This window comes from Pinus tabuliformis, chromosome 3_2 (genome assembly GCF_031772625.1).
Source record: "Pinus tabuliformis cultivar Carrire ecotype Pingquan chromosome 3_2, CPIR1, whole genome shotgun sequence".
Taxonomy (NCBI): domain Eukaryota; kingdom Viridiplantae; phylum Streptophyta; class Pinopsida; order Pinales; family Pinaceae; genus Pinus; species Pinus tabuliformis.
In genome coordinates this window covers 504,313,549-504,457,727 of record NC_142302.1, presented here as the reverse complement: position 1 = coordinate 504,457,727, position 144,179 = coordinate 504,313,549, and the positions used below count along the sequence as shown (strand labels likewise).

Genomic DNA, 144,179 nt, shown 5'->3' with positions numbered 1-144,179 from the left:
TGGTAGAAAGTATGTCTAATTTCTCTCTGGATTTCAATTTTTGTGAACATTGTGTATATGGGAAGCAAAATCGAGTGAGTTTCCCTTTTAGTGCTAAGAGGGTGAAAGAGATATTAGAGCTTGTACACAATGATGTGTTTTGACATGTGTTAGTTCCATCACTAGGTAAGTTTGTGTACTATGTATCATTTATAGATGACTTCCCAAAGAATACATGGTTATATTTCCTCCGGAAGAAATCTAAAGTCTTTGACAAGTTTAAATAATTTAAGGCTCTGGTGGAAAACTAGACAGAAAAGAAGATAAAGGTGTTGATGATAGATAATGGTGGAGAGTTTTGCAAGAAGGAATTTGAAGAGTTTTTTAAGAAGTGTTGTATAGAACAACAGAATACTACTCCATATACACCTCAGTAAAAAGGAGTTGCAGAAAGAATGAACAAGACGTTGATGGAAAAGGCAAGAAGCATGCTTAGTGGTGTCGTGTTAGGACAGGAATTCTGGAAAGAGGCAATGGATATTGCATCTTACCTGGTCAACAAATCACCTTCATCAACGTTGGAGGATAAGACTCCACATGAGATATGGATTGTTAAGAAAACCTCTCTTTCACATCTAAGGGTATTTGGTTGTGATGCATATGTACATGTTCCAAAGGAGAAAAGAACCAAGTTGGATAGTAAATTTGAAGGTGCATCTTTATTGGGTATAAGAATAGTTTAAAAGTTTATAAGATTTGGAACCCAAAAACAAGGAAGGTTGTGTATAGCCGAGATATGGTGTTTAGAGAGGTGAAATATGTTATTAAACATGAACCCTACAAAGGAACCTGAGAAGATAGAGTTTGAGTTAAAGGAGTAAGAATCAGACTCTACAACAGAACAAGAATCAGAAGATGAAGAGCCACAAAATTCAGCCGTGAGAAGATCAATTCGAAGAAGTAGGCCACTAGAAAGGTATAGTCCATCTTCTTTCTGTTCAAAATTTTCTTTGTCTATCACTGATGATGATCCCGGAATTGCCAGGGAGGCAGTAGATTCAGAGGATGGTAAACTCTGGAAATATGCCATGGTTGATGAAATGCCATATTTGGACAAAAGTGAGCCTTGGGATCTAGTGGAGTTGTCGGCTGGAAGGAAACCCATTGCAAGCAAATGAGTGTTTAAAAAGAATACAAATGCAGAAGGTAAGATGGAAAAATACAAACCTCAGTTGGTAGAAAAAGGTTATTCTCGGGTGCCAAGAATTGATTTTGGTGGTATTTTGTCTCTTATTGTCAAGGCAGTTTTTATTAGATTACTTTTATCTATTGTGATTCTTTTGATTTTGTGGTAAAACAGATAGATGTGAAGACAACATTTCTTCATGAGTATTTGGAAGAAGAGATCTACATGAAGCCACCTGAAGACTTTGTGGTGAAGGGTAAGAAAGAACTGGTATGCAAGTTAAAATAGCCTTTGTATGGGTTAAAACAGTCACCAAGGATGTGGTATCAGAAATTTGATACATATACACGAGGACTTCGCTTCACCGGAAGCAAAGCAGATCACTATGTGTATTTTAAATTAATTGGTGACCATGTTATTTATCTGGTCTTGTAAGTGAATGATATGTTGCTGATTGGAAATGACAAAGAAATTATCTAGGACTTGAAGACCAAATTTTTCTCCAAATTCAACATGAAAGATCTTGGTGTTGCACACTGTATTTTGGGCATGAAAATTAAACAAGATCGGACAAAGAGGAAGCTCTGGTTAAACTAGAGGAATTATGTCAAGACAATACTGCAAAGGTTTAATATGCAGGATAGTAAACCATTGAAGGTTCATATTTCTGTAGGTGTAAAGTTATATGTTGAATAGTGTCCCAAGACACAAGAAGAGGAAGAGGATATGTCATGTATTCTATACGCAAGTGCAGTTTGTATCCTGATGTATACAATGGTCTGTAATAGAACAGACATTGCACATGTAGTGGGAGTACTGAGCAATTTTATGTCAAAACATGGGAAGGAGCATTGGATAGCAATGAAGCGAGATTTCAGGTATTTGCATGGCTCTAGTGATTATGGTCTGTGCTACCAACGAATACCGCGATTGGATACATTTTTGGACATTTGTGGCTTTGTTGATGCAGACTAGGTTGGAGATCAAGATCAAAGAAGATCTACAAGTGGGTATGTGTTTAACCTATTTGGAGGTGCAGTCAATTGGATGAGCAAGAGATAGTCTGTAGTGGAACTTTCAACTACAAAGGCAAAATACATGGCAGCCACTCATGTAAGAAAGGAAGCAGTTTGATTTCAGAGATCAAGATCAAAGAAGATCTACAAGTGGGTATGTGTTTAACCTATTTGGAGGTGCAGTCAATTGGATGAGCAAGAGATAGTCTGTAGTGGAACTTTCAACTACAAAGGCAAAATACATGGCAGCCACTCATGTAAGAAAGGAAGCAGTTTGATTTCAAAGATTGTGTTCAAGTATGGGGTTAGTATAGAGAGATATAAGGATAGATTGTAACAGCCAAAGTGCGATTTTCTTGGCAAAGAACCCCGCTTATCGTTCAAAAACAAAGCACAATGATGTTCAGTATCACTTTGTGAGGGCTATGGTTGAGAACAAAAAGGTGTTGTTGGTAAAGGTAGACACTTTGAAGAATGTTGCAGATGCATTAACGAAGTCTATGAGCACTAAGAATTTTTCTTGATGTAGAGAGACAATGGGCATTGCACAGTTAGACCAATGATTAATCTCTCCTGGACCCGTATGTGGAAAGAAAACAACAAGTGAGAGAATGTTGGGTGTGTATTATATTATTTCCACAACTAGCCCCACGCGCATGGAGTTCGCATTTAGGTGGGTGGACCTACTTATGGTTTTGTGCATGGGTTTCACACATGGTTTTTGGCATGATGGTTTTGTGCATGGGTTTGGCACATGGTTTTGGGCATGATGGTTTTCTTCCCATGGTATTTTGTAGATTCGGTCAAGGGAACTACAGTTATGTTTTAATCCAAGGTCAATGAATCGAGGTTTATGAATGCTTGGACATGTATATATATGTATTGTAACATTAAAAGGAATATAATGAAAAATCAATCTGGTAATCCCGGTTTTGGGATCCAGGGGGAAATCTTTGTGTATATCTATTTTATGTTTTATGCTCTTGCCATTGTTTGTTTTTTGTTTTTAGAATTTGTTTAAAACCTACATTAAAAATTTATTCTTTAAGATAATGATCTTTATATTTTTCTAGAAATATATTTTGCATATCATTCCATGATCTTATTGAATTCTCATGAATCATTTAAGAGCTCTATCCTTTAATGTTTCCATAAACAATCTCAACTTTTGAGTGTTTAGTAAGTAACCATAAGGTTTACAAAGGATTTCAAATTTAAAGAGAAACATTTCTAGATCCTCTGACCTCATACCATGGAAGTTGGGAAGGAAATATGGAGGGATTTTCTTCATATGAACACTGGCATCAGTATCTTGAATGGGAAATCCAAGAGGATCTTCTTCATTGTTATCGTCTCCATCCATTTCTTTTATCTTATCTGCCACCTCTTATTCTTCTACTTGCAAAAGTAGATGGTGATGTGGTTCTTACTGTACCACGTGATCAAATGGGAGGGGGTTGGTGTTGGAGAAGTATTTTTAATTTTTCTTTGAAACAGAATGATAATGCAATGCAATTTTCTGTTTTCAAAATGAAATATCTCTAATGAAATTTTTGTTCTTGCAGAAAGTAAAAAAAAATTAACCAACTATGGTAGAAAACAATGCATACTCTAACACCTCCCTTGAAGCAGTGCCAAAAAAGTGATGAGCCCTAGTATTGAAAAAAGAATGTTTCAACTCCAAAGGCTACCAAATTAAATTATCAACTCGAGGTTAGTACAAAATTAAGAGGTGTCGGCACTATATGTGCAACATACAATGTGTCATCCTTTCATTGATTTGATGTAAATGAGTGAATATCATGAAATCTAACATAAACTAAGCGTACAAATGGAAATTCTACTTTCTCAAATGTAAATACTAATCCTAACTGCAAAAATGGAAATGCTAATTTCTGAAATATAAATATTAATCCTAATTGTAGAAATGGAAATCAAACACTAGCCTAATTGCAGGATGTGAAAGTTGCATTGAAAAGGGAACCTAGTTTTAACTTAAGAATAAAGAAAGTAAACTAATCTAACATGCATGAAGGAAAGAGAATGTAATCAATCACTGCATTCCAAAGAGGTTAGATCCATTGACAGAGTTCATTATATACTTCATGTGGCAATCAAGGAAATCATTATTGTGCTATTCAATTCATAAATTTGTCCATTAACCCAAATTGTTGAGATGTGTTGCAAGGGTAAAAAGGAAAATCCTAAGTGGTCTTTGGTCTTCCCCAATCATGGATTTAGAGCCTAGTGATCATTATTCATCTATAATAAGTCAAAATTGCAATGGGGATTAAACCTGGTGAAAGAAAGTGATGTTATAGGTTTGCTACAGGCAATTGCTACAAGAGGCAGGTAATGCTACAAGAGTGAGAATCTTGCTAAATGACGAAGTAAATAAAATTCAAATGGGATGGGAAAAAAATTATTAAGTAGGATGTCTTAGGTTTCCATTCCAAGTGGAATCACTCCAAAATACCCTTGTTAACACATGCTAAAAAATAGTAGAAAAATATTACTCTAAAAACAGGAAATTCAAGAACTAGTGAGCTAGTTAACTTATCAAATGCTTAATCCAATCAAGAGAAAATGAAATGGGGTAAAAAAAAATTATTAACTTGAATGTTTTTATGGCCTAATCCAATTTGAATCAACTCAAATGAAGTTCATTAAAACATTCTAAAAATAATAGAAAATTATTACTATTTTGCTACAACGGACTTCCAGAAATTCTAGATTTGTGAACTAGTAAATCAATCCAAGTAGCTCAATGATGAAGATGATTTTTCAAAGTTGTTATAAGGATGCATCATGTTTGTGAAATTGTAAATAACCTTCAAAATAATTTACTTCAATCATTTAACTCAATCCTACAGTGAAAGAAGAATCAATACTAAATGCAAAAATAAGAAAAAACAAAAATAAGAGATGCATGTGAATAAGAAGTGAAAAGAAGAAAAAAAAAATTATACAAAAGGGCTCTGACACTTCTGGAATGGCCAAGCCCAAAGATACTCAGATTCTTATGGAATAGATCAAGCTTTAGAAGCTAACAATGACACCAAACTTCGTTATTTGAATCAATCTAAGTACATTCCTGCTAGAAATGAAAGTGGAGCTACAAAAATACAAGTTTTATCTACAAGAAGAATAAAAAATACATGCCTCTAGAGGAAAATTCGAATTGGTACTTATACAAATTGTTGAAGAAGAATTCTCCTTGAAATGAAGAAGTTTTCCGCTCCAATATCTCTTAAATAGTGGATCTGGTTCCCAACACTAGGGATCTGCATTAAATGATAGAGAACACATTCCTAGATTTTCTCAATCATTGGAGCTCCAGAATTTGTGCAATAATTTCATAATATCATTTTGATTTATTATCCAATATTGATCCTCCTATTGCAGGGAGCAAGTCCCTAAATTATCTCATCCTCCAAATCTTCATAATCTGCCCAATATTCTCACAATTTTCTACAAAAATAAATAATATTAATCACATAATAAGAAATGATAAACCAAATTCCTATGGACCCATTAATACTACAAATTAACTTTATGATGTGAAAGTAAGAGGTTCAAATAAATGTTTTAAGTGCCTATAAATAATCAAATGGGCCTAATAAAATAGACAATTTTGGAGCCCATCATCTCCCCCCTACTGAAATTGTTGCTCACCCTTGAGCAACCTAGCCTTCTTCCTCTTTCCTTCTTTTTTCATGGTATCCCTTTGTATCTTCTTGATGTCTTAGGCAATTGTAGAGGTGGTTTCTTCTGAATAGAACTCAACCATGGATGGTCTTTCTCTAGGCAACACCTATGATCCTAATACTAGTTTGATGGGAAGACTTGGTGTTGTTGTCCCACATCCTCTACCTTCTTTGATTTTGCAATTTGCATCCATCTGTGAGTTCTGCCCCTCTTTTTCCAATTTGAATAAGAGGGGTACTACAAATTTCTCAGGAATAATCCTTCCTGCTTTCACAAATTTATAATAGGACTCCATGTTAGGTTGTGGTTCAGGCTCTTGGAGTTCTTGGGGGGCTATTTCTACCTCTTTTGATGTCGTTTCCTCCTCTTAGAACACTTTTTCTAAATTTGTTTCTCCCTATAGCAGCCCTATATTTCTCCTATAGCACCCCTGCTTTCTCCTATAGCAAGTTTGTTTGTGATTTTAGTTTCTTAGTTGTGCTTGATCTAGTGGTTGGCCTTGTCATGGATGTCACAGGTTGTTTACCCTTGGCTCTGGGGGAGGTGTCCTCAATTTTCCCTTCCCTTGGCCCCAATTCTTTTCTTGTTGGCTCGATGACTCTTTAATTTTGATGGGAACGGTTGAAGGAGGTTGAGGGTGATGCAAATGAGGCTAGATGAAAACGAGACTAATGGTGATGAAAACAAAGTTAGATAAAGATGAGGATAGTAGGAGACGAAAACAAGGCTAGGTAAAGATTGAGTTTGGTGAAGTATTTGGCTTGTGGATGGCTACCTTTATTGACCCCCAATACTTAGACACACAAAAGAGAAATTACATAGCACTCATGAAGCCCAAAGGATTCAATTACATACCTTGCCTACCTGTGGATCATATTGTTGGAGGTGATTGCATGCTAGAGCTGGGCCATATACATCATGATATAAGAGGGAGTTGACTATTTTTCTTGTTCTTGGTGCATGTCTTCAAAACTTGATTATACCTTGACTGATAACTTTGTTGTGTGTGTGTAGGTGCCTCTCTAATGTCTAGGTTGTTACTGCTGATGGAATGCCTTCCCAAGGATGATGTGTCCCTTCCTAGTTTCACACATGGCTTCATCATGCTTCTGTTGGTGGAAAAAAAATATCTCTGAGATTTCTATTGTCACTGCACAGGTTGCTACAGGAGGAGTTTTCTTCCTGTAGCAGTCTTCTAATCCTCCCTTGAAGTATTTAGATTACATGATGGTGTTGAGGGTAATGATGAAAATCCATGAAAACAGAGTTGGAGTCACGAGGGAGTAGAGTAGACATTGGAAAATATAAAACAATGGCTTCTATGGTTTTTCTCTTCTTCTTGTTTTTAGAGGTAGGACAGAGTGAAAATTTCATGTTGTTAGAAAATTATATATTACAGAGCAATGGAACACATAAAATATTGCAAAAAAATAAACACAGAAAACGCATAAAACAAGAGAGACACAGATATACGTGGTTCACTCAGCTTGGGCTATGTCCACAGAGAAACAGTCAGTCCTTCTTTTTATATTATCCAGCAAACTGAAGAGATACAATATACAGCAGATCCGTTGTAACTACTCCTTCGCTCTCAATCTCTTCTCTCTTCCTCACTTAGAGTACAGATCTACATAGACGCAATACAATTCCCTCATATATAGCGAGAGGTTGCCTTCTAAGGAAAAAAACCCTAAATTAAACATAACTTCTACCATTAGATCTCTGCCTAATGAACGACCCAGATTGACACATTTTACAAGGCAGCCGCCCCCCCTGGACCCCCCCTGCAGCGAATATTTTACGAGCAGCATTACGAACTAGGGTCCAATGTGGCGATACCTTTGAATGCAGAAGATAATTAGGCTCCACACCTAACACAAGCAAGTTTTGGTGAAACGGAATGGATAGGTGATGGATGGGCAATGAGTAAATAATTGGAGGGACTTCGTCATCATTTCCTTGAGGCATCATGGCCTTTTGGGCTATTCTTCTCGTTGGATCTCCCTCTTGTAGCTGCACAAACTCCCCCCGTAGCATTACAGGGCCTTCCTGTAGCATTATAATGAGGAGGTGAAACTTGGCTTTCTAGTTGATTAGAGGGTGAAGAGAGATGGTTATATGGGCGAGGGGTATGTAGATGAGATGGTATGGATGGAAGGATGTAGGAGAGCTTGTAGGTGAGCTTCTGTAGCAATTTTGGTCCCTTCTGTAGCATTTCAGGGCAGTCTCCTATAGCCAAATTATTTTGTTCATATCTTTCAAAAGGTATTGTGGATTGACCTGAGATGTTTTGAGCATATTTTCATTATCTTTATGCACCTCCCCATAAAAAGTGTTTTCTAATGGATGCACGAATCTCGAGAAAACTTTAAAATGGTTGTAGGCGCTGGAGGTCAATTGCTCGAGAAGTGTGCATTGGAATTTTCTGAAATTACTTGAGCATGTTATCATCATCCATATCCATCTCTCCATAAAATAGCTCAACCAATGGGTGCGCGGTTTTCAAGATATGATAAAAACAATTTTACGCTCCATGTATTTTGTCCTCCTGTAGCATTTTAGGACATCGAGGAAAATGAATGAGAAATGCTTGGAAATGATGAGTGGATGTTGAAAATAGATGAGGGTGATGAATTGACATGGCCTTGGTCCTGTTAGAGCACCTGAGAAAAGGAGAACAAAGCCCAAGTTTAACTTTCTTTGACTAGGCTTTTGATCAACTTTTATTTTGGTAGCTAACTTGTTTTTGTTTCTTGCAGATGTTGGAGAGCACCTGCATTTATCAGAGAGAGATACATGAAGCAAAAAAAAAAAAAAAATCATTTTTTCATTTTTTTCTTTTAGGCCTACTGGCTACCTCAATGAGTTTTTCAACTAGTAGGTCTGCTTAAGCACTTCAAAGAAGGTTTTCACCTAGGATATTTTCTTTTTCTCTTTCTCCAACCCATTGACCGTTTCATGCAGGTTTTTAATCAATGAGTGAATTTCAAGCACCTCAAATGAGGTTTTCACTTGAGATTTTATTTTTCCTCTTATTTTTTCATTTTCCATTTTTATTTATTTTTTCTATCCTACTCTACTTGAAGAAAACAAAATCTCTTACAAGTATAGGAATACTTCCAATGAAAACATGTGCATATAAGAATGGCAAATAAACTCGTGTAGGCTCAAAATATATGCTTTAACATGTATCTGAATGTGAGAGACCAAGTGCTTTAACTGAGATGCGATCATGAATTGTTAAAGAAGAGCGTGTTGATGCAACTTGTTGATTTTTTGGAACCAAACTTCAATATATCTTTGATGCCCTTGATTTTCTTGCTCATCTAGATCATTATTCATGTCTTCTTCTACCATGAAATTCAAATCCTCTTCTGTTTTTTGATTATTCTCTTGAACACATGGAGGATATGATGGTAAGCATGAAGGAACTTTCTCAATCTCTAATTCTGATGTCTGTTCTTCATCAAGTGCAGCCCATGATTCTTTGGTCTTTTCATTTGAATTTGAATTTTCTGAATGCTCTCCTTCAATGACATAAAGAGAAAATTTATTTTGCAATATTCTTCCTGAGCTAAGATGAATACCATTTAGATCAAGAGGAGATGTTTGGAGGTGTTGTATCTCAACATTGTAAGTGGGTTGAGTTACTTCTTTGTGTGGGTTTGGAAATGGTGGTACAAGTAGTTGAGTGGGAATGGATCTTTGAAATGGATGTGGTTGGGGTTGTCGTTGTGATGGAGTTCGATGATAGGGATAACATGGGGTTGGATATGGAGGGTATTCAGGAAAATATTGAGGATATTGTGGATTTCCACCATAAGTTCCTTGCCAACGTTGTCACTAAGATTTGTATTAGGGTTCAAATGGCCAAGGTTGTCGAGGAAAGAGTGTGTTCCAATTACTTTGAAATGGATGTGCATAAGCTTGAAATTTTGAATTAGGTTCTTACTATGATGGTTTTCCTGGAGCTACATAACATAGCTACTTCAGTAATTGGCTTGCTCCAATGTCCTCTTGGTAAACTTCCTTCAACCTCAGTAATGATGGACAATATTTAATAGCATGTGATTTTGCATGGACAACACAAATATCAGCATCTTCTTTTTTCTCATTTTTCATTCTTAACATTTCTACTTGTTCACTTAGATTTCTAAAAAATTTTGTTTTAAAGTTATCAAGCAAATTCCCAAGTTTAGCTTGACTTACCAATCTTGATGTTTATTTACTTACTCTTGCCCTTCCTCTTGACATGTGTTTGCTTGTCTCACAAATTTCTTCAAATGATAATTCGTATACATCTCTTCTACTCATGAGATCAAGGAGATCAATCCACTCATCCTTAATTGTTCTAAGTAAGAGGGTTTTAGTATGTCAGATCCTAAATGATGTAACTTTTCTCTCTTAACATTATACATGAACCTCTCTATTAGATCCTCAAGGCTCTCATCTTTTTTTTTGATTCATTCTAAAAATCTATTCTTTAAGATAATGATATTTATATTTTTTTAGAAATATTTTTTGGGTATCATTCCATAATATTATTGAATTAGTACCTAAACTCATGAACCATTTAAGAGCTCTATCCTTCAATGTTGTTGGAAACAATATCAACTTTTGAGTGTTTAGCAAGTAACCATAATATCTACAAAGGATTTCAAATTCAAAGAGAAAATTGTATGCATCCTTTAACCTCATACCATGGAAGTTGGGAAGGAAAGATGGAGGGATGTTCTTCATATGAACACTGACATAAATATCTTGAATAAGAAATCCAAGAGGATCTTCTTCATTGTTATCATCTCCATCCATTTCTTCTATATTCTCTGTCACCTCTTCTTTTTTTACCTGCAAAAGTGGATGGTGATGTGGTTCTTACTATACCACATGATCAAATAGGGAGGGGTCGATGTTGGAGAAGCATTTTTATTTATTTTTTAATAAGAATGTTAATACAATGCATTTTTCTGTTTTTGAAATGAAATATGTTTAAGGAAATGTTTGTTCTTGCGGAAAGTAAAATAAATTAATCAACTATGGTAGAAAACAATGCATACTTGGACACCTCCCTGGAAATAACGCCAAAAAAGTGATGATCCCCAGTATTGCAACAAGAATGTTGCAACTCTAAAGACTACCAATTTAAATTATCAACCTAAGGTTCATACAAACTTAAAAGGTGTCGTCACTATATGTGCAACATATAATGTGTCTTTTCGTTGATCTGATGTAATAGAGTGAATATCATGAAATCTAACATAAACTAATTGTAGAAATAGAAATGATACATTTTCAAATGTAAATACTAATCCTAATTGCATAAATGGAAATCAAACACTAGCCTAATTGCAGGATGTGAAATTTGCATTGAAAAGGGAACCTAGTTTTAACTTAAGAATAAAGAAAGTAAACTAATCTAACATGCATAAAAGAAATATAATGTAATATATCACTACATTTTGAAGAGGTTAGATCCATTGTTAGAGTTCATTATATACTTCATGTGGTAATCAAGGAAATCATTATTGTGCTATTCAATTCATAAATATGTTTATTAACCAAAATTGTTGACATGTGTTGTAGGGGTAAAAAGGCAAATTCTATGTGGTATTTGGTCTTCCCCAATCATGGATTTAGAACATAGGGGTCATTATTCATTTATAATAAGTCAAAGTTGTAGTGGGGTTCAAAACTAGTGAAAGAAAGTGATGTTACAGGTTCGCTACATGTGAATGCTACAAGAGGCATGTAATGCTACAAGAGTGAGAATCTTGTTAAATGCCCAAGTAAATAAAATTCAAATGGGATGGAAAAAAATTTGCTATTAAGTAAGATGTTTTAAGTCTTCATTTTAAATGGAATCACTCCAAACTACCTCTATTAACACATGTTAAAAATAGCAGAAAATTACTACTCTAAAAACTAGAAATTCAAGAACTAGTGAGCTAATTAACTTATCAAATGTCTAACCTAATTAAGACAAATGCAATGGGGTAAATTTTGTTATTAACTTGAATGTTTTTATAACTTAATCCAAGTGAAATCAACTCAAATGAAGCTCATTAAGACGTTTTAAAAAAATAGCAAAAAATTACTATTATTTCGCTACAAGAGACATTAGGGGAATTTTGAGGCCTAAAATGGGCCTCCTAAGAAAAATGTACAACCAAAATAAATTTTATAAGCAATAGGATTCAAGATTATGATATCAAACATGGGGGATGATTTACAATTTTTGTAGTAAAGCAATATATATATATATAAAATAAAATAATAAAACTATTTTTTCAACTCGTATTTTCAACTTATCTCTCTAAGATTTTACTCAAATTTTGAGCATGAGTACTCGTTGGATGTAAAATGTAATTCGTAATCTAAGGAGTATCCATGTTGCATACTTTCAATGGACCTTGCCACACGAAAAATGAGAAATACATGAAAAACGTGGTTGCAAAATGAGAAATACATGAAAAAAATCACGTTTTTTCATGTATTTCGAGAAATACATGAAAAAACGTGATTTTTTTCATGTATTTCTCATTTTTCGTGTAGCAAGGTCCATCAAAAGTATGCAACATTGGTACTCCTTGGACGAGGAATAAAATTTTGCATCAAATGAGCGTTTTCACTCTAAATTTGAGTAAACCCATAGTGAGATAAGTTGACAATATGAGTTGAAAAATAGTTTTTTCTTTTTTCTCTCCCTTTAAAATTTGATGATGTAATTTAATATTATTTTATTATTTCCACTATTATTTTATAATTTCTTTAGGAGGCCCATTTTAGACCTCAAAATTCCCCTAATGCTTCCATAAATTCTAGATTTATGAATTAATAAATCAATCCAAGTATCTCAATGATGAAGTTGACTTTTCAAAGTTGTTATAAGGATGCATCATGCTTGTAACTCTATAAATAATCTTCAAAATAACTTACTTCAATCATTTAACCCAATCCTATAGAAAAACAAGCATCAATACTAAATGCAAAAATAGGAAATAATAAGAGATGCATGTGAATAAGAAGTGCAAAGAAGAAAATAAAAATATATAAAAGGGCTTTGAAGCTCCTGGGATGGTCAAGCCCAAGGATACTTAGAGTCCTATGAAGGAGACCAAGATTTAGAAGCTAAAAATGACACCAAACTTCATTACTTGAATCAATCCAAGTACATCCCCGCTAGAAATAAAAGTGGAACTGCAAAAATATAAGTTTTGTCCACAAGAAGACTAAGAAATACATGCTCCTAGAGGCAAATTCGAATTGGTACTTATACAAATTGATGAGGAAGCATTCTCCTTGAAAGGAAGAAGCTTTCCCCTCCAAAATCTCTCAAATAGTGGATATGGTTTCCAACACTAGCCATCTGCATTAAATGATAGAGAACATTCTTAGATTTTTTCAATCACTGGAGCTCCAGAATTTGTACAATAATTTCATAATATCCTATTGATTTACTATCCAAACTCAATCTTCATGTAGCAGGAGCAAGTCCCTAAATTATCTCATCCTCTAAATCTTCATAATCTGCCCAATATTTTCACAATTTTCTACAAAAATAAATAATATTAGGCACATGATAAGCAAGGATAAACCAAATTCCTAAGAACCCATTAATACTACAAATTAAATCTGATGTGCAAGTAAAGGGGTCAAATACATGTTTTAAGTGTCTATAAATAATCAAATGAGCCTAATAAAACAGATAATTTTGCGGCATATCAATCACCAAATGAAACTGCTATAAAAACCTTATCCTCTTGTAATGCTTAATTTTTGTAGCTTACTTTGGGCATGTAAGTACTGTAATGGATGGTGATCTATGTGGATTACTATCTTCTTTCCCATCAGATAGTGCTTCCACTTCTTCATAGCTTGCGCCATGGCATAGAGCTCATTGTTGTAGGTAGGGTAGTTAATAACTGCCCCATGAAATACTTCATAATGGTAGCATACATGCCTTCCTCCATGCATCAAGATAGCTCCCATAGCATACCCACTCGAATTTGTCTCCACTTCAAAGGGATCACTGCAAGTTTGGTAATGCCAAAATTGTTGCTTGGTTGATCTTCTTCTTTAGCTCTTCGAAAGCCCTTTGCTGACCTTTTCCCCACTAGAAACTCTTGCCACTTACTGTTATGGCATGGAATGGTGTTGCTACCACTGAAAATAAGGCTATGAACTTCTTCGGTACTGTGTTTCCCCAATGAAACTTCAAACCTTAGAAACATTAGTAGGCACCGGTCATTTCATGATGGCCTCGATCTTGGAAGGATCTATCTTCAGTTCTCCTCCACTAATCACATACCCTAGATACACCAAACATTGTTGCGTAAACTCTCACTTCTTGATATTTGCGAGCAACTGGTGCTTCTTCAATGTTTCCAGCACCTGTGTCAAATGTGACATGCTCTTCTCAGGTAGGACTATATACCAGTATATCATCCAAATAGACAATAAAAAATGAATCTATAAAAGGGCACAGTACGTCATTTATTAATCGCATAAATGTAGTTGGTGCATTACATAGGTCAAATTGCATAATTAACCACTCATACAAACCTTGCCTGGTTTTGAAGGCGATCTTCCATGTATCTTCTTCTTTGACTTGAACGTGGTAATATCGGGACTTCAAGTCCAGTGTGGTAAAGTACTTTGCTTGTTGCAACTGATCTAGCAGATCGTTTATCCTAGGCAAGGGGTATCTATTCTTGAGCATGATTTTGTTCAACGCCCTGTAATCTATACACATCCTCCAAGTCTCATCCTTCTTCGACACAATGATGATGGGTGACCCACATGGTAATGTATTTGGTGAAATGACACCTTGTTCTAGCAGTTGTTGCAATTGTTTCTTCACCTCACTTGCTTCTATAACAAACTACATATACAACCCAATATTTCGCAATGGGGAGTCTGGCAATAGCTAGATCACATGCTCCACTTCTCTCTTAAGTGGTAACCCTTTAGGATCTCAGAACACATCCTTGTATGCCTGTAACAACTCCTCCAATTGTTGTTTTTGTTTCTTAGTATACCCCTCCTGGGATGCCTTGCCTTTTATTGACTCCTCTTCAGACTCACTTTCTCTTAAAAACAATAAAACATACTTCTTGTTGGAACTGATCAGTGTTTTGGCTTGGTTGACTACTAGTGAGATTTTTTACTTGCCTTTGTGCACATTAATGATGAAATTTTTTCCATCCTTGACGATTTGGTATTGGTTAGTTCTCCTCATTAATATTTCATCACGCATGTACATGTATGGACTACCAAACATGACTCCACATACATAAAGGGGAATCACATTTAGATCTACTCCATCAATAAAATCAACATTGATAGCAAATCTAATTACATTGTTTTGTTACCTTCAACTCTGCATCTTTATTTACCTATCCCAGTGGATATGGGTTTGGATGATCACGAACTTCCAGCGCCAACTTCCTAACCAACTCTACTACAATGAGATTTGAATGTGATCTAAGTCAAACAAAGCATCATTCTGTCTTCTTGACCTATATCTTTATATGGAAGAGTTTGGTCATTTCCTTCTCTCCCTGTTGTTGAAGGCTACTTAGAGTCACCTCCTTCTACACTGACGTATATACGATATTCTCATCCATACGAGTTGATTTCAACTTGGTTACTCAAATCATTGGCCATGAGATTCTTGTTCTTGTTATCTTTCTTCTTGTTCTCCGAGTTTGACTCTGGATGCAACTTCTAACATTTTTCCTCTGTATGGCGGCCATCAATGTTGCAGTGGTTGCTAGGATCTTTGCATTGGTGTGTTGCAGTTGTCGTCTTCTTACCTTTTCCCCCTTTTTTCTTCCTCTTCCCCTCCTTAGAAACTTATTGTTGCTCATTTTGCTTTGATCCACTTGATTGTGCCCTCTTCAGGGCTATGTTCTCTAGGTACTATGTTTATACATGAACCTTGTCCACCGATTTGGACTTGAACAACATCACTTGCTCATGTAGATGGCGATGTAGAACCCCCAAATACTTGAGTATATCTGGGTTCTTTGGAGAGATACCCAACATCATAGCCATCTTTCTGAATTTCGTGGTGTACTCCTGCACACTTTGGCCTAGTTTCTTTCTGAAGTAATGCCACCGGATCCACTGGTCTTCCACGTACCCAATGGCATAAAATTGTGACTTAATGGGGGTTTTGAAATCCTCCCACTTAGTCACTAGAGGTTCTCCCTCCAACCTCAGAGTTTTCATGTGGCTCTATCACCAAGTCAGTGCATGGATGTCTAATTTCAACTACGTGAATGAGATCTTTTTCCCTTCCTCGATCTGATGGACGCTGAAGTAAACTTCAAGTTGTTGTAACGAGTGGTTCAACTTCAGAGCGTCAATATCACCGTGGTACGGCTTAATATCGGCTTTTGCTTCCATTTTGAACAGGGATTGACTCACAACACTCAAACTGGGTTGATATTTTTTGAGTTCTTTCTTCAGCTGGTTCTTCATGCCTTCTAGATCTCCCAATCCCCCTTCTGATTTTTCCTCTGCATTTGAACTCCCATCATCTCCAAATATCCCCAGCGTACTGCTTAGGTCCATCATGAGGAGGTTTACATTATAGTTTATATCTGTGACTTGTTGTTCGAGCCGTGAAAACCTCACCTCTGCAGGATCATGAGGTTTGTTTACAAATTCGTCAGCCATGATTAGGGTTTTACGATTTTTGGCCCCATCGATCTAGATCCCTGCTATTTCCGCAAAATACCCAAAGAAACCCACTCTAATACCAAATGATTTATAAAATGTCATGATATTCCACCGGACAATTCATCACAATAGATCTAATAATATTATATTAAAAATCTAAGATTCTACACTATTACAGTTTTATTAAACTTTAAAATCTGTAGATTTAACTGTAATTAGTGCATGCGTGCAAATGGAAATTGTGCAGAAAAATAGAGAACGACAATATAAGCACACGCACACGCACACACAAAACACAAGATATGCTCTTTGAAAAACCCTTTCGAGAGAAAACCCAACTAGAAGGTGAGGTCGCTTCGCTCACTTTCTCTGTCTGGAAATATGGTTGCAGGTACAAAAGTAATGTTTGTGGCTTGTGGGCCACTTTAGTGCACAGATCCTCTATGTGTGTTCTACCTCCCATCTCTCTTGGCTATCTTTGCTTAGCTATGGAACAAAATGCTCTCGAAAGAATGAAATGTTTCTTCCTCCTAGTGGCCTGGTTATAACACAACTTGGTAGCCTACTATTGGTTAATTTTGACTACATTAACTCTTAACTAGAGTTACAATATAGACTCTTCTAGAGTTTTTTACATCATAATCACGTGGCTAACCCCTTTTCCACAAATAATGGGGGTTGACGCGGCATCCTCCCGAACTATAGGTGTGAAAATAGGTAGGTCAACTTTTGAGCAGCATAATTTTTTGCATATGGACTCTGATTGATGCACTTCTTGCACTATTGGAAAGATCTATGTGTGTAGAATAGCTTGAATTAGTGCTATGCAGAAGCAGTAAAGTTTTACCCCCAAAAAACGTCATTTGATACTTAAAAATGCTCCCGGAAGGTTTCAGACCCTATTTTGCCACACTGAGTCCTGCCAGTAAATATGGTCCCGTGCGCTGATTCCTCCACTTTTTCCACTCCAAATGCGTCTAGATGGATGATAAACAACATAATGATCCAATTTGAATCAGTTGTAAACATTAAATCTGCAAATATGTTGACTCGGATTTTGCATATGATTTGGATAGGAGGAGGTCCACTTTTTACTCTTGTAGGGGGATCCATTAGTTGGATATTGAAGCTTCATAAAATAGTTCTTTTATGTAGCACAAAGACAGAATACATTGTTGTCTCGCATGCTTGCAAAGAGGCAATTTAGTTGAAGGGGCTTCTAGGTGAACTTGGGAGAAAGCATAGTAGCATAATTGTATTATGTGATAGTCAAATTGTGCTACATTTGGCTACAAATCTAGTTTACCATAGGAAAGACCAAACATATTGATATAAAGTGCCATTTTTTAAGACAAGTTATCGATGGAGGTGGAGTAGATCTCAAAAAGTCCACAATCGAGAAAATTGTGCAGATGTATTTACAAAACAAATGTTGATAGAAAAGTTGTGGCGGTGTCTCACTTCTCTTGGTTTGCACAAAAGATAGTAGGAATTTGGCAAGTCACTAGGAAAATTGTTGTCAAGGTGGATATTGTTAAAATATGACAACAATATGTAAACGTAAATTTAAGTTTATTAAAGTAAAATTTGTTGCAGTTATTTGGTTTTACGAATCAAAATATAGTTACTAAAACTTTTGTAATGAAGCATACTTCATATATGTTTCTAATAGATGAAAAGGTTGTGTGAGTGGTGTAAACTTGAATGTAATAATTCTCTTGAAGAATAAAATAATCGCTTTACATGTAGAGGTTTCCCTAACAAATCGGCAGGGTCTTACCACGTAAACCTTATGTATTCATTACAGAAATTTTGAGGTCTAAAATGGGTCTCTTAAAGAATATTATAAAGTAATAGTGGAAATAATAAAATAAGATTATATTACATCATCAAATTTTAGAGAGACGTAAAAAGAAACTATTTTTTCAACTTGTATTTTCAACTTATCTTCCTATTGTTTTACTCAAATTTCAAGTGGGAACATTCATTGGATGCAAAATTTATTTTTTCATCTAAGGAATACCTGTGTTGCATACATTCCATGGACCCTGTTCCACGAAAAATGAGAAATACATGAAAATGTGTTATTGCAATCATGATTTTCATGTATTTCTCCTTTTTCGTGTCGCATGTTCCGTCAAAAATATGCAACATGGATATTCATTGGATGAGAAATTAAACTACGCATCCAACGAGTGTTCCCACACGAAAGTTGAGTAAAACTGTAAAGAGATTAATAAAATTGTAAGGAAATGAGTTGAAAAAATAGTTTTTTATTTTTTTATTTTTTAATCTTTTTACTTTTTTACTCAAAATGTTGAATTATCTCCCATGGTTGACATCATCATCTTGAGTCCTAATGGTTCTTATAAAGTTGATTTTGGTTGTACATTTTTGTCTTGAGGCCCATTTTAGACCTCAAAATTTCTCTAATAAATATGTATACTTTTATGTGAATGATCTTGTTTACGAACTCTAAATAATACCATAAAATTGGAAAGGCAGTGATCACCATCAACCCTTTAAACTTTTATATTCTTTCCTCTTTCTTTGCTAAGATGTCACTTACAAACATTAACCTCAATTCCAATATAAAATTATGTTGTCGAAAATTACTTGAGACATCAAAATACCTCTCCTCCAACTCTGGAAGGAAAAAGGAAAATTGACTTCTATCAAGACGTCTCCAAAATCCCATGAACTTGTAGAGCATCCTCTCTAAATAGCAATTTCAAAATAAAAAGAAGCAAGCCTAGATTAGTTTTTAACTATAAGCCTTTAAGTAAAGTTCTACAACCCGTCAAGCACCCACTACAAAATAGATCCTCTTACCGAAAAAAAATAACGTAATACAATATTCAATAAATTTGATTTAAAATCTAGGCTTTACCAAATTGGAATCGTTCCCAATGATAAACACAAAATGGCTTTCACAGTCCCATATGGGAAATACCCATGGAAAGTTACGTCGTTTCGATTGAAGAATGTGGCTGGAGAATTTCAAAAACGCATGGAGGATATATTTAGAAACTACAGCTAGATCATAGCCTACGTCAGGTACCCGCTCATCTGTTCGAAGAACTTGTAGGAACATCTCGAGCATCTCCAAATTTTCTAGGATCTGGTCTTGAGGCATGGTTTAGTCCTTTCTCAAAAGAAATGAAAATAGAGAAAACTGAGATTGAATCCTTGGGTTTTAAAATGACTAAAGGACAAGCCATCTTTCAAGATCATATTCTTCAAATGTTTTTCTAAATTGCCTGATGGGCTAACTGAAAAGGTGTAGCCATAGAAAGTTTTTGGCCCGTTTTATAAACATCAAGCTAACCTCCAGCAAAGACTAAAAAGGAATCCTCCTCATGGACAAAAGAGATATGAAAGCCATCCAGTGCATCAAAATGAGGGAAAGTTCAGAGTTTACCTCCATTAAACCTACCAACAGGTGAAGGTCAATACATCATTGAAACGGATGCATCCTCCTACTCTTGCCATGGAGTTTTGATTGAAAAGTTTCCAGAAAGAGAGGTGGTTTGTGCATGTGCAACTGGATCTTTTAAAGGTAATGCTGAACTATCTTTCTGGCCACAAGGAAGTTCTAGCGGTAAAGAAGACCATTCAGCACTTCAAGTTATATTTAAAATCTGTTCATTTTTATGAGGATTGATCTGAAGATAATGCAGGGCATGCTGAAAAATGAGAGCTGCTACAGAGAATAGTGCCAGCATTTTGAAATGGCCAGTACCGCTAGAGAACTTCGACTTTGAGGTTCGATTCAAGCCTGGCTATTCAAACTGTCTCGCTGACGTGCTAACAAGATAGCAAGCAAAGCTCTCCCTTCCAATTTTTCCAGGAAACCATACTCGTCAGATCCCAAAGGTAAGGGTAAAGCCAAATGGGAAGACGTTGCTCAGAAGGATTTTCAAGCTTAAGAACGAAGAAAACTTTAGAGATCTTCAACAGTCGATGTAATAGAAAGAGAAAAGCAACTGTGAGTTAATTTCTAGAGAAGCAGCTATATGTGGGCCACTTTCATATTAAAAATTAAAAGCTCTCCACGAGGGAAAGAAATTCTAGAGATGTGAGAAAAGACGGCACTTTCGGGCCTTACCCAACCCCAGGAAAAGTTGTCCAGAGGTGGTTTCGATGTTTAGATCGGCTATAATGATCAAAACCAATGTCAGTGTGATATTGGCTCTAGAACTCTAACGGGAGAAAATACAAGCCCATCTTTCAAATAGTTAAAGAAAGAGAAGATGTGATCATCTGTGGAGATCCACAAAATTTAGTTCGTCATCCTTGGACTGGTTGGACCGAGATCTTTCTTGATAAGTTTTGACCAAGAGAAGATTGGGCACAAAGACGAGCTCATTTTATCATTCACCTCCACGCAGAGGTGACTATTGTTACTCAGCATCAACTATTGATTAAATTTAAATTAAGTGCAATCACCAGCCAACTGAAAAAGCTAAAACCTCATGAGATAATCCAACAAACTCAATTAGTCAAAAGATAAAATTGGAAAGTTTCTCGAGCTTCTCCATGAAGAAGTCGAGGTTAACCTCCAAGTATATCCTGGCTTCGATGGTTATTTCTGTAACAGTGCTTGTGAAATCTTACAGGGATTTGATGTTGAGAGATCGTTGTGCCACTAGTACTTGTATCCTCTTCCTGAATATCTATAAACAGACGAAGACCAGATGGGTGTAACCGCGGAGAAACGACTCTCTACTTTAACGATGATATCAAAAGGATGATGAATCCAAACCATTTTCGCAGTAGTGTAATTGTTAGACGTTTTAGCCTTTTCCTGGGTAATGTTTTCAGTTAGTTTTCATTGAAATTTTTTTGGAATTGTAGCAGTGTTTTGCAATTTTAAGTTGATAATGCAATTTGAAGAAATTCAATATACCATCGAGGTTTTTTCAATGTTCCACTAAGATTCCAAGATGGGGGTGGCAGGTGCCGGGAGTAGTACATGGGTAATGTGGGAATACTTTCAAATTTTAGGTAACTCTAGAAAGACTCATGGTATATATTGTTTTTTAATATATATAAAATTTATATTCATATTTAATAACGAAAATATAAATATATTGATTTATACATAATTGAATTAAATACATGGATGTATATTTATTATTTTAAAATGTATATTTATTTAAAAAATAAATTCATTATTTTAAAATTAAATTGCTTTAAAATTTAAATTTATTATTTTATCATTCTGGAATCTAATTAGTACTAGGCAAAATAGACTATAGTAGATACCCATGTTATTAGAACTGAAACGATGGTCGAATTGGAAAACCCTCTGAAGTGTGAATTAGTCAAAATTAGACCAAACCCGTAAAAAAATCCGCCTACCAAAATCATAAAAAATATTCAAATTTAACTATATATATATATATATATATATATATATATTCATTCGTGTGCATCCATATGAATCCAAACCATTTATACACAAATAAACAAAAGTTCTCATTTATATAGCGTGTAAAATTGCAGGGAACCAAAATAGCATCTAGTGCAATCCATCTCTAAACCAAAAATACATCAAGTAAGCTCTAGATGGCCTCCAGCGTCCAAAACAAATCGTACTACAACAGATACCTAAATATCATCAAAATCATTACTTATATTGGGATCTTCATCATCAATATCACCCTCTAATCATTACAATAAGATACCTAAATATCATCAAAATCATTACTTATATTGGGATCTTCATCATCAATATCACCCTCTAAGCATTACAACAAGATAGAAAAAACATAGGATATCATGTCAAGATTTTATTTGAGCGATGGATACATATTTAATAGGGTCATGATAGTCAACGTACATAGAGGACTTGGTGCTCTTGATTAAATACTAGTTACATGATCCTGAAATCCTGAAAAACTATTATGTTTGCTAGATTTTGAGTGAAATATAAAATTTTACTTTCACTATATGAAATCCATAAACATCTTGAATCATTTCATAATAATGTTAAAAATTTAAGTAAAAAAATGACATACACCATAAATTACATAAAAATAATAAAGTCATAAACTTGAATATTAGATTTTCCACACACAAATTCTTTGAACTCAAAAATGGTGCGTCTGGATATCCCTTTTGAGCGAGTGCACACAGAAACACCCTTTTAAGACACGCCCCACATTGAAGAAAAATTTCCCTGCCTCAAAATAGAACGTGGAAAAACATTTCCCCAAAATCCTCGTCCTAAATATCTAGCAAACACGAGATGCGTGCACCCGTCTGGGGATGGTCCGTTAAAAATAAATTTAGTAAAGAAAACACAGTTAGGAAAAAAACGATTCGGATAAATCTCTTCTCCGACTTGAGTTTTCCATATAATAACAGCTTTGCTTTTGTTCCTCTTTCCCTAACAGGCAGAAATGAATTGATGCCCACCATTATGTGCACCACATCCCCAGGTAGGCATTTTGCCTACATCTCTGCGAAGTGCAGATGTATACATAGAACATGGCTTTTGAAATCCTTGTGCAGCAAATTTTAGTTGTGGACTGTCTTGATGTAGATCATCAAAATTAGCTACAGTAAGTTGCACTTGAAGATTAGTAAAGTTGAGTACCTTTACTTGAAGATTAGTAAAGTTGAGTACCTTTACTTCATCAGAAGTAGATTCTGAGGAAGCAAATGATGGCAGATGTTCTCTTTTGATCTACATTCTAACCACATCTTGAAAGGTGTAGCGGGGAGATTGCGTCCAAGAATGAAAGAACTTTCTCCTATAGCAACAATTTCTTTTTTTCTGAGCCTTCAGGGGGATCATATAAACAAACAATTATGAAGGGGGCTTAATGGTTCTTCTATTGTAGAGCTTATTGATAAGTCTCGACAAGTTGAGCACTCGGAGTGTTGTCCAACATGTTCAGAAGAACAACATTTTGAAAGATTCTTCAGATCACATAGCTGGAAGCGGCTCATTATTTTTTTGATATGCGACTGAGGACTCTATGAGTTCAAGGAGATGAAAGGAACAATTCTGTGATAAACAATAACAGGGCTACTGAGACAGAGGAAGAAAGCTTGTCCTTTTGCCGTAACTCTTTATATTTGCATTCCCATACAGATGGGAATTTTATGCCGGTCCAGTCAAATGTTACACGTGTGGAGTGCTTCGAAGTGTGAAATTCCCCACGCTTCAGAATTAAGAACTTCGGTGGACTTTTCACTGGAAGGGAGAAAGGAAGTCGTTGCCGGATCGGAGAACAAGACCTTTTAACTGGATAATCAAAAGTCATCTTGCATATTAAAACCTCGGGGACAGAAGCCTTAAGGAGAACATTGATATGTGGATCATTCAGGGGATAGAATATTTAGCTTTGTTACACGGAACCGCTTTTTTAGAGGTGGGAAATCCGTTTCAGTGGTTCTGGCCCTCCCGGAAGCTTTGGAATTGTATGGGAACGTTTCTTTTCTGTGGGAGCTGCAATGGGAGCTTGGGAAAGTTCCGGGAGCTTTGAAGACTGTTTTTTTGGGAGTTCCCGTGTTCCCTTGGGTTATGAAATATAAAGCATGTAGACAAATATGTTGAACTGCCCACAAAACATAAGGCTTTGTTGAAACCTTCACACAAAGAAAGGCCAAAGACATCCTTAACACCAATATCCTTAATTGAGAAACTGGAGCAATCTCTTGATGGGTTAAGGAAGCCTGTGACACCTCAATGTAAGGGCAATATCTGGGACGTCACGCTGATTAGTATTTATTTTTTTGTTTATGTATATGTATTGCAGAAGATTGTATGCATATTGTATGTGGCAGCAAATGCTTAACCATTAGAGTCGCTTTACTTTTTCTCATAAAAATAACTAGAGAAACATAGGTAAAATTGTTCCTTTGTAATTTTAAGGCAGATTGTTTCAAATATTGGTAATGTGTCAGAAAACTGATAATGAACTTGACATTTTAATATTTTATATATATAAAAGGGAGAGACTCAGGAAGAGAGACACCCAGAGAATATATTTATATATATTTTTAATTTTTAATTTTTTTTATTATATAATATTACTGTTCCCGATTAGCTGTTTCTTGTAAATTTTGGGGAAATCTCTAACCGTTACCGACACCCGTACCCAAGTGCCCAATGTTCCCACGTTCCAGAAACTCATGCAACATAGATATTTAGGAAAAATTGTAATGTGACAAAGACCCTGGTGTAGAGGACCTAAGAAGCCACAATAAGAGAATTCATTATGGTGGGTGTCAACTGCCGGGTAAAGGAGGCACCAGAGGACCAAGGCAAAATTTTATAGAATATAAGATTTTTTTTTTTTTCAGAGAGAAAATCACGATGTAAATTATATTAAGAAAATATAATAAGCTGTAACATGAGGGGTCATAACAGACCAGCTGAAAAAACTGTTCCTGATGACAAAGAAGGCGCTGCCTTTGAGCCTATAATTTTGTTCTGTTTTGAAATATGATTTTTAATAATATTTAAAAATTATTAATATAAGAAAAAGGCCAAATTTGACAGAATATAAGAAAATTTTCTGTTTTGAAATATGATTTTTATTAATATTTAAAAATTATTAATATAAGAAAATATTAGAGAGTAGTTATAAATAAAATATTTCAAGTTCAAGTTATATAGTATATTTTGATTTCATCTTTTTAATATGTATATTTAAAATTGAATCTATTATTCGTGAGGAAAGATCAAAATCTTGACGTGTAATTTTTTTGTTGAGTTCATGTAAATTAACCTATTCCTAATCAATTTCAAAATAAAAAGGACATACACGACCATCCTTCAAAGTTTGAAGAGTAAGTTTTAACATTAATTTTTTTTATTGGGATTAATTGAGTTAATGTCCTACAATAATGTAGAAACCTATGGCTAACATTATGGAGGATATTTGAAGTCTGAGTCTCTTGGTTACACAGCTCTCTTGTAGGCATATCTACAGGATAAGGAATCAGGAACCCGACAGGTTTGCTAAGGCATTCTCCTGGATAGGGGCTGTGGCAGGTAACTGAGTTTCGGGTTCAGTACAGTTCAAAATTTTACCACAAACCTTACATGTACAAGGTTCAGGTTGTATGAGCGATGGCTTTGGCTCATGATTGTACTTGCTTTTTAGAGTTTCGGGTTCAGTACAGTTGAAAGTTTTACCACAAACCTTACATGTACAAGGTTCAGGTGGTGTGTGCGATGGCTTTTGCTCATGTTTGTACTTGCTTTTTAGACACCGGATGCGTTGTAACAGGTTCCAGATTCGGTTTTTTGAGATTTGTGGTTTTTTACAGTGGAGCTTTTGGTATTCTCTGTTCTCAGAGGGAAAAATTCGATACCAGGTTACGCGTGTACTTATCTAGGATTTCATATTTGGAACAGCAACTGCATGCTGTTTTTTTCTGGAATTTTTGCACTATCTTAGTGATTAGTGATTTTTGTAACATCATGATGCGCTAAATTGTCTTTGTAATTAGTAATTTTTGTATCCATCATTATGGGTTTTTATAGTCCATGCCTCGACGGGATGTGGGAAATATCCCGAAGAATGCACTATCTCTTTGGTGCAATGCTGGATGTAATTTAAAGAAAAAAAAATTCCTTGCAAAAAAAAATAATATTTGCACATGCATTCTATAATCTGTTTCTACTTGGCTAAGAGCTCGTCTTCCTCGGACGTAAGGAAACAGGTTAACGGCCCAAGACCCAGAGGCATCTGGCAGGAGTGAAAGCCTGCTCCCTTACGGACCACCAGCGGGTTATTACAGGTGGCGTGGTTTTCCTTGATAACAGTGATGAGTCAAACCGACATTCGCGGATAGCAGCCAGAGATGGCTGTCCTCACTGTTGGTTTGACACCTGAGTTTGATAGGTTTTGCCACCTTCGGAAAAAAATAATGCAATAACATTCATATCAATCCATCACAAAATTTTATAAAATCATAAGTTACAGTGTGCACATGTAAAAAAACCAACCATTTTAGGTGTGATTCCAGTTGAACTTCAAGAATGAAAATAAAATGGAGAAAATTGTCATACATACGAGGAATAATTGAATTTGAATCATGAGAGGCATCTGAAGCTCGAACATCCCGGTTTTCAAAAGCTTCTTGGTGTGCATGCAACAAACCCTAGTTTCAATGCGCGTAGTAAGTAATTTGGTTGTAAAATGATGAACGCCAGTCTGTTAGCCTAACGAGGAAATAAAGACACGCTGATAGATCCATAAGATCGCTGAGATGGATCAGCAGCCGAGGTCGCAGATTCATGCACGGGAGTGAAATTCGCAGGACTGTCAGCGGAGGCATCTATGAATGCCGGTCGCGTGGGCTGAACAGTAATATCTAAATTGTTGGTTAACATCAACGCAACGTTTGACATTGAGGGCCGCAGCGCCCACGAACCTTGAGTGCATAGAAGTGCGATTGTGATCACTTTTAGCGCCTGCTCTCTTGGGTACTGCCCCTCTAACGATGGATCAACAATATCTAAAACTTGATCTCGCTCGAATTGATTCCAGGCCTGCAATATCACCAAAACCATCAGTACATGTTTTGACAGACTAAAAGTCTATATTACAGATAATTTTACAAGCGCATTTACAAATGTGTTCGATATACCCACAGAGAGGCTAGCTCTATATGAGACATTTCTGTGCAGTATTTAAAACGTTGTGCAGGTAGGTAACTTATTGTAGGTAGTGCATGTAGTACGGTACCTATATAAACGCCGTAGTTTCCCTGTTATTATTTTTTGTTTTTGGACATATATCTTTTTGGGTTGAATTTGTTTAGAATTTAATAGTAATTCGTTGGAAATGGAATAATAAGTTTGAATTCTGAATTTTTCTGTGTATAGGAAGTTTCCAGGGGCGTCCAGGGGCGTTGTTTATAGGGTCAATTTCACCTTAGAATTTGGTTTTTTTTCCAAAAAAAATTTGATAGCAAAAGTGATTGAATCTTTTTTTCGATGATAGAAATAAATTCAGCACTATCAAAACTTCTGATACACCCCAAAATTCTGAAACTAGACCACTATAACCTAGTTTTCTAAAAAAATCACCAAATTTTATTAAAATCATTCTGGAATTTTCAATATTCTCTGGACAAAAATTTACACCTCACACATTTTAAACCACAAAAACACATCATTTGAACCCAAAAAAAAATTATAAAAATTATTTCACCAAATTAAGTCAAAAACTTGGAAACTCTAAAATGTAATAATTAAACATCGCATATACAAACCATAACGATATACACACGTACCAGAGATAAATGTATTATAGAGTCTTGGGATAAAGATGATGAGATGACACAACTCAAAAATGAAACCTGAATTTCATCACCATAAAATACCAGTGCTCGAATTTAGATTCTGAAACTTCATAATTAACTTATTGAGCTTCAATCGATAAGCCCATATGGAGGACATAAATTAGCACCATTCGGGTCGCTAAGATATAATAAGTTTCTAAGCTCTCACTAACGAGAAAACGTGTAAGTGGCACAACAAAATTATTGGCATTGGGAAGTGTAATATTTTAAAATAAAATATTTTAAAATTATTTTAATATTTTAAAATATCATTTGAAAAAATAATTAAAATGATTAATTAATTAATTATGATAATTATAATAAAAATTTAATTATGCAACATTAATTATTTTGTAGTTATAATTTTTAAAAATAAATTCAAATTTCAAAATTAAATTGTAAAACCAGTTATGATAAAGATGAAGTATTAGGTTTTGGACATGACTTTTGAATAAGAGAAAGAAATAGATTGGGTATTTATTCTTTTTTTGTTCATTATACGAAATTTCTAGTTTCTTTTTCCATGAACTATGAAAAAAGTCCCAGGAGTAGGTGGGGAAGTGTTTGGGGAACATGAGTAGAATTACATGGCCTTCATGCAATGTTGAATCTTGTGAAGCTAGAAGCAAAGATCATGCATCTAGAATTTTATTAGTCAAAAGGGTGGGATGTTTAGTCCATAAATAACATGTTTAGTCCTTTTGATTGTTTTCTCAAATCCCAAATGTTTTATCACTATTTGTTGCCCTACAATAATGGGACAACAATCTTAAGTTGTAGTGCACATAAACTAAGATTTTTGTGGTCTATATTCTAATTGTTTCTGTTCATGTTGTCAATGAAGCTATAGGTGCTCCATCACCTCTCTACAAAAAAGTGTTAACATTTAAAAGCATTGTCTTGCCAATCTATGCAAAGGTGAGATAAAGGAGTCAATCATGTACCATCATTTAATTGAATTCAATCTATCTTAATATTTAGTTACATGCAAATTAGCAAATAATCCATGTTCACTGATGTACTTGCTCGATTGACTTCATACTTGAACACGATGCTTCTCATCAAAAGACCAACTTGTCCAATGAAAGCACATCCCCGTTTTATACCTCTAGATATTTGTGTGATTTTGCCATTGCCCACCCCAAGTGTTGGTTAAGCCAACCAAGACAAAGAATAATTTTAGGTTTGTAAGGACGTATACGAATGCATGGAGTGGAACATTTAGATTATCCCACCTTTTAACCACATGTTTATGACTATGATCATAGAAGGTCACATTTTTCAGATCTACAATCTTTTTTATTTTAACTAGCATGTTATTTATCTACTCATAGACCTCCCTAGGCGCTCGACAATCCATATATACAAACCAAAAAATACTATAAATGGGCTTCGCAGAGCGCAAAACATACCTAACTTGTGCCCAAACTTGACCATCAAAAACAATATCTTCCACTTCCTAAAATTCATGTCAAAAAATGTAGATGCAACCTTGTCTTTCAAACCCACCTCAATCATTTGAGACCATACTAGTCGTTAATGGCCTGTACCATTTCATGGTAATAGGGTGAGTAGAAAAACATTGAATGATACGATAGAGAAAACCAAAAAAAAACCATCCATATGATCCTTACAACCTTGGTCCAGGAAATATAATATTGTTCTATGCATCAAATGCACATGAATGAAACCAACTACAATGGAGGGATGGGGATTGACCACCAAACATTCAATGTGATATTAGCATCTCAAATTCAACACTTGAATATTTGGATTTATTTTGTACAACCTCCTCCTTTGTAATTGTTTATATTTTTCACTAGCACATGGACACAAGTTTTGACTCTTATAATTTACCTTAATCCCATGGCATAATCCCACAAAGAATCTTTCTCATAAAGGCATATGAACCTGTGTAAGTTTTATGACAATGAGAACATATAAATTTTATAGTTCCACCCCCTTCACCTCCCCTAAGTTTTGTCACACGCTTCTGCAAGAGTGTTGAAGTCTCTTTGTATTCCTATACATCATCATTATGAGTTTCATGATTATTGTCCCTTTCCATATCTTCCCCCTCTCCACGGAATGTGTTGCCTACTTCTAGTTCTTCCTCATCACCACTAGTATTTCAATTTATCAACACCACTGTCCTAATGAAAAATCGAACAAAAAGGACAAACCACATTGGCATATCAACCATGATTGTTAAATATTGAGAATAATTCATTGCCTACAATAGAATGATGGAGAAGGCGAAATGGAAAAGATTGGCAAAAAAGAACATTCAAGCATTTGACATAGTAAATATATTATTTCACAACGCATGAAAATAACAAACAAGAGGCCAAAGTGTCTAGGCATACAGAAGTCGCCCACAATCCCCTTAGGGCACTTTCTCTAGTGTGAGCAAGGTTTTCTTATGTTACAAACTATTAAACTCAATTTTGAAAAATATGTCTAATCACCTCGCTACACTACGTTGAATTTAGGGATGGGGATTTTAGGAACTCTTAGATCTTATTGACAATAAATCTAAGAGTTCCTATAACCTATGTGACATCATTCGGGTTCGACTTCAACAACGATGGGATTCGAATTGAATTAGAATTTTCCAATAAAAATTAAATTAAATTAACCACTAAATTTATTTTTATATATATTACAAATTTATATATGTATTTCAAAATTATATATAGATGAATTAAATTAATACAAAATTATATACACACACACACACACACATAATAAATAATTTTTAAAACTACAATATATGTAAGTGATATAATATTTAAAAAAATTCACTCAGAAAGCATGGAATAGATGGTGAAAAGGTGATTTGTTAAAGCACTTCGTGGTGTAAAGGTGTTGGCTTAGGGGGTCCTAACCCAGGTTCAGAGTTAGTTGCGCCAAACAAATCCCTACACTACTAGCCCTTTCAGCATAGGGGGATGCTAGAACCAAATTTCCGCGGCCAAAGATCAGTGTGATGTCCTTTTGGCGACCTAGATCCGCCTTCGCGCAGACCTCTATGCTCCTGCAGCCTAGTGTTGTAACTTCCCTTAATGGGCCTCTAGACATCCGCGAAGGTCTATAGCTGACTTTTGCGGACCTTGAACAGGGCAATTAGCTACTTATGCACATCTTATATTACCCTTAGATCAGTGATTACTCGGAATTACCTAAGTGTTCGATAACTTTAACAGAAAGAGTTGTGATCTTCGCGTAATCACTTAACATTAATTGCGTTCAAATAACAATACAGATCAAGTAAAATTGCGCATCGATACATCATTATTTTATAAAACCATCATTCATCACAGCATATAGCGCATTCATACATAACAAAAGTAAAGGGACTAAACACAAGAATTTCTTGAACAATCTTCTTTATTGATATTCAACAAAGGTTTACAGACTCAAAACTTCTCTGTGCACTCCACTGCAGGGGTCTCCGCACTCAACTCGGACACTACTCTAGGCCTCTTCTCATTCAGCTGCAGAGCCTTTGACTTCCTTATCTGCGCTAGACTTCTTCCTTCGTACGCATTGACAAAAGCATCTTTATATCCCTTACTCTCTAAGACACACCTATTTATACAACCATATGGTCCGCGAACCATACATAGATAGATCTCAAAAGCCCACTCAACTTTACATAAAAGAAGGTAAAAAACCACTTTTGAATTTTAACTAGCTACGCGCTCCGCAACCCAATTTGTGGAGACTTTTCATATTTTTACATCAAAACTTGGGCTTTTGCCCCAAAATTTGAGATTTTTCCCAAAACTTGAGCTTTTGCCCCAAAACTGACCCCAGGGGACCCCGTCCAAACAAGCCCCCAACACATATGTCGTGACTCGCCCTCGAGTCACTCAACTGACACAGTGATTTCGCTGCGAAGATCCCCCAATTCTACCTGCACAACTGCGACTTCAACCGCACTCTGCGTGGCTGCCTACCTCACTTGCTCTACCAGTTTTTTTGTGGCTAGTCCTTCACCGACTCACTTGATCTTCTGTTGTGTAGTCTGCAAGTTCGCCAATTTTTCCTGTATATTAGCCAAAACTAGGTAAGCTTCGTCCAACCAAGGCCACAACTTGGCCTTAAGGATTTCTTCCTTTTCCTACGTAGGAACTACTTAGCCTCCTACAACTTGGCAAGGCGTGTTGTAGCAATGGAGCACGTCGTCACCCTTACTTCGTCATACTGCTGCTGCATCTCACAGATCTCTGTACTTAAGATCTGCAGGGTGGGATCTTCTTGCAGGGTCGTCACCACTTCCATGGCCTGTTCAAACAGAGATGTGCAGTCAACAACCGCGGCATCCACAGTAGCAATTCCTTCCTTAACAGCAACTTCGCGTTGTTCCCGAACTTCTAGCGGAGTCGAAGGCTATGACTTGAGCTCCAGTTCTATGATTTTCATATTCAATTCAAACTGAACTCTGGCCACCTTTGCCTTAGCATCGCGGATGCCCGTAGCTAGCTTCCAGATCTTAGCTTCAAGCGGTGCCTCCTCAGGTATGTGCAACTCCAACATTGTCCTGCATGCCTCTACAACCGCGACCGTCAGCTGGGCGCTCTGCACCTGGATTGTTTCCTTTGCCTTCAAGGCTTCCGTCTTCTCAACGAACATTTGTTCATTGTTCACCTGATATTCACTTATTAAGCTGAGAGCGCGTTGCTCCTGTGCTCTTAATTTCGTTGTCACACATGTCTGCAGCGTGTGAAGATATTCGTTGGGGAGCGTTGCAAGGTTGAGGCCAATGTTCTTCAAATTACTTACAATGACCTTGTCATCAGCGGATTCTGCGCTCAAGGACCCTTCAGGGAACGTGACTGCCCAGAGATCCACTGACCTGACCATCTCGGCAGCCTAACTGGTCCCTGGTGCCCGACTTGTCTGTGCAGTGCTCACCTGCCCTACGCCCACCTGGATCCTGCAGGTCTGGATCTGCAAATCGCACAGATCCTTCTAAATAGTGCCTATCAACTGCAGGTGTTGTTGTTCGAACTACTGCAATAGTTCTGCAATGGTGTCATGCACTTTATCCCCAATCTCATTGAGATTGCCTTCTGTGAGTGTAATGGGATCGAGCAGTGGCTTTGTCGCTTTTGACTTCTTCTGGGGCCCCTCCTTTTGTTGTTCCTTGTACCTCTTCACCCGAAATGGAGTGCTCTATCCTTCATCACCGCCACTGCCTTGCTCTGACTGTTCTTCTTCCTCGGACTGCGACAAAGGGGATTTACTGCTTTGCTCGGAGTCACGTTGTCCCTGTTCAACCTGTTGCTTTGCAGCACGCTCCTTTTCTAGTCGAGCCTTCTCCTCAGCCTCCTTCCTTCGCTGTGCGGCCAACTTCTGGACCACCTACTTTGCTACCTCCTCCTTTTCCGCAGAACTCCCCGCGCCTTTTTTCTAGTACCCGTAGCCAGATCAGACGAAGAGTGCCAATCAACGAGCCAGCGCTTGATGACTTCCTAAATGACATCATCCGTGGCAAGATAAGGTAGATCAAACCACTTCTGTTGCGGATCCTTTCGCACCCTGATATACACACGGTGAAATTCTGCCTTGAACTCCGTGTACTGATCATATACAATCGGGGACAACCGTGGTTGTTGGTTGATGGCCATGCGAATGCTCACCTCCATCAAAACCCAAAAAAAATTTGTCTCTGTTACCGGCGCGAAGTCCTTTGTGGCCCAAAGGGAGGCAAACTATGCAGCCTTCGGCAATCCTTTCCCCACGGGAGGAAACTAACTGTCCTTTGGCAGCTCCCAAGCAACTAGCACAATGGAGAGTAATAACCACGCGTAGTGGAAGGTCTTGCTTTTGTCATGAGCCTCGCGACAATTCGCAAGGAACTCGCTACAAAGGTAGTGCGACCAATTAAACTACACACCCTCCGTGCACTGTGCAGCGAACGAGATCACGGGCATCAGAATCTCATCCGCGCGGCATTTCCTCATGACTTTACCAGCTAATATCTGCGTGGCAATTTGTACCGCAAGGTCGTTGATGGACGTTATGGAGTACCCATGCGGCTTCTTGACTAGGTCAAATTTCTTCTTCATCTTTTCTGCCAAGTCGCGCTCACTGGTCTTTTTGCCAAACTCCTTGGCCGGATTCAAGCCTGAATGTGGCAGGAGTGTGATCCAATGGATAAGCATGTTTGTGATGGGGATAGGCACGCTCAACCATAAACACCCATCATGCACCAGAGTCAGCAGTTGCTTTATGCAGATGATATTGATGTTGGAGCGGTGGTAGTGGGGCACCCATAGCAGGTTCAACAACCCCGATTGATTTACTCTGTGAATCCACTCAACTGGCTCCAACGCAGTGACACTTGATTCTTTGTAATACACCCGCTTCATGTAATTCTCCATTGCGAGGTGGGGAACCTCTCATGGTCAACCAAATCCTAGTCTTCCATTTTTAAATGGGGAATCTGCGCTAGGCATGGGCCTTCAAAGGTGATGCTTTCTGGTAGCAAGGGCATATGAATGAGGAATTTCTCTGCGTCTAGGTCCTTGGTGACCTTCACCTTTCCTTTACGCAAAGGGATATAATCCGACAACTTGGAGATGGGCTCCACGCCCTCAGCATCTATATCCTTTGCGCCCTCTTCGACCTCTAAATCTACCACCTTCTCCTTATCCTTCGCTAGCGGCTTATCTTTCTTCTAGGCCTGGGTAGTAGAGTGCTTTCTCGGCGACTTGCGCACTGGCATCAGCCTCTTCTGCTTGTCTTTCTTTAGCTTGGGGTTTTCACGCACTGGTGTAGGCTTCGGCCTAGGCGACCTCGGCGCCATAGGCACAGGAGCCGGAGCCTCCATGCTCACAACTTCTGGAGCCGCTCCTTCGGAGGCAACAATTCCTCCGGTGCTTGCAGTCTCACCTGGTCCTGACATAGTGTTGCGAATAAACTGTTGGGTATCCTTAGGTAAAGTATCAAACACAAAGCTTGTGACCAAATCTGCGAAAAACTGAGGATTCATAAACGACGAACAGCACAGCTCAAAAATTCTAGGGATGCAAAGTGTTCTCTACTAGACGGCCATAGGTAATTTATAGGCGAGTTTGAATTCAAATCCGATCGTTCCCCCCAAAATTCGTCCATAAATGTTGATTTGGTGACAAATCTTCAAAGATTTCAGCCTTAAATGCCGCCCTCTACTCTTAACCGTCTCCTCGCTGTCAAATCCTGAACAGTGACTGTAAGATCATTTTCTGGTTATGTTGCGCGGTATCTCCCCTCATAGCGCAGCTCCCTTCGTTCACCTTCTGAGACTGTGACATCACCCTTTTTTGCGCAACTCCTCTGTTACCTAGCTCTACAAACCAGGCAGTGTAGTTTATAGTCTCGCATTCTCTTGCAGCTGCCTGGAGCACTAACACTGTGTTGTCGTCATGTAGTCCTTGAGCTGGATCCCCTATATACGGCTTTAACCAGCTCCCATTCACTTTTCCCGGGAAAGGTTCTTCGTTCAACTTTGTGAGTTGAACCACGCCCCCATCTGTGATTTCTTTGATGGCATATGGTCCCAACCAGTGCATCTAAAACTTTCCTGGAAATTTAGCGAGCTTACTATCATATAATAAAACCAAGTCATTTACCTTAAATGTGCGCAACTTGATATGTCGATCGCGCCATGCCTTTTCACGTTCCTTCTGTAATTGTTGATGAAATCTAGCCAAGAATCTGTCTTCTTCGAGCTCCATCAATTGTGCACGCCATTCTTCCATAGCTCCGCAGTTCGCCATCCCTGTGAAGGCTACTATGCATAGACTAGACACAATATATTCCATAGGCATCACAGCATCTACACCATAGACCAACCGGAAAGGTGTCTTAGCTGTTAGTTTTTTGCAAGTAGTCATGTACGCCCATAACACTGTCGGTACACGTACGTCCGAATCATTCCGCTACGCGTTGCAAATCTTTGTCAGCGCATTCTCCAATATCTTATTGAAGGCCTCCACTATTCCATTAGCCTAGGGGTGATATGGTGTACTCTTCTGATGATAAACCTGAAATTCTTCTATCAACGCACTAATCATTTCGTTGAGGAAGTGCGTACCGCGATCGCTCATCAACACTTTTGGGCACCCGAACCTAGTTAGCACATACTCGGACAAAGATTTACTTGTTGTAGCCCCTGTACAATCCTTTACAGGTTGTGCCTCCACCCATTTGGTCAAATACTCTATCGCGGTGATGATATATCATGCACTTGTTTTCTTACAGGGAGGTTGAATCAGTGCTACAAAGTCAATAGCCCATTTCTCAAATGGTTATAACAACACCTAAGGATTCAGAGGCAGTTCATTCCTTCGCGATTACTTGCCTGTTCTTTGACATACATCACATGCCCTACAATATGCTTTGGAATCTTTATGCAGCATAGGCCACCACAACCCAGCGCAAAAAAAATTGCGTTGTTGTCTTTCCTGCATAATGCCCTCCTGCAACTCCTCCATGAGCCTCCGCAATAAAAAAAAATTGCGTTGTTGTCTTTCCTGCATAATGCCCTCCTGCAACTCCTCCATGAGCCTCCGCAAGGACGCTGTTTCTTTCGAAATCAGGCACATACCGTCAGAGTATCTCGTCTGATCCCATTTGATACAAATGTCTGGAAATTATTGAGAAATCAACTACGCGTACTATCTGCAAAGTGGTTGTCCGCTACACGCACCGCAAAGAGTTGCGCGTCGGCCAGTTCTTCCTCCAAATTAGTAGGCTCCTCTCCCTTTTCAATGCATGACAAATGGTCAGGTCCTGCATTCAACCTTCCTGGCTTGACAATTACCTCAAAGTCGTATTCTTGAAACAACGGCAACCATCTGCATATCTTCCTCCACCCCCCCCCAAACACAAACTTATTAACTAGGTACTTTAAGGCAAAGTGGTCTGTGTACATCTTGAAATTTTTGCCCAACAGATAGTGTCGAAATTTTTGGAGCGCGTACACCATAGCCAATCCTTCGCACTCTATTGTCGAATAATTTTTTCTACTTTTGACAACTTTTTGCTCACAAATGCTATAGGATTATCCATCTCTCCTTCACCAACCTGTGTCAGCACTGCTCCCAACAAAATGTAGCATCATTATTTAGCAACTTCTCCATGGGCGCGGTAATCTAAGCATAAGCCTTGATGAACTTTCGATACAAATCAGTATGGCCCAGTGTTGCGTGCAGTGGTTTAACACTACTTGGGGCTTCCAAATTGATTATTACCGCGATCTTGGCAAGGTCCACCATGAGTCCTTGCTTGCATACCACATGACCCAGCAAAATCCCAAAGGGGACACAAAACAAGCACTTCTTCAAGTTCAGTGCAATCTAATACCTTTGGCACGTATCCAACATTAAGTGCAGATTGGCTACATGGCGCTTTACCAACCCAAACACTGTCCAATGATCAAAATATACCTCCAAGAATTTGTGAATAAATTCTTTGAATGTCGCGATGACTATGCGAGGGAATATCACCAACGCATTCTTGAGTCTGAAGGGCATCACTGTGTACTGAAAACACCCCCATTTCGTCACGAAGGTTGTTTTACTCTTGTCTTTTGGCGCAATCTTGATCTGATAATATCCACAGAATCCATCAACGTTGTCCAATGCCTCATCAATAAACGTTGTCGGAAAAGGATCATGAACGCAGGCATCGTTAATCTTTCTTAGATCTACGCAAATCCTTATCTCTCCCTTCTGCTTCTTTTCCTGTAGAAATTTTGAATAATAAACACTTATTCACAGAGATTATCCCGATTATACACTATTGCGGAATACATGCATAATACATAACCTCCTCTATGTTGATCATCAATTTAGCAGCATTAAAATCAATGAAACATCAATCGCATGCGCACATTAACACAATATGTAACCCAGGGAAAGCATACAGCTGAAAACCCCACAGTATCTGTATATTATAATGATTGAGAACATGTAACAATACATAGTACAATACTCCTCACAAGTACTCAGTACTATCTCCACCTGTTACACACAAAACTAGCTCAGATCCGGACAAGTCACAGGTTCAAATCTCCTCCGCTGCTTTGCCTGCCTCCACTACACAATGCCAAGTGAAAATCACGTGAACACAGGCTACAATTGCCTAGATATTGGCCCATACTGCGCAATCCTCATTGGCATAACTCAATCCCATGCATGTGCAAATCTCATGCACCACTGATAGTCACAACTCACCCTTTCACTTACCTCTAACACCTATCTCTGTTGAACTATCCATGCACTGAGTTAACTGATGTATTCTTTAGTTTCTTTATGAGTTAATCATCAGTGAATTAATTAATATTTAATTCACACAACTCATCACTAGAGTATTCTTTAGTTAGACTAAAATACAACTAGTTTAACTAAGTCAAACTGAACACAACTCCATCAACTCCACATCCAACTCCACAGAACTCACATGCATGAGTTCTAACTGAAGTCCTCCATGCAATAACTCAACTAACACATAAGAAACCACGTGATTCCTTTTGTCAGCTGCATGTGCCACATCCGTAGCTCGAACTGAAGTGCTCCAAGAGACTATGATAATGTTTAGAGTCCAAATACTACTAAGGGCTAATAATATTTGACTGTTTCTATTTTTAGCCTGGCAGTCTAAAAATAGACTCTGATCACTCCGTTGTGAACCAACAATAGAAGTCCATCTATTTTTCCCAACATGACCAATCATCCATAAACAACATACTGCAACTCATAGACCATGATCCATATGTCTAAAAATAAACAGTCTAAAAATAGACTTTGCGCCAAAAATAGCTTGAGGGCCCACTTAATGAAGGCGACTCCTTTCCACTAAGATCCATCATCTTGTTGCATTTTCAACATTTCCTGCCATTGGGCTCACCCAATCAAGATTCCTCCACTAGTTCAATAATACCTTCCTCAAGCATCTTGTCCAATTCCAAGCAAGCATTTTCCTTATATTTGGGATTGAGGCAATATAGCCTCTGCTAAACAGGCTTCACGTTTGGTTTCAAAGTTATTTTTATCACACTCCCAAATCGCTTATGATGCCTTTCAAGTCCGAAAATTTTGTAGGAAAAAGATCCTAGTACTCGCGGAGTAACTCAACAACTTTATCCATTGTGGCATCATCCCAATAATCTCCGATCTTCGCGAATTTAGGCTCTGCTTCAGTACCAATGTTTACCTGCCTAGTCTTCAGCGGCGCGGTGATATCCAGGTTCTCTATCTGCGGACCTTCAACCTCGCAGTGGCCTTCCGCTTCTAGGATATTGATATTCCTTGGATCCTCATCCTCCGCTTCAGCAGTCATATTATAGCATTCCAATGCATGGCGCAACTAGGTGCTCCAATTTGGTTGAACCAATTCCAAAGGATACTGTGGAATTCGAAAGATCGTTGCCTTAACCTCCTGCGGCGCCTCATCAATGCTTTTGAACCTATCTTCAAAGTTGAATGTTCTCAAGAACACTTCTCTTAAGATATCCCAAGCTCTGTTTCCAAATACCAATTCATATGGATTATATCCAGAGTGTGACAGAATAAATGCACCCATTCTTTTTGCAACTCTGTTCCCTACACTTTAACCCATTTTGCCAGGTGATCGCACAGATCATTCCTCCCATCATATTTCTCGGTTAACCGTACTTCAGGGCGACCAAATCGTATCCTCATCATCCTTTTGTAATCGCGCCCCACCACCGAGCAAGCATAGCACGCAGTGCCAAATCCATCCCCTGAAAGCAATGATCCTCTAGAACTTCTCTTTCAAAAGCATCCAAAAATTTATCTACGTCAATTAGCCCATCATAATAAGGTAAATTTCTTACCTCCAATGACACAGCATAGTGATTTGGTCATCATGTTGCAGCGCAGTGTGGATAATTCATGCAGCCTGTTTTGCCAATGTTCCAACTCTTCGTCTCAATCTTAGGTACAAGAACTTTCGCGGTCCCATGCAATTCGTCCATCAGCTGTCAGATTAACCCAGTCTTGCTCTTGCGTTGTTATTTTATAGATCTGATCCAAATCATCATTACTTTTCTCATAGTCGCGGACCAATTCAGTATTGTGTGGTCCTTCTGCATGGTCCAATGGTACTACAACGCGAAGCAATTTCCTTTCAAACAACATTGTCCGCTTCTTTAAGTTGATGACCCCATTCATGTCGATAGCCTAATCAATTCCCAGGAGTGTGGGGTATGGATTGCTATCATCAACAATCTTTATCACTTCAAAATCAGCTAGTGCGCTCGCACCTTCGATATCTATGGTAACAACCTGCAATTGTCCCATGGGGATAATCTTCTGTTGGTTCATCATCCTCAATTAAATTGGAGACAACTGCAGCACAGGTCTCCCCATTCTCTCCCAGGTCTGTTTAGGCAATACGTTCGCGTCAGACCCCAAATCCAAAATAACTTGGTCCATCTCATAGTCTCCTATTTGTGCGGTAAGCCTCATCTCGCGCCTTGTTCTTGCCTTATGCTTACCAATCTTTCTGACTACGCGGGGTCCATCAGAAGCATTATCCTTACCGGCACATTTGTTTATCAACTCCTATAGTCCTTTCATAGCCTTGCTATCGCACAGTAGTTTCATACAAGTCTCCAAGAAGGTGGTAAGCACAAAGGGGTCAACCTCTGTAGGCAGTTTGTCTTGACTTCCTAAGGTAGAGGCCTCAGCGAAGCTTTTCTTCGCTTCCATGAACGTTTCCTTCACACGCTCCAAATCAAACCCAACCTCCTTTTCTGGAGCCTTGCAAACCCATCCACCTTCTTCAAGCCAATTTCCCTTATCGTCACCAGTCACGATCCCGCTTCGCAACACGATATTCACATTCAGGTCCTCTTCGCAGGGCTCGGCCCTGATCATCTATAAGTTCTAGGTAGGATGTTGAGGCTACACCGCCTTATCCTGCATCTTGGCCATCAGCACAGGACATTCTTCGATTTTGTGGTCAAACTGAGTGCAGTATTGACATGACAAGCGTGTCTGATTCATACACTCCCGCGAGTAGTGTCCTCGCATTTTATAATTGTAACAAATGACCTACCCATGAGCCCTATTAGGTCCTCCTCCCCCTCGACCTCGTCTGCGCCCCAGATATCCCTCTACGCATTCCCCCATCACCTTGATCTGAAGGCTGAGTTTTTGCTTGCATTCAATACGTAGGCATCCTCTCCATCATTAATTCATAGCTTCAACAGTGGCGCTCATCGTGGCCCACCAATTTGCAGAAATCGCAGAACAATTGTTGCGGTGTCTACACAAACTTTTGTAGTAAGTGACAATTATATGTTACATGTTTTCCCGCCACCTGGCAAATAGTGCACCATAGCGCGGGCCCCGCACTTGGTCTTGCTGGAGCTTCCTGCCTTGGGGGCATTGGCCCCCCTCTTGTGATGTAATTCGCGAAGACAAGACAATTATCTTTATCATGCCCCTAGTTTTTACACTTGAGACACCAAACTTCTTCGCGCACCTCTGGCTAAGCCGCTTTTTCCTTTTTCAAGCTCTGCAACTCCAAGCAAAGGTTCTGCAACTCTGCATGAATTTGTTGAACTCCCAAAGAAGCGTCCTGGATAGGTGTCTCATGCAATCTCATCGCGATTTCCAGGGCTTCCGCCTGAGTTCCTATCTTTTGCCACAACAAAGTATTCCTTAGGCGGGGCAGTAGCGCGCTATAAACCAATCATGGTTCTGACTATCTGTGAGATTCATATTAGCTTCATGGATCCCGCACTTCAGTCTTTGATCTAGCTCCCATGGCGTTTCACTGGGCCTCATCATGATTTCCTTAAATCCAATTATTGATTGCGAGGCAGATTTAGGCTTATCGAATTCCTTGTTCAAAGCAGTTTGAGTATCTGCCAATGATGCCAACGAATTATCAGTGCAGTACTTAACATACCATGTCAGCGCGCGGTCCTGCAAAGCGGTGACTAACTCCGCCTTCTTTATATTATCATTCGTAATTTGTTGTGTTATCTACACAGGCTTCGCAACAAACCAAAAGTGATCCCGATCCTCACTTCCTAAGCCCTTGAAAACTAGCAACTTCATCGTATTCGACATGTTGACCGCCGGCGGTGGTGGTGGCGGTCTGGGTGAAGGTGTATGTTGTGGAGGTGAAGGTGGAGGTGGTGTGGACGGATGAGGTATCCGCAAAAATCCCTGCCTTATCAACTGGACAACGATCTGCGGTGAAACCTGTACTGCTCTCTCGTCATCACTTGAAGGAGGTTCAATCAATGGACTATATTCAGGACCTACCTTTCCGTGATTTCTAAAACTTCGTCCACTTCACGTAGATCCAAACATCAAGGTAATGGCATAACCTACTTTTCACACAAGAGCATCTTAATCCAAGTATTCAAAGATCTCAAATACTTACCTCACGGTCCCTTGAAGAAGCGTCGCTCTGCTTCGTTGTAACTGACTGAGGTATCAACCGCGAACTCTATAACAAATCCTCGATGACTCGATCAAGCCAATGATCAACTACATGCGCGATCTTATCTTCAAAAGCTTCCAACCTTCCTGCGAGTTACGGGATCCACATTATCGAACCATCAAGCCTCCACCTTCCTTAGTCATCTGCCAATTTAGCGATCCACTCGTATAGTTCGATCAGGAAGGTGCAGAAGAAGATTTCGTGTATTTCTATGTATAAATATTTGTCCAACCACTATTCTTTTGTCAGGCACGGATTTTTGTTTTCTTGCATCACGAATTCGTGGATCTTTCTATCCAACCACTTCTCAATTTCCTTCTTGGTCAGATTCCAGTGATGTGACATCACACATCTCTTTATGCAGATCTCGGTCCCGGCAACGAAACCATTTGTTGGCTTAGGGGGTCCTGACCCAAGTTCAGAGTTAGTTGCACCAAACAAATCCTTACACTACTAGCCCTTTCGGCATCAATCAGCGATGCGCGGGCTAAAGTCTTACCCGAAGCAATATGGGGAGATGTTGGAACCAAGTTTCTGCACCCAGAGATTAGTGTGATGTCCTTTTGTCGACCTAAATCTGCCTTCGCGCAGACCTCTATGCTAATGTGGCCTCGTGCTGTAACTTCCCTTAATCGGAATCTAAACCTCTGTGAAGGTCTATGGCTAACTTTTGTGGACCTTGAACAAGCCAATTAGCTACTTACGCACATCTTAGATTACCCTTAGGTCAGTAATTACTTGAAATTACCTAAGTGTTTGATAACTTTAACAGAAAGCGTTGTGGTCTTCGCGTAATCACTTAACATTAATTACGTTCAGTTAACAATACAAATCAAGTAAAGTCGCACATCAATACATCATTATTTTATAAAACCATGATTCATCAAACACATCATATAACACATTCATACATGACAGAAGAAAAGGGAGTAAACACAGGAATTTTCTTTATTGATATTCAGCAAAAGGTTTACAGACTCAAAACTTCCCTGCGCACTCAACTACAGGGGTCCACACACTCAGCTATGCACACTACTTTAGGCCTCTGCTCACTCAGCTGCAGAGTCTTTCCCCTCTAAGACTTCCTTCTCTGTGCTAGACTTTTTCCTTCATACCCATTGACAAAAGCATCTCTATATGCCTTAGACTCTCTGAGACACACCTATTTATACAATCCCATGGTCCGCGAAGCATGGGTAGATCTCAAAAGCAGACTCAACTTTACATAAACGAGGGTAAAAAGCCCTTTTTGACTTTTAACTAGCTACGCACTCTGTGACCCAACTTGCGGAGACTTTACATCTTTTTACATCAAAACTTGGGCTTTTGCCCCAAAACTGACCCCAGGGGACCCCATCCCAACAAAAGGTCACTAGTTCGAAACTCTGTAAACAAAAATACAATCATTCTAAGTATTGGTGTGGCTCAGGCCAAGTGCAATACCCGAGTGACTTTGAGTGTCCCTAGATCGTGACTACTCAAAATGTGGTTTAGGAACTTAGGCATTTTATTCTAAGACTCACATAACCTAGCAAACCAAGAAAAAAACTCTAAAATATATAAAAGGTGGCTTGCTACAAGTCATTGACACACAAATCGCAGCAACAAATCACTGAGGTTCATTGTCAATCATTGTCGTGGCCATTATAGCAGTCACTATGGCAGTGACAACAGTAGCCACAAATATGGAACCGCGATGGCCACTGTGAGTGTTTGAGCACTTTGATGGAGTTGTAACTACCACCAAAAAATGGAGGGAAAGTAGATATAAAGAGTCAACATGGATAGAGGGCCAAAACTTTAGAATTATGTTGAAATTCATTGACTTTCTAACTTCAACTATGAAATTTGACGAACATGGCAAAGTGCTTATCAACACACGCTTAATTTCACAATTTCAAATATATATATATATATATATATGATGTTTTAACTAAAATTCGGCAATACAATTCCTAGTAAAATTGTAATTTCTTATTGTTTAAAATGCAATTATGAATGCAATACATTCAGCACCCTAAAAAACCACCAAGACACTAGGATTAAACAACTTAAGCTTGTGATTTTTAAAAGTCGTTATCAGATTTTAGGAAAAAAATTACCAGAAATAAATAATATTTTAAAAATGACCATTTCATCTATCAATTAGACTGTGCGTGTTTCTATATAAACATTAAAATTACGCCATAAGAACATATTATTATATATAATTATATAACATGTAAAAATATATTTTTATTACCGCGTAGGAGTGGTCTATATTAGAATTGGGATTGAGAAATTTCCAATCTTTAAAATATAAGAAATTATGAACTTCTAGATTTGATAATATGAAAATATTCTTCATCTAATACACAATCGAATAGATAATATAAAAAAATTATGAATAGGTTTTCGTTTTCAAAACCATTAAATAACCCGTATTAAATTTGTTTACAATTTTATTTAATTAATACGGTGGCCTAATCCTCCAGTCTGTTTCTCTACGTGAATTTATGGGGCCTATGGATAGTCACGCCCATCGGTTCGATACACCATATTGCCATCGCTCGATATCATTTCATTAACCTCGCTCTCGCGCTACGCCATCCCGTCTTGGTATTCTGGAGGAGATTACATGCGTGTTGTTGGCGTTCCGGTTCTCAAACGCCGGCTACTGTCCGCAATACAAAATACCATAAATGTGAATGCCATGCATGAAGCTGAAGAGGTAGTCATGTGGCTTTGATTCAATAAATATTAGAAGGTTTTGGATGTTAATTGGTCTTATTTGGATACAGATGATATTCTCACTCATGACCAACCACCTGTTAAGCCTTAAACCGAGCACATCACTGGAAAAGATGAAACAAGATTTCTATGTTATGAATAAGGAATCTTTCAGCTTATCTTTGAACGTCCCTGGTACATCATTCCATAAAAGCTTTCTATTTCGAATTTTGGAATATTTTTGAAATATGATGGATTGGGAAAATATTAAATAATTAATTTTATAGAAAAAATCAAACATCTATAATAACTCCTCTTAATCTAGAGATCTGAGGCAATTACCTACATGGTTTTTCAAGGTCTAATAAAAAACCATAAAATTGAAAAATAAATATTTGTTTTCAAAATTAAACATTATAATTTGGATTGGTCAATGTTAACCTAATGATAGTCCTGCGTGGCAAAGACTAAAAATGGCAAAGACTAAAAATATATCTATGAAAAATATTTCACCATATCCATAAAAAAAATATTTCACCATTAACATAGCACTAATTTTTGTTATGTTAACCGTAACTTGATGTGAAGCAAAAACCCATTACTGATAAGTTACTACTAGGTTGCTTGTGGTACTGGTTTTTAGTTCCCCCTGATCATGGCCTACCATGGATATTTTTTTAAAGCATAGATATGTTCCTTAAAATAAAAATAAAAAATAAACTGCGGAAATCAGAATTTGAATAAAAAAAAAAAAAGAGTAGTGTTTAAAGCATTCAAATTCCTAATTCCTACATATTATTATGTCAAAGTCCATGGTCCTTACATTCTATTGTTTGAGAGTGTCGTTGAAAGTTGAAGCATAAGGCGAGATTTGAGAGTAGAGTGTCAACCGTTATCACTTTTCAACAAAATATTTTTAGTGCGACTCTACGACACACATTAAAGCTACACAAAGTTGATATCTCGACACTCTTCTTTACACGGTATATACATAAGAATGAGATTTTGAAAAGTTGGTTGCTAAATGTGAAGTGTCAGATACTTCTCTACGTTCTTCCGTGCGTCAAGGGAATATTCGTTTTCTCAAATTACTTGTGAGATTTCGAAAAGTTAGTTGCTAAATGGAAAGTGTCAGATACTTCTCTACGTTCTTCTTCCGTGCGTCGAGGGAATATTCGTTTTCTCAAATTACTTTTGAGGAATTTAATAGCATAAAAGGAATATGATAACATGGTGGGCACTTGTCTTTACATGATAAAAGGTACATTATTAGTTAGGGAATATTCGTTTTCTCAAATTACTTTTGAGGAATTTAATAGCATAAAAGGAATATGATAACATGGTGGGCACTTTTCTTTACATGATAAAAGGTACATTATTAGTTGTAATTTTATGTAGGGTTATTAATTTTATTTATAAATACAAAAATTAAAATTTCAAAAACATTGAAACAGTGTTTTTCTTTCATTTCACTTTTATGTTTGTTTTGAATTAGTGTTTTCAAAATTTTAATTATGTTGATAGACATGTCTATTTTACAATAAAGTTTATAGAATTTTAATCTAATAATTAAGTAGACGGCAAGGATTTAATTTCCATAAAATATTTTAAAATATTCTTTAATAATATTGGATCATGTTATAATAACAAAACCTATTTACAAATTAAAATCTCTATAATAAAAGTGGGTGAATCTCCATGATTAAGAATCTTGTTACATGTTTTTTAAAAATGTATATATGTTTAATTTAGATATTAATTTTTTATATCACTAACAATAATTAGTATTATATTAAATAAAATTATAATTTAATTAATTCTTATGATTTTTTATTTTTAATTTTAATTTTATCAACTTGAGATGTATGATGAAGTGTTTTGATGTTTATTATGAATTAGCATTTACTAACAATTTGATTTATATCGCTACAGTAGTATAATAATAATATATTTTGATGAATATAAACCATAGCATTATAACATTTTTTACAAATAATTATGTTGATAGGCATGTCTATTTTGGAATATAGTTTCAGAACTTTAATTTAATTATGGATAATTATTAGAGGGATGATATGAATTTAATTTCCATTGAATATTCTAAAATATTCCTAGTAGTATAAGAAAATCAAAATTTGAGATTTCTTTGCCAAGTAGTTACGTTTTTTCCTTTTAGTTAAATTCATTAATTAAAAAGTGTCATATGAACAAAGTGTCATATGAAATGAGTTAGGCTTTTGGGCATTTGGTATTGATAAGACATGTTATTTGGTCATGCCATTATAACAAAGCCTATTTACAGATTAAGAATCTACAAGATAAAGTGGGGGTAAGTCTCCATAGTTAAGAATCTTGTTACATAAATTTTTTTAAATGTATATATGTTTAACTTATATATGAATTCTTTTTATTATTATAATCAATAATAATAATAAAAGAAGAAGTTATAATTTAGTTGGTTCTTATGATTTGTCCAGACACTATAGTTCCTTTTTTGTAAGTACTTAGTGGCCAACCAGTCCAGTAGGAGTGAGGCATTAGTTTCGTGGCACCTGCCCAGCTCTTGATGTACTCTCTTCTTGAATTAATAGAAAATGTTGACTTACAAAAAAAGATTGAGATTTATCTTAAAAATAATTATAACATTGCAATTTTCCCTCTCTTCTTGAATTAATAGAAAATGATGACTTACAAAAAAAAATTAAGATTTATCTTAAAAATAGTTATAACATTGTAATTTTCCTTTCATTTTTTTCATTTCTGTATACATTGTTCTACAATATACTGAAACGACAAGTTTGACGACATTATATTTCCACTGTGAAGGAATAATGTCAGCATTATGCTAAGCAAAAACGAAGAAAAACGTTCGACCATGTAATAAAGAGTTTTAGATAGCTATCATTTAAAAACCAAATTAACGGATTTCTTATTCAATCCCAAGGACGATGATCGAAGTATATCAGTGGATTATTTCATGCCAAACCATCGTAATAAAGCGTCTTATCGATATAATTATCCAACTAGAGTTATGTTCAGAACAGGGACTAACCCATTCCAGAAGAAGCTGAAGACGGGCCGGCAATCTTGCATCTACGCACTTTCTCCCGCTCACGATCTCAAGAACCACAATCCCATAACTATAAACGTCTGCCTTCTCAGTTAATTGTCCATGGACAGCATATTCGGGTGCAGTGTAGCCTCTGCTTTGTACCAAATTCGTGAAAGCCAAATATTAATGTCCGGATTCGACACATTACATAGATCTTTTAAGACAATTAGTAAATGAATTTTTGATCTTACATAGTTCCTCCGACTCTGGTAGAAACATGTGTTTCGTTTTCGGGGAAGAATCTAGCCAGTCCAAAATCTGCTATTTTGGGATGAAAGTTGTCATCCAGAAGTATATTTGCACACTTAATGTCTCTGTGTATAATACGAACGTTGGAATCCCCGTGCAGATATGCAAGGCCTCGAGCTGTGCCCACTATAATGTTTACACGGTTTTCCCAACTCAAAGTATAGCTTATCTCTCCTGCGGACCTCCAGCAATAGTGCTTCAAAGCCTCAATACAAGTTACACGATCTCTGAAAAGCATGAATTGTGAAAACAGTAGCATTAGTAAGAGCAACGTACCGAACAAATGTTTGTCAAGACTGTTATTTGACATAAATTCGTAAACCAGCAAACGTTTGTCCCCTCGCGTGCAACACCCGAGTAAACGAACAAGATTACGGTGACGGACGCTGGTGATAAGCTTAACTTCAGTCAGAAATTCCTCCACAGCCCGAGTAGTCTGCCTTCCATTCAATTTCTTAACAGCAACATAGCTTCCATCCGGAAGTCTTCCCTGCTGATCATCAAACTCATTAAAATAATCTGCAAACGGACCATATAATTGAGCAAAACCATCAAAACCACATATGATATTCTACCTTATAAACTTCACCGAATCCTCCTTTGCCAACCATGTTGTTTCTGTCAAAGTTCCCAGTGGAACCTCTGAGAACCTTGTAATCAAAAATGACTTGCCCGAAATCTCCCCTTGCAGCTAAATTCTTATCTGTGCAGAGCATTACAACAACAATTTTCTTCATAACAATTGAACACAACCGAGTTAAAAAACCTCAGCGGAATGCAGCATGGAAGCCATAATGCTATAATGACCTGTTCTAGCCCAGATCTTGATACGTCCACCGAACATCAAGCACAATGTCACTACTATCAGAACTGTTCCCCCAGCGCTTCCCAACAATCCAGACACTAATTTCGATGATGTTTTACCAGGCGAATGTGTCAAATTCCCCAAGTTCCCAACTGCTCTGGTCAAATTCGTAGATCTGGGCGATTTTGTCATATTCTTCGATGACACCGTCAAATTCCAGGACGGCGCCGTCACATTCTTCGATGCTGCCATAAAATGAAAGCAAAGGAATCAAGAAACCTGCGTTTAATATCACGATGAAACAGCAAAAACTTGCATCAAATGTAAAAAGTTTCCTACATGAAATCTCGGTATCGGTGAAAAACGAATAATTTTAGTAGCGTATAAAACAGACTCTCTCAAGACCTCAACCTTCACGCTGACTAGTTAAAACTTCTGACACAATGGGAGTCTATAGACACACTGCGAGGCTGTTCTCCGATAGAGTTCAGCGAAGGGATGCGAAAACAGCAATTTTCCCAGACTCTTTAGCATTAACATACCTAAGAGTTTGTTTGTTCTTGCGCCCCTGCTCCGGCCATTGGATTCATGGCATTGTCGGCCGCTAGAGCTACTGCAATCGTAATCACCGCCATAATATCCAGAAAAGACAAGTGGGCAACTTTCGCCACCAGTCGAGCCAATAACATCATATAAACGCAACGGCTTCATATATGGCAACAACTTTGTGTAGTCTTTGAAGTGAACAAATAGATGAAAATCAAGCCTAGAAGGATGGAATAAAAGAGGGCGAGACTAATGGAAAAAGAGCCCGGGCGAGACTAATGGAAAAAGAGCCCACGACGGAGACGGAGACGCGACATTCAAATATTCAAACACACAACTTCAGCTATGACCCACATGTCTGGACTTGGTGACAGAATCTTCTTCATAAATTATTTAAGGCCTGTGGCTTTGTTAGCCAAAACTTCCCATAGAGTTTAACGTTTTAATGGAGAAGATTTTTATATAGATTTATCGTTAAACGAGTTGATTAGTTAATTAATAATTTGTCACAGTATAGAAAAGATAATAGTAGTGATAAAACAACAATTATAAATTAATTGATTGATTTATTAACAAAAATAAAAACAAAAATAAATCAACTATAGGAATAGAATCCTATTCTCATCATCATAATAAAAGATGTAGGAGAAAACAAACAATGCTCTGCTTCTTATTGAATGTTGGTTTATAGTAGTTTATTTTCACAAAAATGGTTGATGCGACTTTTTGAAACTAACATAATTAAAACTAAAATAATGTAAACTACATTAAACGTAACTTTCAAAAAATAAAACTGAAAATGCTGAAGATGAATTGCAACGATTCTATTCTCATCATCATAATAAAAGATGTAGGAGAAAACAAACAATGCTCTGCTTCTTATTGAATGTTGGTTTATAGTAGTTTATTTTCACAAAAATGGTTGATGCGACTTTTTGAAACTAACATAATTAAAACTAAAATAATGTAAACTACATTTAAACGTAACTTTCAAAAAATAAAACTGAAAATGCTGAAGATGAATTGCAACTGAAAATGCTGAAGATGAATTGCATGGATGTGATTTGAATTATATCAATATATTATTTTTTAGTTGTATTGTTTTTAGAGTGGAGAAATTGGAGGAATCAACTTGCATGGTCATTTTTAACGACAAGTCGAAAAGTCCCAGTGCAAAGAATTGGGATCTAAAACCTTCAAACCTTCCAAAACCATTTTGAGGCACCAAATAGTATTTTTTGGGTCAAAATTTTCCCGCTATAGCACTAGACCCCATGATGTTGATCTACACTCTAAGACCTTTCCAATGGTTACAAGAATTGCTTAAAACGAAGTTCACATGGCAAAAATATGCCTCCCACAAGTTGTCTTACTACATTGACCACCATGGTACAAGTGGATGTCATGTAAACCCCTATCAATTATGTATATGGACTTTCAAGAAGGCTTTAGAAATCCCAAATTGTAGCTCTACTTGAGGGTTGATGGAGTCGAATCTTATCCATCGCTGACTATCAGTGTATGTTAAATACCAAGCCCCTAGGAAGAGTACGGGTTACATTTTTTGCTATTGTATTTTGTTCCATAGTTGAGCGAAACAATTTAGAATGGGAAGTAGAACACAAAATAGAAGGGGTTAAAGTTCAATAAAGGTCGTACAAGACAGCTATCAAGTAACTCCATAAAGAGTACCTTTTCCTTTGTCAAAAAAAAAACCTTTTCCGTTGTCATTACAGATTTCTATATTAAATAAAAGAGGACAGAGCAACCTCACCTTCTAGTTCAGTTTCTCCCTATAAGTGTTTCCCACTTTCTATTCTTTATTTTTTGGCATTTCAACTATTTTCATTCCTTTAAGCAAAAAATCAATTAATAAAGAATCTAAAATCTAAAAGAAAAATTAACATAATATAGATTTCAATAATTTTATCATATCTATTGTGACAAACTATAGCAGTGGAATATCCACATCCACAACAGTTTATAGATAAACATGGCATTAAATGACATGCAAAATCTCACATAATCTAACACAGTTCCGGTCTAAGTTCGTCTTCCTCACCTTTCCTTTCACTGTTGGGGAGATGATTCCGTAAAAGCTATTGGCAATGCTTTAGGAAAATACATCGACAAAAGTGAGCCAAAAGAAAGCATGCATGTGTGTGCTCAAATGTGTGTGGAAGTCGACCTGGGCAAAATACTCCCAGGCTGTGAAGAGCAAGCTTGACAACTAGACTCACATTCAACAATTGGATTACGAACAACTTCCCTTCAAATACAAGGTATGTCATGAATATGGTCATTTTGCAAATAGATGTCCAAAGCGAGAAGCAAACGAAACAGCTGAAACGCAAAAAACTCAATAGGAACTTGTCAAATGCTAAAAAAAAAAAAACAGAAATAAACCTACAAAGCATTCTATTCCAACCCCTTCTGAAACCCCTCCCTAGGTTGCTCCTCCCCTCCTCGCTTTTCCAGCCTTTAGAATCCAATCCTTTTACCTCCTTGGCCTTTCCTCTTGGCCTTCCCTCTACATGTGATGATGTAGAGCCTCTCATCCCTTATCCCTCCCTTGCCTCCCCCCCCCCTCTTGCTCCCTCTCTCTCTCTCCTCCCCCTCTCCCTCTTCTGGCATCTCATTGTCTCCCTCTGAGCCCTATTGTCCCCTCTTTTGAAAGGATTATCACTAGAAACAAATCCAAAGAAACTTTTGCTCCTCCTGAGAACCACAAAAAATATGGAAGGAAAACAAAAAATACATGGCCATGGGAACTCAATAACCAATGGACACCTATATTGACAAAGGTGTTGGATACAAGGAAATGTTAAATAAGACAGTGAGAGGAAAAGGATCCTCAACTCCATCACATAGTAAATAATGAATCTGGTCTCCTGGAACTGTAGAGGCCTTGGGCACCCCTCAAAAGTAAACGCAGCAATAGATCTTATGAGAACTGAATGCCCTGATATTCTTCTACTTTAGGAGACCAAGTCAACAAAACAAGAAATGAATCAGATAATTCAAAAAACAATCACTTTGAAGGAATAGCAATAAATGCTAGAGGATCTATTTGCACAATGTGGAAACATTCTTCCTGGGAACTAATTTGTTCGCTTAAGGAGCAACACTAGATCAAAACAGAAATCAAAAACAAAATCTTTGGAAATCAAATCATCATTTTCAACCTCTACACCCTCTCATTTCAGAGATAAGGATCAATGCTGGCAATCCTTAGTTGATCAACTAGATTCAGAAGTCAATAGAAATGTAATAGTTGGAGGTGATTTCAACTTGATTTTGAATGCAAAGAAAAGCGTGGAGGTAGCTTCCAGCCAGATCCCTATAGAGATAAGCTTGAGAGCATAATAGAAGCCCAAAATCTAATGGATATCGTCCCTAAGAATGGCAAATTTACCTGGAGCAATAGAAGAACAGGTCCAGGCAATATAAAAGAAAGATTGGACAGATTTCTAATTCATGTCAGCCTCATCTCTGGCACTGAACCAGTGATTTCAAAAATTATTTCTTCCGCAGCTTCTGATCATAAGCCCATCTCTCTTAGATTTGGTGAAAATGAAAACTTGGGTCCGCTCCCTTTTCGATATAATCCTTTGTGGTCTACCATCGAAGAGGTCAGGAAGCTGGTGGTTTCAACATGGAAACTAAGCATCAATGGATCTCCAAGCTACATTTGGGAAACTAAGCTAAAGAAAGTCAGGATCAAACTTAAAGAGTGGGCCAGATCCCACTACAAAGAGCCAAAACAAAAGAAACTCGAGCTTCAATCAGAGTTAGATCAAGTCCAAGCAAGTATGGAAGCTGGAGAGGTTACAAAAGAAATGCAATTGAAAGAAAAAGAGATCTATTGGGAAATCTACAAGACCAATAGAAGAGAGGAGGAAACCTAGAGAATAAAATCCAAGAATTTATGGATTCAGGCTAGTGACAAGAATATTGCTTTCTTTCATAACCTTACCAAAATGCGAAGTGTAAAGAATCACATTGAGATAATTATGGGAGAAGGGAATTCTGAAATTAAAGGGCAGGAAGAAATTAAAGAAGAAGCACATCATCACTTTAAAATATTGTTAGCTGCTGAAGAAGAGAACACCAATTATGAAGACTTCATAAGACATATCCCAAATTTAGTCTCGGATGAGGCTAATGTTGCTTTAACTAAGCCTGTAGAAGAAGAGGAGCTCCAAAACGCAATATGGAACCTTCACCCTGATAAAGCTCCAGGGCTAGATGGTTTCTCTATTGCCTTTTATCGTTCATTCTGGGAGCTCATTAAAAAAGATCTCCTAAAGATGATTCATTGGGTTTTCCGAAAACGCAAAATTGGAGGCAATACCAACTCTACTTTCTTGGCCCTTATTCCTAAAGAAACTAGGCCTACCTCTCTTCATCGGTTTAGACCTATATCCTTGTGCAATTCATCTTACAAGATCATAACTAAGATTTTAGCAAATAGACTCAAACTCCTCCTCCCTCTCTTGATTTCTGAAAATCAAGGTGGTTTTGTTCCAAATAGACAAATAGTTGACAATATCTTGTTGGTCCAAGAAGCTATTCACTCTAGTCTATCCAGAAATGAGCAAGGTTTTATCTTGAAGCTTGACATGGCCAATGCCTTTGATAGAGTTAGCCATTCATTCCTCTTAGTTGTCCTCCAAAAATTTGGTTTTGCCTCAGACTTCATTGACCTTATAAAAGCTTGTATCCAAGGGCCTTGGATAGCCCCATTAATTAATGGAAGACCTAGAAAAAATTTCAAAGTTCCAGAGGCCTCAGGCAAGGTTGTCCTATTTCTCCCTTTCTCTATATTATAATGGTTGAATCTCTAAGCAAGAAGCTAGAACACAGCAGGAATAGCGGTCTTATCATTGGGATCCAATTCAGCAGAGGAGTCAAGAGTATGAATCATTCTCAATTTGTTGATGATAGAGCCTCCTGCATTGTTGCCAGAAGATTTAAAGTCATTTTGGATCAATTTTTTGAGGCCTTGAGAGGTCTTCTAAATAATGCAAAGAGTAGTATATTTGGATGGAATTCCCCTATTAGAACTCTTCAACATATCTCCCAAATTTTTGGTATCCCCTTCAAATCAAACTAGTCTCATTTCAAGCATTTAGGCTTACCAATCTCAAAAGATGTCATGAAGGTTGAGGTTTGGTATGCCACAATAGACAAATGAAGAAGAAAATGAAAAATTGGGGAATGCAATGGCTCAATTTGGTTAGGAGATTAACTCTGATTAAATCAATCCTCTCCTCCCTCCCATTATATCAATTCACAATTATTCAAGCTCCAACTGGGATCCAAAAGCAAATTGAATTAATCATAAGAAATTTTTTTATGGCAAGGAGGCAAAACAGAGACCAAGAAATTTAGTCTGGTCAGTGGGAAACAAGTCACAACCCCCTATGAGAATGGAGGAACTTCTATCCAACTCTCTGGATTGATGAACATTTCTCTAGGAGAAAAACTCATATGGAGGCTTATCTCAGGTGAAACCTCTTGGTGGAAACAAGTGCTTGAGCACAAATATATCAACTCCTCTCAGCACCATCTTCTCTCTTCACAGCTACCTACCAGGCCTTGTTCCCAAATATGGAAACTTTGCAAAAAAGCTATGCCTTTAATCAAAGCTAATACCTCCAGAATCCCTGGGGGAGGACATGACATAAACATTTGGACTGATAGCATCATGGGAAATCCCCCCCTTTCTGAACTTCAAGGCATCCTCCCTCTTAAGACTTGGATGAAAAGCAAAGGTATCTTAACTCTTGATCAAATTTCCTCTTGGAGTCAACATGACAATTCATGGGATGGTTGGAATACCCGACATTCCCCCCAAGCTTCTTCAACAATGGAATCTGCTTCTACACCATCTTAAGGGAGCAACCCCAATTAGCTTCAGACAACAAGATAAATTTAAATGGAATCCAACAAGTTGTGAATATTCAATTAAGTCTGGGTATGGGAAACTACAAGAAGATCATCAACAGCCTGTTTGGCCTCTCTGGAAGTTAGTATGGAAAACTGAAAGCCTCCCCAAAATCAAGGTTTTTATATGGACCATGTGGTGGGCTCCAGTATTGTAGCAATAATGCTACAACTCCTGGAGCTCCCTATCTCTAATTTTATCAACCCGGTAGTTCGTACAAACTTGGAAGCGACGGTGCTGTATGCACAAGTACTAGCTCTTGTCGCAGCTGTCACTTGGTCAGCTAGCACAAGTCCGCTAGGGCTCAAGCCAACTTTTATAGGCTCTCAGAAGAAGCTTTATGAGTGATGGACGAAAGCTATCTTGAAGGAAACTAACCTACTTTGCAAAAAGGAAATGGAAAGCCAACAAAGCATAGAAACCCTAATAAACCCTAATTTAACTAGCTTGACCCTTACAATGCAAAAACGTGAATGAAACTTCTACCAATGATGCTATTACATGCAGTGAGTTGAAATATATGCATCTAAGCTACTTGCATCTGAAAAGACATGTTTTTGTATTTTTTCATTAAGTGGTTGGATTTATTGTGATGATGCTTTTGATTAGGGTTTGGTTGTGCAGGAGCAGTTGGAATGGAAGGAAAGCATGGGCAAGGTCAGGATGGCTAGGGGAGGTCCCAGAGGGTCTCTAGCATCAATCCCCAGAAGTCTACCACGTTCGGATGCTCAGCAACCGAGTTTGCAGACTTCTACAGGAAGTCTGCAGGGGATCCTACAGGAAACTCAGAGGTTTCTACAGGAAGGCTGTGAAATTCTACAGGATGGCCGACCGTGGGAGTTTTGGGAGATGGTGAAGTGATGGAGTGGTGTGGGAGGATAGGTGAGATGGAGATGGACCTGGTGATGGCTCAGGAGCAGAAAAATCAGAGGGAGGAAGAGTGCATGCAGTGGGTTGATGGTTGGAAGGATGGGATCAACGAAAGTTTAAGTAGATGGAGCTAAGTGAATAATGGATGAGTTGGAGGGTAAATGAGCTGGACAGAGGCCGAATGGGTGACTTGAGGAGAGATCAAGAAGAAGAAGAAGAAAGTGGAATGATATGGAGCAGCGTAAATGAAACAAATGACTTATACACCAAAACGAGGATTCATTAACCTATGATAACTGTGCCATGAAACCTATGAACAGCAATGGAAAACCAAGAAATGAAACTCGTGCATGGAAGTGAAATGTAGAAGTATGGTTCTATGTCAAAAGTGCATGGATGGATCTTCAACGAAAATGTCTATGTTGCAGCTTGCATGGAAGTGAGAAGAACTGCGTTTCTTTTTGGTGGTTGGTTATGGACTGCACCCCAATCCCTAACAGAGATGGCAGTGAGCCTTTACAACCTTTTTCTGGAGCTCCAATAGATTATATCTATCCTCTTCTAACCTAAGCAACTGGAAACAAATTCACCATAAACTAATCCTATCTAAGCTCATGAAAAAGACTAAATTAACAAACTGTAAATTCGAATTGCATGGTAAAGTAAAAAACTCAAAGTGCTGGAACGAAATGCAACAACATTACAACACCGAGGAGATCTATTGCTCTCAGGTTGGGCCCTAACCTGAGAGCTATAGCTCCCTTAGAAAACTCAGAATGAGATCAAAATCTGCCTTCTTTATTCATAATCTGATGTCATGCCAAAACTGGCTTACAAAAGGAACAAACACCGAGCTGTAGCTCGTACTTCAAAATTACAAGAGTAATACAAAAGTTCAAAAAGCTTCTATCCAAGGCTACGGCCTCAGTATTTATGCAAAATGATCATCCAACAGGTGTCCTTGATTTGAGGAGCTCGGCTGTCCAACTGAAGTTTAAACTGCTGATCCTGTAGGACAGTCATAACTGTTGTTCCTGTAGAACAGTTATAACTACTGTTCCTGTAACACAGTTCGTTGCCTCTAAGCTCGGTGGGGAGATGGATTGGAGCTCGGAGCTATGGTGGGAATCACGAGGAAGGTCCCCAAGACTGTGGACATCCTCTCCTAAAAACCAGCAGTGCCACCTCATTGTCTCCTTGTCTCCTTTTTCGTGATCTTTGCTCTCTTTTAATGCCAAAAACCTGAAATTATCATGTATTAGTCACGTAGATAGAATGTCTACCCTTCTTCCTACAAACAACACGAATAAACTAAGAAATGCATGCATAAGCAATAAAAGATGAACGGTTTGAGCAAAGCAAGTAGGCCAAATGAGCCCAAATTATACCAAAAATTGGGGCTCATCACCATGCTCAAGGGGAAATTCTTACAGTAGATAATCTTACAAAAAGAGGTATTTAGGGTCCCTCCATCTGCCCCTTTTGCTCTAAAGCAGAGGAAACAATTCTTCATTTATTTATCACTTGTGAATTTTCTATTAAATGTTGGCAAACCTTGGTTAGCCCTCTACAAGTCCATGTCAACTCCAATCTTAGCTTAATTGACTTTTTTGCTAATTGGAATTCCAACTACCCTTATCCCTTTAAAAATAAGAACATGTTGAAGCGCTTCTAGACCTACCTTCCATCTTTCTTATGCTGGCAGATTTGGTTAGCAAGGAACAAGTGCATCTTCCAAAATATAAAGCCTGAAGTTAGAAAAATTCTGGCCAAAACCTGGAGTCTTTCCATGGAAGTCATCCTATCAAAAGGGACAAAAAAAATGGATGACAAGCTCCTTCAAGAGGAAGAAAGACTCTAGCTCAAATTTGTTCTAGATCGACCTCCAAGCTTGGTTTGTCTTCCCAAGAGAACTCCCCTCAGATCTGATAAATGGAAGGTTCGATTGAAAGAGCAGGATTTCTCAATTTGGTTAAAATCTCTCAAGAGGCCTTGTCTCTTCTTTGATGGCGCCTCCAAATCAAATCTTGGTCTTGCTGGAGCTAGAGGTATCATAATCAATCATTTGGGATCAAATTCTGTCACATTTGAGTGGGGTTTGGGTATTGAGTCAAATAACAGGGCTGAGGCCTATGGTTTTTTGTTGGGATCACAGATTCTTTGCAATGGAAACTATATGAATCCAATTGTATTTGGTGACTCAGCTATACTTATCTAGCATATGGTCAAGAAAACAAACCCCAAGAATGTTGACCTAGCCCAAATAGTTTCCAAAATACAACATTATATGAAAAATCTTGGAGAGATCTCATACTATCATGTTCTCAGAGAAAACAATAGTAGAGTTGATGATCTTGCAAATAAATCTTGTACCATACCCCAAGGAGAGGTCAGAATCAATGAGGATATCTTTCTAAAATTCATTCCATAATCTCTCATCTTTTCACATGCACAATTGGACCACAAAAAAATCCAAAATCAATCCCCTCCTTTCTAAGGCATGTCTATGTTGAAATCTTCATGAAATCTCTCTCAGTCAAAGCTCCATCTCCCAAGTTGATAAGAGTCTCCTCGTTTTCACATCCCTTGTCTTTTATGCAGGCCGAATATCTAAGTGTGGATCTCTGCAGGATTCACGGGTTCCTTATCGACCCTCCTCCCTCTTTATATTCCCTTTGTTCCTCTCCATGTATCACGCTGCCTTCTAAGCCTCATCCCATTTGAAGCTTTGAGCTACATTTTAACTCTCATTCCTCCTCCCTGCAGTGGGCCTCCCATCCTCATCTCTTCGCTCCCCTGCAGCGGGCCTTCCTTTCTCTTCTCCTCGCTTCCCTGCAGCGCCTTCTCTCCTCATTCTTCTCTCCATATTTTTGAGCTTTCTGAGCCCCAGATCCTTATTCTATTAACCCAATGTTGTCCCCACTGCAACACCATCAGAGTTGAGCTGGAACAGATCAGGTTGTTGCATAACCAATGGAAGGATTGATGTTCTTCTGAACTTGGGTTTCTTTACCATCAATGCACAAACCATAGGAAATCCATTGACAAACTCAATGAGCGTTGCGCTCATATTGAGCAAGCTCTTCAGTCTCTGCAAGACATGGTGGGAAAGAAGTTCGGGGAGAATTCAAACTCAAATGATCGTTGCAGTGGGTACCAGCAGAAGGAAGAAAAATCAATCAACAAAGAATGAAAGGAAGAGACACTTTTGTTTTTGTCTCAGAACTCATCGGAACTGTTCTCTCTCAATCAGAATGCATTTCCTATATCTGTTTTGAATCACTCCTTAGTTAATCATGAATAGCAAATGTACTCTTTTACTTCAACAATATGTTAGAACTTATAAACCAAGTGTAGTAGGTAAATTAGGAATTTTCCAGCTTCATGCAAAAGCAGGAATCAACAAATCAAGGAATTTTGTCCATCTTCCTTCCTGATCTGCTCAAATATTTTGTATTTCGGAGTTTATCTCCCTTCCTTTTTCGAATGAATATATCATAACCGACTTAGTTAAAAAAAAAAAAGATGGATTGGATTCTTGGCCAATTTGATGGCACTCGTGTTATCGCGAAAAAATCATTGTAGGTGGACTTTGTTTCTCTTTGATTTCTTCTAGAATTTTTCTAAACCACAATGCTTGTGTACTTATCCAGGTGACTGCAACATAATCATCTTTTGTGGATGAAATGGAAACTATGCTTTGCTTTTTCAAGTTCCAAGTAATCAAACCTAAACCAAAAGAAAAACAATTGCATACTTTGTTTTAAAAAATAGAAAATTTCATCCTCATTTGACAAGCCTCCATTCCTAGAAAATATTGCATGAAACCCAAATATTTCATCTCGAATTCATTCATCATAGCAATTTTGAATTCATCCTTCACCTGAGAACTACTATCCAAATAAAATAAATCATCAACATACAAATTTATAATAAGAATATTATTACCTTACTGTTTGTAGTAAAAGGTAGGTACACACTTACTTCTTTTGAAGCCATTCTCTTAAAAATATCCATCAACCCTAGCATTATACCATGCTCTTGATGTTTGCTTGAGGTCATACAAAGCTTTCTTCAACTTGTAGACTTGATGTTCCTTTCCTTGCACTTCTAACTCTTGTGGTTGTTTGACATAAACTTCTTCTTCTAAGTACCCATTCAAAAAAGCACTTGTCATATGCATGTGATGAATGTTCCATAAGCACTTGTCATATCCATGTGATGAATGTTCCATTTCTTTTGAGCTGCTAGTGAAATCATCATTCTAAGAATAGTTTGTCTTGCTACTAGTGCAAATGTCTCTTCATAATCAACATCATTCCTCCATGTGAAACCTTTAGCACCTGATATTGCCTCGTGTCTTTCAACACTCCCATCATTGTTGTACTTAGTCTTGTAGACCAATTTAGTACCAATTTTTTCTTGTCATGTGGAAGCTCTATAAGCTCCCAAGTATAATTCCAGTGAGTAGAATCCATATTTTCTTCCATCATATCAAGTCCAATAGCGAGATTGCAATTAAGAATGTATATTGCTATAGCAATTGCATCACCCCAAAAAGAATTGCTCAATCCCTTAATTTGTAACATATTACTTGCCATTTCCACCACCGTACGATTTTTCCTTTCAGTCACTCCATTTTGCTGAGGCATGTTTTGATGTCACTCGTTTCACAATAATTCTAAAAAGTTCTTGAACAAAATTCTCCTCCACAATCAGTCCTTAAGCATTTGATTTTGCAACCTCTTTCATTTTCCACAAGGGCTTTATACCTCTTGAATGTATCAAAGGCTTCATCCTTGGTCTTCAAAAAATAAACCCAACACTTTCTTGAGTAATCATCAATAAAAGTAATGAAATATGATGACTTACCCAAACTCTTTGCTTGCATAGGACCACAAATATTTGAGTGAACTAACTGAAGTGGATAATGAGCCCTCCATGCATTGCCTTTTGAAAATTTCTATCTTGCATGTTTTCCTTTAGCACATCCTTCACAAACCTCCTTGTGTTCTTAAACCTTAGAAAAACCATAAACTAATGACATTGATGTTAGAAGCTTCAAACTATGAAAATTCAAATATCCATGCCTAAGATGCCACGACCAACTTTTGTCCTCATATGCCAAACTGACAATAATATTGTTATGTTCTCCAAACTTCAATAGGAACATTCTATTCTTTGACATAGGAACAACAGTAACCAACCTATTGCCTTGATTCTTATCAGAAATTGTACATTGTTCAACCTATTGCCTTGATTCTTATCAGAAATTGTACATTGTTTCAAACACGATGTTATAATTATTCTCACACAATTAGCAAACACAATAAATTATGCTTTAATTGTGGAGTGTAATAAATGTCTTTAATACTTTTCATACCTTCTTTAATATGGATTCCCATTACTCCTTTTGCAGCAACCTCAAATGTTTTGTCATCACCAAGCTTGATTTTGGATTTGAAACTTTCATTGGTTGTAGAAAAAAGCTCCTTATCTCCTGAACTCTGACATGCATTTAAAACACCTCGAGTCTAAATAACAAACATCTTTAGTACCATTTTCAACTTTGTCATAAGATAAAAATAAATAGTTTGGAGAGGCCTCATCACCCTCTTGAGCATAATTAACAATTTTGTTATATTATCATCTTCAAACCTACAATCCCTTTCAAAGTGACCATACCTATTACAATGATAACATTGGATACTTCTCTTATCAAATCTGGCTTTGCCACTACCTCTTGAACCACCTCTTCCTCTACTTCCTCTTGAATAATTTTGATTTTGACTTCTACCTCAGCCTCGGTTGCTTTTGGCGCTAATGTTGGCATCTTCATTCTTGGTAATTTGTAATTTAGTGAAAAAATCTCTTGCATCACTTTCTCTAAAAAGATCTTTCAATCTTTTATTCATGAGACATAAGAGATCCAACTAGGAGATCAAACTAAAGGGTAGACAAATCCTTGCTTTCTTCAGTGATTATGGCAATGTGGTTCCACCTTAGTGTTAGAGACCTCAACACCTTTTAAATCACAACCTCTTTGTTTACATTTTCTCCAAAAGTAGCCATTTTATTGACTACATCTTTTACTCACACACAATAGTCACTCACATTTTCAACTTCTTGCATCTTCAAATTCTCAAATTCTCTTTTCAATGACTATAGTTTAACTTTGACTTGTCACTGCCTTTGTAAGCATCTTGTAGAGTCTTTCAGGCATCCTCAGTTTGTTTTTGCACCTGCAATTCTTAAAAATAGGGCTGCTATCTAGAGCTATTTGATTGTGAAATAAACCTCGAGCGTTTTTCTTTTTAGCCTCCTTCATAGCTGCTTTCTCTTTCATTGTAAGAGTTCCAATCAGTTGACTTTTCATTACCCATTTCTACAATCTCCCATAACTATTTACCTGTCAAAACAGTCATCATCTTGATGCACCGATAATCATAATCACTTCCATTATATTATTGAATGGTTGGGAGTTAGAATTTGACATGATTGTCCCAAAAAATTAACATGCTCTAATACCAAACGAAGATTCTATGTAGACCTATCTCTAAACTAGCTAACTAATCAATTATAACAGCATAAAATAGATAATACAACCAAGGCATAAACAAAAATAAATTTTCATTCTCACAGCTGCACACACACAGGTGTCCAACACAGACCATCATAATAACAGAGGGTGTAGCACCTAATAAAAAGAGTGTGCAACCTTACAAAACAAACAGTTCCATGTTTTTTATTAAATTTTTACAGCATTTTATTTTAGAAAACAGCTCATGCATTTTGCATGAGCATTATTCGCAACTGTTTGATACTAGCAGATCTAAAATTAAAATAATGTGAGGAATATTTAAACATTAACTGTCAAAAACTAAAATTGAACATGAATTGCATGCATGGCATTGAATGACATGCACAATATCACATCAGTTATCAACATACATTATTGCAAGTCTCCATTGGCTTTGTTTTATGTGACTCTTTCAAGGTCAGTGCAGATTATAAACTGATTCAACACTATGGCAACTAATATGTACATAGGAGGCAAGTTCAATTCGCAAAATGTAAATATTTAAGTGTTAATATTTGTATTTGGGAATGAGCAGTTGACATAGAACATAAGTGGAATTTTATGAGTTCATCATTTATCATCAATCCAATTCCATTGTTCATCATTCTATCCTAACTGTTAACCATAAGCTGCAAAAAAGTAAATCAATCCAATTCCATTGTTCATCATTCTATCCTAAGTGTCAACCATAAGCTGTAAAAAAGTTGCATAAAACCAGCAGATTATAAGGTAGCCTCTCACTAGTTCAACACTATGGTAACAAAAATGTAGATAGGAGGCAACTTCAATTCCCAAAGAAAGATTTTGTCAAGTTGAGCTTCTTGCTAACTCCAATGCCATTAGTCTAGTCTATCTATCGAGCATTGATCAACTTATGGATAAGTATCGTTAAATCTACTCATCCTAGAGGCTCAAATTGTTGAATAAGTGTTGTCATTGATGTCAAAGAAAGTGGCGTTATTGATTAGAGCTGTGATATGATCACCGCAGTGGATTTCGACAAACAGGCACTTCTCACAATTATCAATCAAGATTGTTTTTCTCATGTCACTAGCAATTATTTGTGCTGGTTTTGCAATGAGTTATTGAAAGGTCCGTGTTACAGATGTGGATCGGATAAAAATACTTCTGCCAGAAGATAAAGTATTCAAGCTTGTAAGTGATGATGGTACTCAAAAAACATCTAAACTACAGAATCAAAGTTCTTTATACCTCATGCGTAGACATTGGATCTGAAACAGAACAATGTCAAAATCTCTACAGAGAATAATTCTTCTAAAACTCAGAAACAAGTGAGGTGGATAAATTTCTACAAGTCAACATACTAGATTGAAATAGATAGACATCGACGACAATATCTCTATGTCAATTCTGGAAACAAAACACCAGTTGGAGATCCATTTCATCTCACTATTCACGGTTTAAGGTTTCAGCTGCCTTGTGAACCCAGTTCCGTCACTGGTCCCTTCCCAGACCAGTGGCGTCATAGCACGGCAAGATGTATTATGTCATGATCTGAAAATCAGCAACAATGTTTTCAATAGAGTGGAGCTCAGTCTGTCAAATGGGTGTAGCTCGGGAGTCGGGTGGTAGGGAAGAGTCGCTATTATCCTCCCCACACAGGTTCCAGTCCCACCGGTATTGACATGCTTGCTCCTTGCGAGCCATTTCTAAATGAAAGATAACCAGCTTACCTAAACACAGGTCGGTTTTTCGTGGATGTAGCTAGTATCGATCTTCAATATAATGAACCACATAAAATAAAAATAGAGCGGAGCTGGGATATTATCCGTCAGAAAGGGGCTTTAACCTGGATACATCGTGCAGAACATAAAATAAAAATAGAGCGGAGCTGGGATATTATCCGTCAGAAAGGGGCTTTAACCTGGAAACATCGTGCATAACTTCATAAAGTAGAAAGACTTCCTTTCTCTCCTGTGATACAAAATCTACTTTGACATTGGTACAGTGAAAATGGCCACAGTATGGCAGGAAATACTTGAAAAAATTGAAGAGTGGCTTCACTTGGCTGAGAAAAAGAAACCATACGTGAATCCTGATTTGGACCCAGTTTTACTTGTGCCTGGCATAGGGGGTTCGATATTAACAGCCATGAATGAAAAGGGCCACAAAGAGCGAGTTTGGGTTCGTCTTTTTGCTGCTGATCATGAATTTTGAACAAAGCTTTGGTCCCTTTTTGATCCTAACACTGGAAAAACTATGTCCTTGGATCCAAAAACAATGATTGAAGTCCCAGAAGACAGATTTTGCCTATACGCTTGTGACATTCCAGACCCTGATCTGATTATTCGGCAATGGATCGTTTAAGAGCAAAGTTAGAATTCATACATAAAGCTTCTGGAGGAAAGAAAGTAAACATCATAAGCCATTTAATGGGAGGTCTTCTAATCAAATGTTTCCTCTCACTCTACAATGAAATATTCGAGAAGCATGTGAACATGTGGATAGCCATAGCTGCACCGTTTGAAGGTGCGCTTAGTTTATAATGGACATTCTTTTCATTTCTAAGTGGAGCATGCATCAATTGTTGGAAGAATGCCCCTCGATATATGAGTTAATGGCATGGCCTGATTTCAAGTGGTCTTCACCTCCTTTTATAGACTTCACCTCCTTTTATAGAAATATGCCGATAAAAAAGAATGACAGCTTTGGCCACTCATCAGTTGGACTTGAGGGCTACAGTCCACACGACTATGTTAATGTCATGAAGGATGCCCTTGTTAATAATATTGTTATCTATGATGGTGTGACAATACCATTGCCATTTAATTGTGAAATGTTGAAATAGGCCAATGAAACTCAAAAAATCATGTCCTTGGCAAAGATCCCTCCATTTGTAAAATTTTATAATATATATGGCACTTCCAATGAGATACCATATAGTGCATTCCATGGATGCAAGGAAATACCTATATCAGACATGGAAGAAGTGTTGCATTCAGAAGCTGTATACACTTCTGTAGAAGGTGATGGAATTGGCTATGGCAGATAAGCTTGTGGCAGAGGAAAAGATAGGTGTGCCTAGAGATCACCGGGGATTGGTTTGTGATGAGTGCGTTTTTTGTATACTTAAACATTAGTTGAAGACTGGGGACCCAGATTCTTTCTATGATCCTGTTGATGACTGTTATTCTTCCAACTAAGATCGAGTTGGAGCAACATAAGAAGGGTTTCCTCTCTATATCAATCACGGAAAACTGAGAAATCCTATCAGAAAATACTAATGATTATCATGAAACAGGTATACATGATTTTGTGGCGATGAGAGAAGTGCATTCCATGGATGCAAGGAAATACCTATATCAGACATGGAAGAAGTGTTGTATTCAGAAGCTGTATACACTTCTGTAGAAGGTGATGGAATTGGCTATGGCAGATAAGCTTGTGGCAGAGGAAAAGATAGGTGTGCCTAGAGATCACCGGGGATTGGTTTGTGATGAGTGCGTTTTTTGTATACTTAAACATTAGTTGAAGGCTGGGGACCCAGATTCTTTCTATGATCCTGTTGATGACTGTTATTCTTCCAACTAAGATCGAGTTGGAGCAACATAAGAAGGGTTTCCTCTCTATATCAATCACGGAAAACTGAGAAATCCTATCAGAAAATACTAATGATTATCATGAAACAGGTATACATGATTTTGTGGCGATGAGAGAAGCTATAGTCAAGACACAATACCATGGGTTGATTTAGAAACGTGGGCACCAAACCACTGTAAAAGTTGGACAAGAGAAACCAAAAAGAAAATAATAAATACAAAAGAAAATGTTGAGAAATCTAAGGCAGCTAGATTAGGTGATTTCTCTTACTTTGTTAACTGGTTGTGATATATTTTTACTTAACTTAATTATCTTCTTCTTTCACTTGATTATATTTAGTTTTGTTTTCATCAAACAGCTACCAAACCATGAAAAACAAAAAGACAAGAGGGCACAAGATATAGGTGATCAGCCAAGGCCAAAACCTCTCTACTTGAGAGGAAAACCCACAAGAATTCTTCTCTTCTTATAGAACTTCAATTGACGAATTCCAAGACCTATGACCCTTGACCAAGACCCTCCAAGACCAAGTCAAACCTTTCTTTGACGAGCTTTTCCTTTCATCAATTCAGCAACTTCTGCAATTTCAACCTTGAACAAATTCTTTTGCAACTTCGAACCCCCCAGCAGATTCTTCTGCAACATTGCCCTCCAGCAGTTTCTTCTGTAAAAACCCTAGATCTTGCACGTCAGAAAATTATGGTAGATTCTTCCTCCTTTCCTCTTCGCTTGATTTGATTCTCTCTCCTAAAGAACTCGACTTGCAAAATGTACTTCTCAATGCCCTAACTCAATTTTTGCAACTCAGACTTTGTTGTTGCTACAGGTATCTTGATTTCTTCGCACGTGTGAAGAGTAATAGCCCAAAAACAATCCAAAACTCTCGCTCTTCTTTTCTTCTTCTTGTCCTTTTATTTTTCGCAACTTTTCCTCTTCCTTGATCAAACTTGTGTGAAGTGAGTGAGTGCTCCAAGTGATGTCAAAGTCTTCCTTGTATATAGGTCTCCTACTAGGTTGAATTGCTTCTTTAAGGCCCACTTGTCCACTTGTGAAGGCCAACTTGATATTTCCACCATGACTAGGTCTTCGAGGGTCTTTTGACTCTACTTTGACTCAAATAAATTTTCTTTACAACATGTAACATGCCCAAATGGGTCTTCAATACATGGCAATGACTGAATTGACTTGTAGACTAAAATTACAAGCCCTAGAAGCACTCAATGGGTGCTTGACCTAAAAATAAATTTCTCTTCGAGCATGAAACCCATGCTTCAAGAACAACAATAATAAATTTATTTTCTCTTCACATCAAATACATAAAATCATGATTACATATGTCATTATGAAGACCGAACCTAGTTATATATTTCAACACTCCCTCTTAACTAGGGAGGTATTCATAATCCATACAAGGTACTTGGACATTCTCAATCTGAAGAATTCTCATAAGAAGAGTCAAATTGGTAAGCCAGAGCATCTTATCATACCAACCAGCATTGTCACATAGCAAGGCCTTGACTAACAGCTCTATCTCTCCACAAGATCAAAGCACAATGCTAGCAAGACCAATAACTGACAGACACCATCATCATTGTCTCTCAAGGCACATACCCCACCCGGGTGTTCACAGGGTATGTCCTTTTAAGACAATTCCTATCTTGGAATGACACATCCTCAAGGAATTTCCTCTTCGACTACTCTTATCTTGGATGTCCTACCTCATCCTCAAAGAGTATCAGAACTAGTCTCAGATGCTTACCCAATCCTCCATTCTTTCTTCACAATATGAAGACAAGAATGATGTGCCTATCTCTCCCTCTCAACTAGGGAAGATATACCCATTCCTATAAAAGGTATGTACCCAAGCTCCCTCTCATCCAGGGACTTGTCCAAGCCCCCTCTTAACTAGGGACTTGTTTCCAGCAACTTTCTGCTCTTTGGAGATCATGGTACCTTCAGTTACTTGTAGAGCTCCTCCTTTTAATGTCATGAATTTCATCTTCATCACTATGGAGCCTTCGTCTTTTCTTCATAGTGCATTGGCCATCCTTCACATTCCTTCATAAACAATATCAGTCACGTCATCATTCTCTTCATTGGAAAGTGATCTTCTAGTCCACATTTGGCTTTTCTTCATATGGCTACCTCCTCCAAGTCCTGTTTTCTTTTTGGATCTTCCATCCAACCACATGAGTGCTAGTTGTAGGTGACATCTACAACTCTCTTTCAGTAGCCTTGTATCAACCCATCCAGATGTTGTTCAAAAATTAAAAAATGAACATTAAATCAAAGTTACCTTTTGTGATGGCCTTTCATCATGACATCTGCTTGTTTGCAACATCAACATCCTGTACATTCATAAACACATCTCCAAGACTTTCAATGTCAAGGGTCTTCATACCTTCATACATTCATAAACAGACCTTATCAGGGTCTTCATACCTTCTCTATGGAGATGTCATGGCCAATTCTTCTAGTCATCGGATGTTGATTTCCTTTTCTTACATGACCATAGTTACATCTTTCACGATCTCTTCTTTCTTTCTTTACATATTGCTCCCCAGGAACTTCCATCTATGGTTCCTTCATCTTTATCAACTACCTCATATTCCATATGAGGACATATTATGTTGATTTCATCTTGTCAATATGTGAATCATGCCTTCATGCATTTTTCCAAAGAAGAGATTCCTTTTCTTCGATCATGCTCATGAGGTAGAGCATTTATCCATGCTATTTGCAACTATATGATGACATGACTTAATCTATCAAACATATACATACCTCTTTTCTCCTTTTTGATCATCTAGACTTCCTTCGACAACTTCCTTTCCTTGCTTGAAAGTTGAAAGTTCTTCAACCATGTTGCATTCCTTTGACACCATACAATCATCCTTCTAAGCAATGAATCCCATACAAGGTGGAATTCTCAGTGAAACACTTGCTTCATCCAATAGAGGTGAACCTTCTAATGAATATTCCAACGAAGGATCTTAATTATCCTCATTCTGCAAATGCTCCTTCCTAATGATGATGATGTATGATGATTTATTTTTACCATGCTAGATGACTTTCTTCTAACCATATGTACTACGTATGCTTTCAATGAGGTTACCAAGAGCTACTTCCTTTCTATGATGATTGCTACAACCATGTAGACTTCTACTTCAGCTATCCTTTCAATGATGTCATGAGCTCTTGCTTCAATCGTATGATACCATCTCCTACTATGATGCATCCTATCATATTTACAATGCTTATTATGATAGTTATCTTGCAAAAAACTGAAAAGAACAAAGTGAAGGAGATTATCTCAGTCATAGTAGAGATCTTTCACTTCCTATTCCTTTGATTTCTTCTTCTCAGGTTCTTCCACTTCTTCGGTGATATGGGCTTCATTCCTTTTCTTGTTGTCCTTCTTGAGCTTAGGACAATTTCTCTTGTAGTGCCCATATTCTTGACAACCATAGCATTGGATCTTTGACATATTGATCTTCTTTTTCCCAAACTTTCCTTTTCTCTTAGCCATGGCAGCAAATGCTTGAACTTGTTCATTTGGTCCCACATCACTTTTTGCTTTTAACCTGGTTTCTTCAATCTTACACAATGACCAAAGTTCACTGAATGGGGTGGCTTCCTTCTTTCCATAGATGCTTGATACGAAGTTGCCCCATTCATCAGGTAGTGCATTGAGTACCACAGTGGTCATTTCTTTATCGAACAATATTTCTCCCAATTCTTGCAGTTGGTCCCTTATTTCTGACACCCTCATGAAGTATGAAGCTATTCCTTCTTCCTTTGATATCTTCATTTTGTATAGTTCGGTTATCAATGATATTACTTCTCCAACGGTGCTTATGGAGAACAATTCTACTAGCTTCTCATAGATTTCTTTTGATGTCTCCAACTTTGATACATAAGGTATGAGGGGATCCTTGATGGATTCTATAAGGATCCTTTGAGCCCTTATTTCCCCTTTCATATACTTTGATAGTGCTTGAGCTTCTTCTTGTGATGGTTTGGAGACCTTACCATTGATATGACCAATAACTTCATTCTCTATGAGGATCAAATCTATCCTCTTTTTCCATGCAAGAAAGTTTGATGACCCAACCAATTTGTTGCTCTCCTTGCAAAATGAAGTCATTTTGATAGATTCAAACATGATATAAAGATACTTACTTGTCAAGTGAAGATATTCCTTGATAACAAAATCTTCAACTTGATGTTTTTCTTGAGGATGTTAATAATAGATAATGTCTTCTTGATGAATATGTCTTCTTTCAAGTATGCTTAGATAGTGATCCTTGACTTCAAGAAGAGGGAGATCACCTTGATTCCTTTGATGATGATGGCAATGCTTCTTCTTGCTTCCCTTGGATGAAGAGACTTCAGGATGCTTCAATGTGTAGTCCTTCTTTGAGTGGAGGTAGGGTCCTTGACGTCCTTGTGATAATGATGTATGATCTTTCCAAGAATGCTTTTGTAGAATCCTTCTTGAATTAGCTAGGGTTTTGAGGCCTTCTTAGTTCCTTCCTTCAAGATGACGAGTGAGTTAATTCTTCTTGATAATTTCCTTCTTAGTTCCTTCCTTCAAGAAGATGAGTGAGTTAGTCCTTCTTGATAATTTCCTTGTACCTGGTCCTTATGTATCCCTTTTTAATGTTACAATGTCTTCTTTGATGTCTTGACCTTTCTTGATACTCCTTTTGACGGTCCGTCTTCAAGTTGCCTTTCCTTGTCTTGCCACTTTAGCATACCATGTTGAGAAATCTAGAGCAACTAGATTAAGAGATTTCTCTTACTTTGATAATTGCTTGTGATGTAGTTTTACTTAATTAGATTCTTCTTTCACTTGATTATATTTAGTGTTCTTTTCATCAAACAACTACCAAACCATAAAGAATAGAAAGACAAGAGGACATAAGATATAGGTGATCATCCAGGGCCAAAACCTTTCCACTTGAGAGAAAAACCCACAAGAATTCTTCTCTTCTTATAGAACTTCAATTGATGAATTCCAAGACCTATGACCCTTGACCAAGACCCTCCAAGACCAAGTCAAACCTTTCTTTAATGAGCTCTTCCTTTCAGCAATTTAGCAACTTCTGCAATTTTGACCTTCAACAAATTCTTCTGCAACTTTGAACCCCCCAACAAATTCTTCTGCAACTTCGACCTCCAGCAGTTTCTTCTGCAAAAACCCTAGATCTTGCACGTGAGAAAATTATGGTAGATTCTTCCTCCTTTCCTCTTCGCTTGAGTTGATTCTCTCCTAGAGAACTTGGCTTGCAAAGTGTACTTCTTGATGCCCTAACTCGATTTCTGCAACTCGGACTTTGTCGCTGCAATAGGTGTCTTGATTTTTGCACGTGTGAAGAGTAATAGCCCAAAAACAATCAAAAATTCTCGCTCTTCTTTTCTTCTTCTTGTCCTTCTCTTTTTCGCACATTTTCCTCTTCCTTGATCAAACTTGTGTGAAGTGAGTGAGTGCTCCAAGTGAGGTCGAAGTCTTCCTTATATATAAGTCTCCTACTAGGTTGAATTACTTCTTTTAGGCCAACTTGTCCACTTGTGAAAGCCGACTTGATCTTTGGACCATGACGAGGTCTTGGAGAGTCTTTTGACTCTACCGTGACTCAAATAAATTTTATTTACAATATGTAGCAAGCCCAAATGGGTCTTCAATACATGATAATGACTCAATTGACTTGTGGACTAAATGACAAGCCCTAGAAGCACTCAATGGGTGTTTGACCTAAAAATAAATTTCTATTAAGCATAAAACCCATGCCTCAAGAACAACAATAATAAATGTATTTTCTCTTTACATCAAGTACATTAAATCATGATTACATGTCATTATGAAGATCGAATCTAGTTACATATTTCAATAGAGAAATCAAGGGGCAACTAGATTAGGTGGTTTCTCTTTCTTTGATAACTACTTGTGGTGTATTTTTACTTAACTTGATTAGCTTCTTCTTTCACTTAATTATTATTAGTGCTCCCTATCATCAAACAGATACCAAACAATGGAGATCAATGAGACAAGAGGACACAAAATATAGGCTATAAGCCAGGGCCAAAACCAGTGTTGCAGGAAACGCCCCCCCCCCCCAGATCAAAACCCCAATCCGCGATCCGTACGGATGTGTGGGGGAAGCATCGTACGAAATGCGTTTCGGGTTGACAAACACGCTTCCTGGAAATTTCGGAAGCGTGTGACCGAAACGCACTTCAGCCATACGAAGCATTGTGCTTCGAAGTACGAAGCGTATGGATCACGAGCGATTCCATACAGCTTCCTCCGTTTCCGTCGCATGGCCAAAAAAGCGTTGTTTTTTTTATTTTATTTTTTTTATTTTTGGCATTTTGCTTTGTTGGGGGTGGGTCCACCTTGGGTTAGGGTGAGGAATGAAGGGATTTAACCCCCCATTCATCTCTCATTTTCTCACTTTGAGTTTATGAGAGCTTGGAGAAGAGAAGAGAGGAGAAGAGAAGAGAAGAAATGAGAGGAGAAGAGAAGAGAGGAGAAGAGAGGAGAGCTGGGAGGAGTGAAGGAGGAGGAGCTTGGAGTAGGAGCTTGGAGGACTTCCATCTACAAGAGCTAAAGAGGTAAGTGCAAACCCCAAACTCCCTTATTTTTTTGACATTTTTTTGTATTTTTCTCCCCCCTCTCCTACTCTTTCCCATTGTTTCTACTTGCTCATTTAATTGCAAGTTGTCCACCACCTATATCCATATTCCAAGATGGTGTTCTTTTGGCTTCTATGTATCGTTCCACTTTTGGTTTTAATGATGGCAAGGAAGAGTAGGAATAGAAGGGAAGAAGCACAAAAGGATAGTGGTCCCAATATGAATGACCCAATGTATGATGAGGAGGAAGGGTTTGAAGAAGAAGAGGATGAAGTTGAACCTGAAGGGGAACTGAAACACTAGAGGGGAAAGCTGCATTAACACCCTTGTGGAACTATGTGACCAAACTTGAAGGGGGAAAGGGTGGTGGAAGCTACAAATTTTTGTGCCCTCATAGTTGTCATGGAGGAAACCATTTAGTGGTTCGTATACCCGTGTGAGGAGGCATCTTTGTGGGGTGATGGACAGTGATGATAAAAAGGGTGTTGTGGGGATACAAATTTGCCCAAACATTTCAGTTGAACAAAGAAGAAAATACATCCAAATAGGGGAGGTTGCACAACAAAAAAGCAAGAAACAAAAAACTCATTCTAAATCAAGTGCAACCTCTAGATTTGGTAGCTCATCTCCTCATGGTACTTCTGGAAGCTCTGGAGGTAAAAGAACAATAGGGGATTTCCTTAATGTTGCTGAGAAGGATGATGTGGATGGAAAAATAGTCTGATTTCATTGTGCTTGCGGTGTAACATTCAATGTGCTTCGCTCTCTCTATTGGCATGAAATGGTAAAGTCCATCAATGAAGCCCCAAAAGGATACAAGTCCCCTAACTATGAGAAAGCTAGAACAATGTTATTAGAAAGAGAAAAAGCAAAGGTTCAAAGAGCTTTGACATGTTTTACAAATGAGTGGGTAGATTGTGGGGTATCCATTGTATCAGATGGGTGGACAAATATTAGAAACCAACATTTGATAAATGTTCTTGGTGTTTCTGCTAGTGATGTAGTATTTATTACATGTCATGACTCCTCCATCAGTGCATCTTCCCAAAACATTGCAAATCCCCTATTGCAATCAATCAAAGATGTTGGTCTGAATAATGTGGTTCAAGTGATCACAAATAATGCAGCAAATTGTAAGGCAGCAGAAAAAATTATTGAGCGTACTAATCCACACATCTTTTGGTCTAGGCACCTGGTTCACACAATGGACCTTTTGATGCATGATATTGTGAAGCATAAAGAATGTGGGTGGATTAATGAGCTTTACAGGAGAGGGAAGCAACTCATTAAATTCATCATAGGGCATACAAAGGTACACTACTTCTATGGCACTTACTCCAAGTTGTAGTTGCTTAAACTTGCAAAGACACGATTTGCCAGTTATTACCTCACCTTTAGGCGGCTAGTGAAGGTGAGACAAGCTTTAACTAATATGGTGTGTACTAAAACATGGGATGAAATTAACACTAATAGAGATGGTGCTAATGCAGCCAAGGACACTATTCTTGACATGTACTTTTGGTCACAGGTTAAATATGTTTTGCAATTCACCAAACCAATTTATTACATGATCAAGTTCGGAGATTCAGATCGACCAATAACTGGGGAGGTGTATGAGCAAATGGATAGCATGTTGGGGCAGATTAAAGACATTGTTGAGCCTAGAGATATCACCTTGTACAATTATATTCGTGCAGAGGTGGAAAACCGATGGGAAATGCTAAATGTTCCATTGCATGCATTAGCATATGTTTTGACACCTAAATACTATCATCCATCATGGCTTTCAACACCAGCACTTGGGGGGGGGGGGGGGGGGGGGGGGGGGGGAAGCAGGAGAAAACCACACCAAGATCAAGAGGTTCATAAAAAATATATGATTGCATTGAGTAAATTAGTCACTGATGAGGAGGCTGCCATGGTACGAAGACAATTGAGTAACTATACGCTTAACATTGGTCCATTTGGGAGCATGCATGCAATTAGAGATCGAGAGACTTTTTCTTCTCTTGAGTGGTGGAACATGCATGGAGGGGCTACTCCACTTCTACAGACTTTGGCATTGCGGGTGCTATCACAGGTGGTAAACACTTCTTCTGCAGGGAGGTGTTGCATCTCTTATTCTTTCATCCACAGTGTTAAAAGGAACAGGTTGAGTTTAGACCGGGCAGAGAGCTTGGTTTGTGTTCATTACAACTTGTGATTGTTGTCCCATTATTGTGATGATGCAAAGACTAATAAAGACCTTAAGATTTGGGACAGGAATCCAGAGGAGCCCAATTTGGAGGATGGAGTGTTGCGATTAGAGAAATTAGAGGATGCTCTTATCCAGGTATGTCCATTGTGGTATGAATTTTGCTTATAAAGATTTCTCTAATTCATGTTTTCAATTTTTTTTGTTAACTAGTGTTTTTTTTTTTGTATGAATTTTTTGAGCGATTCCAAGATGATGATGATCGTGTTGAGATGCCACCCCCATCTGGTCCCTTGGTTCCTAGGTTCCATGGTTCAACACCAACAGCAAGGGGTTCGTCTTCATCAGTTTCAGTGCCACAACTTCCACAAGCACCATCTTCTTCATTGCCACCACGTTCTCTTCATGGTGGACGCAGGAGAGATTAGTAGATATATTCACAATTTACTACTTTTGTTATAGATTAATCATTAGACTTGCAAGCTTGTGAATTTGAACCTTTTTGTCTTGGCAGTGACCAAGTGACCTATTTTGTAAACATTATTATTTGAATTTTGGACATGACAAATGTTGACAGTTGCTCACTTGCTAGATAAATCATAATATGCTCTATGTTTTATGTTTTATAATATGCTTAAAAATTTGATGTATGTTTGTAATTGCTAGAATATAGATGGTTGATGTTCGAATAATTAATCATTGATGTACATACTAGTAACTACAATGGAATCATGGATGCCATATCTATCTTGATTTATGTAAAAATATGCATGTTTTCATGTCTTCTACAACTAATTTGGTAATTGAGATCTTTGTTTTGAGTATAAATGCAAAAAAAAAAAAAAATATATATATATATATAGCAGACGCTTCGCTTCCTAGATTTTTGGAAAATGACGCTTCCGAGTCTTCGCTTCCAAAAAACATCCCCGTTTCGTCCCCGCTTCGTGCAACATTGGCCAAAACCTCTCCTCCTGAGAGGAAAACCCACAAGAATTCTTCTCTTCTTATAGAATGTTTAGATGATGAATTCCAAGCCCTAAGACCCTTATCAAAGACCCCTCCAAGACCAAGTCAACTTCCCTTTTTGATGAACTTTTCTATTCTAAGTCAATTTCCATCAATTTCGACCTAGCAGCTTCCTACAACTTCTACCTAGCAACTTCTAACAACTTCGACTTAGCAGCAACTTTGATTTCCCAGCAACTTCGACTTCCCCAACAACTTCCGCAATTTCGGTCTAGCAACTAATTTAGAATCCCTAAAACAAGAGAGAGAGAGAGAGAGAGAGAGAGAAAGAGAGAGAGAGAGGTCCAAAACTTCGATCTTGCTCTCTTCTTCTTTTCCTAGATTTTTCGTCCTTTTCCTTTGTCTTTTAGCTTCTTTCTAGAGGAGATCAAGCTTCTTTCTTGCTTGAATGAATGTCTCATCAAATGAAGTTGAGGTTCCCTTATATATAGGCTTCTTAGGAGGTCGAATTGCTTCCCATGAGGCCGACTTGATCCTTCTTGTAGGCCGACTTGTTTGACAAGGTCTTGGAGGGTCTTTATGACACTTTTGACTATACAAAAATTTTCCTTTACAAGATACAACATGCCCAAAGGGGTCTTACATGTATGATAATGACTCTTTTGACTTCATAACTCTATGACAAACCTAGAAGCACTCAATGGGTGCTTGACCTACAAATAAATTTATCTTGAGCATGAAACCCATGCATCAAGAATGACAATAATAAATTTATTTTCTCTTTAATATCAAATATATAAAATCATGATTACAATAGACATTATGAAGACCGAACCTAGTTACATTTCAACACTCCCTCTTAACTAGGGAGGTATTCATAATCCATACAAGGTACTTGGACATTCTCATACTGAAGAATTCTCATAAGAAGAGTCGAATTGGTAAGCCATCTCATAAGCTATTTTTTTGCTTATATTAGTGCATCTCATTATATTAACCAGCATTGTCGCATAACAAGGCCTTGACTAACAGTTCTATCTCTCCACAAGATCAGAGCACAATGTTGGCAAGACAATGACTAATAGACACCTTTCATCATTGTCTCTCAAGGCACATACCCCATTCGAATGTTCACAAGGTATGTCCTTTTAGGACCATTCCTGTCTTAGAATAACACATCCTCAAGGAATTTTCTCTTTGACTATTCTTGCCTATTGGACGCCCTACAACATCTTGAAAGAGTATCGGAATCAGTCTCAAATGCTTACCCAATCCTCCATTCTTTCTTCATAACATGAACACAAGAATGATGTGTCTATCTCTCCCTCTCAACTTAGGGAGGATCTACTCATTCCTATAAAAGGAATATACCCAAGTTCCTTAGGAACTTGCCCAAGCTCCCTCTTAGATAGGGACTTGCCTTCAACAGCAGCTATCTACTCTTCAGTGGAGATCACGATACTATCAACTGCTTATAGAGCTCCTCCTTTCAGCATCATGTCATGAATTTCAACTTCTTCATCATGGAGCCTTCTTCTATCTACAACTTCTACATAGGGCATCGGCCATCTTCTCCATCAATTCCCCTTTAGCGAAACATAGTGTTGAACCAATAGTCATGTCATACTTATCTTCATCAGGAAGTGATCTACTAGTCCACATCTGGTTGTCCTTCATACAGCTACCTCTTCCAAGTCATGCTTCTTTCAAGATCTTCCATTCAATCACATGAGTGCTAGTTGTAGGTGACTTTCTACAACCCTCTTTTGGTAGTCTTGTTTTAACCCAACCAGGTGCTCTCAAAAATCAAAATAAACATCAAACCAAAGTTACCTCTATATGATGGCCTTTCGTCATGACATCAACTTCTAGCAACATCAACATCCAACACATGTATGAATCCATCTCCAAGACATTTATTACCAAGGTTCTCCTTTTCTAGCATACATATCAAGGTCTTCATACCTTCTACATGGAGATGACATAAGATAATCCTCCTAGATATCAAATGTTGATCACTTACCTTATCTTATAGATGCATTTTCCCACAAACTCTTCCTTCATTTTCTTCAAATATTGCTTTCCTCAGGATCTTCTTTACATGGTTCTTTCAAACCATGACTGTCAACCACCTCAAGTTCTTTATGAGGTCATATTATGTTGATTTCATCTTGTCAATATGTAGAAGAGTTCAAGGCACATTGTCTACTTGCCTTCATGCATCATTCTAATGAAAGAGATCCTTCTTTTTTGATCATGCTCATGAGATAGAGAATTTAACCATGTTATCTTGCAACTATATGATGACATGACTTTATCTATCAAATATATACATACCTTTTCCTTCTTTTGGTCATCTAGACTTCTAGCAGCTTATTTTCCTTGCTTGAAGATGAAAGTACTTCAACTATCTTGGCATGTTGCACATCTTTGTCATCATACCTTACCAGTGGATCCCACACAAGGTGGAATGTGCATTGTCTGCGAGGCACTTGCTTCTTCTTTTCATTAAGATTCTAGTGGAGAATCTTGATGATCCTCATTCTACAAATGCTAATAACGATGATATATGATGATCACTTTATTTTCTATCTTGCTAGATGACTTTGTTCAACCATATATATTTCTACTTTCATTATCCTACTATGCTTTTTAATGAAGAGGTCATGAGTTACTTCCTTTCTACCATGATGACTGCTCTAACCACATAGACTTTATTTTCACTGACCTTCCATGCCTCTATGGTGATGTCATCTCTATCTCAGCTATAATGTCCTATCATTCGTGTGATGCTTTCCATCATCACTACTATCTTCTTATAAACAAAGTTAAGGAGGTTATTTCAGTCTTAATAAGGGTCTTTTACTTCCTCCTTTGACTTCTTGCTTTCAGGCCCTTCTACTTCTTTGGTGATATGGGCTTCATTTTTGTCTTTTCTTTTCTTGTTGTCCTTCTTGAGTTTAGGACAATTCCTCTTGAAGTGCCCATATTCATTACACTCATAGCATTGGATCTTTGACATGTCAAGTTGCTTCTTTTTTCGGGGATCAAACTTCGCTTTCTTTTTATCCATAGTTGCATATGCTTGAGTTTGTTCACTTAATCCAACATCACTCTTTGCCTTTAGTTTGGTTTCTTCAATCTTGCATAATGATCATAGTTCACTGAATGGAGTGGCTTCCTTCTTTTCATAGATACTTGATACAAAGTTGCCCCATTCATCAGGGAGTGCATTGAGCACAACGGTGGTAATTTCTTTATCAGAGATTATTTCTCCAAGTTCTTGTAGTTGATCTCTTACTTGAGATACCCTCATAAGGTATGAGGCTGCTTCTTTTTTTGGGTATCAAACTTCACTTTCTTTTTATCCATAGTTGCATATGCTTGAGTTTGTTCACTTGATCCAACATCACTCTTTGCCTTTAGTTTGGTTTCTTCAATCTTGCATAATGATCATAGTTCACTGAATGGAGTGGCTTCCTTCTTTTCATAGATACTTGATACAAAGTTGCCCCATTCATCAGGTAATGCATTGAGCACAACGGTGGTAATTTCTTTATCACACATTATTTCTCCAAGTTCTTGTAGTTGATCTCTTACTTGAGATACCCTCATAAGGTATGAGGCTACCCCTTCTTCCTTTGATACCCTAATCTTGTATAGTTCGTTTCTCAATGGTATAACTTCTCCTACAATGCTTACAAAAAACAATTCTACCAACTTTTCATATATGTCTTCCAATTTCTCCAACTTTGCTACGTAAGGGATGAGGGAATCCTTGATAGATTCTATGAGCCCTTACTTCCCCTTTCATGTACTTCTATAATGCTTGAGATTGCTCTTGAGATGTTTTGGAGATTGAACCCTTAACATATTCAATAACTTCATTCTCTATGAGGATCAAATCTATCCTCTTTTTCCATGCAAGGAAATTTGATGACCCAACCAGTTTGTTGCTCTCCTTGCAGAATGAAGTCATGTTGATAGCAGATTCAGACATAAATAGAAAATACTTACTTGTCAAGTGAAGATGCTCCTTTTGAAGATGATATATTCAACTTGATGCCTTCTTGATGATGTTGATAATTGAAGATCCCTTCTTGATGATGATGATTTCTTGAAGATGTCTTCCTTCTTCAAAGATGACAGTGCTTCTTTTTCAAGAGAGGGAGATAGTCTTGATTCCTTTGATGATGATGGCAATGCTTCTTTTTGCTTCCTTGGATGATGATTGTAGAATGTGTGAGCTTCCCAAGAATGCTTCAAGTGTAGAATCCTTCTTTGAATGAGCTAGGGTTTTTGAGGTCTTCTTCTTCCACAAAGTGTTGATCCTTCTAGATGATATGATCCTTGAGATGAGATGGGTAGTCCTCTTTGATGCTCCTTAATTGCTTGATGATCTCCTTGTGCATGGCCCTTATGTATCCTTCTTCAATTGAATGATCTTCAAGTTGCCTCTTCTTCTCTTGTCACCTCAGCTTTGATACCATGTTGAGAAATCAAGGGGCAACTAGATTAGCACTGCTTGATGATCTCCTTGTGCATGGCCCTTATGTATCCTTCTTCAATTGAATGATCTTCAAGTTGCCTCTTCTTGTCTTGTCACCTAGATTAGGTGATTTCTTCTTCCACAAAGTGTTGATCCTTCTAGATGATATGATCCTTGAGATGAGATGGGTAGTCCTCTTTGATGCTCCTTAATTGCTTGATGATCTCCTTGTGCATGGCCCTTATGTATCCTTCTTCAATTGAATGATCTTCAAGTTGCCTCTTCTTCTCTTGTCACCTCAGCTTTGATACCATGTTGAGAAATCAATGGGCAACTATATTAGGTGATTTCTCTTTCTTTGATAACTGCTTGTGATGTATTTTTACTTAACATGATTAACTTCTTCTTTCACCTAATTATTATTAGTGTTCTCTATCATCAAACAGCTAACAAACAATGAAGATCAATGAGACAAGAGGACACAAAATATAGGCTATAAGCCAAGGCCAAAACCTCTCCTCTTCAGAGGAAAACCCACAAGAAATCTTCTCTTCTTATAGAATGTTCAAATGATGAATTCCAAGCCCTAAGACCCTTCTCAAAGACCTCTCCAAGACCAAGTCAACTTTCCTTCTTGATGGACTTTCCTATTCTAAGTCAACTTCTAGCAATTTCGACCTAGCAGCTTCTTGCAGCTTCGACCTAGCAACTTTCAACAACTTCGACCTAGCAGCAACTTTGACTTCCTAGCAACTTTCAACAACTTCGACCTAGCAGCAACTTTGACTTCCTAGCAACTTCGACTTTACCAGCAACTTCTTTTGCAACTTCGACTTCCCCAGCAGTTTTTTCTGCAACTTTGACTTCCTCAGCAACTTCTGCAATTTCACTCTAGCAGTTGTTTTAGAAACCCTAACAAGAGAGAGAGAGAGGGAGGTCCAAAACTTTGATCTTACTTCTCTTCTTCTTTTCCTAGATTTTTCGCCCTTTTCTTTTGTCTTCCTACTTCTTTCTAGAGGAGATCAAACTTTTTGCTTGCTTGAATATTTGTCTCATCAAATGAAGTCAAGGTTCCCTTATATATAGGCTTCTTAGGAGGCCAAATTGTTGCCCATGAGGCCGACTTGATCCTTCTTGTAGGCAGACTTGTTTGACAAGATCTTGGAGGGTCTTTTTGACACTTTTGACTATGACTCTTTTTGACTTCATAACTCTATGACAAACCTAGAAGCACTCAATGGATGCTTGACCTACAGAGCATGAAACCCATGCATCAAGAATGACAATAATAAATTTATTTTCTCTTTAATATCAAATATTAATTTTAGGTATGTTCTATGCTAGAGCAATTTATTTCAATTTTCACAATTAGCTCAATATCTTTTCTAGATTAGCAATAACGTCATCATTAAAGTAAATTGCAGATAGAACATAAATATAAATCACAGAAGACAAACCAAGACAAGAGGACACCAGATGTGGCGCTAGCCAAGGACAAACCCCAATGTGGGGAAACCCTTGATCAATTCTTCTTATATGTTCTTCAATAGTTCAGCAGAGAGAGAGAGAGAGATAGTACATTTACCACTGAAGTCAACACTTTGACTTATCTGGATGAGAGCATAGATCATCTCTAAGAAGATGATACATGAGATCAGTTGAAGACATGTTGCTTCAACTGATTCTCCAAAGTGGCTCCTTCACCTATCATCATGTTGCATCTCGTCATCATGCTGCACCTCATCGTGTTGCACCATGCTGCACCCATCATCAAAATGTTGGACCTCATGACTGCTGCACCTAATGTTGTACTGTTGCCCCATGTTGTCCATGTTAGTTGTCCCATTGCTTGCATGTTGTCCCTTGCATGCTTGTTGTACCATTACATGCTTGGTGTACTTGTTGCTAAGTACCATACAGTTGTCCCAATGTTAATTTGTTGTCCCTTGCATGCTTGGTGTATTTGCTGCTAAGTACCATATAGTTGTCCCAATGTTAGTTTGTTGTCCCTTGCATGCTATTGTACCATTGTATGCTTGGTGTACTTGATGCTAAGTACCGTATAGTTGTCCCAATGTTAGTTTGTTGTCCCTTGCATGCTGATGTACCATTGTGCTATACTTGCAGAACCATGAACTTGCTATATCATATTGCTACACCTCACCATTGCGCTGCCCCTCATTATGCTACGATACACTTCTTCACTATACCCATCATGTTACAACATTCATCAACATGCTGCCGCAATATATCATCATCATTGTTGCTTCCATCATCATGCTGCTTCAATGTATCATCATCATTGTTGCTTCCATCATCATGTTGCTTCAATGTATCATCATCACTGTTTTGGGGCTTCTCTGTTTGTTGCATTGCATGACTGGTTAGGGCATTCTAACAACAGTCCTAACAACCTTCAAAATGTGGCCAGAATAGCCCTCCACAACTGCGGCTGCCTTTCTAGGAGGGGAGGAAAGCCTTGGCTGCAATGCTCGGCTGTTCCAACCCCTATTCCACCCTTCGACCTCCTCTTATCTACTGCGGCTTGCTACAGCAAGTTGTCCCTTAGCTGCGACAACCCTTCTAAGGGATATTCCTTCACCTAACCACCCCAAAAACATCCCCCTACCTTCTCAACCTCAAGATATGGGTTGCAGCCCTCTTCAACAGCTCCTCGGCCTCCTGGAATAGCCTCCTAACTCCTCGTTGTTCTCTTCTAGGCTTGCTGCGGCTAGGGTATATTCATACCACCCTTAGGATAGCGTATAGGCTTCCTTTTTGATAGCGTCTTAAGGTCTCTCCTTAGACCCTTCATGACTGCATATTATACTTCTTCATAGGGCAGCATAGGGCTTCTCCATAGGGCAGCATAGGGCCTCTCCATAGGGTTGCATTAGGGCTTCTCCATAGGGCAGCGTAGGGCCTCTCCATAGGGCTGTGTTAGGGCTTCTCCATAGGGCAGCGTAGGGCCTAGGGCACTCCCTCTAGATTAGGGCAGTGTTATCCCTTAGGATCTCTCCTCCTACTAAAACCCAAAGACAAGTAGAGAGGAAGAGATCCCAAGTGTGCGTTGAAATGACTTGAAGGCCACCTCTATTTATACTAAAACGTTGAGCACAAGTGGGGTTTATTTGGTTGTTGGCCGACCTTGATGAATAGTCCCATAACACTAATAAATTCATATCTCCATGAATACTTATCGGAATCGGATGATCTTTAGATCAATCCTACACCTCTAAATGAGAGGGATCCAAGAAAAATATCAGCTGCCATTAATAAGATGACCCACATGGAGTTTGGCCCTAGTTGCCAATTTTAACATTTTGTCTTCCAGCTTCTTTCTAGAGGATATCAAACTATTTTCTTACTTGAATATTTGTCTCATCAGTCAATTTTAACATTTTGTCTTCCAGCTTCTTTCTAGAGGATATCAAACTATTTTCTTACTTGAATATTTGTCTCATCAAATGAAGTCGAGGTTCCCTTATATATAGGGTTCTTAGGAGGCCGAATTGTTGCCCATGAGACCGACTTGATCCTTCTTGTAGGCCGACTTGTTTGACAAGATCTTGGAGGGTCTTTTTGACACTTTTGACTATACAAAAATTTTCCTTTACAAGATACAACATGGCCAAAGGGGTCTTACATGTATGACAATAACTGTTTTTGACTTCATAACTCTATGACAAACTTAGAAGCACTCAATGGGTGCTTGACCTATAAATAAATTTATCTTGAGCATGAAACCCATGCATCAAGAATGACAATAATAAATTTATTTTCTCTTTAATATCAAATATATAAAATAATGATTACAATAGACATTATGAAGACCGAATCTAGTTACATTTCAACAAATACATGGTCAAACAAATTGAGGAAGTAGACAGTAAGTGTGAGTGCTGAGTGGAGAGATGGAATTAAGAGTGTTGTTTGGAGAGCAGAACAGATAGTTGTAGTAGAACAAAGAGATGTAAAAGGTTGAAATCAGAAAAGATTGAAGATCTGAAGAAAAGTGAAAGTGATTGAAGAGGAACTGATTGGATCAGCAACAAATTAACTACAAATCAAAAGTCTAAAATAGGATTGGAGTCCCTTGCAAGTGGGTGCCTACAAAACTATGAAAAAGAAGTGGTGTCCCCTGCAAGTTGGTGCTTACAACAATTGTAACAGTAGGTTGGTGCCTACGTCCATTAATAAAGACAAAGCAGTTTCCTGGATTTCTCTGTACTGTGTTCTGTGTTAAAACTTGGTGTTGTTAAAATTGTGTAACTAGTTTAATTTATTGAGAATGAATGTGTTAAATAATGCAATGATGGTAGAGTACTGATTCACCCTTCCCCACTCTCAATATTCAACACAAATTACATTGCCCTACTTAACAAGAACCATAAGGGAAGGGACTCCAAAAGCCTCAATCAAACTATATAACTTTAATCATCACAACTATTGAAACTTATACTGAGCTTACTATAAATCTAAACACCTAGTTAAAAGGTTTAGTAAATCTCTCTCTATAATTGTTGAAGTGCTAATTTTTTAAAACAAAATTGTAATGAATTACTGGAAATCTTAATATCTATTGAAAAAATTTAGTAAATCTATCCCTGATATTGTTAAAGTGCTATTTTTCTGAAAACCTATCAAATTCCAAGCCTCGTTTGCCCACTTACATCTTTGAAACTTCCTTATCTATTGATTTGAAAAAATGCACAAACTTTTGATATCCACAAATGTATATGCCAATTGATTAGTAACTAGCATGATCCATTTTAAAAAAAGATTTATTATTTATTAATTATTACATTCATTCTAACTTGGGATATACTCAACAATCAAAATTACCAAAAAAAAAGAGATATTTCATTAACATTTAAAATAGTTGGGATTAAATTTAAGTTTTTGGAGTTATTTTTAAATTGGTTATATGTATTAAAAAAAAATTATAAATTAAAATTTTATATAACAAGTTTTGGTCAAGTTTAAACTTTAATTGTTTTATGCTTTTTGTTTTTGTTTGTCAAAATAAGATGATACAATTGTTAGTAAGATCATTATTTTTTGTTACTTAAAATGCATTTTTGGATCCATAAACTGATTCAAGGCCCTCAAAAACTTTCGGGGCACTCAGTCTGCACAGATTTAACAACTCAAATCTGCCATTCCCACAACTTTTAGCTGAATTTCAGATAAAACTCATCAGAAAATATGCCCAAAAAAAGACAAAATCGTAGAATGTTTAGACTACACTATAACCATTTACATTTAAGTGTATGTACCCATTTACAATTTTCATATAAGTGGAACAAAAAAATTTAAAATCTATACTTATCTTAAACTGTAAATCTTACTGATTCTTAAAATGTTAATTATAAAATGTTTGGTATCTAAAATATTCAAAAGTTCAAAGATTTTATATAGTTTTTTTTCAATTTCATTATACTACAACATTTAAGTTAATAACTTTAGGAAACAAAAAAAAATTAGCTAAGCTTTTTTGAAAACTACAACATTTAAGTTAATAACTTTAGGAAACAAAAAAAATTTAGCTAATCTTTTTTGAAAAAACAAGGAAAATTAGTGTAACAATTAAATTTAGGGTCTAAATTTTTTTCCCTATAATAAGATCTCATGTGAACATTCCACCCAAAACATGTCATTACAATTGATGAAGAAATAACTAGAAACAACACGTTAATTAACAATCAATCTGCAATCATGACCCATGGAATTTTGAAAGAAAAAATGCCTTGTTCCCATCATAGATCCTTCACCTTACTTCAAGAATAGCCATCGTTAAACCATAAGGTTGATCACCTACATTATAAGTGACAAATAACAAGGCATGACCCTCTTACGGCTTGGGCTCAAACCCTAGCGTGACAATCAACCAATAATACTGACATTTTTCCCTTTGCTCTCTGAGTCTTGGAGCTAAGCGAAGTGGAAGACCTATTGTAACCAAACCAATCTTCATTGCTTCCAATTTGGTAATCACAACATCTCTGTTGAAGGGGGTTGAAAGTTCCCTATAACATATCGCAGCCTTCATTGGAGTAGATGCACCTTCAACGAATTTTCATCATATACACGAACCAAACTAGGATTGGAAACAAACTCTAGGAACATAGCAATGTTGTGAACATCGCGATTTTTTCGATGAGCTGATATAATAACTGATTTTTTCAACAATTTTTTTATTTTCAAAAAATCGTGAAAAAATCGCAATCCAATTGGAAAAAATCGTGGTAGGCGAAAACGACGACTTACAAATGCGATTTTGTGGGTTTTTTTCTCATTTTTTTGAGACAGAGGGCGAGAGTGAGAGCTAAAAAGGAGGAAAAGTCGTCTAAAAGGGCAAAAAAGAGAAAAGTGAAGGAATTTAGCATCCCAAGCAAGATTCAAGTTTGGACCAAGTTTCTTTAGCAAAGTGTGGTTTTCAGGTATGGGCATCAAATTTGGCCATTTTTTTTTCTTGCTTTTCTTTCTTGTTTTTCCTTGGGGTTCTATCACCCATTTATTTTCGATGATTTTTTATTGGATTTGATTGTCTTTTTTTCCTTTTTGTTGCATATATATGAAAGGGTTTATTTTGGTCAAAAATGAAAAACTTGATTCTTAGATTTATTAATTTAATTTCTTCTTGTGCCCTAGCTTTTTTCCATCATTTTTGCTTGGGTTTGAATGTGTATTTCTTCCATTATTGTTGCATTGAGTTGAGGTTTTTTTTTTGTTAAAAATTCAATATGTTGTATGTAAATTTTATTTTTATTTTTTTAACTTGCAATTCTTCTTGTGCCCTAGGTTCAAATTCAAACTTCAAACTTCATCTTACATTAAAACTCAAGAGTTCAACAAAGTTACAAACATGCCAAAGAAATTGGACCCTCTGTGGGAATTTGGTGAACCTGATGGAGAGTTTGACAAATCAAACTTGACTTGCAAGTTATGTGGGCATCATATGATAGGGCTATACAGATTGAAATATCACCTTGCACAAATTCCTGGACATGAGGTAGGGCCTTGCACAAATACAAATCCAAAAAACATGCGAAGAGCCCTCAGATCATTGGAAGAAATAGAGCAAACCAAATTGTCCAAGTCAACTTTGAAGAGTCAACTAGCAGGGAGTAGTCTGTCAAGATTGGGAGGTGAACCCTCTTCAACTAACAGGGAGTAGTCTGTCAAGATTGGGAGATGAACATGAGAGTGGTACTGGTTCTACTTCAACATCAATGTCTACAACCAACCCTGTAGTTGCCTCATATTTTTTGTTCCTAGAACCACACATGGTTCACAACACAAGATGCATTGTGATGACAGATGGTTAGACCGATCAAAAGGGTAGAAACCTTGTAAACTTCTTGGTTAATTGTCCCAAGGGGACAATGTTTATGAAATTTGTTGATGCATCTGCACATATCAAAGATGCACGGTTATTATGTGATTTGTTAGATGTGTTCATTCTAGAGGTGGGTCCAAAACATGTTGTCCAAGTCATAATGGGCAATGCTGCAAATTATGTTGCTGCTGGCAAGATGCTTATGGAGAGGCATCCTACCTTATTTTCGACACCTTGCGCTTCACACTGCATTGGTTTGATGTTTGAGGACATAGGAAAAATTCATTTTGTCAAGGATATTGTTGAGTCATCAAAAAGCATTACAAAATTTATATAATCTCATGCATTTGTGCTTCATTTGATGAGAATATTCACCAACAACAAGGAGTTGGTGCACCCTGCCATTACACGGTTTGCCACTAGTTTCATATCTCTTCAATCCCTCTTGAATTCTATGTAGGATGTGAAGAGAATGTTTTTTTTTTTTTTTTTCAGATGAGTGGCGTGCTTTGTCATTTAGCCGCAAACCAAAGAGAGAGGCCATATGCAGATTAGTTTCATACCAGGAAAACCTCTACGTGGGAATGCAAGAGGTGTGCGGCATCACTGAACCTTTGGTAAAGGTTCTTCGATTAGTTGATGGAGACAAGCCCGCAATGGGCTACTTGTATGAGGCCATGGATACATCCAAAGAATCCATTTGGACCTACTATGATGATAAGGGGGATGAGGGTTTGAGAAACAACTCCTGTGGGAAGTGATTGATGAGTGATGGAACAATACACTCCATCGTCCCATTCATGCTGCAGGGATCTACCTGAACCCCGCATTTGCTTACTCTTGTGGTTTCTTATTTGATGTTGAGGTCATGGATGGATTATTCACTTGTGTTCAGAGGATGGTGCCATCTCCAACAGAACGTGCAGAAATCTCAAAAGAAATGGAGATATACAGGATGGCAAGTGGCACATTTAGCTTTGACATGGATGTGGTTGATAAGAAGACTAAAATGCCAGGTAAGTTTTAGTTTGTTTCAAATTTCATTGTCTATTCAAGTTGATAACTTCATACTTCGCTTCAACTTTCAAATTTCATTTTTTTTCTTATGTTTATCTTATTTGTTGTAGATGCATGGTGGAAAAGCTATGGTGGCAAAGTACCCAATCTCCGAAGGCTTTCCATTCGAGTGCTCAACCAAACATATAGCTTCTCAAGATGCGAGCGCAACTGGAGTGTATTTGAAAAAATACACACCAAGAAGAACAACAGGTTAAAACTTAAAATATTTCAAATTTCCAATTAATTTTTTGAAATCATTAAATAATATTTTTTATAATTATTATTTTATATTTATAATTTATTAATTTATGTCCCTTGTACAGGTTGGAGTCCCAGCGACTGCTTTCCATTCGAGTGCTCTACCAAAAACATATAGCTTCTCAAGATGCGAGCGCAACTGGAGTGTATTTGAAAAAATACACACCAAGAAGAACAGGTGAAAACTTAAAATATTTCAAATTTCCAATTAATTTTTTGAAATCATTAAATAATATTTTTTTATAATTATTATTTTATTATTTATAATTTATTAATTTATGACCCTTGTACAGGTTGGAGTCCCAGCGACTTAATGGCATGGTCTACGTGTACTACAATTTTCGATTGTGGGTGAGGCAACTTGAGAGGACACCTGATGTGGAGGCCATTTCATTGGATGGGATTGACGCCACTCATGGATGGAGGGTTGAGGCCGAGAGGCCTCTCATGGAGTCGGTCACTAATTGGTTAGAGCAGGAGGTAGTGGAGGGGGTAGAGGAGGAGGAGGAGGAGCAACAGGAGGAGGAGATGACACCACCTACCCTGGCTACCCCTGTCACCAATAGAGGACGTGGTCTATCTCCTATAGCTCCTAGTTCTGATGTGGAGGCCATTTCATTGGATGGGATTGGCACCACTGATGCATGGAGGGTTGAGGCTGAGAGGCCTCTCATGTAGTCGGTCACTAATTAGTTAGAGCAGGAGGTAGTGGAAGAGGAGCAACAGGAGGAGGAGGTGACACCACCTACCCAGGCTACCCCTGTCACCAGTAGAGGACGTGGTCTATCTCCTATAGCTCTTAGTTCTTCAACTTCTAGAGCACAACAGAGCCCACTGCCAACTCCATCGCCATCTACATCTAGAGGGAAAGCTATTGCATTTTCTTGCAAGAGGGGCGGAGGAAATCAGTAGTATTAGTTATTTGGTTCATTTCATTGTATATGACATTATGGCTCATGATATGAGATACATTATTATATTTTTTGTTGATATTTTCAGGCTGAGTTGGAACTCAGGACTTCGTATTTAGGACATGATTCATTGTTATGTGTGATGTAGCACTAGAAATGATATTGCACATTTTATATATTAGTTATTTTAATATTTCAAATTTCCAATTAATTTTTTGAAATCATTAAATAATATTTTTTTATAATTATTATTTTATTATTTATAATTTATTAATTTATGACCCTTGTACAGGTTGGAGTCCCAGCGACTTAATGGCATGGTCTACGTCTACTACAATTTTCGATTGTGGGTGAGGCAACTTGAGAGGACACCTGATGTGGAGGCCATTTCATTGGATGGGATTGACGCCACTCATGGATGGAGGGTTGAGGCCGAGAGGCCTCTCATGGAGTCGGTCACTAATTGGTTAGAGCAGGAGGTAGTGGAGGGGGTAGAGGAGGAGGAGGAGGAGCAACAGGAGGAGGAGATGACACCACCTACCCTGGCTACCCCTGTCACCAATAGAGGACGTGGTCTATCTCCTATAGCTCCTAGTTCTGATGTGGAGGCCATTTCATTGGATGGGATTGGCACCACTGATGCATGGAGGGTTGAGGCTGAGAGGCCTCTCATGGAGTCAGTCACTAATTAGTTAGAGCAGGAGGTAGTGGAAGAGGAGCAACAGGAGGAGGAGGTGACACCACCTACCCAGGCTACCCCTGTCACCAGTAGAGGACGTGGTCTATCTCCTATAGCTCTTAGTTCTTCAACTTCTAGAGCACAACAGAGCCCACTGCCAACTCCATCGCCATCTACATCTAGAGGGAAAGCTATTGCATTTTCTTGCAAGAGGGGCGGAGGAAATCAGTAGTATTAGTTATTTGGTTCATTTCATTGTATATGACATTATGACTCATGATATGAGATACATTATTATATTTTTTGTTGATATTTTCAGGCTGAGTTGGAACTCAGGACTTCGTATTTAGGACATGATTCATTGTTATGTGTGATGTAGCACTAGAAATGATATTGCACATTTTATATATTAGTTATTTTATCATATTTATGTGTCAATGCATTTATTTTATGTTGTAGATGTTTTAGATATTAAAAATATTGAAAAAAAAATGAATATTTTTGTATTTGTCGATTTTTTTCCCAATTTTACCATTTTTTCCCCGATTTTTCCAATTTCGGACCCTCGCCGACATTAGGGGAATTTTGAGGTCTAAAATTGGCCTCCTAAGAAAAATGTACAACCAAAATAAACTTTATAAGAACCAATAAGATTCAAGATAATGATGTCAACCATGGGGGGTGATTCACCATTTTTGGAGTAAAAAAGTAAAAATATTAAAAAATATAAAATAATAAAACTATATTTTCAACTCGTATTTTCAACTTATCTCCCTAAGGTTTTACTCAAATTTCGAGTGGGAGTACTCGTTGGATGCAAAATTTAATTCATCATCCAAGGAGTACCCATGTTGCATACTTTCAATGGACCCTACTACACGAAAAATGAGAAATACATGAAAAAACGTGATTGCAATCATGTTTTTCATGTATTTCTCATTTTTCATGTAATAGGGTCCATCAAAAGTATGCAACATGGGCACTCCTTAGATGAGGTATCAAATTTTGCATCCGACGAATGTTTCTGCTAGAAATTTGAATAAACCCATAAGGAGATAAGTTGAAAATACGAGTTGACAAACTAGTTTTATTCTTTTTTCCCTCTAAAATTTGATGATGTAATCTAATCTTATTTTATTCTTTCCACTATTATTTTATAATTTCCTTAGGAAGCCCATTTTAGACCTCAAAATTCCCCTAATGTTTAATCCCGATCGCGATGTTCACAACACTGATTTACATTAAGGAGATCTGATACTTGGCCTATGTAACGTCCCTTTTTATTTCACCCCGTATATGTAAATGTGAATGTGTAGACACCGACATGGAATCCACAGCTGGCCAACACAACTAGTTTTGAACACATGAATATTAAATACAAAATTTACTGGTGGCTAACTAAAGGTGTAGACAGACAAATCTAAAAGCTCAGAGGACAGAGCTTGTTGTGTGCCATGAGAAAGCCCATAATAGTTGCATTGAATTTCCCTCACTCATAGCCCTGACAAACGACCAAGCCACCTAACAAGCATTAAAGGTCTAGAATGGGAAACATGGGAGGAGTACGACACCCATCCCTATTTCCTCATTGGGGATCAAGGTCGAGGGAACTGCAAGAACTGGAAATACGCAGGGAGAAGAGAGTCCTCAAAGGAGGCGATTGGAAAAAAAGAGGGGAGCGGCAATGGAACACGCAGCCAATGAAGAAAAAGTGTGGTCACAGAGAAGCAGAAGGTGAGCTGAAGAAGCCTTACAAAAAAGAGAAAGGGGTCATTGGAGCTAAGTTGAACGACTAAGTTGGACTGGACTATCTGAGAGCCAGTGTTCAGAAGCTAGGAGTGTTACTCCCTGCATCTCTTGCAATGAGGCCACTAGACGGTGTGTCTAAGCCTGAATGGTCAATGGGAAGCTCAGAGGATGATTGAACTACTCGGTGCTTGTCGTTTGGCCAATGAACCACTTGGCAGGGCAATCTAACCACTGTGGTGCTTGTTGCAAAACTTGCTAAACCACCTAAATCTTGCAATGAGAAGTGAAGCAGCCAAAGTATTTGGATTATGAGTTTGAGGAAGATGGAGTTCTCCTTTATAGAGGTTGTGTATACTTGCCAAAAGTGCAGGAAGTGAAAGTGTTGATTTTGAAAGAGATGCATAGGGTACCTTATGCAAGACACCCAAGGTATCAAAAAACAATTTCAGTAGTCAAAAAGCAGTATTTTTGGCCTGGATTGAAGAAGGATGTGGCATATCACATAGCAACATGTTTAGAGTGTCAAAAAGTTAAGGTTGAGCACAAGCACTAAACAGAGTTTTTGCATACCATACCCATTCCTGAGTGGAAGTGGGATGTGATGTTGATTGATTTTATTACCAATTTTCCCAGGACAGCAAAGGGGCGTGATGCAATAATGGTGGTGGTGGATAAATTCACGGAAGCTACCCATTTCATTCTAGTCAAATCTATGCATAAAGCAGTTAACATAGCTTATATTTATATGAGGGAAGTTGCCAAGCAAAAAGGTTGTGCTTAAGGCAATTATTTCGGACAAAGATCCGAAGTCCACGTCTAACTTTTGGATGGGATTATTTAAGGGGTTAGGTACTAATTTGAATTTTAGTACTATGTATCACCTAGAATTTGATGCGCAGACTGAGCAGGTTAATCAAGTGATTGAAGATATGTTGCGAATGTACGTGATGGATAAACCATCCATATGGGAGAACTATTTACATTTGGTAGAGTTTGCATATAATAACAAATATCAAGATTTGTTAAAAATGAGTCTGTTTGAAGCATTGTATGACACAAAGTGTCATACTCCTATGAGTTGGAGCAATCTAGTAGACAAAGTCATGGTTGGTCCGAAATTGCTCAGATAAATGGAAGAACAGGTTGTGAAAATCAGGCAGAAAAGTTATGCAGATAAGCATAAAGTTCACAGAGAATTTAAAATTGGGGATCATGTGTTCTTAAAAGTTAAAGCGCAAAAGAGCTCAGTGAAACTAGGCAGTTGTGCTAAATTAGCAACACGTTACTGTGGACCATTTGAGATCCTTGAGAGGATATGTTCTATTGCATATAGGCTTGCATTGCCTACATCCATGCATATTCATGATGTATTTCATGTGTCTTTGCTTAAAAAGTATATTCCTAGTACTAATCATGTGATTGATGGGTATATGATCCAGATGGAACCATAAGGAAATTTGTAAGTCCAATTGATACAGATTTTGGACAAGGTGATCAAAGTGCTCCAAAATCGAGCCGTCAGCATGGTAAAGGTGCAATGGACCTTGTTCGGTCCTAATGGTGCTACATGGGAGCAAGAGGAGGTAATGAGGGAGGAATGCCCTCATCTTTTTTACTAAGATGTCGTATATACATGTATATATGATGCATTGAGGACAATGCATAAAATAAAGGGTGGGAGGAATGTAACACCCTTGCCCATCTACGATAATGTACATACATGTACAATGATATTTAGCCTTTAGGCTTGTGAGTCGAATGAATGTGACTATTAGGCTGTGAGCCGGAGTTATTCTGTAGGCCTGCGTGAGTTATTTTGTAGGCCTGCGTGCCTATGTATTTATGTTTATAGGTTTTGGGGCTAGTGTGCCCAGGTATAGATATGTCGTTTTGGCTAAGTGGTCGGAGGGCCAAGGTTGTAAATATGATGTAAACTTCTATACATATATGATAATAATAAAATAAGTTGGTTGTGGAGCCCACTCCACGGTAAAGAGTATGGTGGGGAGTACAACTCCACGGTGACAGGCAATGGAGTGATGTGACAATTGAAAAGGTCACCTAGGGCCCATGTGGTCTCAGGGGGTGCCACATGGCCGAGATAGGCCATGCAAAATAAGATGTATGTGTTTGCCTATGAGGGTAAAAAAATGGGAGGCATTATGGAATTCATTGATTCGTTAATGGTTATGGTTTAGTCAATGAGTCCTAAGCTCGGACTCTGCCACTGATTGGAGTTCTAGTGGATTCAGTTTTGAGCAATCAACTAGTGAGACTTGCACTCGGATTCTGGAGAATCCAACTGGAAGTTGTGTTAGTTTATGCCTGGAAAGGTTCCTAGAGAGCAGCACGAACACCTGCAAGCCCAGAGTTAAGCCCATCTTGGTTAGCCGTAAGGCGCCTTAAAGAGGTGGGCACTGCTGAGGGACTAGCAAAGCGCAAAGAAGGGGTGTGCCACTTGGGCGCAAGTTCGGGAGAGTGGGAACCTGTGGTTGGAGTAGTGTTGGCTGGCTTGGTACCTTGTCCGATGATATGTGTTTGTTATTTGGTTTTCACCATTGCCTATGGAGATTTATGAACCACGCAGTCTATGGTTGGGTGGAATGTGGAGAGCTCGCAGCCGGTTGGACTTTTTGTGCAAGATAAGTGTCTGTATTTATATACTGTGTTGAATATTGAATTCATGGTGAGACCCTAGTTTCAGGATTCTGTGCATTTATGCGTTTATTTCTGTTGTGCATTTGTGTATTTATGTTTTATATGTGTTAAGCATAACAATAATGGCATTTAGCACTATATTCACGCAAACCAGGAACTGCCAGGTGCAAAAGCAGCCATAGCAGTGTTAGGGATTTATCGTTTCCACAGTGAAAATCTTATAAATTTCAACAGTGCTGGTTACATAGTGTTGTCGAGGGGTAGCTGGGGACGTTACACAATCTGCCATCCAAACCATAGATCAAAAGATTATATATGAAAGGTCTCTGGCTTGATCTTTGGGAGACCAGTGTTGGAGGCTGTAAAAATAAGAATAATTGGGAAAATGGATAATTTCTTTAAAAATCATTTGGATTCAAACGAAGCTGGGAATGTGCCCGATCTCAGACCCTACCCACTGTGTTGCGAGAGGAACCCACCATTATCTCATAAGTGAATAGTTCGATCACCGGCGAAGTAAAATGATCTGGCACGTGCCACACTTCGCAGAACCCTCGATAAACCATGAAAGATTCTGGCACGTGCCACACTTTGCAGAACCCTCGATGAACCTGATCTGCAAGGTTTATTCCATTTTCCCTTTTGTCCCGCCGCATGATATCAAAATTTTCTTTAGAAAATTGTCAGAATTTTTGAAATAAATTTTCAAATCTCAAGTATAGTGAATTGTCAAAATTCTTCAATTCTCGAGTAAAAAATTGTCGGTAATTTTCAAATCTAAAGCATGGTTAAATGTAATGGCAAATCAAATAAGACACAGGATATTTTTTTTTAAGTTTATGTTTCCTATTTTTTAAGTTATTGCTGAGTTGGGAATTAACTCGTATGTTGTTGCCCAGTGATGTAGCTATGATTACAGATCGTTATGCAAACCCATAGATATATGGAATTACCAACCAATTGATTGGGATGAATTATTTTAATTGACGCAGGTTACAACCTACAAAAACCCTTTTGGTGTTGTTAATTACGGTTTCAATATCTACTTCTATTTTCATAAAACTCCACCCTTACCCATGGAAAATATGGGTATGAAAATGAAAATGAAGTGGACAAGGGCAAAACCATAGTCAGATGGAATAAATCACCAATTGGTTAATTCTATTCAAATTGACAGAGTATCAGGTCACAGCCTCACACAAACCATCGTTTTGTTGGGTTTCAATGCATATTTCTATTCAGAGATAATCCACTTACCCACCAAAATATGCGAAAATCAAGTGGGCATGAACAAATTCCAGCAAATTGTCTGTCTGAAGGAATTAAATGCTAGTAAAATGAATGAAGTGTCAGCATACCTAACATAGTGGCTCGTTGCTGTGGTTGAGCCAATCAAGAAGGCAAACCTTATGAACATAACTGATGGTTCCAGTGCATGTACACGGGTAATACAGATGCGACTCCTGACGTCCTGCACGATGGAAAATATCTTCGTCCTCCTCCCCTGTTTTGTCCATAGAATTGACCCTCTGTGGGTGCGAGCCCGAGTCCGAGGCCAAGGTCGAGTTTTCGAGTCCCATCCAATTCCAAGTTGCAAGCCCCTTCAATAATTCACCAAATATATGACTAAAGCCTCATAAAAACCCCCGTTACTCTGAATAGAATGGTACTGATCCAAACAATAAAAGCTCTAACCTCTCTGAAGGGCAAAACCAATCTGCCATCAAAACCATAGATCAAAAGATTATATATGAAACGTCGATGACTTGATCTTTGGGGGGCTAGTGTTGGAGGTAGTAACGATAACGACGATGATCCAACAAGAGGAACTTCCCCAGCTCGACCTCTTTCCCCAGGTAACCCGCATTCTCCAAAATTGTCATCTATGCTTGATAAAAATGAATGCATCTCTTTGTGGGTTATGGGCCAAAAGGGGCAAAATTCCCTGTCCTGTATTCATTAGTCCCCGGTATCGGGCATGTCCCTGTTGAGACCTATTTATCCCCCTAAACCTCCTTTGGCATCACCTGCTGGGGGTATATTACCTGAGGGTTCTGGGACTGTACATTTTATTTCTGAGAAAGAGGATTCTTCTGTCTTCTCCTCACGAAGACAAGGGCCTCGTCACCTACAGCCCACGATGTTGGGGTTTGTTTGGACTTATCCCCAGTTTGGGACCTGATCTCTCTTTCATAATCCACGTCCTCTGATATCGAACGCCTTCAGATTGTTCAGTCATTTTTTCACTCATCCAACGCCAAGGATAAATCTCTTCCCCATAAGGCCAGTCATAAACAGAAAAAGAAAACCCCTAAATTTAAAAAGATATGTGTTTGTAATTTTACAGAACCAGGTAGGATACTTGCGAATGGATTTCTAGAGAGAACGATGCCAATAAGTTAAAAGTTTTCAGAAGAGAATATACCTGACTCTCGAGCCCTTAGAGCGGGCGAGCCCGTTGCAAGGGACCTTCCATGAATTTGATGTCCATAAACATCAGGGGCCTGGGAGCAGCCCATAAATTATGCTCTCTGCGTGGTCTAATTAAGGTTCACAACTCGACTGTCATCCTCCTGCAGGAGACAATGTCTTCTCATGATAAGACTTGGGATTTTTTACTATCCATCTGTCCGGATTGGTATGTATGCGCCTCAAATGCCTCTGGACATTCAGGTGGCCTGGGTGCATTCATCTCATTTTTTGGGATTTTACTTTCAGATCACCTTCCGGGGTCGAAGCACAGATTTCACATCCTAAACATCTATGCACCACTCTTGGAAGGAGAAAATTTTGGGATCTGGTATCGAATTCTGGAATCCTAGGGTTGGACTCGTTGATCATTGCTAGGGACCTTAACTTTTCATTGTGGAAAAAAGAAATTTGGGGGAAAAGAGCAGTGATTGATCGACTTTCATCTTACTTTTCAGAGATGTGGGATTCACATGGCCTTTAGGATGTGATCCCAATCCCCATCGCCCCCTCTTGGCAGAATGATCGCATTCGGGATTGCCGCATCTCAGAGAGGCTGGACCGTTTCATAATCAACCAGTCAATCTTAGGAATCACTATCATAATTATATCTAAGATCATCCCATCCTTGTCTCTGAACCACTTGCTGATCATGTTGACTATTGAAGGAGCTTCATTAAAGAGACCATATCCCTTTAAATTTAATTCAGCATGGCTGAAAGCTCCGAATTTTGTGACATTAGTATCCAAGGAATGGACCCGTAAAATCACTCGTCGACCGATAGACCAGATGGACCACATATGCCAGAAATTGAGGGCCCTCAAGAAATAAGCCATTAAATGGGCCAGAAATAAGAAGAGGGTCAAAATCAAGATGCTGGTGGATTTCGAATTGGCACTGGGCTACTATAACAACCCCTTGGACGCATTATATTTCTCTGCTGCATATAGAGAAAAAATCTTGAAACTGGAGGGTGAAAAGAGGACAAAACTCTTGGAGGAAGAAGAGGAATGGAGGCTTAAAGTCGTGCTCCATGGGTGAAGGCAGGGGACAGAAACACGAAATTTTTCCACATGCATGCAAGCATGAGGAAAATAAAAAACTCTATCAAGAGTATCAAATATAAGGAGGGAAATGTCTTTAACAAACAGTTGGATATTGAAGAGGAGGCAGTCAATCATTTCAAAAGACAATACGAAGAACAAATAAACATGCATTCCACTCAAATGAATTTCATCTCAAACTTACTTGTCATGTTCACTGAAGAAGATAATGTTGTCTGGGGGACCAATTACTCGAGGAATTGACAACAGTTTTAAAGGCATGTGAAGGACAAAAGTCCTGGTCCGGATGGATGGGGAGTTGAACTCTTCATACATTTTCTAGAATTGATGATGCCTGATCTCCTCGTAATGGCAGAAGAATCTAGGACCATGGGATACATTTCAAGGGCCATGAACGCCACTTTCATTGCACTGATAGCCAAACAGGATACTCCTTCCTTTGTTGATTACAGACCCATTTCGCTCTGTAATACAATATATAAGATGATCTCAAAATTGATAGCTTTTAGGATTAAGAGGTCCCTTTCCAAACACATCACACCCAAACAGTTTGGGTTCCTAGATGGCAGGCAGATTCATGATACCATAGCAATTTCACAAGAATTAAAACTCTTAAGAGAAAAGCATCCATGCTAAAGATTGATCTAGTAAAAGCATTTGATTGTGTATACTGGGAATATATGAGGTTGGTGTTACACAAGGTTGGCATTGACCCCTTCAGCATTAAATGGATAATGGCATGCATCACCACCACAAATTATGCAATCCTCATAAATGGCACCCCTACTATTTTCTTCAGGGATTTCAGGGGATTGAGACAGGGTTGTTCATTATCCCCACTCCTATTTCTTCTTATCATGGATGGGTTGAGTTGTCGGATTCGACAAGCGAGGAGTCATGGTTTACTTTCAGGTGTACAGGTATCTAGAAACATCAACATCACACATCTGATGTTTGTAGACGACTTGTTATTCGAGGGAAGTGCAAACAGACAAGAATGGAAGCGCGTATATCAGATTATGGAAGAATTTGGAGAGGCCACAAAACTGATAATTGTGAAAATTTATGAATCTACACATCAAAAATCCTAGTGCAATCATTGGTTTATCATCTCCTACTTGTTTTTACATTCAACAAGTTATTTAATTATTTAAACAGTGATGAAAAACACTACTGCAAACTACACTAACATACAGATCATAAACTGAAATAGATATGAGACAAACACACAAGGGACACCGTTATTTTTGGACAAACGTCCCCGAAAAAACCCAATGTGGGAAAATTGGTGCAGCATATAGAGGGTTTGTATTATTAAGCAAGCAGAATCTGAGTACAACAGGTTGCCTCTCACACCAACTAACCTTTCAAAGAAATATCGACAGCAAGAAATACATACGAGGGTTTACCTCGTTCTCTAAGTCACAACTGATCCACTGAATGGTTGACTCCGACAAGCACTACGAAAATCCCAACACAATCTGCTCTGTGTGGGCCAGCGTCTTGCCTCTGGGAGACTGCATCACTTCTCTGCTGGATCGATTTGCTCTCAAGAGCTTTGACTTCAGCCCTCCCGGCTCAGAACATCGAACTCCCAACAAAATCTCGAACTTCCGACAATTATCTCGCACTACCACTGCAAGAATCCTCTTGGCATGCATCAGCCCCTTCTTGGGCTGCGTAGGCCTCTACACCAACTCTCTGATGCAACTGTTGCCTTTCTGCGTGGCACTCGTTAGCTCGAAACTCCCTTCTGATCCAACTCTCTACTACTGCCCCTCTCACTGCAACTCATATCACCTATTAGATTTTCTCAGCAAACCTCGCCCCAGAAAAATCAAATTCATTGATCACTTGGTGTATCTCCAACTGACCCTCAAGCCTCCTCTTATACTTTTCCTGTTGATGAATCAACGACCGAGATTAAGTCTCGAATCAATGGCTAAAATTGAAACATACTTTATCCTCGTCACTTGGAAGTTTCTCACCCATATTCTTATTAATACCCATTAATATTTTCATTTTCCTAAGTTTAGACTTAGGAACCCATTAAGAATATTAATTATTTTAATAACTTATCATCCGGGTGAAATTTCTCCAAACGATTTCTAGGTCTTCGAGATCTCACGTGTTCTAACCCCTCCACAAAATTTCGGAGCTAAAGCACATCTGATGCTATCCAAAATCAACACTCCCTCTTAGCAAGGAATGTGCTCTAACAATACTTCTCAATAGAAGTATTACACTGATCCACTGCATCGGTCCTCTGTATTGTTGATGCTTGGTCCACTGCCCTTACCACTGCACTGTTGCATCCTGTATTGTTGCCCATGTCTCTACCACTGTCACTACTACATCTGTACTGCAGCTCCCTCTCAAAATGTTGCATCACGCTGCCCATAGCACTACCACTGCTAACCACTGCATTGCAACTCAGTTACTGAGACGTAAGTAACTGAAACTTCACCCAAAAACTGACATGTTGGTCAGTATGGATGCCTCGTGATGATGAAGCTACCTCTGCTACTAATCTGTGCTAACCCTTTGCTGCTACAGTGTTGCTACAAACTGCTATGTGCCTCTCGCACTACTACAACATCCACTGCGCCGCTACAAACTTTGGCACTCTAGCTCTGCCATTGTTGCTCCATCACACCTCGCACCAACTGACACCGTCATTTTGCTACTGTCGTTAAGGGCTCTCGTAGTCGTATGTGATCCAAGAGTTTGGGCACGTCAAGGATCCTGCCCTGGTGTAGTCCTCCCGACTACAACTCTATGTCGCCCCACCTCTTCTCTAGAGGTGCATGAGCACTCATGGCACAATCCTCGTCATCATCCTCCGGAGCAGCGTTCGAGTCAGAAGCCTCTTCCTTCCCTTCTTCTGGGGGCACTGAGTGGCGAAGTGTCCTAGTTCACCACATCTGAAGCATATGACCTTAGTTATATCCTTTTTCTTCCTTTTCTATTGCCCATGCTATCCCGTTGATGCGGGAGTTGCATCCTCCTCCTCCTCCTCCTCCTTCTTGACCCGGGCTCCTTTGCTGCTACTTCCAGCGTTGGTCAGCCTCCTGATCTCTTCCTGTCGAAGAGTTGCCCACATTTCCTCCCCACTGGGGAGAGAGGCTCTGCCCAGGATACTCTCGACAAATGTCTCTCAGCATTTGGTGAGTGCATTCAAGGCAGTCCTGACCATGAACTCGGGATTTGGTGTAGACCATGAACGGAAGTCAACTGGTCTCGAATCCCTTGCAACCTGAGAAGTAAGGGGTCGATCTCTTCTCCCTTCTGCATATGGTATTGTCTCAACTGATTCTCCAATAGCATCTTTTGTTGAACAGAAGTCCCCTGGTACAAGGTGGTCAGCGTTTCCCACATCTCCCTTGTTGTGTCCTTCTCAGCAATGTGTGGGACCACATGATCTTTGACCCCGTCTAGAATCATGCATTTAGCCTTCGCCTGGGCCTCCTCGTACTTCTGCAGTGGATCAACGTCGACCGGAACAACAACTACTTTCAAGGCATAGTCCTTGATGCAATGTTTGTCTAGGATTGCCAAGATCTTGGCCTTCCAGATGACAAAATTGGATGCTCCATCCAATCTGTCCTGATCCCTTAGTCCATTGACCGCCATCTCTACTCAAAAAATATAGGATTGGTTCTCTTCTCCCTCTCCTGTTGCTAATCCAGCAAGACTTGGATCTGGATTTCTTTGGCGCAAGAAACCCTCTAAGGAACAAGCTCCTCTAGACTCCCTCTAAGTCCTGATTTCCTTCACAGAAATCCTTCAGCGAAATGTCGAATCACTCCTCTCCAATCCTCCTTTGCTATTGCAACCCGGATCTAGATTTCTTTGGCTATAAACATGTCAAAGCAGTGACTCCCTCTACCTCGGCTTTGTCTCCACAGGCATTGTTTTGCACCAACAACAACGACGTCCCACCAGCTCGATTGATCGAATCTGCACTGCTCCTCCAGCCCCGGCAACTGAGGAATTTGACCTCCTCAGGCTCTATGCAGTCACTGCACGAGCTAGATCAGCTCCTCCTTGCTTTTGCACTGGCCCATAACGCTGACGCAATCATTGTGTGGGCTCCTCCCAGCTGCTGCGTCACCCTCTCTCGACTCAGTATGCTGACGTTGGCACTGAGTGAGCCTCTGCATCACCTTTCCTGCACTGCTTCACTCTTCCTCTACATTCTCTGGCTCTGGAACAACATTGTCACTTAGGACAACTGCCTCTTTGCAGCAAATTTGTTGGATCTCCCGATTGATGGCTTCAGTATCCTATGATTTGCAATCCTCTGATACCATGTGAAAATTTCTGAATCTACACATCAGAAATCCTACTGCAGTCACTGGTTTATCATCTCCTACTTGTTTTTACATTCAACAAGTTATTTAATTATTTAAACAGTGATGAAAAATACCACTGCAGACTACACTTACATACAGATCATAAACTGAAATAGATATGAGACAAACACACAAGGGACACCGTTATTTTTTGACAAACATCCCCGGAAAAACCTAATACGAGAAAATCAGTGCAGCATATAAAGGGTTTGTATTATTAAGTAAGCAGAATCTGAGTACAACAGGTTGCCTCTCACATCGGCTAACCTTTCAAAGAAATATCGGCAACAAGAAATACATACGAAGGTTTACCTCGTTCTCTAAGTCAATTGATCCATTGAATGGCAAACTCAGGCAAGCACTGCGAAAATCCCAGCACAATCTGCTCTGTGTGGGCCAACATCTTTCCTCTGGGAGACTACATCACTTCTCTGCTGGATCGATTTTCTCTCAAGAGCTTCGACTTCAGCCCTCCCGGCTCAGAACATCGAACTCCCAGCAAAATCTCAAACTTTCAACGATTATCTCACACTGCCACTGCAAGAACCCTCTTGGCCTACGTCAGCTCTACGTGAGCCCCTTCTTGAGCTGCGTAGGCCTCTGCACTGCCTCTCTGACGCTACTGCTACCCGTTGGCTCGGAACTCCCTTCCGATCCAACTCTCTACTACTGCCCCTCTCACTGCAACTCAGATCACCTATTCGATTTTCTCAGCAAACCTCGCCCCAGAAAAATCGAATTGATTGATCACTTGGTGTATCTCCAACTGACCCTCAAGCCTCCTCTTATACTTTTCCTGTTGATGAATCAACGACCGAGATTAAGTCCCTAATCAATAGTTAAGATTAAAACAGACCTGATCCTCATCACTTAGAAGTTTCTCACCCATATTCTTATTAATACCCATTATTAATTATTTTAATAACTCATCATCTGGGTAGACTTTCTCCAAATGATTTATGGATCTTAGAGATCTCACGTGTTCTAGCCCCTCCACAAAATTTCAGAGCTAGAACACATCCGATGCTACCCAAAATCAATAATAATGAGCAAGACAAAATCAGTGCTAGTTTCTACAGACCTGGAGGGAAGTATGTGCAGGGAAATATGCAACCTATTTGAAATGCCGCCACACATCTTGATGAACGCCTCACATACTTGGGCTTTAGACTTGAACCAAATAAATATGGAATAAAGGAATGGGACTGGCTTATAGAAACATTTGAACATAAATTTTCAGGATGGACTCTAAAATGGCTATCTATGGGAGGGCGTCTGACTCTCATCCGGTCGGTTCTACAAAGCATATCCATTTATTGGATGCACCTGTTCATGTTACCTAAAACCATTGTGTAGAAGGTGGATTCTATCATGGCTAGATTTTTATGGTCGGGCCTCTATCAAGAGAAAAAGTTTCATTTGGTAAGATGGGAAAAGATTGCTAGGCCTGTGGATCAGGGTGGATGGGACATTCTAGACACTCATCATTTTAATAGGGCCCTGATCATCAAAAACATGTGGAGGGCAATGTCAAAAGATAACATATGGTCCAGGATTATAAATGACAAATATATGAATGGACAACATTTTACCATATGGATCAGGGAAGGAGCCAAAGGACAGAAGGGAACTTCATATATCAGGAACATGTTAAAGAACTGTAATTAGAGGTGAGTTTTCTGAAGTGGAAAGTAGGAAACAGTGAGATGATTGAGATTGGCTTGGATGCCATCAAGGGCATCACGAGGAACCACACTCATCATTTTAATAGAGCCCTGATCATCAAAAACATGTGGAGGGCGATGCGAAAAGATAACATATGGTCCAGGGTTGTAAATGACAAATAAATGAATGGACAACATTTTACCATATGGATCAAGGAAGGAGCCAAAGGACAAAAGGGAACTTCATATATCTGGAACAACATGTTAAAGAACTGTAATTGGATGGTGAGTTTTCTGAAGTGGAAAGTAGGAAACAGTGAGATGATTGAGATTGGCTTGGATGCCATCAAGGGCATCACGAGGAACCACACTTTATCGACAGACATAATACTTTCCCTCCATAACAGGGATATCAAATACATATCTCATATCAAGAAGGACCAAAATCAATTATCTTACATACAAAACTGGTACAGGGCGACAGATTTGGGCTTCATGGGCAATCAAGCAATCGAATGGGAAACATATACCAACAAATTACAAGCATGAGGAATATGCATTACAGAAAGGGAGGATATGATGATATGGGATGACAAGTATAAGAAAAAACAACCAATGGTAAAAGAGATATATCAGAATATTGTAAAATCAAACGAAAGTTACACAAGTTATAAATGGCTTAATATTGCTTGGAAGCAGGGAATACCTCTGAAAATCATATGTTTTGGGTGGTTGGCCATCCATGGCCGTATCCTCACATGGGATCAGCTACAACATAGGGGATTCAACGGGCCCAATATTTGTCACATGTGCAAAATGGAAGCGGAGGACGCAAATCATCTACTAATTAGATGTCCTTTTGCAAGGGCAATATGGGATGGAGTGTTGGACACACTAAACATTGGCACACTGAAGGTACACATTACACTGGAAAAATGTATGAGACATTGGATTAAAAAACAATCAACACATCGCTACCTTCCATTCTTCATTATATGGACTATCTGGAGTTTCAGAAACACTAAAAATTTTGAGTCAAAAGAGTCAATGGCCCGGGAAGCCACTCTTCAATCAGTGGCATACTACGAAGAATGTGGATCTAGGACAAAAAAAACCCAGAAAAGAATGCCCAAAAACAAAAATATTAACAGAAAATTCCCCATATGTTTTTTTTATGGGGCCTACTAGCAGAGGAAATGTGGTTGTGGTGCATACATCATAATTGAAACTGGCCATTTCTACCACTACTGGTGGGAGGGGGGTACAGGAACAAATAGCAGGGCAGAAATCATTGCACTATGGGGCATCCTTTTAATGGCAAAATGGTTGGATCTGGATCATCTACAAATTTATGGTGACACAAAGGCCATTATAGACTGGGTAAAGGATTATACAGATTTTAACCCTCCAATTCTGTCAAACTGGATGTCACACATCAAGACACTGGTAAGCACCTTCCAGGACATCTCTTTCCAGCACATTTATAGAGAACAAAATACGATCGCAGACAACCTATCAAAAAGGGGAATCCCTATGGTTCCAGGTAATATTTTCTTCATTGTTTATGAACAGGACATCCTCACCAATGCTGGCAGCATAGATTATTTCTAGAAGACAAAACAAGTTATTACTAAAAGACAAAACAGGTTTACAAAATGGTGTAAAAATTGTATTGTTTTTTTGTTGTTGTTGTTACATTTAGAAATGTAAGTCACAGTACTAAGAAGGTATTTTGTTAGACATACATACTTATGTAAAAAAGGAGAAACTCGCAGGGATAAAAAATGAGATTGTAATTTCTATATTCAGGTTAGAATAGTATGGTAAAACAAAAACAAGAATGATGCAACTCACTTATATTTTATAATATAAAGTTTGTGGTTTTTTCTTCTGAAAAAAATGTATCGATAAAGTGCTCAATAGAAGGCATGTGAATAATTGAATAGACTGCATCGAAGGCATGTGAATAATTGAATAGACTAGAGGTATTTTGGATTCACATTTGTTATCTCTTTGTAGAATTTCTCACCGTAGATCAACAGATTATGCAATATACTAAAGCAAAATACTAGATCTACTTCTACAACAAACTTGCAGACGCTTAATCGATTTTGAGCAAGATCAGATAGAACACATATACCTGAGATTGAGAAAGCAATCACACATAAACACAGAGGAATACTCTGGGGAAAGCCTCAGCTAAAAACCCTGATCTCTGTAATATCATACAAGTGGAAATATGTCTGAATTACACAAAGCTTTAGCTCACAAGCTATCCAGCTCCCAATACAATCCTACAAAACGCTTCTCATAGACTGAATGGACACAACATATGCCTTCCTCCAGTCCTCCAAGCCTCCTATTTCCTTGCGCAGTTTCTCCTAGGGTCCAATGCTGCCACCTGTGTGTATTGGCCTCTCACACAACTCATCAACCTCAAAAGTAACTGTGCAATCTCCAATGAATGAATTCCTTCTGCATGCAAGAGATATCCTCAATGGAATATTTCTGCAACTGATAGTACACTATCCCATCATCTGATCTCAACTGGGTCTCTGACTGAACTGACATGCATGAGTTATTTATGAGAGAATATTCAGTTATGTGAAGTGCAGCAGTTACATGCATGCATGCATTAACTAACTGAACTCACAATCAGTTCCACAAACTGTTGGAACTAAGCTAACTAGACTTAACTTAGAAAACTGAGCTAACTAATTACAACTCAAAGTACAACTCATCCTGATCTCCTTAATCAAACGATAACTTCCTCAATCAATGGAGAAACTGTTGCATGTATTCACATAGACTTCATGTTTGATTTCCTACAACTAATTAACTCAAGATGAATTAATTAATTATTTTACAAACAATTGCTAAAGATCAAATTCGAATTTTAATTCTCAATTTTAGTTTAGGGACTAACTAAAATTGGAATGTATCCCGAAATGCTATTTATAGCAGTGCTATTTTTAGCACTTATATTTTTAGCATTTCTTGTTGCTATTTTCAACACTCCCTCTCAACAAGAAAGGGATTATCAGTCACCCCAATCCTGTCTCTATGGAACTCGAACTTGCATTTTGACAATGCCTTAGTCAAAATATCTGCATCTTGTTCCTCGGTCGAAACATACAACAACAACATGATCCTCTTCACCACACAGTCTCGAAGATGATGGTACCAGATATCGATGTGCTTGGACCTGTCATGAAACACTGGATTCTCAGAGAGTTTGATACAACTTTGATTATCGCAGTAGATCGCAATTGGATCCATCCTCTGACCAAACAATCCAACTAGAATCTTCCGCATCCAAATGGCCTCACACGCTGCCTGACTGGCAACCATGTATTCAGCGTCTGCTGAGCTAAGTGCAACTAACCTCTGTTTCTTAGCTGTACCAAGAAACTGCAGCTGAACCAAGGTTGAAGATTCCTCCTAAAGTGCTCTTCCGGTCTGATGGACTCCCTGCCCAATCTGCGTCTGTGAAGCCCTAAAGCTTCACTCCCTTTGTCTGTCTGTACCACAATCCATACTGAGATGTGCCTCTGAGGTATCTTAGCACATGCTTCACTGCCTTCCAAAACAGCTTGGTAGGCTGAACCATAGCTTGACTCAGCTGGTTCACCGCAAAGCATAAGTCTGGTTGTGTGTTCACTAAATACATCAGTGAACCCACAAGCTGTCGATAAACAGTAGCAGCTACTACCTCACCTGAAGTAGCATCCTCCAGTATCTCATTGGCATACTTGCCTTGAGACACAAACACTTCCCCATCCCTCTGCCACACTTCCATGCCTAGAAAGTAGTGCATAAGACCCATGTCTTTCATTTCGAACTCTCTTGCAAGGTCCTCCTTGCAAGAATTGATCAACTAATCATCACCTGTCAAAATCAGATCATCAACATAAAGAACAATTCAAGACTTGATCAACTAATCATCACCTGTTAAAATCAGATCATCAACATAAAGAACAATGATCAATGGCTTACCTTCTACCATGATGTGGTAAAGGTTCGCATCTGCTTCACTCTTGGTGAAGTCCAACCCGGTGAAATAGCTGTCGATCCTGGTGTACCAAGCACGAGGTGCTTGCTTCAGCCCGTACAAAGCCCTCTTGAGTCGGCACACATGCGACTCACGATCGAAGGTCTCAAAACCTTCCAGCTGCTCAATGTACACCTCTTCCTCAATCTTCCCATTGAGGAACGCAGTCTTCACATCCATCTAATGGATCTTCCAACCCATCTGTGCTGATAGTGCCAACATCAATCTAATAAGATGAGTACCTTGCTACAGGAACAAAAGTCTCATCGTAGTCGATCCCCTCGACCTGTGAGAAACCACGGGCAACAAACCTTGCCTTATGTTTCTCAACACTGCCATCAGCTGCTTGCTTTACCTTGTAAAGCCATCGGGAACTCACCACTGACTTGTCCTGAGGTGTTGGGACAACATCCCAAACATAGTTCCGAACGATCGAGTCGTACTCCTCCACTATGGCATCAACCCACACTGGTTGTTGCACTGTCTCCTCGAATGAAGAAGGTTCAAACTCTACACACTCCCCAACCAGAGCCATGTAACCAGTGTACCACTCAAGTGACCTCCTCTGTCTGCACTGAGAATTTGGTTGTCCCACATTCTCTCGCGCATTCAGCATCAACCTGTCAGCTTCCCTTGAGCGTTTCCACCCATCTCTGGAAGACTCAGCATGAGTGGATGTCTCCACTCCCAGATCCTCTACATGCGGCTACTCCGCATTAGTCTAAAGCTCCTCCTCCTTAGGAACTGAAAGTTCCTCCTCTGTATGCAACTTGAGTTCCCTCTCAAGTGATACTCGCATGGCTTTCTGCTCGTCGAACTTCAGATCTCTGCATACCACTGTCCTCTGACCGATAGGCAGGAACACCTGATAGTTGTGGGATGTATCAGTGTACCCCACAAGTATCCCCAACTCAGCGGTTGGATCTAGCTTCTTCCTGGCATCTTTGGTCACATGGCAATAAATCGATGATCCAAAGATCCTGAAGTGACTCACATCTGGTCGCTTCCCGGAAAAGGCTTCCATTGGTGTCTTCATTCCCAGTATACAGTGCGGGCTTCTGTTCTACAAGTATATTGTTGTATTGCATGCCTCAACCCACAAATGAAGTGGTAGGCTTTGGTCATGCAACATCGCTCGAGCTGCTCCCACAATCGATCTGTTCTTCCTTTCGGCCACCCCATTCTGCTGTGGGTTATGGGGTGTCGTCAACTCCCGTTTAATTCCTTCTGCTGCGCAGAAGTCCTTAAACTGTTGGGAGACATACTCTCCACCATTGTCGCTACGCAAGGCCCTTATTTTCTTTCCAGATTCTTTCTCTGCCAAGGCTTTAAACTCACAAAACCTTAAGAAGCTCTGATCCTTCTTCTGCATAAAGTAGATCCAACATCTACGAGAAAAATCATCAATAAAAATAACATAGTACCTTTGTTTAGCGGTGGAGGCTGTAGAGAATGGTCCACACACATCTGTGTGAACTCGCTCCAGGATTGCTCCAGCTCTACTGTCTCAATCCTGAAAGGAAGATTTCGCATACTTACCCAAGGTACAACCTTTGCATGTATCCATCTGCTCTAGTTTTCCCTTGGGAAGTCCGGTAGAAATCTGTTGCATGATCTTCAAGGCCCCATGGTGCAAGTGGCCCAATCTTCTATGCCATAGCCCGCCAACATTTTGGCTCTGCACCAACTCAGCGTTGGAACTCAATGCAACACAGTCGTCTACCTCTAGCTTGTAGAGATTCTTAACCCGAATCCCAATCCTCTTGGTCTGTCCAGTCTCGATATGCCTCAGGAATACTTTTCCTTTACTAAAGACTACATCATAGCCTTCGTCTTCTAGCATAGCGACGGACACGAGATTCTTCTTCAGACCTGGTACATATTTTACATCAATCAAGGTGAGAAGAGCTCCATGCTCCCTCTAAAACACAACCGTACCTTCACTTGAAACACGGTACTTTCCATCATCGTCCATCTCAATCCACATCTGGAGATCCTTCTCCTCCAAGGTACTGAAAAGATTCTTGTCGTTGGTCATGTGGAATGAAACTCCACTGTCCAGGTACCAAACACATCCCACCATGGATGAAACCATGCATGCGATGAGGGAGAAATCCAACTCGAACTGTGAGGCCAGTGCCTCACCATCTGATCCCTTCGAGGATCCCTTCTTGGATTTCTTCTGTGGACAATTCGTAGCATAATGGCCCACCTCATGACAATGAAAGCATCTCACTTTCGATTTGTCAATCTTCTTCCCACCATGGGAAGAACTGGATTTGGAATGGGATGCCTTCCCTTTCCCTTTCCTCACCTTACTCGCTAAGGCTAGATTTTCTTCATCATCTTGTTTTGATGAAAATCCATCTCTGGTGCTTCTTCTTATCTCCTCCTGCATCAGATCCGACCAAAGTCGTTCCCAATCTAGCAGTTTCTCTCTTCCATTTCCAGAGTCTTGGTAGCTATGCCAACTCTTAAGAAGATCGAGGAGAGCAAGACTCACCATGTCATCATCCACTGTCGTGATCCCTACATTTCCAAGCTCATCCCTGCAAGTGGTGAGCTTGTTCAGATATGTAGAGATCGTGTCGCCCTTTTCAAACTTGATTTTCCGAAGCTTGTCTTTCAACGCCAGCTTCCTCTGATCGTTGTTGTTCTGATATAGATCTTTCAATGTTTTCCACATTGAAAATGGTGTCTCCTTCCCATGGAGACTCGAGACTATGTGGTCTCGAACTCCCTCCAGAAGGATTCTCCTCACTCTAGCCACACATTTCTTCCATTCCGCCAATTCTGTAGCATTAGCTACTGTTGGCTTGGGGACTTCTTGATCAATGAAGTCCTTCAAACCGTTATCCTCTAATATTGCTTCCATGCAATCCTTCTAGGCTATATAATTCAAGCTGCCATCAAGGGCATACTCGAGTCTTAAACCGTTGAACGCCATTGGTGAAATTTGAGATGTGATAAGAATTCGAATTCTATAATCAGGAACTTCAAACTTCGAACTTCTCCCTTCTTTGTATACTGTTCTTCTCTTTGATCACCTTTGCTCTGATACCATGTAGAATTTCTCACTGTAGATCAACAGATTATGCAATATACTAAAGCAAAATACTAGATCTACTTCTACAACAAACTTGCGGAAGCTTAATCGATTTTGAGCAAGATCAAATAGAACACATATAACAGAGAATGAGAAAGCAATCACACATGAACACAGAAGAATACTCTGGGGAAAGCCTCAGCTAAAACCCCGATCTCTATAATATCATACAAATGGATATATGTTCAGATTACACAAAGCTTTAGCTCACAAGCTATCCAGCACTCAGTACAATCCTACAAAATGCTCCTCATAGACTAAATAGACACAACATATGCCTTCCTCCAGTCCTCCAAGCTTCCTATTTCCTTACGCAGTTTCTCCTAGGGTCCAATGCCGCCACATGTGTGTATTGGCCTCTCACACAACTCATCAAACTCAAAAGTAACTGCGCAATCTCCAAGGAATGAATTCCTTCTGCATGCAAGAGATATCCTCAATGGAATATTCCTACAACTGATAGTACATTATCCCATCATCTGATCTCAACTGGATCTCTGACTGAACTGACATGCATGAGTTATTTATGAGAAAATATTCAGTTATCTGAAGCGCAGCAGTTACATACATGCATGCATTAACTAACTGAACTCACAATCTAACTGGACTTAACTCAGATAACTGAGCTAACTAATTACAACTCAAAGTACAACTCATCATGATCTCCTTAATCAAGGGATAACTTCCTCGATCAATGGAGAAACTGTTGCATGTCTTCACATAGACTTCATGTTTGATTTCCTACAACTAATTAACTGAAGATGAATTAATTAATTATTTTACAAACAGCTACTAAAATCAAATTCGAATTTTAATTCTCAATTTTAGTTCAGGGACTAACTAAAATTGGAATGTACCCTGAAATGCTATTTATAGTAGTGTTATTTTTAGCACTTCTATTTTTAGCATTTCTTGTTGCTATTTCAACACTCTTTATATATATTGCATTCTAAGATGAATGGTTTAGACAAATGATTGAATATTTCATTGTTGAACCAATAACCAAAGTTGATACGAATATACACCGACATTGGATGACAAACATGAAATTTAGTTTATCGTTTCACCTTATTTTCTTAATTAAATTCTATTTCCAAATCACTTTAACTTTGTTTTCAATAAAAACATTTTATTTTCAAATCTTTTTAATTCTATTTTCAAGTCTTTGGTTATACAAGTCTTTGAATATACCATATAATATAACCATCTCGTCATGTAATCATCATTTCGCTTCAAACCTCTGAGTTATCTAAGTTACATTGAAGGTAGGGGTCGGTAGATTTTCCAAGATATCTGAACCTTGTGAAATATTTCCATCCCTTCGTCCAGCTGGGACATCCCAAGTTAGAGGATATTCAGGTCATCCCAAGTTAGAGGTCATTCAAGTGGAGAATCCTACAATTAATATGTTCACTATAATTAAAACGAATTTAACACTAATTTTGTTCTAATATATATCCAGTTTCGAGAATTTAACACTAAGTCAGGATTGTTTCTGAATGCATTTTTTTACCATCTCAAACACAATGAATTCTGCATCTAGAGAGCTCAAACCGTAGAAACCCTCTTGCATTGACTTTTAATAAATTTTAAAAAATCTTAATGCTTATCAACAGTTGTAATGTGTTACATAGTTTGTTAGGTTGCATTGACTTTTAATAAATTTAAAAAACTATATCTTTGTGCCCACCAATTTTCTAGAGATTTGAGATGATTCCAATTTTATCAACCGTTGTAATGTGTTACATAGTTTGTTAGGTTGCATTGACTTTTAATAAATTTAAAAAACTATATCTCTGTGCCCACCAATTTTCTAGAGATTTGAGATTATTCCAATTCTAATAAGTTCATATTCTAATTAGATGGGGAAATTAATATATAAGAAAATTTTATTTTGTAAAATGGTCCATTTTACAATAAGATGTGTAATTCTTTGTTTTTCTCAAATTAAATGAGATTTGTGCCACATGGCTCACCAACCACCAATTTCCTAGGGATTTGAGATTATTCAAATTCTAATAAGTACATATTTTAATTAGACCGGTAAATTAATCTATAAGCAAAAATTAATTTAGAAAAATGGTTGATTTTACAATAAGATGTGTAATTCTTTTTTCGCAAGTTAAAGTTGACCCATAACCTTTTTATACATGATTAATCAAGTAAATGTGTACATTGGTAAGGCATTCTTTGTATTATAATAATTTTTTTTGTTATATTTATAAAGCCTTCAGCTTATATCAACAACATCAATATTTTTAATGTAGTTGTACTAGTTTTTATGTTATTTGATCTAGTGAAAATGTTTACAAGACAGGACATTACAACATCTCTTCCATACTGGGCTGGAAAGCATCTCTCACGGCAAACATATGTTGGAATTAGGATGAAGTCAACTTTTTATCTATAATGAGAATTTTATTGATTTTGATCAATCAATCTAAAACAAGCCAAATGATAAATTTTAGAAAATATGATCAAAATACATAAATCTTTTAATCAGTTGGAAAAGCAGGAGCTTATTAGAAATGAGTGTCATTTAAATATATTTTATTAAATATATATAAGATGAAAATATTATCTTAACCACAATTAATTAAGATAACATCTCAACTAAACACTAAATTAGGAATTATTTTAGTTGGACTAAATTTCTCAAATCCAACTAATTAACAATCAAACAAACTCCCATAACAATTAGATTTTATGAATATGCACATGACAAGTAGGAGGTAATATCTCCAAACCCTTCCACTAATTGTCTTTGACTTTCTTGTTTGACAAAGTATTCATTAGCATCTCTATTCATTTTTTAAATCATGTATGCTGAACTCCATCTAAGTTGTCTCATAACCTTTGTAAATGTGTAATTGACAAGTTGAATTCCCAAGTTCTATTTTTGAATCATGAATAAGATCTCGAATTTAATTACTAAACAACTTCCACAATATAAGTCATAAGCTCACTACCTAGTAAACCACTCTCATGTCTTCAACAACTAATGAGGATTTTTCCCTAAATCCACAACTTCCAAATTAATTAGAAAACCATCCATATTAAACTTTATTTTCACTCCAATCTATGTTTATAATCACTTAATTATTAGTCATTCTACGGACATGCTTTATGTAGGAAAATAGTTTAAATACTCAATATACTCTGCGCAGTGTGGACAGTATTACAACCTGAGCTATTTATTTTGATTTTGGAGATTTTTCATCATTTATTTTACAAACCAATTAAAATCCATATTCTATCCGTTAATGTACAATGCACACAAATTAATGCACAATGCAAACACAACCTGATTTAGTACCCTGATTTCACAAATACAGAATGACCAGGAACGAATCCACAAAATGTCTCTTTATTTTTCCTTTAACGGGTTCATGGCTGTGATTGCTTTCGCACATGTGTGGGATAAAACGTTATATTTCCTGCGGCAGCAGGCAAATCGGGTGCCATCCATAAACAGAACACGCATACCGATAAGCCTCCTCATCGTTCATGGGAATCATGGGAATATAATATTCATTCACACGAGCTTCAACGCATGGGAGACTTCGTCGGCTGAAATTCTTTTGTAAAATTTTATTTACAAATTTTGAAGCTATGGTTATTTTCGATTGCAATAATAACACAAATAAAATAATATTCATGAAAATAACAAATAAAAGTCTTGTGAAATGGGTATCCGTGTAAAAGTGCTTGGTGAGATTTTTGCACTTATGCCAGTATTGAAATTTGACTAGCAAATTACCTGTCACGGGGCATGAAGTACATGGTTTTTCCCCGCTCCAAGAACACAGTTCTGGGCCCATAGCTTTTCGCCGCTCCAGGATTTTTAGTACATGGATTTTCCCCGTTCCAACATCTATAGAAATGGTTTCTCCTTGAGCGTACGGACAATCAGATAGTAGTATTTCCTGAAGCAGTAAAGCCTAGTCTAACGAGGTCACAATTTTTAAAGAAAATGTAAATTTATGTACAAATTTTTGGAATTCTGAGTTATAACGGTCGAACATCGAGATTGACTTTAGATAGGTTTAAAAAGAGCAATTCAAATACTCTCAAAAATAAATTTTGAATTTCCTCGACCGTCAAGACTAAATTGTGGCCTCTTTAAACGTCGTCTTTCCTTAACCGTATGGATGGGAGGGCTCGTTCTGACTCTTTGAGGAAGTAAGTAAACGACAACCAGCAAACATATGAAATGAGGGCAAAATTCATTAATCAACAATGTGGTATTTTCAGACGAAATGAAGTGTGGTTGGTAAAAATTTTCCCACACTAAAGAACACCTGTCGGGGAAATGACCCTTAAATCATAGTTTGATTTAATACAGGAATGGACAAATTATATCAATAAATTGAAGTTTTCCGCGATTATTTTTTCGAATGCTGAAGACCATTTTGTATGCGCCAGTGGATCATAATTAGACACTGATATTGTGAAAGAGGCTTGCTGCCTCATTACAATGCCTCCTTGCCTGAATTTGCTGCCACCTTGGTTGGCTAGGTCCTGGAAATGGAATTTTCCATTCAAGCTGAAATGTTTTTTTTGGTTGGTGTTTAATAACCACATCCTTATTTGGGAGAACCTGGTTATGAAGGATCATTATACTGCTTTTTTGCCTGAATTTGCTGCACCCCTGGTTGGCTAGGTCCTGGAAATGGAATTTTCCACTCACGCTGAAATGTTTTTCTTGGTTGGTGTTTCACAACCACATCCTCACTTGGGCAAACCTGGTTAAGAGGGGTTTCTGAGGACGGAACGGTGTTGTCTATGCAACTCACATGGAGAGGACACTAACCACCTTTTTATCCACTCTGTCCATTTGCCACACCAGTTTGAATCGAGATATTGCACTCGATTGAGGAGCCACCATCCTGGGATCGTTCTGACAACGTCTCCTGTCTTCTCCTGTCTTCAAAGCTAAATGGTGAACTCACATCTCCACCGAGCACTGGCAGACTCGGAATGCTCTTATATTTGAGAATGAGCGGCCTAACATTTGGCGTACCTGTTGCAAGATAATAACATTTCACCATGAGCATTGTGCACCTTCATCTCCAACTCTCCTGCATATCCCACCACCTTGCAAAATTTGGGAAACATTCCCAGTTGGTTTCTTTGTTGGGTCTTCTTCCTTCAATCTATGCGGATGTAGCATGGATATTTTCATAGATGCAACACATTCATATCGTTTCCATTGGTATGGTGGGACTGGAACCAACACAAGAGTTGAGCCCCTTGACCTATGGGGAGTTCTTCATTGTGCTAACTAGCCCGGACTTTGGGAGATCAATATTTTTGGAAATTCCAAAATTATACTAATTGGACTAATGGGCAAGACTCGCTGCACTCTCAGTCTTGGAAAACCAACACTAAAACATTGATCACAGGATTACAGTCCATCACCATTGCCAGGAAACAAAACGAGATTACAAATCTAAGTATAACAAGTCTCTCACAAATCTCTCACCAAGTTCGATCTACAAAAAGAAAGACTATAAATCACGCAGGTTATTTAATTCACAATCACTACTCAGGGACAACAACTACTCGAGTGAGGTTAATCACGCAGGTTATTTAATTCACAATCACTACTCAGGGACAACAACTACTCGAGTGAGGTTAGAGTCTTAAATTCTACTTTATGTAACTCACAAGGAAAGCCCTGTAGAGCACTAACAAACACAAATATAAATATCGTATTGACAAAAGAGTTTAAACTGGATCCAAGAGACAATGTATTTCTTTTACTCCCATTAATAGAAACATTTTCTCTGTTTCAAAAAAAAAATCATAGTTTGACAGCATTGATTCAATGTTGCAGTTACACACTCCACTAAGCATTCTGTTTGGCTTGTCGAAACGAACTGAAATTGCGATTTAAAGGAATATAAAATTTCAACAATCTTTGAAGTCTGAAGAATATAAGTGAAGTTTTCAAACGCCACAAGGACAAATAATTTTTCTGTACTACCAACAAACAAATGCAAAGGATTTCTATTTTTTCTTACATGGCAAGCATCAGACCGTTCATAATTGAAATAATTCGGGGAAGGCCGTTCATAAGACCATTTATTTACTTACCAGCATATTTTACATATGGTCTCTGCCTATTTATGTTACCAGGCGGGTCGTAGTTGCAGATAAAGAAAAACCAACCGTTGCTGCATTGAACTCCAGGCGCACAGCCGAGACTGACGGAATCTCCCCACACCACCTGAGTATAGTGTCGGCACTCATGACCTTCGCTGCAAGAATTAGAGGTGTAATCATAGTACTGCTTCTCGTCAACCCAAGCCGTCACGCAGTATTTTATGGCATAGTGAATTCCCATCTCTTCGAACATATTTTCTCCGTACGGACCACCAGAGTGCTGCAGAGCGCAGTCTGCTTTGCGTTGATTTGCATAATTCGTAGCGTAAGCTGCGACGGTGTCGTCCCATACGAGCTCGCCGACACCTACTTGGGCCCTCTCAACATTGTGAAGAGCCAAGATCAATTCCTGCTGCAAATATTGCAGATATTGCAGACCTTGGTCCTGGGCGACCACAGATAATTGCAGGTAGTAGTACCATGCCAAATACGGGAACACAAAGTCCTTGAGTAACCACTTCATAGAGACAACCCTGACCCTAACCCTAATGCCAATTAGAGAGATAAACGACACTCTCGGCGCATTCAATTCACTGTGCGAAAAGCGTGTATGATATTAGAGAGAAGCACAGCGATTTTCTGATAGGAAAAGGTAAGTGCCTACGAAACAGGGTTAGGAAAATATTGTCAATAATATCTTCGGAACACGTAAGATGCAAAGAAAATGTCCGGACCGCGTAGACGTTGGGAAATGTGTATCGGTCAGAATTCAATGTTTTGAATTGCGATAATTATAAAATTAACCAATCGCATTCAATTCACTGTGCGAAAAGCGTGTATGATATTTAGAGAGAAGCACAGCGATTTTCTGATAGGAAAAGGTAAGTGCGTACGAAACAGGTTTAGGAAAATATTGTCAATAATATCTTCGGAACACGTAAAGATGCAATGAAAATGTCCGGACCGCGTAGACGTTGGGAAATGTGTATTGGTCAGAATTCAATGTTTTGAATTGCGATAATTATAAAATTAACCAATCGCATTCAATTCACTGTGCGAAAAGCGTGTATGATATTTAGAGAGAAGCACAGCGATTTTCTGATAGGAAAAGGTAAGTGCGTACGAAACAGGGTGAGGAAAATATTGTCAATAATATCTTCGGAACACGTAAGATGCAATGAAAATGTCCGGACCGCGTAGACGTTGGGAAATGTGTATCGGTCAGAAATCAATGTTTTGAATTGCGATAATTATAAAATTAACCAATCGATGATTTATTCCACAGCCACGTCATTTAGCGTGTCACGCATATAGAAGTCATTTATTCCACAGCCACCTCATTTAGCGTGTCACGCATATACAAGTCATTTATTCCACAGCCACCTCATTTAGCGTGTCACGCATATAGAAATATATATAAAGATATAACGAGTGGTATTTAGTGTGATTTTTTTGGGAGTTTCTCGTGTATCTTGATTTGTGTTATTTAAACTAGTTTTTTTATTGTATATATGGATTCAACATCCTGAAAAATCCCTAGCGCACTTTTATTGTGCAGGGGTTACTCATCAAGCTTGTGATTTCAACGAATTCCTGTGGGATTTTAGATAAATTATCCCTGAAAAATCCACTGGAAAAACTTCCAAAAAAATCGCACTAAAGACAAGGATTGCTCTTTAGTACCCCATTTATTATTATTATTATTTAAAAATAATTAATAATTTAAAATAATAATAATAATAATAACAATTTTAATAACAATTTTTTTCTAGAGAAATCACATAAGAGAAATTTTGCCAACGCGTTTCGAACTATCGAGTTTGGTTCATCGTCAAGAGAAGAGGAAGAGGCAGAGCATGGCAACAGCGTAAATAGGGATCAAGCTTATGAGTTTTGATGTGGTCTCCCTTTGCACTAACATCACCATCAATGAGGCTATTGAAGTCGTTAAGTGTCTTATGGATCCTGAAACGGCTAGATTAATTAACATATGTCTCACCTCTACTTTCTTCTCTTTTGATGGGGAATTCTATGAGCAAACTTGTGGTGTCGCCATGGGTTCCCCTCTCTCCCCTGTGGTGGCTAATCTATTCATGGAGGATTTTGAATCAAAGGCCTTAGCATATTCTTGTCTTCTGCCTTAGATGTGGAAGATGTTTGTGGATGACACTTGTGTCATCTGGTCCCATGGTAAAAAAGAATTGGCCCTGTTTTTCCTTCATCTTAATAATCAGTCTAGTTCCATAAAGTTCACCATGGAATTTGAAAGCAATGGTAGTCTTCCCTTCCTTGACATCCTCCTTTCAAGGAATGGTGATGACTCTTTTTCTCATCAAGTCTTTAGGAAGAAAACTCACACAGAGCAATATCTTCATGCTAATTCTCATCATTTCCCGACTCAAAATCTTGGTGTTCTCAACACTTTAGTGACTAGAGCTTTAAGAGTTTCTGATGGCAACCATCTTAATGATGAGAAAGCGCACCTCCTGAATGTTTTCTTGAATAATGGGTACAATAGACACCAATGTACTAAGGCTTTCCTCAAAGCCGAAAAAGGTCCTAAGGCTAAGATAGAACCCAAGGATCATTTTTCTGGTGTTCATCTCCCTTTTATCCAAGGGACCACTGACAAAATTGCAAGGATCCTAAGGAAGCATAAGGTTCCTTCAACCTTTAGACCTCTGAATACCATCTGGAGCTCCCTAAGATCTATTAAGGACCCGGTGGACCCTAAAAATATGAAAGGTGTTTACGTTATCCCTTACTCTTGTGGGACTCCCTACATAGGTGAGGTCAGTCGCTCAATTAATCAAAGGATACGTGAGCATATTGCTAACATCAGGGATGGCAGGACCTGCTCCTCTGCGTTGGTAGAACATGCAGAAAAAACCAAGCATCACTTCTGCATTTAGGAGGCCCAAGTCATAGCCAAGATTAGTCATTTACATTATCGAAAATTTAGGGAGGCCTTAGAAATTGAAACAATGCCCACCAGTTTGAATAGAGACGATGGTTAAAATATTAGCAGAAGTTCGGTCCCTATCCTGTCCTCCTAATAATTTTTAAGTTTCTTTTTGTCTTTTGTGGGTATCTATTTCTTCTTAAGTTTTTTCTTATAGATCTTTCTTAGCTCTTGTAATTATCTTTATCGTCTTGTTCTTAGAACCTTTAAGTATTTATATTTTTTTGTTAGACTTTGGTTAATTTTTCTTTGCTCCTTCATTTGATTGTATAGTCTTAGCCCTTTATTTTGTGGTTGACCCTGATACTTTAGTATCTCTTACTTTCATTATTTTTGGTTGAATTTTATTTATTTATAATTATTAATAGGGCCTTGACTCCATAGGATATTGACTCCTTTGGTTATTTTTGACTGCGCTCCTTGGTTGATGTTTGACTCTGATTATTCTTTTTTCTATATTTATTTTGAAACTTAATATATTTCTTGATCTTATTTATTAGAGTTGGTTCCTAGTATTTAATTGTTATTATTTAAATAAATATTGTTTTTCATAGTTAGTTGTTTATTATGGTTGGTAATAATTTTTATTTATTTATTTTTATATCATGTCTTGTTTTTGGTTTGACTTTGTATGTTTGAGTCTTTTTATTCTTTGAATTTTTTGTTTCTTAGCCTATTTCTTGATTTAATTAATATTAATTAATTAATGTTACAGATTAAATAATATTATTAGTAAACTAGCCATTTATTATAGTCGTTATATCAACTAAGTGTCTCTACATTGATCCATATTTACGCTGTTTGCCATGTTCTGCCTCTTCGTCTTGTTTTGATGATGAACCGCACTGGATGATGGTTCGCAACGCATCGGCAAAATTTCCCCTATGTGATTTCTACCGGAAAATTTTGTTCTTAAATCAATATGGATCACAAAAGTGTGAATTCAGAAATAATATTTTTGATATATAACATATTATATTAAATAATAAATTAATGTAATATTTATAACTAATATAAAATTTATATGTTGGTTGCACCATATTTTTTAATTACAACTCAATTAAGAGTTTATATATATCATGTTTTATTGTGGATTTAAGTTTACACATAGCAAATTTTATTTTAATTTAAATATCTAATTGTTCATAAAAATATTATAAAATAAAATATTTTGACTTTGAAATAAGTTATGGTTTTTGGGAAAGTGGTATTAATAAATAACCGTATTATTGTAACAAACCCTACAAGTTAATAATATCGATGGTAAAATGAGGTAAATAAGTATTGAGATTCAAATTTAAAATGTCATAAAATTAAATTAAAATAAAATATTTTGATTCTGAAATGAGTTAGGAGGCATGTGATATAGATAAGTCATGGTATTTGTTATACAAAACCTAAATTATTATGAAACTTCTGGAATATAATTTTTTTAGATATTTTTATTATTCAATATAATTTTTATATCTAACAATTCAATTTAAAACCACATAAAAAATAGTCATTAACCAATTAAAAAAAATAATTTACATTTTAAAAAATTAAAATTTAATTTTTAATTTTCAAAATATTCAATTTAATATTTTTTTCAAAAATTTAAAAAAACTTTTTGCAAAACTCTCCCTCTAAATAAAACCAATAAAAAAAATTAAAAATAAATATAATTAACTTATTACTTATTTACTATTTATATTTATATATAAATAGTATTCATAATTCACCTTTACATATTAAAGTCAGCACATTTCAAAACATTAAAACTTATATAATATTTGGAAATGATATAGATTTATTAATCGAATTATTGATCAACCAAAAACCCTGAGTACAAAATAAAAAAACATTCATAATTTAATAAAAGAACATAAACAAATTCTAAACCATCATAAAATTAGTGTGTTATTTTTCTTCAATATTGATAGAATTATATATATATATATATATATATATAATAGGTTTAATATGTTTAAAGTGAATTAAATAAAAATGACAAAAAAAAAACACCATGTTAGAGTCATTGCTAGTGTATTGAGAGAGAATTTGGGTAAGTATAAGAATGTGTAGGACCAAAAAGTATTCTTATATTAAAAAAATAAAAATACTAATATAATTCATTTGGTGCAAATAAAAGTAATATTAAAAAATGCATGAAACGTTGAACGACATAAGAAACGTTTTTAACTATAAGTTGTTTTACATTTTGCTAAAAAATAATATAGAGGTAAATAGCAAAGGAAACAGGGATTGAGGTTATAATCATCCATTGGAAGGAATATAAGTAATTGGTTATGTAAGCATGTAATGAAAAGTCTATGTATCATCCTATTAAATTGACGCATAAAGAATTGCATACTACTTACTCAATCCTTATGTAATAAATAATTTCAATTTCAAGGTATAGGTTATCATGCATATCTTTTTATTAATATTATAAACCATAATTCATGAATTATATCATCATTTAGTTTATTGATCAATTTCGTCGATGGGGGTGTTATTTGGTGAAGTAACCCATCTTACCTCTGACTCTGGCAACAAGACTTGATGGTTGACCTCCATCTAGCTCCAGCAACTAGCCCCGATGACGAATTTTTTCAGGCAAAAAGATAATTATGAGCGTGCACAATACCTGGGTGGATAATAAGTTAGCAGACCTCGAAGGTGATGCACAATATTACACTTGGAGGAAGAGGACGAAAGCATGACAAGAGAGAAGCCCACTCAGAGGTCTCCAAATGCTCATCATGATGTGCCTTAAATGGACACCCCACGACCTATATGTCCCTACGTGTGGTATCATTCTGAATTACTCCATCTCCTTTGTTGGTTTGAATATGGGTATTCCTACACAGGCCGGATTGGAGGCTTATGCATTTCAATCTAACAAGAATAGAACGCTCATTAATGAGCAAATAACGGTTCTTAGACTCCCAATGAAACCAAGATGTTGCATATGGTACATCTGGCTACCAAGGGACTCGTCTCTAACGTCTTAGCTATTATATAATTGCATGGTAAATCTTTTAGGGTGGTAGAGAGTTGGGCATCCTAAAACGCTCTTAGAAACCACTATACAATTTCATAGCGAGGAAAATGTCTGATAAATTTGGTTAAGGGTCATACCTCTTATGGTCTGCAAGCGGCACGGTGGAAGTAGTGTTCCCTATTATGTTCATTTCCAAGTTAGGTCTTGGGTATGCTCTATTGTGGTCTAGAATTTCTCGTTTGTTTGAAAATTAATAGGTCTCAGTTTCATCCACTGTGGTTTTATAGCTCTGTTACTGTCTTTTGTTGGTTGTTTAGTTCTTACATTTGGTGTCTTGGGTCATTTCTATTAGGGTTAGTTATTCCAGTTATGCTTGTCAACTAGACGAACATTCTCATTATATAGTTAATTCGACATTTGCAGTGTAAGTTGGTAGAGTTCCTATTCCTATCAGTTGTTAATTATATACACCAAAAATGGTCTCATATCAAGGTTGTTAACCTTATGTTAGGTCAATGCCTTTTGTATTCTTTCTCCATAACTCTGTGTTTGGTCCCTCCTTCCAACTCATCGAAGTCCTCCCTTCGACGACTCATGAGAACTTGGACCTAGCAGGGATTTCCTTCCCTTGTCCAATCTTGGTTGGTGGATTTTGGTACACAAATACCTTCTCAATATGGTTTTAAATGGGGATTTCATAGTCAAATAACCTCACAGCATGCATCCCTTCTTTGCCATTCTCATCTTACATGTCACCATTATTTCTTGTCATACTATTACACTTGTAACTTCTCTATAGAGAGTCATCTAGTCACAGGTTGTAGGGTTTTGTATTGCAGGAATTGTATTTCAAAGGTGACAAGGTTACGTGCGTCAAGTCGTAGGGGAGGTTCCTCGAGGCCCTCCTCCTCACGTCACAGGAGGCTATTTGGTTGGGAATCTATTGCCAACTTTTTTGATGTAGCACCTTTGGAAGTTCGTAAATAAATTCTTCAGTTAGAGGCAAAGGAATTTGGTGATTGAACCTACTTTTCAAATACAGACATTAGAGGTAATAGTCTCAAATGGATTCCAGATTCAGGGAAGTTTCATAGGCGAAGGATCCATTTCCTACACTCCATTACTCACCACTATCAAATGGAAACTCTACTTAGTATGGTTATAAGAGATAAGAATATAGACAATTATAAACTCTTTGCAGGTCAAGAAGACATCAAGTGAATCCTCATGGACATCAATTATAACTTAGATGACATAGTTGCTCTATCTAACATCGAATGTTATATACTCTTAAATTCCGACATCGACTCAAATGAGCAACAAGATGGACCTGGGGTTATCAATGCACCAGCACAAGCAACTCCTCAAGCCAACTCATCTACATCCTCTCCAGTGATAATTTTGGACTAAGAAGTCCAACAAAAGTTTAAAGGCGGTATCATTTTGTCAGAATCATCTCCTTTAGTTTTTGATAATGTTGTATCCTATATTACATATATGGTATTGGACAATAACACACTGTCATTGTTTTGTTTTTTATATCATCCTTATGGTAAAAAAAATTGATAATATGGTGGACTAAGTATATAAGTGATATAGTAAGTTGGACTGGCTACTCTTCAAGAGTCAACACTTTAGTGTTATTTATTCATGTTGTCCATAGTTACAGTGAAATCCTTTAAGGCGTGGAGTTATAGTTAGCATGTTTCTTTCTATTGAAATGTACATTTTGATAAGCTATAAACGATTTTTTGCTATCAATAGAAATTTAACGATAATTTTACCAAAAAAAAAAAAAATTACTAATCAGTTGAGAAATATGTTCAACTAGAAAAGGAAAATGGCATTCAAAGTTAATTTTCTCAAGTGAAAGGGTAAAAAATTATGCGATCAATAACAATAGACAAGGAGCCAGCAACTGGTCAACTTACTCTTCTATCATAATCGATTTTCAATGAAATTGTCGTTGCAAAAAAAAAATACAATTTTTTATTTTTAAGTTTATAAAATTTTAGTTGTCTTTTGCACACTATTACTAGCACATCACATTAATAAATGTGGTTGATATACATGCTTATTTGAATGTATAATGACACTTAACGATTTGCTTTTACGAGATATTAACACAAAAGAGTCATACAAGTTGACTCAATATGTTTAATATATTTATTTTATTTAACCTTTTTTTTTTATAAACCTAAAATAATAAAACATAATATTTTTTAAATGCTGAAGTAATCATAACCTAAAGCTACCTAAAGAAATAAAATAATTACTTTAGATGTAAAATGTAATAAACCTAACTAAGAAAACCTAAAATAGTTAAACTTTCACATGATAAATCAAATAAGTTGAATTAAATTTTACCAAATCATTTAAAGAAACATTAATAATAATAACAATATATATGGTTACAATATTAGTTGTTTGCGTTATTCAAATATTGTCATTAACAAAATTATTTATTACTTGATGAATGGCATGGACAATATGATTTTGTCCACTATCTCTGCTCACACGTCTTCATCTACCTTCCAAATTTCTACAATGATGTTGACATTACTTTACATTATTGAATCTTGTCTTTGATTTTTCATGGACGTAGAATCTATTCACATGCCCAACAGATTCAGTCGTGTACCTGACTCTCAGTGAATATAATGTAAGTGTTGAAAAATGCAACAAGAAAATCCTAATTTAATTATGTCCTTGAATTAAATTAGGAATTAAATTGTAATTCTAATTCTCATAGCAACTTGTAGTAGTTAACTAAGTTAAGTTGACTCGGTTAATTCGAGTTGGGAGTCTATCAAGAGTCATGTAGAGTGGTTCCTAAATTTTAGGGGCCTAGGTTGGGTTCTTTTGAATTGTAATTATTTAATTCAGTTTAATTGAGTTAAATTCAGTTAAACTAGTTCCAACTTATGGAGGAATTAGTGTGAGATCCAGTAGTGGGATGTAACATGTAGTAGTGGGGTGTAACCAATACTATTCAACCAGTGAACTGAAAATTCACTCATAATTAAATCATGCATGTCATATCAGAGAAAGATCCAGTTGAGATTCGAGTTCAGGGACAGTGTACTATCAGTTGTATAATCATCTGAATTGTACAGGTGGTGCACGCAATAAGAGGAAGGCCTATTGATGGATTGCGCAGTTATGGATGAGGACTTTCCCAATTAAATATGAGCTAATCCCCAGGAAACTACACGAAGAAATAAGAGCTTGGCAGGCAACATGTTTGGCTAAGTATTGGCTGGAGCTCGTTTGTGAAGTAGTGAGATAGATTGTGATAGTGCGGAGTTTGCTTGGGCTTGAGCAAAGCATTGTAATCTTCTCAAATTTTTTGATTAATGCAATATACAGATAACAAGTCTTTTTAGTTGTGGCTTTCCCCAGAAAATTATTGTGTTATGTGTGATTGAATTCTTCCTTTTTCTTCTTCGTGATTTCATTGATCAATTATTGTTTCCATTGATGAGTAGAGTAGATTGAAGGCAATTGTTTTAACATTTTACAATCTTCAGTTTGAATCTAAAAGGAATTTCTTCATGGTATTAGAGTTGAAATCGCTATAGAAGAAGAGAATACAAGTTTGTCTTTTGCAGGAGAAATCAAATTTGCAGCATCATACTTCAAAGCCAGTAGGATGTCGTTCTACGGATTGAGGCTCGAATATTCCCTTGAGGGAAGTTCAAACTATATTATTTGGAAGGATAGGATGGAGGTAGTGTTGGAAGACAATAGGCTTAAGAAATTCATAGACAATGATATTCCTAAGCCTCCAACAACTGATGCTCAAGATCTGGCAGAGTGGAGAAAGTGTGTGGCAAAGGCGAGAAGGATTATCCTAGAAGGAGTTTGAGATAATATTGTCTCGAACCTCCACAGTAAGGAAACTCCATTTGCAATGTGGAAGGCCTTGACAAACTTGTTTCAAAACAACAGTGACCACAGGAAATTGGCATTGAAGTACAAGCTCAGAAAGATCAAGATGGAGAAGGATGATACAATACCAAAGTACTTGACCAAGTTCACCCAATGTCAGGATGAGCTTGGAAGTGTCAGTGTTACGGTTGCTGAAGACGATCTTGTGAGCCTATCACTTCTAGGACTTCCCAAGAGCTAGCACAACCACTGGGACTCAGTTAATGGGAGGGAGAAGCTACAAGGGTGGTAGAGATTGTGGTCCGACTTGGTACAAGAAGAGATCCGACGAAACACCAGAGATGAATCCTCATCCAAGCATGATGATGAGGAGAACTATGCGTTATATGGAAAGGTGAAGAAAGGTAAGGGGAATTCATCCCATTCCAAATCAGATTCTAGTAAGGGTGGCAAGAATAAGGACATGTCAAAGATTAAATGCTTTCATTGTCACGAGTTGGGACACTATGCCACAAAGTGTCTGCACAAGAAGGCTGGTAAGAAGCCCTCAGGAGGAGTGACAGGTGAATCTATTGCTTCACAATTCGAACTGGATTTCACCCTCATCGCTTGCATGGTGACATCAATGATGGGTAGTATGTTGTACCTTGATAGTGGAGCCTCATTCCATATGACTGAAAATAAATAGTTCTTCAGTGACTTGGAGGAGAAGGACCTCTAGATGCACATCGATATGGGATATGATGGGAGGTATAACACGACCGACATCAATATTATTACATTTCAGAGGGAGTCTGGTTCTCCTCTCACATTAAAAGATGTCATGTGTGTTTTAGGTTTGAAGAAGAATTTGGTTTCAATTTCCATGTTGGAGGACTGTGGCTATGATGTAATATTTAGTAAGTGAAAGGCTTTCCTTCATCACATAGACTCAGGACAAGTGAAGTGGATCACGGTTCAGGTGAATAACCTCTACAAATTTGATGTAGAATACTACGATGCTTTGAGAACTAAAGCAGAGAAGGTGCAGAGCCGAGATATTGGTGAGTTATGGCATAGAAGATTGGGTCACTTGCACCACAGAGCTTTGAAGATCATGCAACAAATTTTTACAAGACTTCCCAAGGGTACACTAGAGTAGAGAGACACATGCAAAGGGTGTACATTGGGGAATTACACCAAAGCTTCCTTTCATGATAAAGACATTCGAGTGCAAGCGATCCTTGATCGAGTTCACTCAGATGTGTGTGGACCGTTCTCAATAGCATCCACGACCAAGCACAGGTATTATGTAATATTTGTTGATGATTTTTCTCATAAGTGTTGGATTTTCTTCATGCAGAAGAAAGATCAGATGTTCACTAAATTTTTTGAATTTAAAGCACTTGTCAAGAAAGATACTGGCAGGAAAGTTAAAGCTCTCAAAAGTGATGATGGTGGAAAATACGTGTCGAATTAATTCAATAAATTATGTGCATTAAATGCATTTGATGGGAGTTAATAACACCTCATAACCCACAACAAAATGGGGTGGTTGAAAGGAAGAACAAAAGTACTGCGGGAGTGACATGGGCAATGTTACATGATCAGGGCCTACCTTTTCACTTGTGGGCTGAAGCATGTAACACAACTGTTTATTTGTAGAACATAAGCCCTCATTGAATTATCGGGATGAGTACACCAGAATAAGTTTTTTCAGGTAAGAAACTAGATGTGGCACACTTCAAGAGCTTTGGTTCTTTAGTCTATTGTCATGTTACCAAGGATGCAAAGCTAGAGCCAACAATTATGTTGGGCATATTTGTGGGGTACACTAATACACCTCACAACTATTTGGTGTACCTTCCATCCAACAGGATGATTGTGGTTCGTAGAGATGTGAAGTTCGATGAGAAGGCCATGAGCAGATGAGGAGATTTTAGCTCCAAAGGAGGAACCTTAGGATGATGTGGAGCAACCACATGTAGAGGAGTAGAGAGTGGAAGCATCCACTCATGCAAAGACTTCCAGAGATGGAAGGAAGTGCACAAAGAGGCTGACAGATTGATGCATGATGCTAGAGAGAATGTGGGAGCACCCATATCAAAACGCAGGCAGAGGAGGTCACCAGATCGGTACACTAGATACACAGCTCTAATGAGTGAGAGTGTAGAGATTGATCCATCCTCATTTGAGGAAGCAGTGCAACAAACAGTATGGGTTGACGCCATGGTTGAGGAGCATGACTCCATTATAAAAAACAATGTTTTGGAAGTGGTCCCAAGACCAACATACAAGTAAGTGGTGAGTTCCAGATGGATTTACAAGGTAAAGTAAGTAGCAGATGGGAGTCTAGAGAAACACAAGGCCATATTTGTGGCTATATAATTCTCTCGGGTGGAGGGAATTGATTACGATGAGACATTTTCTCCAGTAGAAAGGTACTCACCAATCAGATTTGTTCTATCACTGTCAGCGCATATGGGATGGAAGATACATTAGATGGATATGAAGACAACATTCCTCAACAATATGATTCAGGAAGAGGTGTATATTGAGAATCCGAAAGGATTTGAGACCTTTAATAGAGAGTCACATGTGTGCAGACTCAAGCGAGTGCTATATGGACTAAAACAAGCATCATGTGCTTAGTACACCGTGATTGACAACTATTTCACCGGTTTGGGCTTCACCAAAAGTGAAGCAGATGTGAACCTTTACCATATTATGGTTGAAGGTAAATTGTTGATTATAGTATTATATGTCGATGATTTGATTATAGTAGGTGATGAGAAGCTGATAAAATCTTACAAAGAGGATTTTGCAAGAGAATTCGAGATAAAGGACCTAAAGCTCATGCATTACTTTCTTGGTATGGAAGTATGGCAAGGAGATGAGGAATTGTTTGTCTCTCAGGGAAATTATGCCAACGAGATACTGAAAAAGTTCCACATGGAGAGTAGAAAACCCATGTAGACTCCTCTAATAGGTAACTAGAGGAAGGAGGAGGCTACTTCAGGTGAAGTAGCGCAAGGTACTATTTATAGATAGCTTGTGGGTTCACTTATGTATTTGGGGAACACATGACCGAACATTTTTTTTGTAGTTAACTAGCTTAGTCAAGGCATAGTTAAGCCAACAAAACTTTATTGGAAGGCAACTAAACATGTGTTGATATACCTTAAAGGCACCACTCAGTTTGGTCTTTGGTATAGACAAACAGAGGGAGTGAAGCTTCAAGGCTTCACAGATGTAGATTGGGCAGGGAGTCCATCCAACAGAAAGAACACATTAGGGAGAATCTTTAGTATTGGGTCAACAACAGTTTCTTGGTACAATAGGAAGTAGAGATCAATTGCACTCAGTTCAGCAGAAACAAAGTACATGGATGCTAGTTAAAAAACTTGTGAGGCTATTTGGGCGAGGAAGATCTTTGTTGGGTTATTTGGTCAAAAGATGGATCCTATAGTGATTTACTCTGACAATCAGAGTTGTATTAAACTCTACGAGAATTAAGTTTTTTATGATCGGTCCAAGTATATCAGCGTCCTGTATCACCATTTACAAGATTGTGTGCAAAGGAGAATCATTTTGCAGGAGTACATTCCTACAGAGGAGTAGGAGGTAGATATTTTGACAAAGGCATTGTCAAGATGCAAATTCGAGTTTCACATAAGCAGGATCAGGGTAGCAGATAACTCCTTCTTGTTGAGAGGGAGTGTTTAAAAATGCAACAAGAAAATCCTAATTTAATTTTGTCTTTGTGTTATGAAACCAACTCACAAAAAGATAAAAAAGATAGAGCAACGCCTTAGAAATAACCCTCTTCAAGGGGGCAACCTCCTTTACATTACACAAATGAACAATTCTTCGATGATACAAATGACAAGACCTCCTTTTTATATATAGGAGTCTAAGGGGTCATAATATAATCAGAGCTGACATAACAATAATAATATAAGGGCACAACAATAACAATAGTGGGCTTCTATGGGGCACAATAATAACAATATGGAGACTACATGGGCACAACAATATAATAAGGGGGTTGCACTAATAACAATAGGGGTTACACTAGTAGTATAGGGACATAACATGCCCCTCTCCTTCAAAAAGTGTTGTCCTCAATGCTTGAGTAGTTATGGATTCTTCTATATAAATTTATCATCCATCCATGTGGAATCTTCAGCGGGTAAGTTCTTCCACTTGATGAGATACTCTGAAATTGATTGATTTCGTAGCTTTTGATTTCTCGGTTCTATGACTGCTTCAGGTTCCAATATGATTTTTCCTTCCTTGTCAAGTTCTGGAAATATTGTTTGAACTGGGACCTTCTGCAACTTTTGAATGAGTTCCCACCCAGCTTCGTCATTCTTCCATTCATCCCTTGCTTCATTTATTGAATTTGGTTGGATAATTATACCAACCTCTAGCATTTCTGCGACCATATGTTCAATTTCACTCCTTTGGGCATATGGATATATGCAAGGCTTGATTTTTGGAGGAACACTTCTTGGTATCAAATGAATAGCATGATCATGATCACAAATAGGTGGGAGGCCTTTGGGAGTCTCAAATACCTTGGAATGATTGTCCAAGACTTTTTGGAGATCTGGAGAAATAGATGATTTCGATGTGGGAACCTCTAGCAAACATAATTGTGTAATTACGCCTCTTTGTTCTTTCTTTAGAAGCTTTGTCATTCCATTAGAGCTTATTATCTTTCCCAGTTTCCCTGTGATACCCCTTAATTCAACTTCCTTTCCTTCCGAACAAAATTTCATGAAAGGTTCTTGAAAATTAAAAGATATTGTACCCAAGGATTGTAGCCATTGGACTCCTAGTACAACATCAACACCACCCATTGGAATGGAAAGCATTGGGATATTCAATACATATTCTCCCATGGATAGCTTGATATTATGGCACTTTCCAGAGCAATTTATGGTTCCTCCACTTGCAACCATCACTTGACACTCTGGTGCTAGATATAGGAAGAAATTCAATTCCTTGGCTATCTTACAATGAATAAAATTATGGGTACTACCCGAATCAATCAACACTATTAACTTTTTCTTCTTGATATGTCCTTTTATCTTGATAGTTTGAGGAGTGGTAATTCTTGCCAATGCATTACAAGATATGGTCAGATTCATTTCTTCTTTCTCTAGGGTTTGTTCCTAGTGTATATCCTTTTCTTTTGACATTTCTTGTTCATTTTCTTCCTCCTCTTCACAATCTATGTAAATTAATTTCTTCTCATAACACTCATGCCCTTTAGTGTATTTTCTATCACTACTGTAACAAATTCATTTTTCTCTTTTTTCTTCCAATTGTTGTGGTGTCAACCTTGTAGCTTGTGGAAGGCTAGGGGAAACAACACTTCCATACTTGTGAGTGATAGGCTTCCTTGTTGCCATAATTTTTCTGTCCATTTTTTTTGCTAACCTGAATGCCTTCTCTAATGAATCAGGTTCCCAAAGGCGAACCACATGTTGGATGTTATCCTTTAAAGTCCCTATGAACACATCAATCATATGCTCCTCTGGAATATCTTTTACCCTTATGTTCAATTTTTGGAACTCCTCAATGTGCTCCATCATTGAACCCTTTTGTTTGAGATTTATCAATTGGCTAAAAAATGTGTTGTTTTTTGTATCCTCATAATGTGATATCATTTCTTCCGTAAAAATGCCCAAGTGACAATTTGTTTATGAGAGCAAGGCCATCGATACAATACAAACTGATTTGGTTCCAAAAATAAAGTTGCAATACTTACCTTTTGTGTGTTTTACACATTATGGAGATCGAAACATTGTTCCATCTGTAGTATCCATGTTTCGGGATTCTTGTCATCAAACTACCTCATATCAGTCTTTGGAACATGGTGGGTCTTCAATCCAACGTTAGAGTGTATGAAATCATGATTAACATTTATTTTGTTCTCATCATGAGTTTCCTTTACTACCTTTTCTCCATTCGTAAACATTTCTTGTAGCAACTTTGTCAAATCTATCTTCAAATCGTCCATTTTGCCTTCCATCTTAGCTTCCAAACCATCCATACTAGCTTCCATGGCATTTATCTTAGCTTCCATGTCTTTCTTTAAACCCTCCATTTTATCTTCCACGCCTTTCTTTAAACCATGCATCTTAGCTTCTGTTACTTTTTGTGAGAGTGAATTTTGTTGCACTTGATCTTGTAATTTTGATATATCATGTTGCATTTCTTCCTCTTTTTTCATTTTGTAAAAGCTCAATATTGAATTTGTTGTATCTCTATAATTGCGGCTCTCCAAAATCTGAAATTTCTTCATACGGTAGTCCTTTGAGTCCTCTTTCCAATGCCACCAGTCTGATCAAAATTGAATTCTCCTATGATGACCTGATTATATAATGTTTCAGTAGAGCGAACTTGTACGATGTGCCATGTGTCACATTCAGATCTAAAAAATATACACAAAAAACTACAATCCATCCGCTTTTTGTAACTGCTTACGAAATTTCAATCTGATGCTCAGAGAGAAAGTTATGACGATTTTCCCAAGGTCACCTGTTTAGAATGTAATTCGAGATTCTGCAAAAACCCTAACGTCCTCAGATTATATCTCCAAAAATATAACGACAAAAGATCTGAAATTCGGACTTGAGCTTCACCAACATTTCGAATCAAATGGGTTTTAATTTCAAATTATGACCCTTCATAGAAAAAAAAATTATAGCGAAAATTCCACAATGACCTGTTTGAGATGAAATTCTGGATCTTGCAAAAACCCTAACTTCCTCAGATCATATCTCTGAAAATATAGCGAGACAAGATCTGAAATTCAGACCCGAGGTTCAAACCAATTTCTTCTCAAATGGGTTTTTTTTTAGCTTCTAAAACTTTGTAGCAAAAAAGTTATAGCAAAAATTCCATGATGACCTGTTTGGAGCAGTGAAACCCTAGAATCCAAAGCTCTGATACCAAATGTTATGAAACCAGCTGATAAAGATAGAAAAGATAGATCAACGCCTTAGAAATAAGCCTCTTCGAGGGGCAAACCTCCTTTACATTACACAAATGAACAATTCTTCGATGATACAAATGACAAGACCTCATCTCTATATATAGGAGTCTAAGGGGTCATAATATAATCAGAGCCGACATAACAATAATAATATAAGGGCACAACAATAACAATAGTGGGCTTCTATGGGGCACAATAATAACAATATGGAGACTACACGGGCACAATAATATAATAAGGGGGTTGCACTAATAACAATATGGGTTACACTAGTAGTATAGGGACATAACACCTTGAATTAAATTAGGAATTAAATTGTAATTCCAATTCTCATAACAACTTGTAGTAGTTAACTAAGTTAATTTGACTTAGTTGACTCAGTTAATTCAAGTTGGGAGTCTATCTAGAGTCATGTAGAGTGGTTCCTAAATTTTAGGGGTCCAGGTTGAGTTTTTTTGAGTTGTAATCATTTAATCCAGTTTATCTAAGTTAAATTCAGTTAAACTAGTTCCAAATGATGGAGGAATTAGTAAGAGATCCAGTAGTAGGGTGTATCAACACTACTCAATCAGTAAACTGAAGATTCACTCATAATTAGTTCATGCATGTCAGATCAGAGAAAGACCCAGTTGAGATTGGAGTTCAGGGATAGTGTACTATCAGTTGTATAATCATCTGAATTGTAAAGGTGGTGCATGCAATTAGAGGAAGGTCTATTGATGGTTTGCATAATTATGGATGAGGAATTTCCCAATTAAATACGGGCTAATTCCCTAGGAAACTGTGCAAAGAAATAGGAGCTTAGAAGGCATCAAATTTGGCTAAGTATTAGATGGAGCTTGTTTGTGAAACAGTGAGATAGATTTTGATAGTGCAGAGTTTGCTCGAGCTTAAGCAAAGTATTGTAATCTTCTCAAATTTTCTGATTAATGCAATATACAGATAACATGGGTTTTTAGCTGGGCTTTCCCCATAAAATTATTGTTTTATATGTGATTGAATTCTTCCTTTTTCCGCTTTGTGATTTCATCGATCAATTATTGTTTCCGTTGATGAGTAGAGTAGATTCAAGTCAATTGTTTTAGCATATTACAATCTGCAATTTGAATCTACAAGGAATTTCTACAGTAAGCGTCACATTTGTGAACTGATAATATGTAAACATGTGGTGTGTGCTTAACAAGTGGTGAAATAAATTATTTTTAAATTAAATTTGTTATTCTTTGATCTGAAACTGAAAACTTGTTCAACTACTTTTCATATCATTTGTTGGATGATGCGTTAGATACAGAATAGTCTCTTGAAATCAAATATTGTCCACCCATTTATGTAAAAATCAAAGTTCCTCAAGCCCAATTCCAATATAGACCATGCCTATGGCGTAATAAAATTTTGGTTGTCTTTTGCAAAATATATAAATAATATTATTAACAACTAGCATAAATCCATCTGTTAAGAACGGAGAGGAATCAAATCTCTCAAAGTGCAAAATTTTTGCACTCAAAATGAAGTTTACATCTTGTGAGATTTGATCCCCTCTAAGCCGTTGGTAGATCCAAAGTTAAAATGGATCTATGTTGGCTATAATTGTGCTGAGAGACACTCTACAACCCAGTAGAAAAGCGATGTTATAGTGGTGTTGTATATTTTTTTGTAAACATTTACACGTTGGCTTAATTAACATAAATAAAAAATAATGAAAAAATACTATGTAATTTCAATTGCAAGAAAACATAATATGTATAGATATACAAACAAATCACGCAAATATACAAATCACTTGTTTATACCTTATCCATATCAACTCCAAATCCTTTTGACTACATCATAAAATGTTACATACCATAAAATAATTTAATGTGCAAAATAGTATTTTAAATTGATCCTAAAATTAAAAAAAAAAAAAAATGGATTGAAATAAAATTGATAAAAAAATTAAATAATATAACATTTGAAAATGTGAAGTTCGGTTACACTTTTAGCCATTTTTTGAGAAAAAATTATCGTTTTTAGAAGTTTTTCAACTTTAGCAAGCTAAAGTAAATTTTCTGTTCATAATTTCATTTTACGGTAAGAAGAAAACTTGTCAGAAATTTTATTAAATTTCTATTGCTTATTTTTTAGAAAATTTTTATTCACATTTGATATATCAACTTAGCAATTGTTTGACTGTGTGTTTTTAAAAAATCAGGGGATTCATAAAATTCATTTTTTTGGCCCCAATGTATTCTTTGTTAACCTTACATTTAAAAAAAATGTGTTGCAACAATCTAGACAGACTCTACTTCAATATGCCTATATTTACGAAACCAACAGATGCACATCATAATTACTATTTTTTTTTAATTGAACCAATATGAAAAAACTGCAAATTTTAAAGATGTTTAACATAGCACTATGTTTCTCAACATATTAGTTAAAAACTAAAAATCTAAAAACTACCCATTAAAGAAGACAAATCAATGTAATGCACCATAAATTTTCCATATTTTTTCACACTGTATTTTGGAAGATAAATTTTTTTGATTCCACTAAATCATATTAAGCTTAAAAAAAATTGCACACATTTTACTAGAACATTAGTTAAAATTAGCAAATATCTATGAAATTCCATAAAATTAATATTTATTGAAAGTAGATTCAATTATGAAAATGCTGGTATTGGTTCCGAAAGTAAATTCACTATATTTGATGGATTTTAACCATTTCGAAATTCAAAAAAGGTGAACAGAGCTGAGTTGTTGCAGAGTTGCAGGTTTTCAGGCAAAAAAACAAATCTTTACGGTCGATTTTTTTTTGCTGCGAACGAACATTAAAATTCACGGAAAAAGTTTTTCAGCCGAAAATCGAAAAAGTTCGGCTGAAAAACCTACAAATATTTTCCGTTGACCGTGAAATTGAAATGATGCAACCTTTCAATATAATCGTTTTAGCCGAACGCTATAAACAAACTTGGTCGAAACGTCATTTTCACACTCACATTCTCCATGTGCAACTTTTGAATACCAAACTTCTTTGAATCTAATTTTTGGATAGACTTTTTTTTTTAACTGGATTTTGAAAGAACGTTTTTTGGGCAAGATTTTTAAAGTGAGTTTTGTTGGCTGGATTTTGAAAGTAAGTTTTTTGGGCTGGATTTTAGAAAGTTAGTTTTTTGGGTTGGATTTTGAAAGTGATTTTTTTGTGCTTAATTTTAAAAGTGAATTTTTGGGGTTTGATTTTAAAAATACATATAGATTGAATTATCTTGGGGAATCAAAGAAATTGCAAGAGAAAATATGATTGAATTAGAGACATTGAGATTCATAGAGAATACTCGAAAAACTATTACAAAAGAAAGAAGGAAGAACACTTAAATATTGAAAGGGAAAATCAATCTCAACAAGAAGTTGAACCAGATATGTAAATGTAGATATTATAAATGATATTTAAAATTTAATAGTGTATTGTGAAATTTAATTTTTATTTGATGAACTAATTTGAAAAATATTTTGCAATGTAAACAAAGAGAGATTTTCCTCATAACATTGATGATGAGATTGAAAATGTTGAAAGATGAAGTGAATAAGAAAATGAACCGATGATTGATGATGTTGTTGAAGATGTTGAAAGAAGAAGTTGAACCACCCTTAGGTATGTATATATATGTCATGTATTATTGAAATTATACATATTTATTAGTTTCAATTTCATGAACTCTATTTTTTAATTTAATTATTTAATATATATTTATACTCATTTACATTAAATTCTCATATGTACAGATGAAATCAATATCGATGATGAGATGTTAGAAAATGTTGACACTGACACATATGGAGATAAAAAAGTTGACCATGTTATACAATATTGTGTTAAGCTCATTATGGATAAGTTTTTCAAAGATGAAAATGTGACAGTTCAAGCTCAAATTTTGAGAGGTATCTTAACACCAAAGAAAACAAAAGAAGCTACAACACTATTGGGCATTCGAAAATCAATGAAAGATAAAAAGGTGAAGGAAAATGTGATTCAAAATATAAATAGTGCTCTAAAATTAATTGGAAGATCTAGAAAGAAAAGTGATCTAGATGCACGTAGAGCAATACAAATAACAATGGTTTCATCAAGTACTAAAGAAAACCATTTGGTAAAATCTATGGCAAAAGCATTAGGGACCTCATGAAAAACATTGCACAAACATAGAACATTTCGATTGCAAATAGATGCAAATGATGAGTTTACTTGTTGGATAGTTATTTGTAGAAAACCATACAATGATAGACTTGGAGAAGATGTTAAAAAATAATATATGAATATTGGATGAAAAATTCACATGTTTCACCAAAAGTAAGGGATGTGATGCAACAAAGAATAACACAAAATTAGTATGAAAAACATGCAAAACATATCGTAGACACCACTTAGATAAAGTTGTTCAATAAGTTCAAAGAAGATAATCATGGAATTAATTTCTCAATCAATGCTTTTGTGCAACAAAAACTGTGGTGTGTTAAACCTATCACTATACGTGACACTTGTTGTTGACTTTATCATGTGGAATTTCAATTATATTATGATACCTCCCTTAATTTTGGTAAAACATTTTAGAAAAAATCACCTTCTGCTTCCATTATCCACGATTTCATATCCGAAATTTCTATGTGGAAGAGAAAATCATGAATTATTTTACCAAAAGAAATGTGTTAGTGGTAAAAAAAAGTGATCATTGTGGAAATTTGACTTTGTTTCATGACAAATATCCTATTGATATGAATGATTAATCATTGTCCAACATAAAAGTGGAATGGAAGAGATATGAATATATCCATACATTGATTGGTTCAAGTAGTAGTACAAGTGCTAGAAGGATTTATTTACAAGAAGAAGAAATTTATGTGATAAAGTTTTTGAAGAAGTTTGAGACAAAAATTTATAAATACACCAAGCATTCTCATAGAGCTCGATGGAAGGACCTGCAATTCAAAAATTCTCGTGAAATTTTTCCACCAAGGACCATTTTGTCGATAGTTGATTTTGCAGAAAATTACACATTTGTTGCACAAAATGAAATACAGAGTGAATATTATCATTCTGACCAAGTCTCTATGCTTGTCCATGTTATATATAGACATGTTGAACAAAATGTTTATCATATAGAAATCACTAGTGATAATTGACATGTTATTAAAGAATATCATTTTTATATTAGTGATGATCGTACACATGATACACATTTTGTAAAACATTGCTTTGATAAGATTTATGACTCATTGAAAAGTCGTGGAATAAAATTCAATGAACATTGGATATGGTCAAATGGATGTGCAGGTCAATTCAAATCTTCACGATCATTCTTTGGTTGTGTCGTCTTCATATGAAAACCGACATTAAACATTGTTGGAATTTCTTTGAGACTTGTTATGGATGTTAGGATATTCTGACACATAGGAAATAGTTAAGTATAACTTGGTCTAGTGTAGAGTTAGGTAAAGTGTGTTTCTTTACTATGTACTTTTGTAACTTACAATCTGACGGTCACGATATGTTCTAGACATGAAGTGATCTAACGGTTCATTCTCTCCTCGGTATTATCGACACTTGATCTGTGTCTTAACACCCGATTGGTCCATGATCTCTATTTAAAGAGCATGGAGGGTCATTTGTAAGGTGACCATTCAAGAGAGAAGCTTACGTAAATTTTCTTTTCTTTTTTAATAAATTGCCTGAAGTGGTCGCGTTGGCTCAGGCTTTGGACTGTTTCCCTCTTTGAGGGTTTTAACCACGTCAAGAATACTGGTGTATTGATATGTGATATGTTTGTGAATAGTGTCCTTTGGTGTTCTATCTGAGGAACTTACCCTGTAAATTCCTACATCGTATCAAAATTATTTGAGGGCCGCATCCGTTGGTGATCCAAATCCGAAGCTGGTACAATTGCATCTAACTGACGTTTCCTAGATCTACTGTTTCTGACTGCTTTCGGGCTAAGAGAACTACTCTATTGTGTTAGGAGCATCTGTTCCAGTGAGGAACCCCTTTCATTTCACGCGAAAATGTTTCCGGTAGCCCTAGCTACGTGATTTTTAAGATCTTGAGGTATACAGTCTTTATTTGCAATTTTAGTTATTCATCTCTCTGTTTATTTCGGTTTATTTAGCTTTATGTTTTTTACTATTGGATCTATACCTTTCATTTCTGTGTATGCTCTTTGCCCCATGACTCTGTGCGATCTGGGAAAATCAAAAATAGAAAGGAAGGATTTTTCTCATGCGTATGCTCTTTTCCGTCACGCCTTAGTGTGATCTCGAAAAATCAGAAACATTGAGTAAAATATTTAGTTTCTGGTGAAAGATAACTTCAAACCATAAGGTTTGGTTTTTTTGCATGTCTGTGTTGAGTTGTGTGATTTTTTGTTTTGTAGGCAAAAATGGTTTTTTCAAGTAAGCATGCACCCCAAAGCTTCACTGACTAAAAAAAAAACCCTTCATCTTTTCCAAAACTTACTAACCTTTTAAACTCGCTCACTTGGTCCAAAGTTATTTTATGAGAATAGAGGTATTTGGTTCAAGTCTTTCTTTTTGTTGAGTTATTTTTTCAAAAAACACATGTAGCATATGTTTTAAAGTTATTTTATGTAAAAGTGTTCTCACTTGTTATAAAAACTGAGTCACTTATAATTCTAAAGTCTCTTTATCTTTTATTTAAGTTACAATTTAGTGAGTAGGGCATAAAGTACCATTGTAAAAGTGATTTTTATTTATTTATAAAAGTGGGTCACATAATTTTTTTATTTTTTATTTTTATTTTTTATTTTTTTTATTTTATTTTATTTATTTATTTATTTATTTTAAGTAAGCTAATTAGATTAAGTTTAGAGGGGGATTTTTTTTAAATATAACATTGTCATTCACTTACGCACATTCACACACTTCGTCGGCATCTTCAACAATTTTTCTTCAAAAGACCATAACTTCTTCATCCGGAAGCTGTTTTGAGAGCCATTTTTTTTAATCGGCCTAATTTTTCAAGATCTTTCCATTGGAACACTTAGCTTCATCATCTACATCTTCAATTTCTGTTAAAATGGAAAGCCCATGCCAAGTTATTCTTGACAACACCAACTACTTCCAGTGGGTGTCCTACATGGAGGATTTACTTAGAAGTAAAGGCGTTTATAGAATAGCCTCAGGCCAAGAGTCTAAACCTAAAGATGAATATAAGCAAGCCAAATGGGAAAATAGGTAAGGTCAAACACGTGGGTTGATAGGGATGTATATTTCTCCAGACCTTAAATTCCATATCGCAAAACTTGATACACTTGATGAAGCAATAAAACAGCTCAATAAAGTTTTTGAAATTAAAAATGAAATTAGAGCCCATCAACTCGAAAATGAGTTGTTTACATTGGACCCCAATAATTTTTCTTCCATTGAAGATTTTTTGTCCAAGTTCAAGACCCTTATACTTCTCTTGGAAGGTGTTAAGGTTAAGAAAGAAGATAGTAGTCTTATCTATTCCATTCTTACTAAGTTGGGACTAGCCTACTCTGTGTTTGTTTCCACCTTCCATTCGACTATAGAAGCATTTACTTCTCAAGGACAAGACTACAAGCCTCCATCTTTTGATGCCTTTTGTGATTCTTTAATAAGAGAACAAGAAAAACTCTAACATCTCGGTCTTCTTAATCTTGGAAACTCTTCTAAGAAAGCCTTAGCCGCCTAGCAGCAACCAAGTTCAAAGAATCCTAAGAAGCATCATCCTAAAAAGAATGGTCCTAAACCAACCAAGGGTCCTAAGCACTTTCAGTCTCAAAATGAAAAATCAATTCAATAAAATGATAAGGCAAATAAAAACAAAGGGAAGAAGATTGATAGACATTGCAACTTTTGTAATCAAGATGGCCACTTAGAATCCAAATACTTTAAGAAGATGGAAGTCTTGGAAGCAGAAATGAAGAAGCATAACATCCATTTGGAGCACTCTTCAACTTCAACTTCATATTTAGGAATAACACTTTCTGCATGTGATTGTCAAGCATCTGGGTCTGGTTATGCACTAAATGTATCTTCGTCTTCTCATTCTCATGAGTGGCTCATTGATTATGGAGCTTCTTATCACATGGCCAAAAACAAAGCCATGTTTTCTTCTTTAAATGATTGTAACACCAAAAATATATATGTCGATGATGATAGATCTCTCAGTGTTGTAGTGATCCGAATTTGATCCTAAACACTCTCTAAGTTTTCATGACTATTTCAAATTATGCCAAAAAGATTCAAGTCTTAGAAAAATCAAGCTATCAGAAGGAATCCTTGTGACAGTTGCAGTTGTGGCCAGAGCAGAGCAACGAGGACCCTCGGTCAAGCGCGCAGACCGTTGGCCCATGGTAAAGCGCAATGGCACAAAACTGGCAAAACCAGAGGCTAATTCAGGAAATAGAGGTGTATTCTGATAATGCTTAGTAACGCAAGGCATCCCCCTCAGTGAAGGAAAGCCCGAAGCGCCCGAACCCGAAATCGCTATGAAAAACAGGAAAGTAACTGTTTCAGTTCCGTAGCACGGGATTCCCCAAACCGACAGGATATCGGAAGGCTTCGAGGCGGTAAGCAGTTTTGACTGAGTCCTGCCCGATGCCATACACCAAGCGACACACGTCCGACAAATGAGAGAGAAAACCACCAACATCAGACGGGTAAACGTCATGCAACTTACCCGCCCGATATGAGCGACGACCGTAGGATTTGGGGGGCCCAAATCAACAATGGAGGCGCATCCCGATAAATGACTGGATTTGACAGGTGATAAAGCAAGATTACAGGGGATTTTAAGTCCGACGTGGATGATGAGTTGGCAAAAG

At 37.5% G+C, this 144,179-nt stretch overlaps 1 protein-coding gene and 1 pseudogene across 4 annotated transcripts; one reads left to right on the top strand and one right to left on the bottom strand.

The window, feature by feature from the left end:
- Positions 1-26,480: 26,480 nt before the first annotated feature.
- Positions 26,481-119,122, bottom strand: LOC149181506 (cold-responsive protein kinase 1-like). 4 transcript variants are annotated; one of them, XM_089418332.1, is made up of 7 exons: positions 118,505-119,122; positions 49,244-49,486; positions 49,012-49,139; positions 48,713-48,929; positions 48,379-48,610; positions 48,128-48,278; positions 26,481-27,094 (listed from the first exon to the last, which is right to left on the bottom strand). In XM_089418332.1, the coding sequence occupies exons 1-7, from the start codon at positions 119,034-119,036 to the stop codon at positions 26,765-26,767; spliced, it is 1,833 nt and encodes a 610-aa protein (XP_089274458.1). In that variant the 5' UTR covers positions 119,037-119,122; the 3' UTR covers positions 26,481-26,764. The 4 variants fall into 4 exon arrangements, with proteins under 4 accessions (XP_089274458.1, XP_089274459.1, XP_089274460.1 ...); XM_089418333.1 differs by having other exon boundaries at positions 48,713-48,926; XM_089418334.1 differs by having other exon boundaries at positions 118,580-119,122.
- Positions 65,094-66,200, top strand: LOC149181507 (lecithin-cholesterol acyltransferase-like 4 pseudogene; annotated as a pseudogene).
- Positions 119,123-144,179: the final 25,057 nt, after the last annotated feature.

Coding starts and splice junctions, on each gene's coding strand:
- LOC149181506 (XM_089418332.1), bottom strand. CDS start 119,036: ATGAAGTGGTTACTCAAGGACTTTGTGTTCCCGTATTTGGCATGGTAC. Junction 48,930..49,011: donor GATTCGGTGAAGTTTATAAG/GTAGAATATCAT, acceptor TTTGATGATCAG/CAGGGAAGACTTCCGGATGG. Junction 48,611..48,712: donor TCTTGACAAACATTTGTTCG/GTACGTTGCTCT, acceptor GGAGGTCCGCAG/GAGAGATAAGCTATACTTTG.